At 44.5% G+C, this 144,179-nt stretch overlaps 1 protein-coding gene across 1 annotated transcript; it reads right to left on the reverse strand.

Annotated features, from left to right (window-relative positions):
• Positions 1–56,801: 56,801 nt before the first annotated feature.
• On the reverse strand, positions 56,802–113,984 carry CALHM2 (calcium homeostasis modulator family member 2). The gene is made up of 3 exons (XM_078643698.1): positions 113,664–113,984; positions 74,817–75,404; positions 56,802–59,813 (listed from the first exon to the last, which is right to left on the reverse strand). The coding sequence occupies exons 2-3, from the start codon at positions 75,357–75,359 to the stop codon at positions 59,397–59,399; spliced, it is 960 nt and encodes a 319-aa protein (XP_078499824.1). The 5' UTR covers positions 75,360–75,404; positions 113,664–113,984; the 3' UTR covers positions 56,802–59,396.
• Between the last annotated feature and the right edge of the window lie 30,195 nt (positions 113,985–144,179).

The raw sequence follows: 144,179 nt of genomic DNA on the forward strand, positions 1-144,179 counted from the left end.
TCTGTCCTTTTGTAAGTACTGTTTATCACAGTGCTACTATTTTTTACATTTGTGAATAACACGTAAATCCTCCTCAAGATGGTGCAGGAAGGGTGGAAGGATCTGTGCGATTAAGCCGTTTGCTCTGTGACCAAGATGTTGACCAATTATGACTATGGACATGGATAGCCATTGGCCAACGTTGAACTTGGCAAGACAGAACTGGTAGTTGCTAGAGATTAGAAGGATATCTGGTCCTCCCATTTTTGTCAAGAGAAACCTCGTCCCTGCCTTTGCTCGAAAGGTAAGGCTGTGTCAAACACTGGTTTCCATTAGCCCTGAATGTTGAGAAAATCATGAAACCATTAGGCTCAATGACTTAATAAGGGTAATGGTCAACTTTATTTGTGCGTAATTGCTTACAATGGGAAATAGTTGCATTTGGTTAAAAGAATAAAAATCTCACCATGATCAGTGATGGCCTAAATATTGATCAGAAATCTCACATTTGTTGAACACCATGTTTTCTTCCAGTGAAACACATTAACAGCAGGGTACTATGAACTGTCCATAGACATGTCTTTCATCTGGTTGCTGACTCCCTTAAGTATGTTTAGAGGACATCATTTGGTGGCTCCTTGTTCCCCCTCAGCTGATAAAATGAAGATATCTCACCACAAAAATGGAAGAAAACAAAATGGCTTGTTTCTCTCCCCGCCCCGAAAATGAGTGACAGTCATCCACCCAGGAATGTAAGCAGGCCGGTGAAAGTTTCCAAGCTGTTGACACAAACACCAACACCAACATCAACTTTGACTCTGCTGGAATGAGAAAGTGGAAAGGAATGAAATAGAAATAAAACAGCGGGAAAAAAATCACAGGCTCTGAATGTTACAAACTATAGTGTGCATAAGGTGTTGTATATGATACTGACCTTACTGCAGAGTGTAATCTGCAGGTTACTGCCTAAGCGAATTCAGCACATCATGTATAAATGTCTGTTTTTTCATAGCCTGCAGGACACAGGCTACAATACCATTTGGAAAACTATGGGAGTACACGCCCCTACTTCAGACCTTTTTAGGTCTGGCGTTACCCAAGACCTTTTGATTTTACTGAATTTATATGTATCACATACTTATAGAGACTTTCATCCAGTCCCCTTCACCCATTGGTCTGTATGTCTACCCACTACATCATACAGGTTGGGGCAATGGGACAGCCCCCTACAGCCACTATCTAACTTCACTGTGAGTGAAAGCATTTTAACCTTTCACAAAGAGCTCATCCCGCCACAAAGTACTTCCACTCAAAGCCAGGGACTATTATGACAATATGTGCTTCATGAGATCATAAACATATCAAAGCTTTTACCGAATTATTTTTTAGATTGAGGAGGGCTGACATCTCAAGTTTCGTAAAAATCATAACAAATTAAAAGAAGCATATTGACAAAGCTAACACGCAACACCGGGCCTATATGCTTTACCAGTGTTTATCGTGATATGTATTGGTAGTAGATTTTAGTCAGAGTGATCGCTCCCTCCAGAAGCCCTGTATACTGTGGGCTGTGTCTGCAGAGTCCCGCACACAGAAAGAAGAAACATTTAAAAACAAAAAACTTCAGCATTGAAGATGGTCCACAAATATATTGCTGATTAATTGTAGATATGAGGCAAAAGGAACATCAATGCAACATAATGGAAACTAGACCGGATTGCACAAACTGGATACAAATGTGAATGACTGTCATTGTGTGAATTCTGGTAGGAATACTTGTGCTCGGTAACTCAAGTTTTGTTCATGGCGTCTCTTTGTATTTGTGAGAAGCAGCAATGTAGATACTATGTCAGTGCGGCAAAACAAGGGAATAACTGTTACCTCAATGTGGGTGAAATCACAGCCTTCCACCCAAAATACTCATCATCTAAGTACCTCCCTCTCACCGCTAGCTTCCTACTGAGGAAGGGAAGTTGGTTCATCGAACCACATCTGAGGTTTATGGACTTGTTAACTTTGAAATGTATGTTACTCCAGAAGCTATCTGTACGAAGGATTAGGTCAATGTTGCGTATAAAAAAAAAAATGTGGCTCCATCTTTCTGACCCATCAGTGCTTAGGCTGGATGGCAACCACCGCCATCACTTTCGTGAACAACAGAGAGGCACTGGTTGGTCCTGGCATACCTGGACCCACATAAAATAGACATAGTTATGATCCTAGAGATCCACCTCAGCCTCGTTTGCAGCCATGTAGGGTCAGATGATGTACTACTCAGTGCTACTAATGTATGGATTACGGAGTTTTACAGGTAAGTAAACATTTAAATAAATAAAACGAATTTCGTTGCGCACACCGCATCACCAAATGTGACCGCCCTACAGAAACACCTACTGCCGACCGCTACTGAATCATAATAATGTTATTTGCCCCGAACATCGCTAGTCCTAAATTCATCATCAACTTGCAGGATATCTGCAATGCTCTACAAACATGAGGCAATATTTGGGGAGATTTCAATTTAATCCTGGACATAAACTTGGACGGATCTTCACAGACGCTGAGAGAGCTCCATATAGATGTATGTGGCACACCTGTGGAAAAGAAATGCACTTAGTATCCCACAGTTCATGACTTCAGCGCCATACAGATTACTAGCGCATATATCAGGAAATCTGACCCTTGTGGGTAGAACTCACACAGATATTTCCAAGAACCCTGTCTAACCATTCCCTGATCCCACTGCAGCATCACACGCAGTAAAACATGGCGATTCAGATCGCATTGCAAGACACCTCAATTAAAACAGAAATACATCGGTCTATATCTGAGTTAATTGAACATGATGAGGATTCAGTTTTGCATTGACAAGGAGTCTGGAGCCTTGTCAGCGCTCAAGAGATGTTGAACTGCCTCAAGACGAAACTAACTCAACTAGAGATGTGGTGGACAGTGCTGGGGACCAGTGATGCTGTGCGTGGGTTCAGAGAAACAGCAGAGTTTGAGGTGCTAGGGAAATCTGCTAGGGCTCGAAAGTTCGGGAAAGGGGTTAAAAATGGAAAGACTACCACAAACACTAAAGGGCAGTGTGGAAACAGCAACATATAATGTAGTCAAACTCAGGAGGAACTGATCACACTTATCACCTAGGAAATACTCCACATTTTACACCAAACCATGCACATTGAGGCGCTACACCCATATGGCTTACCTCAGAATACTTCCGATGACATTACATTGCCATGGGCTGAGGGTGAGCGGAGCGTGGTATTCAATAGGCCATAGAGATAGAAGAGGTGAGACAAGTCATTATCCAGCAATATCGCCCCAGACTGACTCACCGCTGAGTTTTACAAAGCATATGACCATGCTGTGACTCCCCGCCTGCTGCACATGTTTGAGGAGGCAATAAGTAAAGGAGAGCCACCCCTAACTAAGGGCATTATTCCGCCCGCCATCCTCACGGTAAAAGGGACCGCCGCCATAAGGGCGAAGGGTTCCGCGGGGCAATTAGGATGCGCCCGCCAAAGTGGCGGGCGCATTCCGTATTTTTAACATTGCAACGGGCGGTGCAGAAAGCACTGCCTGCTGCAATGCTAAAAATACATGTTGTGCTTTCCAAAGCACAACATGACAGGCACCGCGTGGTGCCTGCCACGTTATTCTTTGAAAAGGCATGTGCATCCCCCACTCCCCCGGAGTCCATGGGGGCCCACAACTGGCCCCCCAAGCAGACTCGGCATGCCTTTCCGTGGCGCCATTGCCAAATGCACATACTAATATGGCTGGCGATGTCTGAAAGACACCGCAACCATATTGAACCCTTTTCCGCCCGGTCAACATGTCGACCGGGCGGAAAAGCTGCGGACGGTCTTTCCATCCGCCGTGGATCCCCCTGCCATTATAATATGGCAGGGGTCTTTTCTACAGGCATGGCGAGCGGATTGCCCCCGCCGGGCCGGCGGTGACTACCGCCGGCCTGGCAGGGGCAATCCGCCCGCCATCCTTATGGGACCCTAAGTGTGATTAGACTGTCTTAGCCCTGCGCAAACCCAGCAGACCTCCAGGGAGTTGCTTGTCATACAGACCCATATCATTAGTAAACAATCAAATGCTAGCGAAGCTGCTGGCTAATAGACTGACTGGAGTCCGCTACATGCTGGGGGCATGTATTGGAAATATCTGGGGAACACCTACCCGACACCGGTTTGCTTGCCTTCGTTGGCTATGTAGAGGAGATCCCCACAATGTACCCCCAATTTGTGTCAATGTCCTAAGTCCTGATTAAGAGAGGCGATCTGCTGGATGAGGAGAGGCTGCCCACATGTACGAACTGGGTCAAGACATGGTATATTACAATGAGATGATGGAGCCGTGTTCTGGTACACTGCACCCAGCTGCCAGACCCTGTGACTTTTGGAACCCACTAAAAATCTTACCTGTTCTGTATGAATGAAGAGTGAAATAATGACCAGTAGGCAAGTTAGTGTATTGGAAACTGATAGTGATTGTGTGGCCAGATCAATTGGACAATAACCAGCCTGGCTTAATGCAAAGTCAAAAACTTTATTCGGAAACATGTAAATCATGTCCATAAAAGTACGTACATACAATACAAGTTAAAAGAAAAATACACTTAACAATCGCAATCCGCTAAAAATACAGTATGATACATATAACGAATCAAATAACACATTTTAAAAAAAATTCCAATGGATAAAATATTTTAATTGTTTTAAAAAATCATGCTTTTCCTATAGCTGATGGCCCTGAGTAAATAACTAGCCGTATAAAAACAGATGTCAGGGTGGTGCAAATTAAAAAGTAATTTCATTGCCCATTTAATGGTTCTTGCTCCAAATTTAATAAATAAAGGTTTTAAAAAGAATTTAAGATATTCACTATACAGGTTACATATAAGTAGAAAGTGCTCTGTGCTTTGTTCTGAAATGTTGTCGCACCGACATGGACCTGTAGGGCGCATCTTAATCTCAGGGAATGCAACCAATAGGTGGACCGTACCCATCCTCATCCTGGTAAGAACAAACCGGTGTTGCCCTTTAGTTACCTGGAGGAGGTAAGGGTGTGGGCCCACAAATTCATTCAATTGGTTGTAACGTATACAGGTGGAAAGTTTAAGATCATCCATGGCTCGTCTTTCTGCACAATGATTTAAGAAAATTGATTTCAGACTCTCTTTAGAGAGATCCGAAGCAGAACAGTGATCTAATGTAACGTTTAACCCAAACACACTAGAAAAAGATTCAATTGTGTATTTAATCCATGGGATTTTGAGAAAATAGTCTAGACGTAAACAATCCTCAATGATGGCCCTATTAAATGAGGTTTCGTCTTTCATCCAGAACGAACGCCATAACATCAAAGGTCTCAATAGTAATAGATCATTTAGATGATGTAGTCCTAATTCTTTATGGACCAAGCTATTAGCAGTGGATGTCGGGAGACACAATAATTTTTTCAGAAATGTATTCTCTTCTACCTGTAAAGGTTCTACCCTGGATACCCCCCATACCCAAGCCTGGCTTAATGCAATAACCATGAATACTAGTCTGCGTGGTAGGGACGGGTAACACTCAGGGCACAGGGTAATAACCACGGACGTACCTCGACATTTTAAACAGGTGAAGCACCGAGACAGTCATCACTCAGAACCTAGGGTGCATGAATTCAAAACCTTTTTGAAGCTTTTGGCACCTAGCTACTGAGCCTGGGGCTCATTTACTCCATATGACAACGACCTATTGGGTAATAGCTACTTCACAATATGCGGAAAACCAAAGAGTCAACACAAATTGCAGGTCTCCAAAGGTCAGCAGCAGAACGTTCAGAATTATAATCTAAATTAGAATTGCGCCAGAACTTCACTAACTCATTGACCTATACATTTCTCTGAGTGATTAAGTACCCGGTCCAGAGATCTGTTTGTAACGAACATGTCACTCGAGCCTTGCCTGTTCATGTGCTGAGAGCAATGAAAGGCTCTACTGCTCTGCCCCGCTGGCTCTGCTCAACAAGGAATTGAAGATTGAACTTGCTGCCTTCTGTGAGAGTGGAAAGCTTGATCGGTTATCTAGTTGCCAATTTGATGAAATTAGGTTTTTTTGTCTCCAAGATTTTTCACTGTCTTTCTGATTGTGCCATTTTAAAAATGTTTTAGTCTTCATTGATCATTTGATGTACATTTGATGATATGTATGTTTTTAATAAATGTGTTTTTATTTGTATATTTTGAATACGAAGAGGAGCGTATAGAATAGAATATCATAGTAAAAAAATCTCTTTTTTATATTACCTTTTTGGTTTCAAATGAATGTTGATGATTTGGATGGTGCATGTATGACGGATGTATGACGTTACAACGCATACTTTTACAACGACTACCTTTACAACGCATTTTTTACAACGCAGGATCCATTACAACGAAGTACCATTACAACGCATGTATTTACAACGCAGATACCTTTACAACGCATACCATTACAACGTAAGTATTAGAAAGTATATAATATTTTTTGAAATATAAATTAATTAAAATTAATTTAATTTAATGTAATTTAATTAATTTATTTAATTTGAATAATTTAATTTAATTAATTTAATTTAATGTAATTTAATATAATTAATTTATTTTAATTTAATTTAATTAATTTTATGTAATTTAATGTAATTTAATGTAATTTAATGTAATTTATTTAATTTAATTAATTTAATTAATTTAATTTAATTTAATTTAATTTAATTAAATTAATTAATTTAAATAATTTAATTTAATTAATTTAATTTAATTTAATTAATGTTATGTAATTTAATGCAATGTAATTAAATTAATTAATTTAATGTAATTTAATTTATTTTAATTTAATTCATTTAATTAATTCTAATTTAATTTAATTATTTAATTTAATTTAATTTAATTAATTTTAATGTAATTTAATTATTTTATTTTATTAAATTTAATTAATTTTTTTTATTTAATTTAATTTAATTATTTAATTTAATTTAATTTATCCTGTACACCTTTACCCCAAAAACCCAAAACTGACCCTGAACCCTAAAAATACCCCTTTACCCAAAAACCCAAAATTGACCCTAAACCCTAAAAATACCCCTTTACCCAAAAACCCAAAACTAACCCTGAACCCTAAAAATACCCCTTTACCCAAAAACTGAAAACTGACCCTGAACCCTAAAAATACCCCTTTACCCAAAAACTGAAAACTGACCCTGAACCCTAAAAATACCCCTTTACTCAAAAACTGAAAACTGACCCTGAACCCTAAAAATACCCCTTTACTCAAAAACTGAAAACTGACCCTCAACCCTAAAAATACCCCTTTACCCAAAAACTGAAAACTGACCCTGAACCCTAAAAATACCCCATCTGAAAGAAACAGGTTAGTATTAGATTCCTTACCTTAGAATATCCCCAGGCGTCAGTCTGGATCCGGAAACTTTTGCGTAGCAGTACCCCTGCGCGTCGGTAGGCGTCGTCTGCAGGCGTCCCCTGCGGCTCCGCGTCCGTCGTCGGCGTCGTGCGCCGTGATGACGTCGCTGGAGTATATAGACGCCGCCTCCGCGCGCTGACGTCAGTTCTTCTTTTTTCCGCGCCAGTTAGCGCAGATCCGAAGAGCAGTACTCCGGTCTTTTGACCAAAGTTTTTTGTTAACTCTAACTCTTTCAGGTGCCGGTAGGATGCCCGGTTTTAAAAGTTGTGACGGGTGCGACCGCCTGATGTCGGTCACCGACCACCATCGACTCTGCCTCCGGTGCCTGGGCGCCGACCACGACGTGGAGTCCTGCGTCGACTGCCGGGCCTTGACGGGTAAGGCTAGATGGGAGCGGTCCCGCAAGCTGCTCGAGCTCCGGCTGTCGGCCCCGCGTCGGGAGCGGTCCCGGTCCGGCCGGAGGTCGAGGGAGCGGTCGAGAGAACGATCGCGGAGCCGCCACGAGCGCTCCGGGAGTCGTCACCATTCCTCTGGTTCCTCAGGTAAGCGACACAAGAAGTCGGGGCGTCGTCATCGTACCCCCGACTCCCCCCGACGCTCGTGCGATGCGGCCGGGGGTTCGGGTGGCCCCACCCCCGCGGCCCCGCATGGGTCGCCGATGCCGCCTGCTCCATACCCGTCGGTCCCTGGGCAAGGCGCGTCGCGATAGAAGAGTTCCTCGTGGCCATGAGGGCGCTGTCTCCTCCGGCGGGGCCTACGGCGCCTGCGGGCCCGTTGGTCCCGTCTGGGGGCCCGAGCGGTTCGGGTGCTCCTGCCCCGACGCCGCCGGCGGTTCCGGCCCCGGCGCCGCTGGGCCCTTCAGGGTCGTCGCCGGCTGGTCAACCGGCCTCTCCGGCACCGATTCCATCGGGGCAACCTGTGGTGCCGCCTCCGCGCGGCGCCGTGACTCCGACGCCGGTTCCGGCCGGCGTCGGGGCTCTGGCGCCGGCACCGGGCGGCGTCACCCCCATTCCCTCTCCTATTCCGGACGCGGAGTCGGACCGGCGTCGTCCGACGCCGATGGGGCCCATTGGCCCCGAGGAGCCGGTCTACATTGATGAAGATTATGGAGAGGGTTGGGAGGGGTCTGAGGACCCTCTGTCACGCGAGTGTCAGTACGACGTGGACTGGACAGGTGACTTGGGTGATGCCAGTGGTCTGGACGAATCTCCTAACCCTGGTTTCGTCTCGCCTCCCACTGTGGCGTCGGAGGCTGGGGCTGCTTATTCTGTGGTGCTGATAAGGGCTGCCAAGGCCTTGAGCCTTGAGCTCCCCGTCGCTAAAGTGAAGCCTAACATCCTCACCGAGGTCTTCAAACCGCAGTCATGCCCACAGGAGCCTCTGCTGCCGTTCAATGAAGCCTTGACGGACGTTCTTTTGGGCACGTGGTCCAGGCCCGCTTCAGGTTCGCCTGTTGACAGGAATGTCGCCAGGCGCCACCGTCCGTGTTCGGACGACCCTAAGTTTCTGTCCACCCATCCCACCCCTGAGAGTCTGGTGATCCAGGCCTCCACTTCCCAATCCGCGTTCCCGTCGGCCCCGCCCGACCGGGAATCTAAGAGGTACGACCAGTATGGCAAAAAGGTCTTCTCGTCCCTGAGTCTGGGACTGCTGTCTTGCAACACCGCATGCCTCTTGGGCCGCTACACCCACTCTCTGTGGGATACGGTCGCGGAGTGTCTGCCGCAATGCCCGCAGTTGGTACGGGACAAGCTCGGCCAGGCTCTGGTTGAAGGCCGAGACGCGGCGAGGTATTCCATCAGGTGTGGTCTTGATACGACCGACTCGCTGGGCAGAGCGATGTCCACGACGGTGGCGATTCGTCGCCACGCCTGGCTGAGATCCGCCAATTTTTTGGCTGATGTCCAGAATGGAGAAGCGTGGCTCAGTGGTTAGAGGCGGCAGACCCGGAAGCTGAGATCGACCGTGGACCAGGGTTCGATTCCCGCCTCGGCAGGTCTCGGGCTCAAAATTTCACGGACTCGACAATTCTCGCTCTGGTGCCTACTCAACTCACGGGGTCACACTCTGCGACTCTGGACAATAGCTTGCTTAATCTCCACTACGGCCCCTCGCGGCGGGATGCCTGGCTTTCACCTTGTGGACACCCTGCTGGGGTTTCCCACAGGGGAATACCAGGACGGGTTCCCTAAGCAAGCGCCGGGACGCTTACGGGCAGCCGTGCGCTTTACAAGTCCAATACATTTACATTTACATTTACAATGCCTTGATGGACATGCCGTTCGATGGCAGTCGCCTGTTTGGCGACAAAGCGGACAACGCGCTTGAGCGCTTCAAGGACTCCAGGGTCACGGCCAAGTCCTTGGGTCTCTCGACCCAGCGCCAGCAAACGGGTTCGTTTCGCTCCTTTCGTGGCCAAGGAAGGGGCGGTCCCACACGTGCTGCCAGCCACGCACCGCAGAACACTTCTCAACGCGGTGGCGGCCGTGGATTCCGCCGTGGAGGCGGTCGGGGACAGCGGCGAGGTCAGACCACACCTCCCCCCGCAGCAGCCTCCAAATCCTCCTAGTCCGAGCTTTCAGGCCCATGTGACGCCAGTGGGGGGCAGGGTTCGCCATCACCACTCCCGCTGGCGCACTATCACATCGGACAGGTGGGTGCTGCAGCTCGTCCGAAGGGGCTACTCCCTCCCCTTCGAGACCACTCCTCCAGCCATGCCACCGCAGAACCACCGTGTGTCGGGGGACCACTTGACACTTTTGCAGGAGGAAGTTACGGCCCTCTTGGCCAAGGGGGCCATCGAGCGCGTTCCTGGGCCAGAAGTAGGGTGTGGTTGTTACTCCCACTACTTTCTGGTACCCAAGAAGGACAAGGGGGGCCTGCGTCCTATCTTGGATCTACGGAACGTCAACGGCTTCCTCCGGAAGGAGAAGTTCAAGATGTTGACTTTGGCTCAGGTCTTGGCTGCTCTAGACCCGCAAGACTGGATGGTAGCGTTGGACTTGCAGGATGCGTATTTTCACATCCCCGTCCTGCCGGCCCACCGGCGTTACCTGCGGTTCACGGTAGGCCACGAGCACTTTCAGTTTATCGTGCTCCCATTCGGCCTTACCAGCGCCCCACGGGTGTTCACGAAAGTGATGGCGGTGGTCGCAGCTCATCTCCGCCGGTTAGGGGTTGCAGTCTTCCCCTACCTCGACGACTGGTTGTTGAAGGCGGGCTCGCCCCAGACAGTCGTCCACCACCTTCAGATGACGGCAGACCTCCTGCGCGAGCTGGGGTTTTCCATCAATGTGCCGATATCACACCTGTGTCCCTCTCAAAAGCTCCTTTTCATCGGAGCGGTTCTCGACTCGGCGCAGTTTCGGGTTTATCCTCCGGAACGGCGGGTCCGGGATATTCAGGCCTTGATTCCCATCTTTCAGCCGTTATCCCGGGTCTCGGTCAGGTTGACGCTGCGGCTTCTGGGGCTGATGGCCTCCTGCATCCTTCTGGTGCATCACGCCAGGTGGCGGATGTGGGCTCTGCAGTGGGACCTGAAGTTTCAGTGGGCCCAGCATCAGGGCAACCTTTCCGACCATGTCCTGATCTCGGAGGGCACTGCGAGACAGTTGCAGTGGTGGCTCCAGGACCGCGATTGGGTCAGAGGCAGATCCCTCTCCCTTCCCCAACCGGAGCACGTGGTTGTGACGGACGCGTCCCTCCAGGGCTGGGGTGGCCACTTGGGAGAGGCGGAGATCAGAGGCATCTGGTCTCCGGCGGAGTCCCGGCTCCATATCAACATGTTGGAGCTGCGGGCGATTCGCCTAGCACTGAAGGCATTCCTCCCCTTTGTCAACGGGAGTGTAGTGCAGGTGTTCACGGACAACACCACCGCCATGTGGTACTGCAACAAACAGGGCGGTGTGGGGTCGTGGACCCTTTGCCAGGACGCTCTGCGCCTCTGGCAATGGCTGGAACGTCAGGGCGTGACTCTGACGGTTCAACACCTGGCAGGTTCTCTGAACGCCAGGGTGGACGAACTCAGCCGTCGGTGCTGGGTGGATCACGAATGGCGTCTGAACTCGGACGTGGCGAAAGGCCTCTTTCTGCAATGGGGAGAGCCTTGGTTAGATCTATTCGCCACAGAAGAGAACGCGCAATGTCATCAGTTCTGCGCGTTGGAGTTTCCAAGACGGCACTCGCTTGGCGACGCCTTTCGGCGCGAGTGGAGTTGCGGTCTGTTGTACGCCTTTCCGCCTATACCACTTCTGCCCAGAGTGCTGAAGAAGATCAGGCGCGACCGGGCCCAAGTTATCCTTGTGGCTCCGGACTGGGCTCGAAGGTACTGGTATCCCGAGCTACTCAGCATGTCAGTCGGTCCCCCGATCCGCCTGCCCCTTCAGGAGGACCTTCTGTCGCAGCAGCAGGGGACGGTCCTCCACCCGAACCTGTCCAGCCTCCACCTCCATGCGTGGAGATTGAGCGGCGACAGTTGAGGCCATTTGACTTGCCTCCTGAAGTCTGTGATGTGATTCTGGCAGCCAGGCGTCCCTCCACTAAGTCGGTATACGCCTGCCGGTGGAACAGGTTTGTGGCATGGTGCACAGCAAAGGCTGTGGATCCTCTCTCTGCCCCCCTTTCTGAGGTTCTCCTCTTCCTTCTTTCTCTTGCCCAGCAAGGCTCTGCTCTGGGCACTATCAAGGGCTACCTTTCTGCCCTTTCTGCCTTCTTAAGGCTACCTGATCAGCCATCTTTGTTCAAGTCCCCTATTGTACTGAGATTCTTGAAGGGTATCACGCACATGTATCCACCTGTTCCGTTCGTGATGCCTCAGTGGGACTTGAACCTGGTTCTGACTTTCTTGATGTGCGCTCCCTTTGAGCCGCTTCATTCCTGTCCTCTCCGTCTTCTCACTTTAAAGACGGCCTTCCTGGTTGCCATCACCTCTGCCAGGAGAGTGAGTGAGCTCCAGGCTCTTTCTGTGAAACCTCCTTTCTTGTCCATTCATCCTGACAAGGTGGTTCTTAGAACTAGACCTTCTTTCCTGCCCAAAGTAGTTTCTGCTTTTCACATCGGGCAGTCCATCACCTTACCCTCCTTCTTCCCGCCTCCGCATCCTTCAAAAGATGAAGAGCGGCTCCATCGTCTGGACCCAAAACGTGCGCTTTCATTTTATATGGATCGCACACGCCAGTTCCGGGTGGATGACCAACTGTTTGTTGGCTACGTGGGGAGAAGAAGGGAAGGGCGGTACAGAAACGAACCATCTCTCGGTGGGTCGTCCTGTGCATCAAAGCATGCTACTCTTTGGCTCGGAAGGAGCCTCCTGTTGGGCTGAGGGCCCATTCCACTCGGGCCACGGCGGCTACTACTGCCCTGGGCCGGGGTGTCCCCTTGCAGGACATTTGCCAGGCGGCTACGTGGGCCTCGCTGCACACCTTTGCGAGGCATTACTGCCTGGACAGTCAAGTCCGGAGGGACGGCTTCTTTGGCCGTTCGGTCCTCCAGGATTTTCTGGTGTAGGATTGTATTGGTTCGCAGACCCACCACCGGGGTTGGTATTGCTGGGGTATCTATTCTAAGGTAAGGAATCTAATACTAACCTGTTTCTTTCAGATGAACAAGTTACTTACCTTCGGTAACGATATATCTGTAAGAAACAGTAGTTAGTATTAGATTCCTTACCGCCCCACCCATCCTCCCCGTTCTGCGAACTGATACCTAGGGTTAAGGACATCCCTTTCAGGGCCCTAGTTTCATTTGGCACCAGTGTTGGTTCTCACATGGCTCTGCGTGTTCTGGCGCGGAAAAGCTGTGTGCAAAGAACTGACGTCAGCGCGCGGAGGCGGCGTCTATATACTCCTGCGACGTCATCACGGCGCACGACGCCGACGACGGACGCGGAGCCGCAGGGGACGCCTGCAGACGACGCCTACCGACACGCAGGGGTACTGCTACGCAAAAGTTTCCGGATCCAGACTGACGCCTGGGGATATTCTAAGGTAAGGAATCTAATACTAACTACTGTTTCTTACAGATATATCGTTACCGAAGGTAAGTAACTTGTTCTTTACCCAAAAACTGAAAACTGACCCTGAACCCTAAAAATACCCCTTTTCCCAAAAACTGAAAACTGACCCTGAACCCTAAAAATACCCCTTTACCCAAAAACTGAAAACTGACCCTGAACCCTAAAAATACCCCTTAACAAAACTCAAACATATAACATTTTAAATATAATTATATACTTACCAATACTTACGTTGTAATGGTATGCGTTGTAAAGGTACCTGCGTTGTAAAGGTACCTGCGTTGTAAAAACATGCGTTGTAAATACATGCGTTGTAATAGTTTTTGCGTTGTAAAAGTTTCGTTGTAATGGTACTGCGTTGTAAAAGTTGCGTTGTAAAGGTTGTTTCCCATGTATGACAAAGGAAGGTGCTTGTATGCTTTAAAAGGAGTCCCAGGGGATCCTGTTTTTGACAGATGAAGCCTTATATGGCCAGAGGCCGTCCATTAATTTACCAGCCCTTTCAGGCACCAGTGGTAGGAGATGCAGGCAGGGGCCTAAAGTCACAGGGTGTGGCTTACTGGACCTATAACAGAGGCCACTGTAACATAGAGTTTAGCAAGTGTAAGCTCTATATGTGCAGGATAACTCCCGCATACACAGTGCTCAGGCTACTTGAGGCAGGAATTCTAGAAACACATGGTGAACAAGGTCAGATGCAAGGGATGAAAAGGGAGGGGAAGTCAAGAGCAAATTGAAAAATCTCATATGCCATATAAGTGAAGGCATTGAGCTTTTGGGTGCAGTTTTATCCTTAATTAGATGTTGCTAATACACTCTGGATTGGTTTTGTTGAAGGTTTCGTTTGGGAATGAAGGTCCAAAAGTTAATTGGTGGGCAGAAAATGTATGGTCCGCAAGCAAGCCTATGGAGGTTGTTCAAGGGAAGCTAGACAAAGAGGTGGCTGACGGAGAATGGTGGGTCCATTGAGGACTGGCTCATGGAGAAATTAATGGTATCCCTAATTGGGGTCGTGGCTAAGAAAGAAAAAGGTCAATTTAGAGTGATTCAGCACTTGTCATGGCTGGAGGGTTCATTCATAGATGATTTCATAACTGAGGAATCTACAACTGTACATTAGATATCGGTTGATGATGCCATTGAATTAGTAAGGAGACAGGGCAAGAAGCTTTCATAGTGGAGTGCATTAGGGAAACTGTATTCCACTAGCCTTCAGTTCCCCTAGATGGTTTTGAGTTTCTGGGGATACAATTTAAAGACAGTTTTATATAGATAAAGTGTTATCCATGGGATGTGTAGTGCCTTGCTCATTGTTTGAAAAGTTCAGCACATTTTTACAATCACTGTTTACATATGTGTCAGGTTGGATGTCAGAAACTCACTACTAAAAGAGAACTGTCAGCGAGCACTAGAAAATCTTCAGGTTCTGATTGACGAAGAAAGGATAGCGCTAGTGAGGGAGAAGATGGTGGGGGCAGCAACAGTGATTACATTCATGGGGATTACAATTGATTTACTGGCCATTGAGGAAAGGTTGTCTCAGGACAAATTAGAGACATTGATAACATTTTCCGCTAGGGATAAGGAAGATTGAGGGGATGACAGTGCAAGTACTCTTGGGACATCTGAATTTTGTATGCAGAGTAGTGAGAGCGGACAGGGCCTTTTGCAGAATAATGGGCTTAGCCTTTCCCAGGCACTGTGTAGTGTAGATCAATCAATGAAGTCCAGACAGGCAGAGAAGGGTTTGAAGAGGTTTAATGTAGTACATCAGAATAGGGACCTCATCCTCCAGAGACCAGCAGGAAACTGACTCAGGGAAGATGGGGAATCTTGAAAGAGGCACATTCCAGGATAGAACAGGAATGATGCACAGCAGGTAAAGAGCAGAGCATGCAAGCGAAATGGAGGATACCACAAGACCTCCCTCTTATCAATGATAAAAGAAACAAAGGAGAACGAAGTAACAGGAACCACAAGAAAGCACAGTAGAAGGAATTCAATCCATGAGGCGAGAAGGAACAAACCTTTCTCTTGTAGATCTTCTTACAGGACCAGAAGTTGAAGGTACAGGAGGACAACAAGAAACATTATCTTCAACTTCAATATCTTTGGAGCGACACACAGCTATTCTGCTGAGATTCCACACCTTATGATCTTGTGTCTTAACAGCATTGCCTAAAAGTTTAATAACCTTAATTGGTTTGCTGAATTTCGAAATGCCAAACTTCCTTTCAGGCAATTTAATCCTCACAACATCCCCCACACGCACAACAGTTTTTTTAACAGCTTTCCTTATATCGTACTCGCTCTTCCTTTTCACCACCTTACTCAACTCCTTCTCCTTCCAGTCACTACTAAGGGTTCCATTAACCCCAAGCCTAGAGGCAACCCAAGAAGGTTTGAGAGGGGTGCAAGGAGACCTTCCTTTGAACAAAACAAAGGGTGACACGCCTGTAGAAGAATGTGCAGTAAACCTATACTCACATACTTTCTTTTTGATAGCCTCCTCCCAATTGTAACTGGAGACCAAAGCTAACTGCATAGTTTCTTTCAAAACTTTGATGAATCTCTCTACAACACCGTTGCTTTCTGGATGGTAAACTGAGGCACGCTTATGTAGAATGCCTCTCTCCTCCAGAAAACTCTCAAACAGGCCAGAAATGAATTGCACACCATTGTCGGTGAGTACTGAGTTAGGTAGACCCTCACTAGAAAACAGATCATCCAAGAAGGTGACAACAGAAGAAGAATCTACCTTATTCACAATTTTAATAAACGGCCACCTAGAAAACATGTCCACACACACAATGACATACCTGTCTTGACTGCCAACTTTGACAGGGCCCAAAATGTCCAAAGAGATATCTACCCAAGACCCAGAGGACTGTTTCCTAACAACCATAGGTTGTGTCCTACACTTGAGTATCTTATCACTCATGGAGCATTGGAGACAATCTCTCACAGTTCTTTCAATCTCAGTGTCCATGGCAGGCCACCAATAGATTTCCCTGACTCTTGTTTTAGTTTTCGCAATGCCCATGTGACTAGAGTGTGCAAAGCCGATAATCTTATGTCTCAAATTAATTGGAGGAACCAGTCTACTACATCTCATTAAAACTCCATCTACCAAAGACAACTGATCCTTCACAGTCCAGAAAGTCTTCACATAGTCATTGCAATCTTTCTTCAGACACCACCCATCACGAACATATGTAATGACTTGCTGGAGATCAGAATCGGAACTCAACTCACTTATCCATTCATCCTCCGTAATGACACCCTCGGTGACCACACAAACCTTTAAATCTTCTGACAAGTCCTCATTACACAAGGAGAAGTCATCATGTCGTTCAGAGATGGCTTCGCCCGTAAGTCTGGACAAACAGTCGGCTAGTATGTTGTTAGACCCGGGCAAATAAGACACACTAAACTCAAAATCTTGTAGAGCGACAACCCATTTCCTTATCCTGTGTGAGAAGCAATCTATGCCCTTTTTTTCAAAAACTTCCTTGAGGGGTTTGTGGTCAGAAATAACAGAAAATCTTTTCCCCCAGACAAATTTCTTTAACTTATGAACTGCCCAATAAACAGACAGAGCCTCTTTTTCCACCACCGAATAATTTTCCTCAGCACCTCTAAGAGGTCTTGAAATGAAGAGTATGGTGTTGTCAACCTCTTCACCTTTTTGCAACAGAACAGCTCCAATGCCTTTGCAACTGGCATCGGTCATGATATAGGAATCCTTGGTGGGGTCAAAGCTAGCAAGATTTTGTGCATTATTGAGACAACTCTTGATAAGATTGTACTCTTCACAACAACCCTTGTCCCAAACAAATTCTTGACCCTTCTTTAGCAAACTCCTCAACTTTTCAGTTTTCTGGGCAAAACCTGGGACAAACTTGTTATAAAACTCTGACATCCCAAGAAACTTAACTAACTCATCCTTGTTACTGGGGAATTTAAGATTTGAAATAGCTTCCACCAACGAAGGCTTAGGTTTGATACCAGAGCCGGAAACAAGATGTCCAAGATATTCAATTGTCTCAACCCCCAATTTGCATTTGTCTAATCTAAGCGTGAGACCCGCGTCTTGTAACTTACTCAACACCGCAGACACCCTGTCATCATGTTCTTTAGAGCCAACTCCGTGTACTAAAATGTCATCTTGATACACCTTGACACCACATAAACCATCTAAAATACCCTCCATCACTCTTTGGAATACCGAGGCCGCAGATATGAGACCAAACGGCATCCTAAGAAATTTAAAGGTCCCAAAGGGAGTGATGAAGGTTGTGAAGTCTTGACATGATGGGTGTAATTTTACCTGGTGGTACGCAGAGGAAAGATCTAATGTAGAAAAATGTGTAGCCCCACCTAAAGAAGACAGCATTTCAGTTATGTTCGGGAGGGGATAATGGTCAACGATCACAGTTTTGTTTAACTCTCTCATATCGATGCATAATCTTACCTCGCCATTGGCCTTACGGACCATCACTACAGGAGAAACCCATTCTGTACCCTCAACCTCTTCTATCACACCATTGTTTTTCAGTTTGTCGAGTTCAGCTTTCATTTTGTCACGTACCAAAAGTGGGACATTTCTCACTTTTGCCACAATAGGGACAGAGTTTGTTTTTAATTTTATCAAATGAAGGTACTTTTTCAGACAACCTAACTCTTTAGAAAAAACTCCTGGAAATCTTTTCGCCCAAACAGTATGATCTGAGACAACCGCCACCTTCACAGGCATTTCTCTCAAACACACAGAGGGAGACTGATTGGGATCAAGATAGACACCAAGGTCTCTTTGATGTTCCCAACTGATGAGGGAGTCGCCTTCCATGGAAACATAAATTTTTCCAGCAGTGACTCTCCCTTTGAAGTCAATCGAACCAAGGAAATATCCTAACAGATTTATTATTTTGCCACCATACCCTCTAGGGATTAAGTCAGGTTTGAGTAACTTTACTTTGTTACGCAAGTATTTCTCAAAAAACAACCTGGGAATAAGCGTGATCTTGGCGCCTGAATCAAACAATATGTTGACAGAACATCTCTCTATGAGAATATCTTCCATGGGGCCATCAATACCAACTGCGTTCACTTGGCATACAGTTGAATCTGTTTGTTCTGGGTCATAAATATCCACCACACGCACTTTCTTCTGAGCTTTGCTGGACCTACAACATTTTGTGAAGTGCCCCCTTTTCTTACAAATAGAACAAGAACGCTGGGATGTGGGACTTTTGGGATGTGGGAACTCAGGAGGTCTTTATTTCTTTAACTTCAGTAGACTCTTTTCTCCCTTCTGAGGTGTTCTTACGGATCACCTCAGAGCAGGTATTGGAGTGCTCATGTAACTTAAGAGCAGTAATAACTTCATGTAAACTCGGGTTGTCTTTTTGCCAAAGACTATCCTTAGCTTTTTCGAGAGACGAACCAAGCATAAGCTGGTCTCTAAGTCTCTCATCTAACGTACCAGCAAAGGAACAAGTAGACGCAAGTTTACGAAGAGACGTAACATATTGTTCTATGGTCTCACTTTGTTTTTGCATTCTTTTGCCAAAGTGAAAACGCTCCAAAACCATGCTCAACTTTGGAAGATAGTGGAGGTCCATCTTTCTTATGCATATTTCATATTCATTGAGAGAGTTAGCTTCGGCATCAGGTAAATCAGGTAAATTTTCAAAAACGTCCTGGCCCTCCGAACCTAAACAATGCATAAACAAAGAGGACTTCCTCTCCGCACTGAGAGAAGTACCACACACCCTGGCGTAGTGAGCAAAAACCTTCTTCCACTTGAGCCAAGGAATGGGAGGGTCTCCTGGCTCAGAAAGAAAAAACGGAGGAGCTGTGACATTTTGCATGTTTGGATGATGAAGGAATAATGAAAATGACCTATAAGTGCCTTTAGAGATGCTGTTGTTCACAAGTGGGAAAAACACTATGCTGTATGAAAATGATCTATAAGTAACTTAAGAGATGTTGCAGTTCGCAAGTGGGGCAAACACAATGCTGTGCCAGTCAGCGAAAATAAGACTGGCGATATCACACTGAAACGTAGAAGGGATTCAGGTACAGTCCCGTAACAGTCTTAGTATAGTACAAGCATGGCGCCGATAAAAAAGGAAAGTTGCAGCTTAGAAGTTTCACCTCGCGCTTACCGCGTGTTGAGTGAAGAAGTTTTTTCCTTTTTTTTTTTTTTTTTTTTGATGTGGCAGAAGTAACCTGTGCTTGTTGGGAAACTGCCGCTGTGCCGATCAGCGAAGGGCAGAACCGGCAAGTATGGCGTATGACGTTATGAAGTCAATGTGTGGCGTTGTTGCTTAGGAACTGATGCTGTGCCGATCAGCGAAGAGCAGAACCGGCAAAGATGGCGGATGACGTGATGACGTCAAGGCGTGTCTGCGTGACGAACGTGGCGTGGGGTGAAGAACGCTGGTTGCTGGTTGCGGTGACTGCGGTGAAGACGGGGAGAGCTCGCGCATTGCTAGGAGGCGATTCAAAACATGCCGTTGGAGCAGCGACGGTGAGCAGCTTGTTTTAGGAACAAGTAAAAGATGTGTAGCAAGTTTCAATTGACTCGCAAACAATGTCCCAAATGTTCACTCGCAGGGGTTTACACGGAGCGAATGCTCACACGCAGCAATTCACACAATGCCATATAAAACGTGAGCAGAAGCCGATGCCATTCCCACACAAGGAATATGAACCAACTGGTTCAATTCGCCAAAATAAAATAAAACAGTACCTTATGTTGTACTTCTGCTGGTGAGACAGATTTTTAAGCTTGTCTTGCTGTGGGAGGTAAGATAGAGGTTCCACAGGAAGGAAAAAAATTGTCCGAGGTGTAGATGAGTTGAGGTCCCTGAGCGTAGGTCTGGTCCAATCGTCGCCAAAATGTAGTGTAGATCAATCAATGAAGTCCAGACAGGCAGAGAAGGGTTTGAAGAGGTTTAATGTAGTACATCAGAATAGGGACCTCATCCTCCAGAGACTAGCAGGCAACTGACTCAGGGAAGATGGGGAATCTTGAAAGAGGCACATTCCAGGATAGAACAGGAATGATGCACAGCAGGTAAAGAGCAGAGCATGCAAGCGAAATGGAGGATACCACACACTGTTGACCTCATCCCAGTGTATGTTCGACGGCAGGCGTTAAAGCAGATCTGAGAGTGTGGCTTGCATTTTTGAGACTTTTAATTGGGCGGAATTGCCGAACTTAGGTGATGCAGCAGAGCGGGGGTGTCCAGATTTAGTCTGATGCTGTAGGTGGGGCCGGGTTTGTACTATTGGCAGTGGAGATGGTGCGCAGAGCTCTGGCGCAAGGCATGTTTGAGGGAGGGAAGAAGCATTGTGTTCCTAGATTGTTTCCCATTAGCGGTGTCACTGGCACACAATATTTAAAGAATAAGAGAGTGGCTTTTAACTTCGACAAGATGGCAGTGGCATGCATTGTGAATAAACAGTCAGTGGGAGTGTTGAAGCGGTTGATAATTTCTGTCTGAGGGTGTCTGCAGTCCAATATTCAGTTTAGGGTGTGCCATTTCGTTTGATTAAACAATTAAATTGCAGATGCATTGTCTCGTTTTCAGTGGTCAAAGTTCCGTGGGCTTGCCTCTGAAACCAATGCCCAGGGAACAGATATGCTGACTGAGCTCTGGTAGATAGATCGCTGGAGGTGATTGGACTAATTGTAAGGTCACTTCCGGTTTCTTTACAGAGAGCTGTTGGATGGGGTAGTTAGCATCCAGGGCAAGCCCGAGGGCAGATGGTGAAGGTGCACAGATTGAGCAGCGGTGGCTAATTTAATAATGGATATGGTAGACCAAGGTTTGTTGCTCGTCCCTATTCCAGTGAAAACGTTCTATTGCAAATGGTGGGGATATGGCCCTCTAAAAGGCAAGGTGTGTAGGCATATTCTTGTGGGTTGGGCTACAGAAGGTAGGGTTAGAAAGTACACAAGTAAGCCTTTCAAGGTAGCTTTGTTGGCGAGGCTGATTGTGGAGCTGCCGGTAGTCTGGGTTGATGAGAATGAGGTGGCTGTTTTTGCTTTGGTAATGAAGTGGTTGGTTTTTGCAGCGTTTCAGTGTTGGTGAAGGGGACTGGAAGGAGGTTTGATGACGCAGGATGTTCATATGAAGAGAGATGGTGTATGGCAGTGGCTGTTGAAGGGCAAGTCAGGTCCAGAGGTGCACGTAAGGAGATACGCGTGACAAGATAGATGGCAAGAATTTGTGAGGAGTAAACTGATCGGACATAGGAACGTTTCTGTGCATGAGAATGGGTTGCGGTTGACAAGTTTTCAAATTTTGCGGCTGATGAGATGGGTTTTGTATTGGAGTGACCACTGTGGCAAGTGAGAGAGGCTGTTCAGAGGAAGGATTGGAAATATGGGAAGACGGTGGTCCGAATTCTTTGAGCGATACCTGCGGCTTAACTTGGGAGCAATAGGCGAGGAATGTAACTTTCTTTCTTGCAGTTTTTTCATAGATTGTGTCACTGCACAACACTGATGGTTATTTTAGTATGGATCTACATGCATCCGTTTGTAAAACATGAGATGAAACGAGCAAAGGCAGTTTGGCAAACAGTTAGGGTTTGATAATACATATGTATACAGTGGTGGGTTGTGGGGGAATGGGGGGGGATTATTGCCAATGCTTGCAAAATTGTCTTAAGGAAGTCATCTCGACGTGCTAGTTGTTCACTTGGGGGAAACAACTTGATGCATCTTAAAAGGCTGGCCTTATTAAAAAAATGAAAAGGGACAATAAAAAGATTAAGGCTTTATCGGTAGGCATTACGGTAGGTTGGGCGAAGCTGAATCGCAGGCATGTGTGGAGCAAACATTTAAACAGAAGGCGATTGATAAGGCGTGTCTGAAAGTTAAAAGGAAAATGCTAAGTGTTGTAACTTTCCTTTCTTCCCAACTCCCTTTTCCCCCCTCTCCCGCTCTGCTGCATTGGAGTGCGAGATAGAATGTTGGGAGATTGATGAAACCGCCAAGCCGGGAGCACCTGTATTATCTTACTACAATAAACTTACTTTGGAACCCACGTCGAGTAGTGTCTTATTACTACATTCTTTGGCGACGAGGACGTGGAGCTGAGCCAGGGTCAGCTGGTGTCTCTCCCCTGGACAGATTTATGCTTGGGCGGAGGAAAACCGTGAAAAGGAAGACTTACCCGGAGGGGATTGAAGAGTCGGCACAGCAGTTTGCTGGTAATGAAAGGGAGAATGAGCACGAAGCAGACGATGTTGTAAGAAGCGGACGACTTGTAGCGAAAGCGTTCCGTTTCTGGCTTTGAAGGGGCATCTCTTGGCACCGTAATAAGTCCCTTCTGTGGAGCGGTAGGCTGCCATGCTGTCTGTGTAGAAGGGAATTCAGTGTGTGACAAGACGGAGAGTCTTGCTCCGAGGAACCGTCGAGTCGTTGACAGGAAGTTCCGGTTCTGCCATCGGGGGTGAGAAGTAGGACTCAGAAGCACTATCTCTCCCATCACGATAGTGTGCAAACCGAGTGTCACGCCGGGCACAGGAGGGCAAAGGCGGAGTGCGAAGGCAAGGACGGCGTCAGTGAGTAGAACCTACCTTTGGGAGACACTCCTCAGAGAAAGTGACGGGCGGCGCTCTGCGCACAGTGATACCGGAGCCAGTGGTGTGAAGTAGCAGGAGACAATGAAGTAAGGCATAGTTCTCCATTTGCCGTAGAACTGCGCAGGTCTATGATGTGAGACCTTGAAGCTGCGTGAGGTGAAGTGAGCGGTGCGTGTATTAAAAGTCGCATTTTGAAGTAACGCAAAAGGATCTGTTTTGTGGTGAGCGACAATTGAAAGGAGCGGAGCGTGTATTAAAGTCGCATTTGAAGCATCGCGAAAGGAACTGATTTGAGGTGAGCAAAAAAATTATTCGAGGCATGAGTTAATGACAGCGTTGGGAAGATGCTTGCCCCTGACTCCCAGAAATAAGGGAGGTGTGTAAAGGAAAGTCTCGGGGAATCCAGTAGGATTCACACATTCATTTGGGTGAAGGAGATTAACCGTGGGGGATCCAGGCTGGACTGCATTATTGTGTTGAGCCTCTGAAATACTGAGAGACGCGTGGAGCGTAACCTTTGGTGCCGAATCCTCATGACACTGTATAGAGGCAGTGCATGGCAGCAGTGTGAAGAAAAAAGTGGGAAATAAAATAATAAAACCAGTGAAACAGTGTATGTAGCGAGCCACGGTTCCTGTGAATGAAGTTTAGCTGAGGCAGCATAGTGAGCGGCTTAAACTACTGAAGACGATCTGAGAGGGGAGTTTTCTTTCCCCCTCCCCCCACCCCCCCCCCCCCCCTCTGTAGCCACCTGAGTAAGGATCAGTGGCAGAGCGTAGAAGTTGGAGTGAGGTGAGTTCAAAGGAACAGAGGGAGTGAGGCAAATCTACAGGGTTCTGTGTGGTGAACTTATTCTAAACGGCATGTAGAAGCGGCACAAGGATATCTCAGAAATGAGGCAGCGTTGGTTAGTGGCGTGAGGAGATTTTGAAGGAACTGAGGGAACGATGCAAACATCAGGTCCCGGTGAAGTAAAATAACTGCAGCAGTGTTGAAGAGTCAAAAAACCAAGGCAGTATCTCTAACGGGTGTGTGGAGACTTCAGGAGTGTAACAAAACCTCAGGGTTCTAGGAAGTAAACTTAACCACAGCAGCGTGTTGAAGCAGCGTGATTAAAATTTCAGAACTTTGACAGCGCATGGTAACGGTTTGAGGAGATTTCAGAGGAATACATGGGGCGTGGCAACCCACGTGGTTCCGAGTAGAAAACCTCAGAGTGGAAGAGAAGTGTGCAGCTTGGGAAACCTTGAGGGGCTGATTGTGCAAGGAAATTTTGGGGCAGAATCAGTACAGTTGTGAAGCAGCTCGATGTGAGAGGAACAAGTATCTCTTTGCAAAAGTGAATTAAGATTTTCAAGGGTCCCAAACCCAATTACGACGTGAGCAAAGCAGTTTTAGGGATTACGGAAAGTCAAGTGTACCGTTAATCTAAGGGACTCATCCAAGGAACTTGTGGTTTGTAGCGTGTAAGTGTGAGAAGTACCCTACACCCTGTATCAAGTTAGTGTACTGTGGTGCTGTATTAGTGGAGGGGTGGCATCTTCCGGTATTGCAGCACACCATGGAGTGGGGCCGAATGTACAATCTCCCTCCGCCTGAGCCGTTCATGGAGGAGGTTAATAAAAACATTGCAGAGTGGAGGGAGTGGAAAGTGTATTTTGAAAACTATTTGTCAGTCCTGGAGGAAGAGGTAGCATCTCTGTCACCGGAAGCAAAAACGGAAATTCTACTCCACAGTTTAGGTAAGGGTGGAAGGAAAATGTATCACAATATGGAGAAGGTTTTCATGACAGGTACTGACAGAAACATATATGAGAATATTCTGAACGTGTGGGATGAATATTATATACAAGCCACAAGTGGAAAGGCACTTAGGGATGAAAGGTTCAAAGAAAGAATGGATGGCAAAGAGAATGTCAGAGCCAGCAAGATATCTCAGAGATGCACGGTTAAAATAGAGGAAGTTGAGACAGAAATGATTACTGACTCTGGTTCGAGAAATAGCATGGTAAGCAAAAGAGATTGGGACAGAAAATTTGCAAAAAAACATGGTAATGAACTAAAAGAGGCCAACTCCGTCCTGAAAACATATGCAGGGGAGGATATACAGATTATTGGTTACAAAGTCAGGGATGTAGTTTATAAAGAAAACAATACTAGGAGTACTATATACATAACGAGTGGTGTTATCAACATGCTAGGGTGGAGAGATCAACAGAAGTTGAGGATATCATGGGAGAAAGAAATAAAAAGACACAGGAATGAGCTGGCATGGTATCAAAGCAAACAAGATACTAGAGGTGAAACGGTTAATGTTTGCAGGCAACCACCTGAGAGAAATGCAGCATTTGAAAGAGCTGCAAAGGAAAAAGAGTGGGGAAGAGAAGTTATTAGGGATGAACACTACCAAAAGAAAAACACATATCAAAGCCAGGTAGAGGAAAGAGAAATACGTAAGAAACCAGAGAGAATGGACAGTAGGAAACAAAAAGTGAAGACGGATGGAAAATTGGGAAGGGTGGTGGTGAGTGTAAATACCACAACCAAAGAACGAGGATGGCAGATGAATGAAATCAACCAGTCCGTTGGCAATGAGTTGCGGCACAGGATGATGCCGGATGGGTCCCGACCCAAGTGGTCAGAGGAGCATATGGACAATTGTGATCTAGAAAAAGTGAGAGGTGCAAGTTACATCGAGCCTAAAGGAGGGAACAAAAATGTATACATACAAGGGATCGAGTATGGAATGATGGAGAGGGACAATAATATAAAGCCGAGAGAACTAAAAGGATCCCCACTAAAAGGTATGGAAGGGAAGAGGGGTCCAGTCTATGACCTTTGGAAGAAGCCGAAGTGCAATGGCTCAGTAGACACGTGTGATTTCTTGTATGGCAAACCTAAGAAGGATCAGGTGGTCACTCTTAAGCCTGATGAGACTCATGCAAATGATCGGGGGCTGTCTAAAACAAAATGCGACAAAGATTGCAATACTGGTCATGGCCAAGGTAATGGGAGCAGAAGAAGGCACAGTCCCGGCATGGATAAGGACATGGAAACGGAAGCTGGTTTCATCAGTGGTAGCCTTAGGGGTGTGTCCTGGCCCAAGCTACTGCCCAGAGAAAAGGACGGTACAGCCATTCTAAATCTTCTGGTAAGGGATGGTAATTCCAGTAGAAGGAGTTTGGAATCCCAGGGAGAAATAGACGGTGTAGCAAGCTCGGACATGGGAGAGCTAAGTGTGAAAAGGTGGTGATTCTTCTTGTTCACCAATATGGGGATGCCCTTAGTGTTACTTAGTGCATACATTGATTAGCTTTACCCATACCCTAATGGTGCACTCCCTGTTGGATCCAGACGGTTCGAGTTGTTTAACGTCTGACAAAGTAACCTTATAGCTGTCCCCTTCCTTTTCTGAATGTTAAATGCACCAGACTGTTACAGTTTATTGACGTTGGAAATGTAACCTGATAACAATTTTAAATGCACATGACAGTTACGGTTGATTAACATTGGAAATGTATCCTGTTAACTTTACTTATTTCTTTCTGAATTTTAAAAGAGTCTTATCTATTCTCTGTGGATGTATGTGAGAATAGGGCCACTCACTCTATCTACATAGAACATGCCTTGGGACTACATACGCATTTTCCCCCTTGCTCCGCCTGCTGGGGCTATTCACAAATCTGTCCAGAGATACTGACCACAGTTCGTGTGCTTATAGGACTGTTCTTATGCTTAAAATATATAAGGGTCTTCTGCATCTGACCCCAGTTATGCTGTGCTGTATACCTTACCTCCATCTCTCCTTTCTCCCCTTTCTTTTCCCCATACCCTCCTTAAGCCGCCCTTCATCCTTTGGGTGGAGCCTCCTTCCTCTCCCCTCCCTACTTTTCCCTAAGGAGGGAGGTGTGTTGTAACTTTCCTTTCTTCCCAACTCCCTTTTCCCCCCTCTCCCGCTCTGCTGCATTGGTATGACCCGCGCTCCACCCTGGAGTGCGAGATAGAATGTTGGGAGATTGATGAAACCGCCAAGCCGGGAGCACCTGTATTATCTTACTACAATAAACTTACTTTGGAACCCACGTCGAGTAGTGTCTTATTACTACACTAAGTTTTTGCAAGGAACAAGGTGTAGGCAGGGTGCCTCATACAGAGGTTTATTTTGAGGACAAACAGTATTTTAGGGACAACAGAGTGCACTTGTCCTTGATGGGCATCAAATTGTACCTAATGGAATTTCGGAAAACCTTGGTGGTGTTGCTAGGAGTAAAGAGTTAGAAGTAAGGAGTGATTGATAAGTAGGAGGGGAGGCAGGTATAGGATGCATTCACGGTTAGTCCTGTTACTAGTCGGATGGATCAAATCATTTGGTGGGAGAGGTGAGTGTGGACGGCTTGGAGGAGGTCGCAATGGTTATGATCAGTTAAAATAAAGTTTGGTTAAAAACTGTTACCCTTGGGAGATGAAGGCAAAAAGGCATTTAAGACATGTGCAGAGATGGTAAGATCTTTATAGGGACAATGTAGAAAGACATTAGGGGTGGGTGTTTTGGAATTAGATGTACAGGGAAGGCCATATGTTTATCCTGTAAGGCACCTGCTAGGGCTGCGATAAACAAGTTACTTACTTTGCAAGACGCCTTTTCTCATGGAGATTCTATCTAAGCTCAGATTCCTCATCCTATAAATTTCCCCAGGTGCCAGATTGGATCCGAAAGCTTTCATAACATTTCCTGAGCGAGTCGCCAGGTGGCGTTGTGAGGTTTCCCATGGGGCCCGTCCCAGACATATTGTTGGGGGCCACTATATCTGCACCAACTCAGTGTGCTGCTGTCAATTTGTTTCTGGCCTCTGTCCCTAATGATGGACGAGGAGACATTGAAATCCAAATACAGCAGTGTGCAGAATTTCCAAATTAAAATCTTATTAATATATGAATACATTCCACAGAATGGTAAGGAAGGTGGATTGGCTAGGAATCTGCAGTTAGATAGAATCTCTACCAGAAAAGGCATTAACGAAGTAACTTGTTTTTCTGGTACAAACTTCTAACCTCAGATTTCTTACCTTGTGAATAAATACCAAGGTGTAGTACACTACCTCTGGTGGTCTGTCTGTGGAATGGTTCAGATAAGGAAATCCAGTAGGACAGGTCCTGGCTACCCAAGCAGTAATGTTTCATGAATGTGTGGAGAGACGCCCACGTGGCAGCCTAGCAAATGTCCAGAACTGGTCCACCACGCACAAGCAGGCCTCGCTCTGGTGGAATTAGCGTACAAGCCTTCTGGCGGCTGCTTCATGGCTAGCCCATAGCAGATCTTAATGCATAACACAATCCATCAGCAGATGGCTCTCTATTGACCTTTCTTAGCCACACAAAAAAGCAAAAAGTTGGTCATCTTGTTGGTATTCCCTGGTTTGGTCCATGTAGAAGCTAAGCGCCTTATGGTTGAGATAATGGTGCCGTTCTTCTTCTTTGTAGAGATGAAGCAGAGCATAGAAAGCTGGCATTATGATGGACTACCCTATGTGGAAAACTGACTACTTTGGGTAGAAATGCCGTTTTTGGATGGAGGACCACTTTATCCAGGAAAAAATATGTGTGTGGTGGAACTAAAGGAAGCACCTGAATTTCATTTACTAGCCTTGCAAATATTATGGCGATAAGAATGCCATTTGATGGTAAACGGGTGAAGTGGACAACAGTACATCAGTTTAAAGGGGACTGATTTATGTAGGTGAGTACCAAATTAAGGTTAGAGTGCAGCATCACAAATTATATGGGAAGGGAACATATAGATGAGTCCCTTAAAAAAATGTATCGCAACAGTGATTTGAAGATGGATGGCAGGTCAAGTGAACATAAGAACCCAGAAAGGGCAAAACGTAACCTTTAACTGTTGCCACAGCAAGGCTTTGATTAGCTAAAGACAGACAAAATAAGAGAACATCTGATAACTGTGTATTTAGGGATGGACTGTGCCGAGAGCAACACCAGACAACAAACTTCTCCCAGCGTCCTGAGTAAACAGATTTAATAGATGCACGCCTGGCTGCCAAGTTGACACCAGTCACTTCAGGAGGAAGGTTGAAGGCCATCAAGTGCCACCACTCAATCTCCATGCATGAACGTTTAGGTTTTGCAAGCTTGGGTGGAAGGCTCAACCTTGCTGCTGCGATAGAAGGTCCTCTCGAAAGGGCAGCCAAATTGGAGGACATGTACTCATGGCCAATGGTACTGGGTACCCCACTTTCCAAGCCCTTAGGATGACCTGGTCCTTCTGATCTTTTGCATCACTCTGGGCAGGAGAGAGGGAGGGACAGAAAGGCACATAGGAGTCCCACTATCTAATGAAGGTCAAAGGCGTCTCGAAGTGAAGATGCCTTGAGAACTCCAACACAAAAAAGTTTGGACTGCGCATTCTCTGCCATGGTGAATAAATTGAGCCAAGGATGTCCATATTCAATATGGTCGCCAAGAGAGATATCGCACAGTTGTGGGGCTCTCAAAGACCACCCACCATCCTGGCATGGAAGGAGAATATGGACTGGTGTATGTTTAGAGAGAAGACGGTATATGTGGCACACGGCAGACCCACAAAGTGGGGTAAAATCTGGGGCCAATGGAACTCCTACCGGGGCGATATATGTACACCTCCCTTCACGGATGCTCCGGATGTTCCATCTTCCCCCAGACCCGAAATTCCTAACGATGTTTCAGCTTTAATGTTTTAAGACTTTGAATTTCCCCCCTGCTCCCCCCCTCCTGCATTGATGATTTGTACCAAACTGAAATGCATTTCCTTCCTCGCTGAACGCTTCTCCATTTGTACTGACTTTATTGCCTTGTTTGTTTGTTTATTTATCAATAAAAAGAAATATTTAAAAAAAAAAGGATGTCCATATTCTTGGAAAATACCCTGTGCCACTGTGCCACCCCAGAGTATAATTCTGGATACACAAGGCACAGGCCAATGAGTTAGTCCACCCTGACACCCAGGATGCTTGTTTTCCGGTCCAGGGAGGACCTGGCCTGGCAGATCGGGCCGGACTGTTCCCACTGGGTACAGGATCAAGGCTGATTTGCATACTGCTTGGTCCAAAGTGTAATGGCATGGAGAGCAAAATAACAATGGATTAAACCCAGATCTGTTACTGGGGGTGAAAGTTTGACAATGTTCAACATTCTGTCCATCCTCTTTTTGTGTTGCATTTTCACCCTAAGTGGGAAGGGTTTGCCCAGACATGTCCTGTGCTCGCTACGCCACTACTTTGCCCCAAAACCGGTCCCAGGATGCCCCTTTTCCGGTCCAGGGAGGACCTGGCTTGGTAGTTCAAGATGGACCATTCCCATGGGGAACAAGGTCAAGGCAGATTCGTACATGGCTTGGTCCACAGTGGAATGGCGTGGTGAGGAAAATAACGATGGATTAAACCCAGATCTGTGACTGAGGGTGAATGTTTGACAATGTTCAACATTCCGCCCATCATCTTTTGTGTTTAAAGATTATGTAAGGTGCTGGGAAATCAGGGAGATGTCCTGGGAGATCAGCCACTTCTAGAGATACAGGGCCTCCTGCCAGAGGTCACACTACCCCACTCCGCCATGTTTATTCCAATACCTTATGGTGCTTGTGTTGTCCGTGAGAAGGTGCACCTGCTCCCTGTTGATAGTCAGGAAGGATGCTTTCAATGCCAAGCAAATCTCTAGCAACTCCAACAGGTTAACAGGTTGAAGTGAGCCTTCACCAGAAACCAGAGTACTCTGATATCCACCTCCTCAGCCCAGCAACAATGCATCCATTGCGATTGTGAATTCCAGGTAGGGTAGGGAGAAGGGTTTGCCATCTGCCCAATTGAGGTTGAGTAGCCACCACTGCATATCTTTCACTGTATCCTTTGCCACCAGGATGGACTCTGATAGGTACCTGTGGTGCTGAGACTTCAGATCCAACTGCCCAGCTTGATGTGCCACCTGGCATGGTCCACAAGCAGCATGCAGGAGGCTAACAGACCCAGGAGATGCAAAGCTGCTCTCACTGAGACCCACGTCAAGGATTGAAACATAGCGATCATATCCTGAATTCCCTGGACTCGCTGAGGCGAAGGGATGGCTCGGAAAAACACTGTGTACGGAATGGGTCCGAAGAAGCTGAGCCATGGTAAAGGAGTCAGGTGTGACTTGTGCATGTTGATCCGGAGTTGGCTTACGACTGTTTCAGGCGAGTCCGCCTTCAGCAACCAGTATTCGAGGTATGGGAAGACTGGTTTTCCCAACCTCCACAAATGGGCTGCGACCATCACCATTAAATTTGTGAACACTGAGGTGCGCTGGCGGGGCCAAAGGGGTGCATGGTGAAGTGCAAGGGCTCTTGACCTACCTGAAACTGCACATAACCTATTTTGGGAGTGTAGGACAGGGATGTGAAAATATACATCTTGCAAGTCCAGCATTACCATCCAGTCGTCTGGATCCAGGGCAGACAGAACTTTTGCTAGAGTGCACAACTTGAACTTTTACTTCCAAAGAAAGAATTTGAGAGGGCTAAGATAAGACAAAGACCTCAGTACTTTTTCGGCACCAGGAAATAATGGGAGGAGCAACCAGTCCTGATCTCTGAAGCTGTCTGAAAACATCCTTTACCTCACAGTCACAACAACGACCTGCCTTTACAACGCAGTCACTACCACGACAGCGACGTTACATGCATTAGTTTACCACGCAAGTCGCTACAACGACTTGCTTTAGAGGGCGCGTTTTTGGAATGGTGTTAGATTTTTATGTCCAGATCCTTCCCTACTGTTGTGTAGACTGTACTTGGAATAGTTATTTATACTGTTCCAAAGTCCAGCGCCCCCTTAAAGCAAGTTGTTGTAATGTGGTAAAGTAGCGAGTGGTAATGTCGCAGTTGGGGTAGTGACTTTGTTGTAAAGGCATGCAGGGTAAATGCATGTGGGGTTTCATCATACAACCGAGTTTCGTTGTAGGCGGCAAGTCTGCGTGATATCATAGGAAGGTAGTGAGTGTCCATGTTCCACCTTCTAGAGCACCCACTGATTTGATGTGATGCTCCTCCATCCGAGGGCGTGAAAGGTAACTTTACCTCCATCCAGGAAATCATGTGCTACAAGGGCAAAATAAAGGGATTTTGTGGCAGCTGCAGGGAGGCTGAACCCTGTTGGCCTATTTCCCGACCTTGACCTCGAAAGGCGTGGGAGGCCATTTTATGCTGAGGGGCAAATCTCCCCTGTCTCTGCTCGTAGCCCCTTCTAAAGTCTTGAATGGGGCACTGTTGATGTGGTAACTGCCACACTGGTGGAGCTAAGTCCAGTGAGCGGAGAGTGCCTTTACTCTCCTTAAACCTGTTTTGGGCAGAGTCCGCCTTCGCTCCAAATACTATAGAGCCTGCCAAAGGGCATTACCATAAGAGACTGTTGGACGTGAATCCAGATGAGATGCCGAAGCACCAAACTGGTGCTGACTGTCCTACTCAGACAGTCCGTGTGTCCAGACTGAATTGAATAAAATATTTTACTGCATCTTGTCCGTTCAGCTTTTGAAAGGTTTGACAGACATTATCTGAGATCATAGGCACATCCGCCATCTTGTCCCTTAATGCATGTATATATTTGTCTAGGAGTCATGTGGTATTTACCAACCTGAGGGTGAGGATGGCCAAGGAGAACATTAATTTGGCAAATGCCTCCATCCTTTTTGATGCCTTGTCAGAAAGGTGGTGGGGTTCAAGCAGCTTATAGATACTTGGACGATAAGACTCCCCGGGGAAGGATGTGGTAATATGAAGTGCGGATCACCACTTCACCGCCTGTCTTGTTTTGACCAGATGGCCACCTGAACCGTTAAAAGAGAGCAGAGGCTCCTGAGTGGATTGTGCAGGGTTAAAGACCTCTGTCAGGAGAGTAGTCTTGACTTCTTGCTTTGGCAGAATGAGGAAGTGTCTCAGACGCCTACTGGTTCACTGTAGCGAAAGAGGCGGTCACTTCAGTAGCCATAGTGAGATTTGATGAAAAGAGGACAATGTCTGTGGAGGTAGATAAACCACTGGCATCCTGGTGATTGTTAGACCTGTCATCCTTAGGGTGGACTTCCCCCAAACTTTTTGGCTGCTTACCTCCTCCTTTTGCTAAATCTTTTTGTTGGCCTTAGGACTCTGAGCACTTTTACCACTGCTGACCAGTGCTAAAGTGCATGTGCTTCCCCCTAAAAATGGTAACATTGGTGTATACACAACTGACATATTTAATTTACTTGTAAGTCCCTTGTAACGTTATATATCATATACCAGGACCTGTAAATTAAATGCCACCAGTAGGCCTGCAGCACTGATTGTGCCACCCACACAAGTAGCCCTTTAAACATGTCTCAGGCCTGCCACTGCAGAGCCTGTGTGTGCAGTTTTACTGTCACTTCGACTTGGCATTTAAAACCCTGTGCCAAGCCCAAAACTCCCCTTTTATTACACATACGTCACACCTAAGGTAGGCCTTAGGTCACCAATAGGGCAGGATGCTGTGTGAGTAAAAAAGAAGACGTGTATATTTAAGTTGCATGTCCTCGTAGTGAATAACACCTAAGTTTGTTTTTCACTACTGTGAGGCATACTCCTCTCGTAGGTTAACATTGAGAATTCCTTAATACACTTTTAAGCTGTAATTTCTTATTAGAAAGGAGTTGGTGTATCATGTTTTATATCTTTAGAATGGCAATAACAAACCCTATTTACTGGTAAAGTTGTGTTTGACTTTACAATACTAGAAATGCCACTATTAGAAAGTGAACATATCTCTGCTCTTCTAGCTCTTCTAGCTCTGTGTGCCTGCGCCTGAAGCCTGTTTCCAATACATGTCTGTGGTAGGAGACAACTACACTTTGTGCAAGACAGCCACAAATACAGGAAGGCAAGGTGTGTCTCAGTACTCATCTGCATTCTGATGTCTCTTCCTGGGCAGGAAAGGAGGGGCTAAAACACCTGAATAGGCAGGTTTCTGATTGGGCTGGTTACCCCCTATAGCTGGTCTGGTTCCAGGGCTGGGAAGAAAGGGCTTCTGTGCACTTCAAAGACCCTTCTTTGAAGTCACCCCCGCTTTAAAGGCACAACTGGGTATTAGTACTTGGTCTCTGACCCCACTAAATCGGACACTTCTGGACCTGTAATTAACCTGTCAGAACTGTTGTGCTGCTACAAGGACTGTCACTCTGCTGGACTGCTACTTTGTAGGAACTGCTCTTCTGCTGTGCTGTCCTGCTGCTCTCTGATCCTGCTGAGGGAGAGCGGTATTCTTCCTTGAACCCAAAGTGATCTCCACTTGCCTCCTGTTATTTGAGACTCTGGGATGTCAAGGTCTCTACCGCTGCTCCTGTGCCTGGTTCACTGGAATTGGACCCAGATATTTGCACCAGAGAAATCAATGCATCTCCAGTCTGCTTGGAGCAGAACCAGTGAATCAACCCTGTCGCAGGAGTAGAATTGGCACATTGCACTTGGAACTGCCACATTGCATCTGGAACCACCGCTAAGGAACCAACACATCGCCTCCACTGCATGGAGAAGATAGCATTGCCACTCTAACATGGACTAACCATGTGCATCGCCTTTGGAACTGCTGCACTCGGAACTGGTGCTTCACTCAACTAACCCCACACATCACAACAGTTGCGTGTAGAAATCCAGCACAAATCCCTAAAGCGTGGGGGATCATCGATGCACCTCGTGCCGTGACAAGTTTTAAGGTACTTTGTTCAGTGGCCCTGCATAGGTCCTGTAGCCTTCTTGCACTCCATCATGGGCGGCCTGAACTCTTGACTTTGTCCCGGTCCATCGCAGCCAGATAAACCCCATAGGCGCTAATTGCTTTTAAGCACTAGAAACACTTTTATTCTTTACAAGTTCATATGTTGACTTCTCCTTTTTGGATTTTTGTTATTTTTGTCTTGATTTATTTATAGAATTATTGTCTATTTTCCTAAACCTGTGTGAATACTTTTTGTGGTGTTCTCATTGTGTTACTGTGTGTGTTGCACAAATACTTTTCACATTGTCTTTTAGATTTAGCCTGACTGCTGCGTGCAAGCCACCAGAGGTTGAGCACAGGTTACCTTTTAATGTGTGTTCTGGAAATCGAACGGGCCCCGGGAAATTAAGATAAAAATCTACCAAGGAAAATACAGTTTTGAAAAAGAAAAACACCGGGCACAGTACTGTTCTGCATTGACAGGCGTGGAAAGAAAGCGATTGACGCCAGTGTGCAGAGGTGACGCGGGTATAGTGAACCCAACGTCATGTCCGGTGGGGGAGGGGGCCGGACCAGATGTGGAGCCGCACACCACCTATCGAAGCATACGTTTACGGTTAAAGTCTGCCGCATGGGGGAAATTCACAAGGTGAGGAATCTGTAATTAGAAATCTCTATCAGACACAAATCTCTATCAGACACGTCTCTTTTGAATTTCACCTGTTTCATTAAAGGAGCCTTTTCCACACTATAAAAGTTTGATTCAGGTAGCACGTGCAGCAGGTGCACCCAGCAAAGGCCGCCAGTGAGAGAATACATTTGTAAGTAGGTAGGTATAGATTGTACATTCTGATGTGATAGGAAAAGTGGCTGTAACCAAACATATATTTGTACGATGTATACATGGTTAAATAAAGTGTTAAGCAATAAATACACGTGGGACGAGCATGGCTTTTCTCATCCCCAGACATACATCCTCGCCGTCTCCTCTGTTCTGAAAACCGTGACCTCACGGCAGGTGACTGTGCGCGGGTCCAGCGTCGGCAGCCAGCACTCCGCGCGGCCGTTCACACCATTCGTATTAAAAGATCACTTGGAAGAACGATGGCAATCCATGTCCATTCTGCGGCTTCCTTACCCTCAGTGGTCATAGCTAACATTTTTATCGGAGCTGGATGTCTTCGCGGGGGATAGGGTTGCACACCAGCTGCCCCGCGCCTGCAGCACTCCCAGCACGCACGATGGTTCGCTTGACCTCAAAGGATTCTGCGCACTCCAGAGAGGAGCTTTCATGAACGTGGGTGTCCGGTCGGTGTCACATTTAACGTCCTGACATCTTATTTCTGAATGTTATATTTATATAAGAATCCTCTCTGGGGTTGCAGGGTAGAAACAAAAATACTTTTGTTTTACAAGAAGAATCGGTAGCTATTTCTCACACCCACACCTGTCTTATTTTCTTGTGGGGTTGATAGCAGCAGCTAGTGCATCCACCTACCATTCCACCCATACATCCATCTATTTACCCTCATCCATCCTTCCACTTATGTGCTGCCCGACTGGTATTTTCCTGTTACTTTCATTGTATCCAGTAACATTAGACCTACAACAAGCCACGACTATTGGCTTTATCAATGGATGTTAGTTGCATAAAATAAATAAAAAAGCAGCAACTATGCCTTCGTTGTATATAATATTAAAAATGCTTCAGCTCTGACAATGATGAGACTGTGTAAGAACTATAACATTGTCTTTTTAACTTCTTTCTCCAGCTCTTTCCCTGAACTGGCACATAGCAGCGTGGGTGTTTTTGTACATTTGTTTTGTACATTTCTTCCATATAACCCTAACAGAATGCCCTGCCCTCGATTGTGCCAGGAGGAGGCCACCACATGCTGTAACAGCTGGAACTGGCCTATTGTCGTTCTGTATGTGGCAATCAGCCAGCATACAGAATGACAATGGGCAGGGTGGGCCTGTTCTTGTGCTCAGAGGATGAGTGCGAGGTGAGGCAGCCATATTAGGGACCTGAGGCCTCTCGCAGGGAAACAGCTGTGCTCCCTGCAAGGCCCAAAATTACAGACAAAAGGCGTTCGTAAAAGGGATCCTTATGGACAACGGACGCGAGGTCCAAATTACGGACGGTCCATGAAATTAAGGACGGTTGGTCACCCTAACTGCCCACACTTGGGCTCTTTCGCGCAAGGGCACTTTAAACTGACCAGAGAAGCTACAGCATAGTTAACTTCCTTGGCACTTTCTTAAATTTCTTAGTGAACACGTCTTCCCCGCCTCACATTTCACATTTTCTATTTTAGTGTGGTGCTGTCAGTGGAGTCTTCATGGTGTGCGAGAGCACTGTTGACAGACCCTTGGCCGGACCTACCAGGAGCATCCCCCCAGTCGTCTACTGTATGATTTATTTATTTATTGATCTGGGATTTCATATAGCGCAAACCACAACTTAAATGATAGAATGCAGGGGCATAACGCAGGGTCCTATATCCCCTATGGAGCTGGGGGGACCATTCAGCCTAAGGCCTATGAACTTCTGTAAGATATGGGAGTCTTGGGGCACCTCAACATATTCAATAAGGTAAGCACATCATTTTGTGCTACGCCACTGGTACAAACGCACTTTACTTGCAAACAAGTTACACAAGGCAACTACACAAAACCAGGATGTCCTATTCTGTCTAAGAATTGATAAAAGAGCTCAAAATAGGTAAAAACTGAGGAAAATAACATTAGCTATTTTACAAACAAGTAATCAATTGACGACCTTCCCAGATCTGCACAAAAATATGCTTTGGTGACACAGTAATAGTTGTTGGCACTTTGGCAATGCAAATAACATAACAAATAGAGTGGTCAAGAAAATTCAACTCTCTGTTAGAGTATTCAGGGAACTAATTTGAATTAGTAGTGGCGTTAGAATACTAAACGTTTCATTTCGCCGTTGAGGGATTCTTAGAATATGTTGTTTCTGATGTGCAGTGAAATGGAGTTCAACACTGTTAGAAATGGGGTCTATAGTTGGCAGTGGTTTCCACTCTGTCCAAGCAGGGACCCTTACTCTGGTCAGGGTAAGTTAGACACTTAAGATAACCCCTGCTTAACCCATTGGTAGCTTGGCACAAAGCAGTCAGGCTTATCCCAGGGCCAATGTGTGAAGTATTTGTACACACACAGCAACACATTGAAAACACTACAAAGGACCCCACACCAGTTTAGAAAAATAGCCAATATTTATCCGAATAAAACAAGACCAAATCAACGAAAATTCAACATACACAAGTCAATCTTGTAGATTTCACTGTGTCACTTTTATGAGGCCTTCCTGGATGGGAACGCTCACCCTGCATACATTATACCTGACGCAGGTATAATGTGACGCAGGGCTTTACAACGTGACGCATCTCCATAGATGCAACACATTGTAAGTAGGCCGCATTGTTTGCGTCGCCTTTCCGTAAAAAAACAGTGACGCAATGGCGGCATAAGGGGTTTGTATATCCTAGCCCCAGAGAAGGTCACCCTATGTAGTATGTCTTCACACCAGCTATTATTACTGTTTGTGAGACACATTTTAATTTGTTCTGTTCAGTTTCTTGGTTAATCCCTGCTTTAGGTATTCTGTATTTACACTCTTAATACCTGTCTCCACCTTATCAACCCCAATAAAAGATCTGAAAATAACAGTTTATGTTCTCTTCTTAACTGGCTTGAAAGTATCGCTTACCTAATCATATCCAACCAGATATTTGCCTCAGTTACACTTCTACTGTGGCAGGATGTAATGACACCATTACAATCCTAAGGTTGGGTATGTCTTTCGGTGTTTATTGCTCTACACATCTGTAGCTCACTGAAGCACTTTAGTGAGCACTTTTCAGGCACATGGCACGGAATAAATCACTCAGTCATTCATGAGACAGATGGAAACATTGGTTCATGCCCAACAGGATTAGCCTCTGGAGATAATGTTATATTTTCTTACGCTGGAACTTGTTTAACCCCTCCCACGCTTGTGACGGAACGGTTCCGTCACGCCCCTCGGGTGGGCTGTGCTGGTGACGGAATGGTTCCGTCACGGCCCGCTCGCCGCGCCTGCGCGGCGTGAATTACGCGCCTGCGCTGAGCGTTCTATTGAGCGGGCGGGGCCGTGACAGAACCGTTCCGTCACAAGCACAGCTCACCCGAGGGGCGTGACGGAGCGGTTCCGTCACTAGCGCGAGAGCGCCGCGCGGCCCCCCACCGCCCCTTAGCACTGTGGCGGAATAGCTGCCGCAGTGAAAGGGTTAATGCATCTTTCACAGATCACAATTGTAAAAGCAAACAAAGGCAGAATTTGTCGTAGAATGAGTGACAAATTGAATGTCCTGCTACATAAATTTCGATTTAAAAACAGTTATTCAAAAAATTAGGTCAATGAAATTCAGAATTTCAGAAACACACATTAGATGTTTAAAACGCATTGTAAAGAAGGCGACTAAGACAATATGTAGTCCTGTCACACAAGTTATCAAGGACATTGGCAAAAGATGTTGTTTTTGTTTGCAGTTATTTTCAGTTGTAAACACATGGGCATATTTATCATACTTTCACACAGCACAAAAAGCCACCTTAATGCGCTGCACTACTTGAAAGGGAAAGGGCAGCAATGCGCCGTATTTAACATCATACAGCGCATTCCTGTCCTGCGCTGGGGAACCTATGGCAGCCTAGCCCCAACGCAAGCACTCTTGCACCATGTTGCAAGTGTGCCTGCATTGTAAGTAGGATTGTTTTTGTGCAGGAAGGAACACATTCCTGCACAAAAACAATCCTCAGAGGCCTTTTCCTCTTTCTTTGTGTGCTGCAAAATGTATGGCATACATATATAAAGGCCATTATTTTAGTGTTACATACAATACATACCATTTGTAAAAAGCCAGGTTTTTTAATAGGATGTAGGACGCAAAGCCTTCATGATGCCCTGTTTCTCGTGTAAAATGCAGCACACATAGAAAGAGGAAAATAAAAGAAGAAATAGATATTTCTCCTCGTCATGCCTGGAGAGGTGTAGCAATTTGATACATTCCCAGTCTACCACTAATGGTAAATCTGGGAACACCCACTCTCCACCCGTGAAATGCCTCCCTGGAGCAGAGTAACACAAGGCTGAGATGTGCGCTGTCTTGCATTACACCAGGTTTATCAAGTCATGCACGGTCCTGCAAAGAGGCCTTGCATGGCTTGATAAATCTGACTTTAGTGTATCTCGCCTTTGCGCAGTGCAAGGGCAACACAACTCTATTATAAATATGGGCCACAATATCTACCCAAAACATATCTATACCTGTAAAACACACAAGAATTAAATTCCAAATATGATATTCTGACATAAACAACATATTCTATTAAAAACTGGATCGTTATTAACATGTTAAATAATGGAAGATACACATGAAAACACACACATGCAAGCAATGTGAAAGCTCTCATATAAAATAGCTCCTAAGAAAATCAGCGCTATGTGCTTTCATTGATAGCATCATGATGTACAAATTAATGAACACACTAAAATGTTATTTAGCACCTTTATTTATGACATGATGAGGAATGAAGTAATGACTTTGATGGTGCTAAATAGTGATCAGTACAGGAAAATATGATGATTGCCCATTCTGTGTCTTAAGATCTGCCGTTTTTAACTTTTAGTAGTTTAGGAACTTTTATGATGCCTTAACAATGCTTTATTCCCTGTTTTTTATTTAAATTCAAACTATGCTAGCTAGGACAAAACGCATTTCTTCGTAAGCACCACAGAAGTAACTTTACAGAAACAATTATTACCTTGTGGCATATTTGTCCCAAAAAGTTAATAGAACAGCGACTTTGGAGATTATTTTGGGTGAGCTTGGAAATTGACCGTAAGTGTGAAACAGGGAAAGGGTCATATCTGAAATGAAAGGTGTCGAGAGCAACGGGGTTAGTGGACTGTGAGTGAACAGAATTACAGCTGAGAAACAGGGCTTCATGAAGGCTTTGCGTCCTACAGCCTATTAAAAAATCTGGCTTTTTTCAAATCGTATTTATTGTATGTAACACTATAATAATGGTCTTTGTATATATATATATATTTATATATCATACACAGGAATCTGCAATCGCTGTAGAAAATCTATCTCTAGTTTCTTTATAATAGGCGCCTTGAGACCCTCTCGGGCGAGTAGCGCGTTTACAATTCCCCTGATTGATTGATTGTTACGCACCCAGTTGCTAATTATAAAGAAATTACATAAGAACCCAACTTCAGTAAGTTATTACAGTTGCATTCTGATGCCACAATACCTGAAGCCACAGCCAGCAGATGAGGCGAAATGCAGGTCAGGACACGGAGAGTAATTTAATGTTGAACTGAAACAAAACTTGAATGTTCTTTCTTTTGCCCTGTTTTCTAGCTGTACAGTGACAACCAGAAAGGAGATATGTATGCCAACATGTATATTTTAGCATTCCTTAGAGTATGATAGACCACTTAGAATCTTTCGGCATATTTCTACACGTTACGAGCTACTGTGCCTTTTTTGTTGTTGAAAAAAATAGTGCTGACTTGTATTCATCCTCATTATAGAATCTTCTTGCAAAAAATGTCTCTCAGCTTTTTGATGTGTTTAATTTTGCACTAGAGATTCTATTTTTATTCTTCATGTTTGCAAACATGCTCTCTCTTTTATATGAAAGATCCATGTACAAAATATTTAAGTGGTTGAGGGAAGATGATGGTATTAAAAGGAATAAAGTACTCCCAACGTACACAATGAGAATTTCTATATGTTCATTGAAATCCTCTTTGACTTGCAATATCCTTAATGTATGACTTAAAATAGGAAATTAATATTTATTGGTTCTCCCCAATATTTACCAATCTGTATGAATTTCGAAACAAAGAACCTTGGCTGAACAGACCGAGATCTGCTATTTTAACCACTGAAGCCCACAATTTTCAGTGCAAATACATCAAACATTACTCAACAGATTTACACCAAACCCCAAAACAAACCTATTCTGATCAAAGCTCTTTCGCCATGCCAGATATTAAATGCCAATTATTAAGTCATTTATTTCAGCGGTTCTTGCTGTATCAGGGAGCCAACATTCTTTAGAGGCTTACATGACAAGAAGACTTAGATCACCACAAATAACTCTCGCCACCCTTCACGGGTCTGCACGATATTTGATACGAAAACCCTGAGCTCAAAGCGTGCAATGTTGCAATGTTTTGTGTGATTCCTAATGTCGTGAAGGTGCTCCCATTAGACCTACACCAACGTTGCTTGTCTTGTCTGTCAGTCTTTGTCCAAGGCTTTAATGAAATCCAGGCAGGTCACTCTCGTTCTTGATGTGAAGCCTGAGTTTGTGTTGGGCCACCAGTGTCACTAGAGCCTTTGGAATACCTATACTTAATAGAGCAGAACCACAAGAAAATGACAATTTATCAGTGTTGCCACATTGCACTTCAGCTCTTCGCACAGATCCTTAGCAACTGCATCTCTCAAACTACCTGAATAACACCGATAAACATACAATATAAAGCACTGACATACTTTGAGGTGAATTTGTAAATACAATTTCTTTTTAGAGATGATCTGTCATGTATTAGAATTTCCTGCAAACTGTCTACACGAACAGTTTTGTAGCTCTAGGATATTTCACCATGCAACACTGACTGTTTTTGCCAGAGTTTGTTTTGCAGTGATTTACCTGTCTAATTTATTTTTACTTGGGTTCTGCTGTGCCTCTTCGCAACTTTTCCTTATGTTTTGGCAAAAATGGTGTGCTGAGCGGCTCAATCTCTTTGGAATGGGTTGAGCTGCAAGCAATATTTTTTGTTGTAGTCTATGTAGCCCACCTCCGTTCTTTTCCATTTCTTTCTTAATGTATTTAATAGAATCTCCCCTTAGCCTGCTTCTGTTTTTTCCGCAGGGTTGAGATTGTGGTGCCCCTTGCTGTAGTTTGTCATTCTTCTTAGGTCAAGCCTGGGTAGTGCATGCGCTGCTCTGCGAGGCATGCTGTATTAAAGTATGGACTTGAAGCTCCTCCCATTTCCCGCCCATCTTTTCAATTGGCTCCTGTTACTGTCCTTTCTAATTGGTTGCTTTTTATTCATGAATAGGCTTATTAGTCTCTCCTTAGGACCGCCTCTTCTAAATTTGTAACCTCCCATGCGGGACTGGTCCTTTTACTTGTGTTTTCACACAGTATGTTGTATTTACATTCTGTGAGCGCTATTTTCTTTAATGTTTTTATCCTACTGCAGAACAACATGCTTTCTTGAAAGGAAGCCCGCTTTCCATCCGGCCAACTTGCACCTTTTCATCTACGTAATTTGTTTTTTAATTGGCAGAGCAGCATGCTTTCTAGTGGCCGCGCACCTTTTTTTTGCCTGGAGAAGCAGCCATTGGCTGCCGCACGCCTGTTTATAACCAGTAAGTGCTCTGCACCTCTCTGGAGACGGTCTAAGCCATGTGGGGCAGCCTTTGCTTACCTCTGACTGGATCTGGTATTCTATCCAGAGGTGAGGGGGCAGGGGCTGTCGCCACTTCAAATGAGCCTCGCTTCCTGCATCAATCAAACCTTTTCCCGCTGTCATGGGGAATAAGCAGGGCCGGCGCTAGGCATGGACAGCATGGGCGGCTGCCCAGGGCCCCGAGCTCAGCCCATCAACAGGGGGCCTCGCAAAAGTGTTTTCCCACCAGCCTCGCGCCTGTGGTGAGCACTGCGTGGCCCAGGGAAGGGCTGCCTCTCCTCTGGGCCTCGCAAGCATGTGTAAGAATGGGAGAAGAGGCCCCCCTCCCCTGTGCCTCACAGCACTGGTTAATGGCTGTTAACCCCCAGGGAGGGGGGCCCTTTTCCCCAGGGCTGTGCAGCTCACATGTAGTACGAGGCCCGTCTGCATTTGCAGCTTTGACCTTTAATTGGGGACAGGGTCGGGTTGAGAAGGCAAGCAGTGCTGAAAGGTGTGACATGTGGGCCGGTTGTTAAAGGGCCTCAGCTTCATTCCTGCATCCCAGGCCATCACACTTCTGGCTATGGTGTGCGGGGCGAAGGTGTTAAGTGTGGCAATCTGCCTTAATTGTGGCCAGGTATTGCTCTAAGTGTTGTGTAATTCTCCCCTCAGCCCCCCATTGGGGCCGCAAAGAAGTGTCTTGCCCCAGACCGCTCCCCTGCCAGGCAATGGTGGGTGGGGGAAGGTGGGAGTATGCAGGGACATCACTGAGGGAGCAGGTTTTTGGCTATGGGCAATTGATACCTTAGCCTCCACGGTAGCAGCAGTAGCTGTGTCTTTTTTCTTGACCCCCTCCCCTGCAAGGTCATCAGCCTGAGGAAATGGAGGGCTGGGGAAGGAGTGAACTATGATAGGCCTTCCTGGACGGTGTGGGTGTATTTACATGGGCCTCGCAGTGAGATAAACTTTGTTAGGCTTTTATTAAACTAGAGAGGATGTGGCGTTGTGTCCTAAGCTGCCGGAGACCAGGTTCTAGTCCCAGCATCAGCTCAACATCCTGTCATTCTGGGCAAATCACTTAATCTCACCAAAGATTAAAGTAAAAATACATTGATCTTGTGCAGTGTAACTGTTGCCCATGTAAATCACCCCAATGCCCTAGCACCAAGTTCACCTTATGTAAACTATAAAAATCACGGATCGATCGCAAAAAGGCCATTTTTTTTTCTTAATTCCAGCTATTTTAATGCACACTAACTGTCTGATCGGCTCACACTGCAACAACAAGGAGTTTAATCCCCAAGCCATAGTTTCCACTTGCCTTGAGTTTGCTTGAGTTTGTTTTGTGCTCAATGTGTCGATGTATGCATATAGCACCGTATGTAGATTTGCATATACACCTGACACATAGCACTCCATGCATTATCCTCAATGGCCTATGCTATTCTCCAACTATGTATTTTAACAAAAATAAAACGTGAACAAAAAGTCGGAATGCTTGTTCTTTACTTTGCATGTTTGTTGCCTCTGAGTAAAATTAACTGTTTTTTGCATGAGACAGTGTAGGAACAGAAACTGTCTATTTTTTTTTTTTTTTTGCAGAGTTTTATATAGCGCGAACTAGAACCGAACCGAATCAGTTATCAGAGCGCTTTACACAGCACCAGTTACGTTACATGAGGACACACTTTCATTTTAGGCACGGGGAGATTAAGTGATTTGCCCAGAATCACAGGGGTTTTTTGGCGTCGTTACCGAGACTCGAACCCAGATCCCCAGGTCCGAGGTCGAGCGCCTTAGCCATTAGGCCAACCCAAAATAAAACGCCAACTTATTTATGTTATAAGATTCTGCAACGGCCAGAGCATGATAGGGGGGTCCACATCTTGAAGCCATGGTGTAGCACTGAAAGGCCTTGCAGAGGGCCCCTCTCCCCTGGGCCTCATAGCCATAGTTCAATGCTGATAGGCCTTTGGGTCTATCCTAATCCTCTCAATGCTACACCATGTCTGAGAGTAACAGGAGAGGGGCGCACATTGTGTGGGACCCCACCCCTGGGAACAAGTACATTTTTCTCACAGTGCTGGACCCTGGCCCTGTGTAACAGAGGAATAGCAATCAGTAGTGCAGCAGGTGGCATGGCACCAGGTTCGGGCATATTAAGAGCGCAATGTTCCCATATTATTCTTTACTGTACTGTGCAGCCAGTGGACGAGGGCGAGAGAAGCTTTCACTTTACACCATGGCACCACTGGTGTGCTACAGCCCTCTTTCAAGGGCCTCACAGCCATTTTACAGAGCCATGAGGCCTACAAGAGGCCTACCTCCCATGGGCATCACAGCCATGGTTCGACACTCACAAGAGGAGGCACCCTCCTATGACATAAGCAGCACTGGAACATGGCTATGAGGCCCATGGATCCTCTCTCAGGGGGTGTAGTTAACAATAGTGCAGCAGGTGCAGTGGCACCAGGGCTCTTTCTTGCATCACGGTCCATGTCAACATTACTATGTCACTGGTTCCTTCTCCCTTGCACTGCACAGCCATGATCCAGTACTGCGGCCCACCCTCCCCTAGGCCTCACTGTCATCGTCCAATGCTGAGAGGCACAGATTCATGAATCCCATGCTTAGGGCAAGAGGCGACATCTGAAGGGCATAGCTATCAATAGTGTAGAAAGTGTGTCCAATGCACCCAAATTATGGCTGTATTTTACTGCTCAGTCAGTGACCAGAGGGTAGTGGGGAGTCATAATTTGCCTTGCTTTCACGATGGCTGGCCTGCTCTCCTACACCTTGCAGCCATGATCCTGTTCTGCGATGTCCAAATGTCGTTCTCTCCCTTGGGCCTTATGTTTTTTACTATATGCGTTGTGTTTTACACTTAACATAATTCTGGCGAGTAAAGAGCCTACACACAAAAAAGTTTGTCCCACGTCTCTTAGCATGTGCATGTGGGATACTGGTGAGAGAGAGGATTAATGTTAAAACAAATTATGAGGTATTAATGTCATCCTAAGGTAGCACAATAATGGCACATAAAGATAAGGGAGCCTTTTGAAATGTGCAATTATATCCATGGTGAGTGAGGTTTTCTCTTGTGTCATTTTATATTTTGAATGATACCGCCCCTCATTACCTCACAGGATTGCCCCCCTTTCTGAGGCAGAACTGGAAATTGTATCATGCACTCATCTGGAAACAATCAGTTAACGAGGAGAAAATAATATACATCTTTGTGAGACCTGCACCTAGCTTTTCCATCCAATGTGACACATTTAATCCATTTAATCCAGTTTTAAAATATATGGATTTATTTAATTTGTATATTTATTTTTTGTCAATGTTACTGCTGTCCATGTTAGGTCTCTTCAGAGATGCCAAATAAGATCAATAGTCCTGCGGTATAACTTTCTGTTATGCCACTTCTTGTGATGTAACCAAGGGCGGCTCCTCCACTAGGGCGGAGGAGCGTCACCCCACTGCTTTCTCGCAGAGCGAGAAGCAGAAATATAAAATGCAAAAACGACCATTTTATGTTTCTGCTACTCACACTGCGAGAAAGCAGAAGTGTTTGGTTGGGGGCAGGCGTGTCTGCTTTATGGCAGGGGAGGAGTGCCTTGCCCCCTGCTAAGGGCCCTGACTGTTTGGTCGGCCCTCTGGGACCGACCTAACCAGTCATGCACACTTTGGCCTTTGTCCATGTAGGCACCAATGCACCCTACATGGAGAAAACGGCCTCCCCATAGGCGCCTGGCTGGTCGGCGTCCCAACCAATCACAATGCTGCCTTTGGGGAGGAAGGCTGCCTGCTTCCTTTTCCTGCCAGAGGCAGGAAAGAAACAGAGCAGGTCAGGAGCAGAGATGACGCGAGACCTGGGAAAGTAAGTTTATTTTATTTTTTAAATAACCCCTGCGAGACCTCCCACCCGTGAATCGTGCTAGCCGCGACTGGATTTTACATGCAAATTAGAGGGGCCTCACATCTTCCCTTTCGCCCGGGGCCCCAGAAGTTCTAGGACCGGCCCTGGGAATAAGGGTGTCACAGCCGGGAGGTGCCTCCTCTCATGCAACTATTTAATGGAAAGGGGTGGGCCCCAGGGTGCAGTTTTACTGTAGTGGTACAGAGGGCCTGGCTGTTCTTTTAATTGCCCCTACCCCTTTATGCAGCTTTTACAACCCTTCCCAGACTCGAATGCATTTTGTTCTTCATTTCTTGCTACACGGCGTGTGTGTGTAATGTGTTAAGAATGCGTGCAAAGTAAAAAGAAATGCGGTCTGCTTAAAAACAAGCATTCAGTCTATCACTGCCCCAGATAAATACCAGTTTCATTGCTTCTTTAATTCCTCGTAAATGAAATAGACAACTTATTGTACAGAGTTGAAGTTGGATAGACTGCAGGTTTTATTACAAATAGTAGTATGTGTTGTGACCCTACCGGAAATAGTTTTTTGTGTTTTTTTTTTATAGCGTGAACTTGAACCAAAATCATGACAGCGCTTTACAGGAGGACATAGGCAGTTTAAGTGATTTGCCCAGAAACACAGGATGCTGAATGAAAGCCGGGTTGGAGCCTGCTTCGATCGTTCCCAGGTCACCAGCACTAGTCGCTAGGCCACATGTCCTTCATCAATACACAGTGTCGTATTTTAACACAAGCTGATTACACTGACTGTTTTTATTGAATCCTTTACTTCCAGCTGACGCAGTTCACATCAGCGCCTCAGGTTCTTCCCTGGCACCACCGCCTGAGAAACCCTTTCCTTCCGGGTCATCTTCTCTGACCTGATCCCAGGTCACTCACAGTTGTTCAGTGCCCCCAGCTGTCCAGGCTGAGCAGGCCTATGGGGTCCTGCCAGAAGCCCCAATTGAATTGTGTTGGACTTCTGAGGCCCAAGGATACTGTACTGTACGCAGCTGTCTTTCATTCTTGCTGTAGCTGTTGAGCAATTATTGAGTTTTGAACAGCCCTGTAACTCTACCATCAATAAGATTATTTAAACCACTTGGATGGGAGAATGGGTCCAGCTTAAGATGGTTCAAAAGGAGAGGGCTGGCAGAGGTGCAGTGGCTTTACACAATTTAAAACTATGCCGTATCATCACCACAAATGGAGCAGGAACTCCTCGAGTAAAAGTCCTCGGTAATTGCTGTCTACCTCTCCCCCATTAAGGGAGGAGCGTCACCGTTTATCATCTATGTGGTTTTAGGCCTCCCAATATGTCCCAGTAGTGCGGACTGAGGCAGTGTAAGTGTGTCAAACTGTATTTGGCTCATTCTTCACGCCATCTCTCATAAACGACGCCTTGCCTGATGTGGCGTAATGGCCAGAGCTGCCAACTTTGAAGCTGGGGCCACCAGGTTCAAATATCGGCTTTGGTAGAGCTGGGGAACCAGGTTCCAGTATCGGCGTCGGCTTAACATCCTGTGATTCTGGGCAAATCACTTAATCTCCCCGTGCCTACAAAAAATAAATGTACCTTGTGTAATGTAATTGAACAGAATACAAGCAAAATTACAAAACACACAAGGTGCACATGTAGACATAACATACCAATAAAAGATATACCCAAAGAAAGAGGAAAACGGCAAAGAAACGGAAAGGAAACATATACTAATGCTATGATGCAATCAGTAATTAAAAAAATTACTTGACGACAGTGTGAGAAATGGCACACGTGAGATAACCTCAAAAAGCAAACTTGTTATGGGGTGGGATGGTGAGGGATGACGCAAAAAATGTTGCAATTGAATAACGCCCTCTAATATAAGCACTGTGTATATATATATATATATATATATATATATATATATATATATATATATATATATATATATAAAAGCTAAACTAAAAGTTTGAGCTACTGGCGTTGTAATTAATAATCCAAAGGCAATAGCTCAAAGTTTCAGTAATGCGAGACCTATTGCATTGCAAATGTTTGTTTTACATACTCTCAGCCATTTCTAAGCCTACCTCTGCTGCGCTTTTTTGTTCTGCAATGAGTTACTGCCTAGAAAATGTTCTGTGCTGAATAGTGCACAGCAGGAAGGCTGCATCCCCAGTTTTGCAAGGACGAAATAAGCATTGTGTTAAAAGAGATGCTAAATACAAACTTAACAAGAACCTTTAAGGGGTCTTTATATTATAATTTGCAGCTTAATCGTTTTTTTATTTCAACCAGTTTTATTGATGTTTTAAATAAAACCGAAAATACATGATGCAATTTCTGTAAGATTCAACAGTAAATATCGAGGCATTAATGAGCTATGACAATCAGAGATAAATAATATCCATATACATATCGCGTAACATATATGCAGAAGGGCTGATTGATGAGTCGCAAGAACAATCATGTAAGATACCAACACTGTGTGAGTAGCTCTTCGAAAGGTTTTCAAACCAGTGCCCGTACTTAAGTACACTGTGTAATAACTAGGAGAAACAAGTAGATTGACAGGTCCAACGGCGAAAGCAAAATAAAAGTGATATAATGCATCAGGGAAACCACCTCTTCGTATAACTGTACATTGTAACACCCCTTAGGTTGGTTTGGATTTCTGTAGATATACATCAAAAGAATCCCATAACCGGCATGAGCTAGATATGTTGTGTAGTTTCTTATACATCATGTTGTCGGCACTTCTGGTAAAGCATAACATATTCCACCATTTATTGAATGGGATTTATGATGTGGATTTTCATTTTGATAGAATAGTTGTTGCTCCAAGTGAAAGCATCAAGTCTAGTAATAACCAGTATTTTTCAGGAAGTTGTAAGGGGAATGGATTGTCCAAAAGTTTGGCAGCTTAATAGTTTTGACACAGTCCATTAGATGGGTGACACAATTGTGCAAAAGGAGATATCAGTCGAAGGAGTCTTTTTTTAATAATATTTTGCAAAATAATATGGAAACATCTGTGCTTATGTGTCAGGGCCTTTAGGCATGCCAAGTGTTTTTGGTGAGCATCCAAGTTGTTTTATAGTTGTAAGAGTGGACACAAACGATTAATTTTTCATTGCCATTCCACTGATCTGCTCAATAGTAACAAAAATATTTCTGCCTCAATTAATATCAAATTTCAGGCTGTGAGATCTCATGTGCCAATTATATTTGTTAGATAGTATAAAACGCTTGTTCATATGTGCTGTTTGTACTAAATAATCACTACATAACATTAAAAAATGTGTAACAGATCCATTCACTTCAATGAATGGCACTAATACACTGTTACTCAATTTGTTACAAAATTGCAACACTGACAATTTAGACTAGCTAGAATAACAGTCAATTGAATTTACACAAAGCAATACACATTTAAGACAATACAATGTGAATATGGATAGTTACCTAAAATTCCACTATCATATCAATCCATGGAGCGTCTCAAAGTGCATGTGCTTTCGCCAAGGCATTTTTAAGTAGATTCAAATTCACTTTTCATTGTAGATTGTATATTTGATATGGAGAAGCACCTTAGGTGTAAATGCAAGTTTAATTCATTTCAAATTGAGAACATATCAGATTTATGTGTCTATCAGTGGAAATTTAAAGTAAACCTACGAAATTACAAAAACATTTAAAGAGGCCAAATATTATAAAATTATTGAAACTCAAGGCCGGACCAGGAAACGGGAGAACAGATATGTTTTGCAAGCAGTCATATTTGCTCTATATGTGTGCTTTGCCATTTGCTATATGGGAAAATACGATCTTACAGTCTCTCCTACTCTTCAAAAAGAACGCTATTTCTTATTTGGCTTTTTAATACAAACATTATCAAAAGTGTTTTTTTTTTAAAATCTGGATCAGTGCATTTTTCATACATGTATCATACAGGATCCCAAGCAAAAATAAAATCCCAAAATTGGGCTGTTCGCAACAAGATTTCAAACTACAAACATGAAAGTAAAAAGTCCCATTAGCACCTGTCTATCTTCACCACTTCCATCGCTCTGCATGGGAACCTTTTGTGTAAATATCTGTGTATTGGACACATGTAGGGAGCATACAATTCCAAAGTCATGCCTTTTGGTTACCATTATTATCGGGTAAGGTGTGTCAGCAAGGGATTTCACTTAAGCAATTTTCTTTTGACTTATGTTTAACAAATTAATAAAGTTCAGTTATACAAAATCTTGAACCAATAATGTAACAAATCACAGCAGTTCTACAATCACGCACAAATTGATCAAATCAGAAGGAACAAGAAAGAGAAAAAGAAACAGACACAGGAATATCGTATAGTCAAAAAATGTATTTTCTTATAACAATTTATATTGAAAAGGGTACAATCATAATGAAAACGAATCTCAAGCAAACACATGAAAAAAGGCAAATCATTATAAAAACCTATAATTCATGTGTATAAAACAACCATTCCAAATCAAACATAATAAGTGCTGTATTCCAAAATCAATATCAATATACAAAATCACTGTGGAATACAGCACTTATTATAATTGATTTGATCAATTTGTGCATGATTGTAGAAGTGCTGTGATTTGTTACATTATTGGTTCAAGATTTTGTATAACTGAACTTAATTCATTTGTTAAACATAAGTCAAAAGAAAATTGCTTAAGTGAAATCCCTTGCTGGCACACCTTATTTATTTATTTATTTATTTAGAGAGTTTTGTATAGCGCGAACAAGACCCTTGGGTATCAGAGCGCTTTACAATGAGTGAGGTAGATTAGATACAATCAAGCATATTCCAACAGATACAGTTTTCTACAATAGAACTATGCTTGGTTAAGTACCGTCAAAAAGTACAGCTCATTAAACAGAATACAGTTACCATGGTCTAACATGGAGCTTCAAACGAATTGACTCATCTATGGAAGGTATTTGCTCATTAGGAAAGTTTTTAATTCCCTCTTGAATGATTCTGTGTGTGTTATTTATCTAATGTTTGGTGGGAGAGAGTTCCAGATTCTGGGTGCTGCTCCTGAGAAAGCTCTATCATAGGTTTTCTTCTTCCGGAAGATGGGTGGTTTCAGTACTAACTCCTTGGCACTCCTCGCTGGTCTGATTCCTCCAGATAGTTCAATTTTCTGGGCCAGGTAGCTAGGTGTCCTGTAGTGAAGCGCTTTGTGGGTGATACATGCCATTTTTAGTTGAATTCTGGCTTCGTACGGTAACCAGTTTAATGCTTTCAAGTGTGGAGAGATATGGTCGAACTTTCTCGACTCGCTGATCATTCTTGCGGCTGCGTTGAGGCATGCTTTTAGTGGAGCTGTGGAGATTTTGGGTAGGCCTGCTAAAGTTGTGCAGCCATATTCAATCCTCGCGATTACCAAGGATTGGATTGCTAGTTTAAGATCGCCTGAGAGATGTAAGATTTCATCTTTCTGATGTAGTTCAAATGGTAACAGGCACTTTTTGCCATTGATTTGATGTGGGTTTTCATATCAAGGTTCTCATCGAGTGTGCCAAGCGATTTCGCCGACTCAACTAGCGTAGGGGTGCAGTTAAGCGCAGTGATCATTTTTTACCATTCCTTAGACTCTGTGCGGGTCTTAAGCGGTGAGATTAGTAGGAATTCTGTTTTCTGGGTGTTTAGCTTCAGATGATTGCTTGTTAACCATTGTAATGTTGATTGTAAAGCCTCGTTCATTATCTTGATGTCTTCCACAGATGCGATTTTAATGTATAGTTGTGTGTCATCCGCGTACATATGAAAGGCTATTTTTGAATTTCGAAGAATTTCTGTAAGCGGTTCGATATACAGGTTAAACAATGAAGGAGATAATGTAGATCCTTGGGGAACTCAAATCGTGTTAGGACATGAAGTCGATAATTTTTGGTTGATCAGGAATCTTTGCGTTCTATTTTTGAGGAAGGAATCAAACCAATTCAAGACATTGTCCGGTATTCCCATCCTGTCCTGGAGTCTGTTCAGCAATTTTTCATGATTAACCGTGTCAAATGCAGAGGACAGGTCTAGGAGGATGAGTAGACATGATCTTTTTTGGTCTAGGGCCTGTAGAGCATCGTCGACTATATGTAGGATTGCTGTTTCCGTGCTGTGACCTGTTCTGAAACCCGATTGGCATTCATCCAATAGGGAGAAATTGTCTATGTGTTTGCTAAGTTGTTTTTGTACACATTTCTCTATTAGTTTGGCAAGAATAGGGATGTTGGTCACTGGGCGAAAGTTATTCGGATCAGCTGGGTTCGCAGTCGGTTTTTTGATAATGGGGACTACTTGTCCGGTTTTTAGACATTCCGGAAGAATCCCTTGTGAGAGAGAGGCGTTAATCATTTTTGTCCATATAGGAATCAGGATGTGGCTGATTTCTTTCGTGAATTTTGATGGGAGATGGTCATTATAATGGTTATTCGGTTTGATGTCTACTAGCATTTTGGTGATGTTAATCTGGTCCAACAACTTGAATGTATCCCAGTGGGCCTTATTTTTCGTCTTGACCTCTTTAATTATTGAGTTGCTAGAGTTGGTGTTGTTCGTTGTGGGTCTTTGGGTGTCAAGGATGTCCGCTGCGCTCCTAAGCTCTTTTTCCAATGAATTGGCTTTGTTGGTGAAGAAAGTTGAGAATTCATCGCAGCTTAGCTGTGTTTTTGTGATTTCTTGTGAAGATTTGGCAAATTTGTTGGATTGTTGTTTTAAAATTTCAAAAAGTTTCCGTGGTCTGTTTTTGGCGAGATCTAGTTCTGCTCTTATAAATTCTTTTTTGGTGTTGAAGATCTTCTTATTGTATTCTTTTCTGGTTTTTCTGAGAGTTTTCAGTTCGGGAGAAGATGGGTGTTGTCTCCATTTTCTCTCTGCTTGTCTCAATTTCCTTCTTTCCTCATTCAGTGTACCGTTAAACCATGGGTTTTTGTCCTTCTCTGTGATTTTTTTCAGTTTCAGAGGCATAGTGGTATTCACTATATCCTTTATTGAATTAGTGTAGGGGTCTGTTAGATCATTCACATTCTGCAAGTTGTTAGGTGGGTACAGGGCCTTCTCGCATCTATCAATTAGGAGTTCCAAGTTCGTTTCTCTTGTGTCCCGTATCCATTTTATATTTTTTTCGGTTGTGAGTGTTTATTCTTTTTCCATGTAGGAATCAGGAATGTTATGGCATGGTGATCCGACAAGTCGCAAGGTTCAATTGATAGGATTGACGTATTCTCTTTTTTTGAGATTATCCAATCCAACGTAGCTCCTTTCGAATGATTTGGCTGTCTGCATGCTTGAGATAGGTTTAGCTCGGTTAAGAACTCTTTAAGAGTGTTGACCTGTTTGTCATTGTTGTCATTCCAATGCAGATTAAAATCCCCTAAGAATATATTATTTGCGTCGGTGTTAGTGTTTGACGTAATGATCTCCATTAGTTGTTCAATAAAAGAAATATTGTTACCTGGTGGGTGATAAATTGTATGCAAGTTGCAACTTTGGTTGTTAGCCGATCTTATATTTAGACCTAGGTATTCACAGGATTTGAGTGGTTCCAATTGGATATGGTTTACTTCTATGTTAGAGCGGTGTATGCAGGCTAGGCCGCCTCCTGTTTTTTTTGGTCTATCCAGTCTTATAATGTTATATGAAGGGGGCACTAGTAAGTCCATGACCGGAGATGATGATTCCGATAGCCATGTTTCTGTGAGGATTGTTAAATCAATTTCCTTGTTAATGATTATGTCAGCTATGTCTGATGCATGTTTAGTAGCAGATCTACAGTTGATCAGAAGACCTTTTAGTGAATTCCCAATGTTGTTTATGTTTAGGTTTTGCGGTTCTGTGTTTATATGTATTTGTTGTAAGTTGTTAAAGTTGGGTTTCCTATCATTCTGTCTTGATGTTCTATTGGTATTGATCTGTACTGTTCTGATTACCTCCCCTATCCTGCTTTCCATTTCCTCATACTCCTGAAGTAATGATAGGGTTTCTTCTTCAGTTAAGTCATTACGTTTCCTGTCAGGTCGATTACGCCTGTTTGATAATGGCATCGCAGTCACCTTATTCTTTCTTTGTGCGTTATACATTAAATCTATGATGTGCTCAATTTTCTTGTGGGTGCTGTCTAAAGCTTCATGTAATTTTTCCATCTCATGCAAAGATCTTGTCGTGACTTGTGCCATTTTGTCCATTTTTGTTTGAAGTTTTTTGATATCTCTCAGGGTCTGGGGTGGTGTGTTGAGTTTGTTCCCCTGTTTTTTTCGAGATTGATATTTAGTGTTCCTCTTTTTTAGCTCTGATCTCCTCATCTGGGTCTTTTTCTTTTTGAAATTGGTTCGGTTGGCTGATTCTCTTTTATTTGTGTTGTTGGATGTGCTGTCCAAGCTTTGTGCAATTAATACCCTGTTTGGAAGAGATGCATTTCTTGTCGTTCTCGAATACCTTTGAGCTGGAGTATACTGAGGTACAGCTGGAGAGGAGTCTTCTCTGTCTTGCATTTCGCTGTCTTCAGCGTTCATCCTTATCGTTGGAGCAGCCCTTTGATTGAGGCGGGGTGATGTTTCCTCTCTTTGATTTCCTATGTTGTTTCCTGTTACGTTTTCCTTCCGCTGTGTAGATATTTCTGATCTGTTATTGACCTCTTCGAACGACGTGTTTCCAAATTCGCACGATCCTACTACTTGTGTGGGCAGTTGTGGCTCCTGAGGTTCACTAACTATTGTGATGACTGTGTTAGTAATTACCCCGTGGTCTGTATTGATATCTAATTGACTCAGGTGTTGTTCCTGACTTGAGTTCTCTGTTTGCCTTTTTAACGTTGAGAATATGTTACCAAATTCTTCTAGTTCGATGTTAGAGGCTTGAATCAGAACTATTCCGGTCTTGTATAACGTTATGCAGAGGTCTGCTCTGCATCTCGGTGATGAGTTGGTCATAATTTTTATGCCATGAGGTATTTTGTTGATTGCTTTTATGTTGAGCGTATTAACAATGGCAACGCGCCATTTAGCCGTTCTTCTTGTAAAGAATATCATGTCATTAATGATAATGCTGTGGTTCTGAAAATTCTGGACTCGTGTAATAATTCTGGACTCGAGAATAAAAACTTCATCGTAACATGACGAATTTAGTATCAAAAGACCGAGAATGACGAGTACACCATGTACAAGCATTTTCATCATATTCGAGTGGCGATTTCACCTCGAAATCGCCATTATCGTTCTGAACCCTCGGCTTCCATTTTATGTATGGCAGCCATTTTGTGAGTTGCCCTTTACATAGGCTTATAATCCAGCTAAATTTGATTCCAAAAGGACACGTACACCTTAATCGACTTTCCTATGACCTGTGCAAGTTGGAACCATTGCCCCAGGCCGAACCTGTTAGGTCAGTTTCTCTTCCAGTGGCCGAACAAGATAGCATCAAGGCTCAACAAGCCATAAAACCTTTTTATCGCACACACACCCTGCCGAATCTTGCTCACATCTGTCCCTGCTCTTTTCTCTCACTTGCTTTATGATGGGGAGGAGCCCGTTTTTATTAGGGGTCCACTGATATCTGATGGAAATACTGGACCTTGCCGGGTAATTTATTGTGGGCTGGACGAAGTGAAATATGGGCTTGTCACCATGACTCTGCTTTTTCTTTGCAAACTAAAGTATGTGAATAGTATATTGTAAATTCAAGAATGTTTGCCTGAAGCTGAATATTTTGTATAAAAAGAGAAGCCTGGTTTTGTGAATTCGAGCAGTCTCCTGAGAATATACTTCCCGTGTGTTGTACTTCTAGGACACTTGTTACCTTGGTTGCAGCCAATAAAATCGATCCTTGACTTCACCTAGAAGACTCTGAGTTTCTGTGGTCTGAATCAGGAAAAGACTCGAGGTCTTTGGGTGTGTCCCCGGGCACCGCTGGGTTACCGGTTCAGTACCGGTTCTGCAAAACCCAGTATCTCGGTGATGAGTTGGTCATAATTTTTATGCCATGAGGTATTTTGTTGATTGCTTTTATGTTGAGCGTATTAACAATGGCAACGCGCCATTTAGCCGTTATTCTTGTAAAGAATATCATGTCATTAATGATAATGCCATTAACTGTGTTCATTGTGTTGTTAGTAGGGTCAGATATCAGTATGTCCGGGTTTTTCCTCAGTAGGTTATGCTTCAATTTTTTAGATGCATTCTTGGTCATTTTGGTGGGGTACTTTATTATGTAGGTTTTCATGCTTCCTGGCTCTAGGTAATCGTCCGTCATGATAGTTTAGAGGCCGGGGGAGTAGAATTTTACAGAAAAGTAGTTACTTATTTATTAATTGTGATGAAAGTTCCAGTAATCTCCTTATTTGGTTAGAGAATGGTTTCTTTTTGTTACCTTGAACATGTTTCAAGATGGCCGTCGTTTTTGCTAGTCTTCTCTGAGAACTTTCTGCCTTCCTCTCTTTTTGTTGTTGTGTAGTCCTCTTTCACTTGCCTTTACATAGTGCTACTTGGGGGTCTTTAGTGGTCCTTTTTCCTTTTCTCTTAATTGATGCTACCATTTTGGGCCACTAATCTACATACTTGAAAATATTTTCGCTTTGGACACCTTCAATTATGCCTGTATACGCTGTTCTGGAGTGTGTGCAGATTAGAACTGCATATTCATCATTGAGGGGTGAGTTAGAATAAAGTTAAAATAAATAAAGTAAAGTTCAGGCGTCTCGGGGCTCAGCTCTACAGTTATCTCCAATTCTGGCGATTTTATGAAGTGTATTACTTGCTGTTTGCCGCGCTGGTTGGGACATGCTGTTACATCACAAAGGAGGGAGGGCTACTAAATTCGATCACTATGCTGGATGTCCTCGGCGGCCGCCATTTTAAGGTCAGGCACGCCGAGGCTGAGCATCTTCCGATTATTATTTCCCCTTCCTCTGTGTCAATTCTTGATGTTTTGACTCGTGGTGGCAAAACGGGCGTTCGATTACATACCCGTAATCATTGCGCTACTTTTCTTTCAGCCCGTGCAGATTTTCCCTATGCCGGTCGCTGGGATTGCTCCGCTTGCTCGCTGCCTCCTTAATCGGACCTGGGTACAGTGTGCTCTTGCGTGGAGGCTCGGGCGCCTGGGGACATCGTTAGTGGCATTCCGGTCTTTCTTCCTCCAGAGGGTTCTCCGCACGTTCGCATCCCAATCTCTTCAGCCAGGGCAGGATATTCTTCCAGTGTGGATCTTTTGTCGACTCTGGTGTCGGCAGCCCCGATGCTTGCAGTCTGTTCTCCGGTTTGCTTGCCGCCTCCTTCCTTCACAATAGGTAAGACACCTAGACTTCGCCGCAATATTCAGCTCGTTGCCAGCTATTTGCTCCTGCAAAATTGGTGTGTGCTTGGCTGGATGGCAAGGGTTATTTCGAGGATTTAGCCTGTTTGGTTATCCTGAACTCCGGAGCTCTTGGAGAGGGCTGCTACTCGGCGGCCATCTTCATCTACCCTTACCCGATAATATTGATTTTGCCCAAGCCTCCGAGGGTATTTTGAGTTTCCCACATTACCTTCTCATTTTTTTGTGACCATGGCACTTACTTTCTATATGAAATGGTGAAAAGCCACCGTGAGAATTCACTAAGAAATAGAGATATTTTAAATCATTTTTTTGGGTAAACCAAAAAAGATGTGTCTATTCATACTTAGAACAGCAACTCATCTCTCAAAGTATAGTACAGGCAGTTCTAAAACTTGCTAAGTTTGAATTCAAAATATGTTATAATAATTTCTTTGTCGTACGTTGTCTATTTTGTATCTCCATGGCTTCCCACTGTATGTAGAAAAGAAAGGGACTATCACTTGCTTGACCTTTTGCCATGTATCCCTAACTGATAACACGGGCACTGATTTCAGACTTGTCATTAGTGCTCATGGCAGAAACAACCTCTGTAGGTCACTATGCTTCGAGAACATTAAATAAGGAATGCCAAATTCTTAACAATCGAACATAAACATGAAACCTGACTTGTTTGTTTTATTTTGACTCTCTTGAGCTGTTCTCATCTGATTCCCTTGCCGAGCATAGTGGTGCAATTTTGTAAAACCTTGCTTTAGAATCAAGTGTTGGATTTGCTGCTCATGGCCACACAAATGCAATTCCTGGAAAGTGCACGGAGTATATTGTTAATTTTCAGTGGTGGATCCGCACTGTTATAAGTTTTTTCATACTGCAAGGAGTGCAGTTTCCTTGTACTCTAGGTCTGTCCCATTTCCAATGAGCCCTTTTGCCCACTTATGGAGTCGGCTGTACAGTGGGATGCCATTTTTTTCTCTGTAGAGGTAAACTCCAGTGATGGCGTTCCACTGCGGGCTTGATTGGACCTCATTCAGTGGATTTTCTTGGATCAACTCCTTCTCATCTTTATCCAGAGCCACAAAGCCAAAGAACTGCTTGACGTTACTGGCCGCTAGGATCTTCGCATGCACATTGGCCGTGCGACTGAATAGCTCGCTCTCAGTGGAGCGATACTGCGACCAATAAGCTTCCTGATGGTAGCCCAGAGGAGAAGAACACCGCTGCAGGCACTTAACAAGGAAGACCGCAACAGCAATCGCTGCAAGAAGCATCCATCCAATGAGCTGTAAAAAGAAACAACCATATATTCAGTTAGATCAAATACAATCGCCCCCACTCATTATTGTCATAAAAACATCCTCTCCTATCACTAATCTACATCGTGAATAGCAGCTTTACTACTAAACTGCAATAATTAGTACAAAAGCTACAATTTTCTACTTAGAGTTTTTCTCCAAATGATCCTTAATCAGTCTTTCTATACACGATCCAAGTTTGCAGTTGTATAAATATGAATTTTCGATGCTTGTACTGTCCCTAGCAGAATTAATGTGTTCAGGATTTTGCAACCAGATTAAAATACTAGAGTGTCTTATGTGAAATACATGGATCCAAAGCACACGCATTCTATCATTAGCCATGCAGGATACCCTTTCCAACCCTATTTGTGAGAAGACGATTATTTCTTCTCTTGACGGCTAGGAGATTAGTTAGTACAGTGGAACGCTTATGTGTTAAAGATGACATTTTTATGCAAAATAAACTAGGGGGCATATTATCAAGAAAGGGCGTTACATTATCGTCGCTTTTATCGGCAGGAAGCTGCATCTAAAGCGGCGATAATGGGCTTGATAATATGCTCTATGGAATTCCAATTGGAGCCCGTGTTAAATGTGAAGACATCTAACCTGGGCTTCGATTGGAATTCCACAGTGCATATTATCAAGCCAATTATCGCCGCTTTATCGGCAGTTTCCTGCCGATAAAAGCGACGATAATGTAACGCCCTTTCTTGATAATATGCCCGAGGTTCTTTCTTATGGCCTAGCACCATCATTATTTGAAATGTATTAGGATTTTACATGTAGGGGTTCTCCCACAGACTATCATAGATACTAAAGGGCCTATTATCAAACTGTATTTTGTAGTACAATAGGACTCATATAGTACTACAAAATGTTAATCACAAATCTATTAGTGTAAATCTCCACCTCCCCCATCTTTGCTATAGTGAGACAGTAGAATAGCAAAAATGTAGTGGGCTCTCGAGCAAGGAATGAAAAATGGCCTTTTGTCTGTTGTTGAGATTGTAAAATACAACAATTATCAGGGTTCAATGGCCTCCTCAGGGCTCTGGGCCGCGTTACCATTGCACATGCTGCACCAATGGTAGCTACTCCACAGTGGGGAGATCCTCACACTTGTAAGTTTACTTTTTAGTAGTAAAATGGGGGAAGGAAATCAGTAGAAAATTACTCCAGCTCAGAGCTGGAGTAAGGCCAGCACCACACATGGTACTTCAACACCCTCTCATAGTAAATAATGGACATTGGAATGTAAAATAAAACCCCATAGGAAATAATGTTGCATTAAAATAAATGACATTATTTAAAATAGTTAAAAATATAAATTAATATAACTTAATGTTAAAATAATATAAACATGTAATATTTATTGTTTATTTATAAAATAGTTTAATACATTTCTTTGAATTTTTTATTGCAAGAAAAAGCAATAAAAAATTAACATTGAATTGCAACCATAGAAGCATCAGAGCACAATTAAGTATCCACTGACGTACATTGAGTCTTGTAACTCTTCCGCTCCCTCCACCCCGACCCTGCAGCAAGACATCAGAGCCCATCACCAGTAGGCAGCTCCAAATGGAGGAAATCAGAATCAGTGGGAGCGGTCAATTTACATATACCACCTCGGAAGACATTACATTTCCACCAAGTGCCAGATGGTGAGTGTGGTTGCTGTGGGGATTGGAAAGGCTTTGGAGCATTAAGTGATGTATAATGCCCTGAGGTAACCCCCTGTAGGCATGGCCAGCCTGTCAAGATGACAGGTTGGTCCCCCTCTGGAAGATAGGCCCACTGATTAACTGTGATAAGCTGCGCTGCTCAGTTGTACTTTTGTATATCAGGAAGGGCGATACCACCATCGTACCATACCCTTGTCAATTTTTGGTTTGGAGGGCAATGCGAGCCGGTCCCCATATCAAAGTAGTGTACAGATTTCCTTGCCAACTGCCTGAAAATAGGAGGGTGTGACAAGGTAAGGTGTTGTGAAGTGCATACAAAAAGCGGGGCAGTGCCATCATTTTAAACAGAGTGGCTTTCCCCAAGACAAGGGCAGGGTCCTCTAGTGTTGTATGTCGCCTCGGAGGTGTGTCAGATGTGGCTCCAGGTTTTTTGCTAAGAAAATCTCTGGATTTGCTGGATCTCAGGTAAATAAGGGATTTGTTCCGAATGATGGTTGCCAAGGGAAACCTTTGGGCACTTCTGCAGTATATCACAGGTAAGACACAGAAGTTACATATATAATCTATGGCAATGCAAGTTGTTCTTAAATTAGTTACAACTAACTTGTGGATTTCAGTGGTCTTCTTAGTTTTAAAGCAGTAGTGTTTTTTTCCAGTAAATTTCCAAGATACTTTTTTAAAAACTAAGATAAATTCTTACTACCTTACTTATGTTTAACTCCACTGTTTGTTTCTGTATATTTTCGCTGTTTTTTTAAATGTAATGTAATGTTTGATTATGATATATCTACGGTCAATCACCTGCCAAGTACAGCCAAATGCCATGCGCAAAGATAAGGATTGCCGCAGGTCCTGGCCTGCACTCAACACCCCAAGTCTGACCAACCTTGCACGCCCTTCAGCTGTTAATGGCTGTTAATGGCAGTGGGTTGACTGTGGGTCCTGGGACACCTCCATAATGTCAACAGGGTCAGGGTATGCCTACCATGCCCCCTTGTATTGTTTATTTGCATTTAGGACTCTGGGATCAAGTCCCCGAGCCCAGTAATGGAGGCCACAAAATTTCTCATGTTGTGGCCGTCCAATCAGAGCACTCAGTCCAACAACAGCACGTGTGCTCCTGCTGGAGTGACCCATCAGACAGACCCTCCAGGATATCGCGATTTCGCGATTTGCCGCGAAATCGGCACTTTTTAAAAAATGCCGCGATTTTTACAAAAATGCCCGCAAAATCGGCATTTTTGTAGAAATCGCGGCATTTTTCGCTACATCCTGGGGGGTCTGCTTTATCCAAAGACATGCACCGGTTGCCCCACACCTGTAGATGATCTACAGACACTGGGGTCAGAGGGTTAAAGCAGCTCGGCTGCAGCTGGCAGTGTGAAGGTCTAGGCTCTTTGTCATTCAGAGCTGCCCGGGACTGCGCTCGTTCGCACCTCTTCCTGGCCCACAAGAATGACAATGGGAGCCCTCACCTTGCACATCAACAGGAGGGGAGGGGGGGATGGGTTGTTGTCACAGAGGATGGAGCAGGGATCGGACAGAGCAGTTCTCCTTCGAGTGTAATGTGAAAGGGTTTGCAGTGACAGGAATAGGAACTTCGAGTCTTAGGCCTGTGAGAAGGCTCATTTACTGACCTGGCAAATTGTTTTTAAACACAGTCAGCAAGTCAATTTGGGAAAGAAACGGAGAACAATTTAAATTGAAAACAAAAGAGACGCTACCTTAAATCTGTTAATATATATATTTTTAACTCGAATCTTGCATTGCTGAGAGATTATCTGCAGCATGCACACCCGGAACTGTCTATGTGCTTGCACTTCTACTCTAATGTGAATTGTATTAGCAAAATGTCTGACCTTGCTTTAAAGATGTTGCACTAAGTGCTCCATCCATGTACGATTTTTAGCATTGGATCGTAGCAAGCTTCTCCTTAAAGCTGAAGTTTAGTGCAAAAACGCTGGGCTCTGTATGAGCATACTATGAAATCATGGTTTTATTCTATAGATTAAAGAATTAGCAGAGTATCAATTTTCCGATTTAAAAAAAGGACTACAGGCCATAGAAGGCAAACAAGCAATGGCACCTTTCAGTACTCCAGGATATGGGGTGAATGGATGAATGAAAGATTGAATAAATGGATAATGAGAGAGGATGGATGGATTGATGAGAGGGGAAGGATGGAGAGAAAATTTAAATAGCTGGATGTATGGGGGGAAGGGTAGCTGGATGATGGATGAGGGGAAAGATGGATGAGGGGAAGGATGATGAATGAGGAGATGGATGGATGGATGGAGGGGAAGGATGGATGGATGAGGGGAAGGATGGATGGATGGAGGGGAAGGATGGATGGATGAGGAGAAGGATGGATGGATGGGTGAGGGGAAGGATGGATGATGGATGAAAGGAAGGATGGATGAGGGGAAGGATGGATGGATGGATGAAGGGAAGGATGGATGAGAGGAAGGATGGATGGATGAGGGGATGGATAGAGGGGAAGGATGGATGGATGGGTGGGTGAAAGGATGGATGGATGATGAGGGGAAGGATGGATGATGAGGGGAAGGATGGATGGATGGATGATGAGGGGATGGATGGATGGATGTTTGATGAGGGGGTGGGTGAAAGGATGGATGATGAGGGGAAGGGTGGATGGATGGATGGATGATGAGGGAATGGATGGATGATGAGGGGGTGGGTGAAAGGATGGATGGATGATGAGGGGAAGGATGGATGGATGATGAGGGGAAGGATGGATGGATGAAGAGTGGGTGGGTAGATGGATGAATGGATGATGAGGGCAAAGGATGGATGGATGATGAGGGAAAAGGATGGATGGGTGATGAGGGGAAGGATGGATGATGAGGGGAAGGACAGATGGATGGATGGATGGATGATGGGTGGGTGAAAGGATGGATGGAAGGAAGGATGGCTAAGTGAAAGGGTCGATGGAGAGAGAAAGGGAGGATGGATGACTAAAATAGTGGATGGGTGGAAGGATTAGTAAGTGAAAGGATGGCTGGATTGGTGAAAGGGTAAATGGCTGAATGGATGAGTGAATGGATGGATGGGATGAAGAGTGGATGGATAAGTGTACAGATGGATAGGGTGAAAGGGTGGATAGATAATGGAGATGAGTGAAAGGATGGATGAGGGGATGGATGAAGGGATGGATGAAAGAAATGATAGATGGAAGGATACATGATGGATAGGTTTGCAAACGGTTGAATATGTTTGGAAATGGCTGGGCTTACTTATATACTATTGCGCGACCTCTGATGTGTCTGTAAAACGTACCTATTGTCCTGAAGTTTTGTCCTGAATTTTGAGCTCCTGTCCTGAATTTGTGTCCTGAATTTTGACCCTTTGTCCTGAATTTTTACACTCACCGTCCTGAATTTGCACCATTGCCAGTTGGTCACCCTATTCGCTGGCTTGGAGACGGAGCGCCGTGCAGAGATGTCTGTCCCTCAAGCTAAACAGACAGAACCACTCAGCCGAGAGAGCTGAGGCGCACACGGGACGGGGTATCTGCAGAGGCGCGCTGGACAAGGGATGAAGTCTGAGGGTTGAGCTCACCTATTGCAGACCATTTCCCCCTGGGAGTGAGCCATGGGAAAAATCCTAGAGGCGAGAAATTTAACACGGGCGTCAAGTGGCCCCATGTCATGGGTGTCAACTTCAACCAGTCCCCGCTTTTAAATCGGAGACGATTTGCAGGCTGACATTTTGCAACGAAACTACAAGTACCAACATGCAGTTCGCTACTGTGTAACAAGTGACACTCACACCCACTTGGCGGTTTTGACTGCTCTTTCTCTAGTGGTTAGGTCTGTCGAACGGGCATCCGGTGGGATATCCGGTTGTGTTCAAAATACACTGTACTATTTAACGTGCTTACTAATAAAAGGGGCGATAGGTATAGCCATCATTAGTGCAGCAGGTACAGTGGCACCCAGCTCTAAGGCTATTGCAAGATACAAACTGACCTGCAATGGTACGCCTCTTCTGGCGCAGGGCTTTGCAACGTGACGCATCTGGGAGATGCGTCACGTAGTAAATACCCCGCACCATGGTGCATCTTTTGCGCCGCCGCTGCGTCACAAAAGTGACGCAACGGCGGCGTAAAAGCAGCGCAAGGGGCTTGTAAATCTGCCCCAAAGTGTCTACATTGTAAAGAAACCAAATATACATAGCTTCATGTTGTTAAATAACTAAAAAAACTAAGATATCTGTGTATGTTGTAGGAAAAATGGCCACATAAAATGCCGCAAAATTGCCGCTAAATTTCCATATTTGTGCCGCTAAATTTCCATTTTTGTGCCGCTAAATTTGCTATTCCATGCCGCTATATCCTGGGGGGTCTGATCAGAATGCTTGTTTTAATGTCTTTCCCTCACAGGAGTCCTGCAACAAGTAAGATTGCTATTTTTGAACCCTTCATTTCTCTAAAACTGGTGGACAGATTTACACCACTTTGCAAAAAAGGACACTTTCTAGGTAAATATCGAGCTTTTTGCGCCAGTTGGTGTGCTCTTGTTTAGCTGTTTTTTCTGTCTCTTTGTTTAATGTTCTGTACGGAAAGTCATGGGGGAAAAAGTGTTTTTGGACCTCCCCCTCTTTTTCTCAGCCCTTGCTGGAACACTGTTTGTAAAGTTTATGACGATTTGGCAAACAACAACAAAGTTATGAGCAAAACAAAAAACTCTCTTTCTATGGAAACTCTTATTTATGTCTAAATACACACTGGCGACCACAACTATGCAAAATGTATCGGTAAAAAAAACAGAGGTTAAAATAAAGTTACAGTTAGGTGAAAATATCAGTTAAAACGTAACATTGTAAGCAAAAAAAGCACTGAAATTCACTTTTAAAGTTAACTGAAGTAACTATAAGTTGCACCCTTACTATGCAGTGTTGTCATCCATGACGTCATTTCAGATGTCGTACAAAAGGGGGTGGTGATGGACGGAGCATCTGAACCAATCAAACACTCACACCCAGTCAAAAGATCTGGGTTTTATCCATCACCGTTCTTTAGCCCACTCTGCCACCCCAGTTCAGACATGGCTATATGCAAATCAGTCTGACTCCGTGCCTCATGGGAACAGTCCAGCCCGAACTGCCAAGCCATGTCTTCCCTGGACAGGAAACAAGCTTCCGAGGACCGGTTTCTGGCATTACAGCCGTCTTCAGCCCGGCTTGCTTGAATCCAGTGGCAAAGTGAGCAAGGGACTCACGTCATTTCAGATGTCATCATTAATTTTCACTATAACGTAACTGTAACCTTTGGTTTTTTAGTACATTTCTGAATTAAAAAAAAAATCGAAAGTGAGATATTATTACCATAAGACATTTTAAGAGAGGCACACCTACTAGCATTTTCAAATGATGAGAACACCAAAATGTAAAAAGGAGGCCTATTGGGTTTACCGGGGACAGCACGTTAACATATATAAAACAGACTTCTTAGCTTTGTCAAAAAGTCACCACAATAATGTATTGATAAATATAAACCAAACTATTCATTATAGATGCATGTGTTTACAATCCTGGCAGTCAGACCCAAGGTGGTCGGTGGGTAGACGGCCGCCTCTGGCAGGAGGTGATCCCGGGGCGGCGGTCAGAATCCTAATCCTGAATGGAGGCGGTGCAGAGGGAGGCACCGCCATTGGGATTGTGTTATCTCTTTCTGACAGCCTTTTCATATCGGAAAGGCCGCCATGAAAGGGCTGTCGGAAACGGATTGTGGGGGCCCCAAACAAGGCCCCCATCCATTCCGGGCCACTGTAAAGTGCCCCAGGGGGCACATGTAGTGCCCCCACGCACTGCCATGCACCATATTGTGCTTGGCATACAGTGCATGGATGTGCAGAAAGTGCTCCTTTACACACCGGCTTGTGCTGTGGCCCTTTTCCTGGGCTGCAGCACAAGCCACCATGTAAAGGATCACTTTGCGACTGACAGCCTGGCGGTCGCATCGTAAATGGGCAGTCAGACCAACGCCTGCTTGTCGGCCAGACTTCTGACTGCCGTGATAGCATGTCAGGGCCTGAGTCTGGAACCAATATGTTTGTGGGATTGGAATTCGTGTAGTTAATCTGCCCCCCCTAGCCCCCTCATATACTCGCTTTATCCAATGTTTGTGGCACTGGAGTTAAAATAGTAAATCTGACCCCCTTTAATTGATATGGTTGGTGGTGCACTGCCCCTTCTTGGGGCACCATGAGGAACAACAAATACAAATAAAAAGCCCTCGCTGAGCATTATGGGGTGTTCCCTGATGGTAGCAGTGACTATGACACGAGCGGAGTAGGTGGTTACACTTTTTTTTTCTTCAGATGCCCCATTCCCACCCGGAACACACAGCAACTCTAACCAATTTTGGCGGATGGAACCCCCGTTTTCAGGTATTCACACACTTAACAAAATGTCTCCGTAGACTTTAATGGGAGTCGCACCCTTTTTAAACGTCAAACACCTTCCAAAAAAGAGTTTGCACTCTATTCACCTTAACAGGATCACTCTCTTAAAGACTTTACATAATTCACATTGTTGAGTCAAGTGGTTAACAGGTATGCATTTGCCACAATAATCCATAATTTGATGAAATCTAGCCAATAGAAGCTTTCGCAACAGGCTTTAGTCACAATCAAGTGTGCTCAGCTTTTACCTTGTATAACACTGAGTATTAATTGCACTGTTTTTTACACTGTGCAGCCTGTTACTTGCGCCTATGGATTACATTATCTCCAATGTATACACCCACACATCTAAAACACAGTAACTCTATGCTGTATATGACCATAGGCCCTTTACTAACATCTTTTAATTTTAAAATGATATAAGATGGTATGGAGTAATGTGAATAGCAGTTCATCAGTGACATTATCACTGATGTCATTTGTGATGTTATCAATGAAGTAAATTAAAATGTTGTGAGTGATGTAATATGTGAGTTCATAAGAAGTGCAGAAGGGCACAAGTTACAGTTAATTCACTAAACTCTACCAGGTGAATTTCAGTACGTTTTTTGGCTTTCAATTATTAGTTCGTATCTCACTTCAACACCGAACTATAGTGTCACCGTAACCCTTGGTTTTCTCAGTGAATTTATGTTATTTTCATAACTTCCTCCCCAACCCGGGAGCATACAAATGAAATATGCCACACATGGAGCTCTAGATTGTACGTCTTTATTCCTCCACTTACAATGTCAACCTACTCTTCTGATTATGTCATAGCCATTAATACCCACATTTTAACACCTCCCAGCATGTAACATAACTTCTCTTGAGTCCGCCCATATCTGTAAGGGTCCTAGCACACATAGTCTCACAACACTACATTTGCGATTGGTAGAGCATACACCCACCCCACAGACAACCTGTTCCCACCGGAACTGCACACTACCTTTGGCAATGGGTAGCCAAGGGGGCTGGCTGTAGGACCTGGTCCCCTAGCCAGGCCTTGTGCCCAAACCCCGCAAGCACCCAACTCCCTGCTGTGCATGGCTTTCAGTAAAGGGAACAGCACTGGTTTGGCCTGCGCCCAAAACACTGTAGACAGCAACCCCAGTAGACACTGCCTATTTCCTGCAGTGCCTTTGGGGGGTGGGCCAGTCTCTGCTCTCACCCTCCCTTGGGCACCCAACCACTCCCGATCTGCACATCCTTCACAGCATACAGTGGTGGTGGTGGTGGGTTATGCTATTGTGCACATCATATGGCCTGCAAAATAGTGGTTGGCCACACGGTCTGGTCTGTGACCCCAGACCCTTCTATTTTTCGGCACCAGTACCACAGTACTAATGGGGCTGCTCTGCCTGCCCACCATGACCCATTATGTGACTTTCGATGGTTTTTTTTCAGGACTAAGCCCAGTGAAGGCTGCCACAACATTTTCTCCATGTTGGTGTATCTAGCCAATCTGGATACGCCCATCCACATCAAGTAGGCCAATCCAAGCATATTTGGATGCCAGTGGTCCAGATATATGTAGTATTTTACCTCCCACCGAACACCTTTTTAAATGCTAATTTCTTTTAAAGTAGCTCAACGGATTTAAACCTAATTATTTTTAAAATACGACTTCTGAGTAAAATTCTAAATTTCTGCCAACTTGGTGTAATTCTGTTCACCTTTTTTCCGTACTGGAGAGCAAACTTTCCTAGGGAAATTAACATGGGATATTGCATATATTCGTGGCCCCTGCTTGAGGAATCTGTGTGAAACTTTCCAAAGCAGGTGAATTTCTTTTTCCGATATATATAGAGGCGTCATGGTGCCAAGGCGCATGAGAAAATAAAATATTTGCACAAAGAAAGCAGAGTCCGTACCCTTTTCTGATTCCAGGTGGTGGTGCATAGATGGGTGGTAAGGAGTTTTAAAAGTTATGGGATAGGTGCAATACAAACAAGTTTTTCGGGCTCGGGGATGAGTAGGGTATAGGGGAAGTAAGGAATTTTAGGGGTTCAGGGATGGGTAGTCTATAAGGGTGGTAAGGAGCAAACACACAGAGATGATGGGTGGAGCACTGAAACTTTTCAGACACTCACCCTCGGTCACAGATCTGGATTGAATTCATCATCATTCTTTAGCTCACTTCACCACCCAAGTTCAGACCCAGCCATATGCAAATCAGTCTTGACCTTGTTTCTCATGGGAACAGTCCAGCCCGAACTGCCTAGCCAGCCAGGTCTTCCCTAGCCTGGAAACAAGCATCCTCTGACTGATTTTGGGGTAACACCCCTCATCAGCCAGGCTTGCTTGAATCCAGTAAAAAGTGAGCAAGGGACCCACGTCTGGGCATACCCTACTAACTTAGGGCAAACAAAGCAAACACAAGGAGAAACTTTTCAGACACTCACCCCAAGTCACAGATCTGGGTTGAATCCAACATCGTTCTTTAGCTCACTTCGCCACCCCAGTTTAGACCCAGCCATATGCAAATCCGTCTTGACTCTGTTCCTTAAGAAGTTTTTAGGGTTCAGGCATGTGTAGTGTATAGAGTGGTAAGTAGGTTTTAGGTTTCAGGAATGTGTAAAGTATAGTAGTCAGTCAGTCAAAGTTCTTTATTTCGATTAGTTAAAACCATAAAAAGCAGTACAAACTTCATCTTCCGCACATTACAAATGTATATTAGAAATTAAATACATGCTTAGTTGTTACAGTTCACTTCACAAAACCTACACCTAAAATACATTAAAAAATGTGTTTAAAAATTATGCAATATAAAACCAAATATCAAAGAATCCTTGGCCGACGGCAGTTTAAGTCCATACAAAGTCCCTTTTGGGGTATATTGATTTAAGGACCATAACCCCCTTTTAATCTTACAAGACAATTTTAAATGCAGTAGTCTCCTTTTATTCAGACGGGCTGCTGCCACCAAAAAACCGACTACGCTGTAGGTGACCCGAACAGAACCAAGCATTTGTAAGTGTAGGAGGGCAGGTCTTACCTGGACAAAACCAAGTTCCCTCAGGATTGGATATAAAAAAAAGTTACGAGCCACCAAGTAATGCTCACAGAACATCACTAGGTGGAGCGTGTCCTGTGGGGAAAAGCTGTCACATGTGCATGGTGTTGTATCTTCTGGTTTCCCCCATTTAGGGTATAAGCCTAACGTAAGATGGATGAGGATGAACCGAAATCTGACCAGAAGAAAGCGATGGAAGGGCTTGGTGACATACTTCAAATACGGTTCAATCACTAAAGTGGTTGATAGGCCATAGATAGATCTCACCATAGGTTTTCTAAGTTCTGCCTCCTCCCTCTCTGCCTCCAACAAATTGCGAAAATTGAGCTTGATCCACCCTACGTCCTCTTTCCTGATGCCCTGTGGTGATAAATATATTTCAGGACGCCCTAACCTGCCGCATGCCGCTCTAACATATGACAGCCAAGGAATTCTGTCCGCTTTGTCTAGGGCAACACAGTCCTTCAGTATCAGGCGGTTTAATGTGATCTCCTCGTTCAACCAGGTGTTAACCCAACGTAACAATGGGGCCATTTTCAGGTGATCAGAGACGTAGCCCAATCCCACTTCACAGTGTATAGAGAATGTGGGGGATGATTGAGGGAGTGACAAAAGGGATCTAAGAAACTTGTTTTCTGCGATTTGTATCCCGGGGGATGGTACATAGCCCCAGATGTCCGACCCGTAGGAGGCAATTGCCAAACACTTGGACTTATAAATCTTTAGCATTGCCTCCATAGGTCTTGCCCTCAATCTCCTAGAGAAGTTCAGGAGAGCTGTGGTAGATCTTAAAGCCACATGACTTTTATGCTTCATCTGGGGGCCCCAATTCCCTTTCTCGTCAAATAGGACTCCCAGATAGCAGAAAAACGGCACCCTTGATATTTCTGTGCCGTTGCACGTGAAGGTTTTAACCTTCATGCTCTTTTTCCGTGCTCCGGTCACCATTACATGGGATTTTGAAGTGTTAATTTTTAAATCCAATGCTTGCATAAAAGTACCAAAGTGATACAACAACCTCTGTAGGCCCATGCCCGTGCGTGCGAGGAGGACTGTGTCATCCGCGTACAGGAGGACTGGGATACCCGATCCGCCTTTACGCGGGATATCCAGTGTGGCCAAGTCCAATGATTTCTCGAGGGCATTGATGTAAATAGTGAATAGAAGAGGGGCCAGAATGCAACCTTGTCTGACCCCCCTTCTTGAACTAAATTGCCCAGTACACCTGCCTTCCCTTGTTACCCTAACGGAGGCAGACAGGTTCTGATGAAGGTCACTTAAAAAATTAACTAAAGAAGCATCTAAACCCATATCCCGCAAAATTAACCAAAGCTTTGAACGGTTAACCAAATCAAATGCAGAAGATAGGTCCATGAAACCCAAATATAAAAGCCCTTCCTTCACCACTGTGTATTTGCTTATGAGGAAGTGTAAATTCAAACATTGGTCCATGGTACCCTCAAACATTGGTCCATGGTACTCATGTATAGTAGTAGTAAGGAGTTTTTTTAGGGATCATGGATTGGTATTTCAAAGAGTTAAATGTAATTTAATGTAAATATAAATTAAAAATGAAATATTAGAGCAGATTTAAAAATATGATTAGCTGAAAATTATTTTATTAAATTATTGAAAATTACATTGGATGTTACATATATATGTTCCCATATATCTATATTTGTGTATGCATATAGGTGTTAAAATATACACGCACATATTTATACACATCTATAGATTTATGAAACTATACTAACATCCTTACCTGCAAAGTAAAGTTCTTGTGATGCAACGTAAAGCTAGTACCCCCGATGTAATTACTATGATGTAATGACTCACAATTTAATAGTTTGTAACGTAACAGACATCCAACTGCAGCATATTGTAGTTGTGATTTATCTTTCTCTCTAACTTCGTTATTTTTTTAAACTTTATTGACATTTTGTGGTTTGAACAGATTACCAGACATTACTGCTGGTCATATTCGAAGAGCAGCATTTCAAACAGAGCTTCTAGCCATGTAGGTTTAATATTAAGATACATGAGACCTCTGGCATATCAATTCAAACAGTACTGTTTTTAAGTTCATTGCAATGAAAAAGTTTACATTATAAATGTGTCTGGTTCGCTTAGAGTAGCTGGGTAGAAACAAAAGCAATAGACTAGCAAAAGTGAACAATGGTGGAACAGGGAATGGGAAGGGGGAGGAGAAGGTGGGCACTGTCTGGATGGAGTCTGGTGGTAGTGCTATTTAGCTAGTAGGTTGTGTAGACAGAGGTTCCACCGCTCTATCAAATTAGGAGTAAGTTTAAAATACTGTAGCACCGAGTCTTTGTCAGTAGCATCACAAGTATCTACACGCCTAAGGGAGGCAGGTATTACTGCCTTTCTAAGTTATGCTGGAGGGGAAGCTTTAGCAGGGAGCACCCTCAGCCATAATGGCTGTTAAGTGTTCTACGTACAATTCCCAAGTCGCCATCAAGAGGCTTTTCTAAGCCCTCTGGCCTCTTCTCTTCGCAGTGCAAAGCTCTCTGATGTAACTAGTTAAGCAGGTTTCGAAACCAGGTTGCCAGAGAGGGAGGGAATTTGGTCAGGTGAGGCCCGTGCAGGTAAGAGCAGTGGAACAGGGTTGAGGGTCGATTCAATAGACGACCACGAGGGAAAATTAAATAATTACCTCATCACTCTTACCTAAACAGGCCACTGCTGACTTTGGGTTTTCCAGTGTGAAGTGACCGGTATCTTTGAAAGGATTTGAGATAAGTTAGCGAGTCATGAATCTGCTTAATCATTTTTAGAATGCTTATAGACTTTCAGCGCTATTAGAGGTCAGTTGAATAGAATTGGTTTGGATGTCCTTAGAGGAGATTGGCTCTTACAAGTCTTCCCAGGCCAGCTGCAGCTCTGACCGAAAAGTGGAGGTAGATTGCCTGCGGGTTCGGTGTAAAGACCAACACAGAAGTCTTGTAAGCCTCTGAGAATTCCTTTCTGGGAGTTTTTGAGTGCTATTTATTTAGTTATTTGTTTATTCAGTGTTTTCTATAGCGCAAACATTACCCGTTGGGTATTAGAGCGCTTCACAATTACATGGCATCTATAGTTGTGCAAAACAGGGTAAGGAGGCATCATAAGACAAATAAAACGTATAAATTGATAACATGAATAAAACAATTCCATCCAAATATTACACGTGGTACGATTGAGTATAGGAAGGTAAAGAATAAGTTCACTCACATATATTTAGTAAGGTCTGCCGCTATACACGTTAGTGGTGTAATGGGTCATAAGCATCTGTCTGATCACTCGTAAATAACTCCCTGGTAAGTGAAGAGGTCAGTTAGAATATATCTTTTGATCATTTTGGCGAGAGCTGATTCAATACCCCGAAGGTCTCGGGGACACAGCTAACTGACAGCAATGTATTTGATCTGCAATTGATTATGGTAGGGCTTTGTTAATTGGAAAGGTCTTTGCTTCCCTCTTGGAGGCTGACGAGGCCAGGATTCTTCTAATGCCTGGAGGTTCCAGCAGGTTTCCTAAGTTTGGTGTTAGGAGTTTGGGAAGTTTCTAAAAAGATGGCGTGTATTGTGTTGCAGCGGCCAGGTGTGTGCATCCTTTGTATTTTGCATTACCTCTCTAGCTCTATGGCAAAATATTTTGACATCCAAACTGATTTTTTATTCAAAAAACAGATCTGAGTTAAGCTAAACAAGATCATATTACTTTAGTGTTAAACAGCATTTAGTTAATGTAGGTTAGGAAAACTGGATTCATAATATACCCTCTAACAACATATGTCTCCAAAATGCAATGCAAGAAGTACCTGAGATTCATATTTCAATCTTCGGATGACTTCGTCCTTGAACATCAAAACTTCTACTGGAGTATCTTTGCATGGGAACCGCGCCAATGTCTGAGGTCCTTGTTCAAATGGGAAGCCTGGCAGGCTTTCAGGATTGATAAATTCACTGCGGGCACAAACATACGCCTCACCGCGCAGAAGAGAAATAACAGACCATGTGATGGGCGCCACAATAGCCCGTCCCACAATGCTACCAAAAAGTAAGTATGTGGCTGGGGCTGTGCAGTTCTTCACCCCGCGACCTCGACACTCTGCCACCAGGTTCCACGTGTGGTTGTTCAGGATCATTCCAATAAGGAAGAGGACCAGAGCTGGTACCCCAATTGCAGCCAACCCGTAAAGGTAGTTTCTCGCTGGAGAGCAGGGGCAGTGAAAAGCGACCACCGAAAACACTTCCTGGCTGCAAACAGTCCCCAGAGCCACCAAACCGTTGAAGATCACCACATCTTTGCTTTTGAAGAACAAGGACAGAAATTTGAAATTTTCTGCCAACAACGCAGCCATTTTCAGTCCACATTCAGTGCACGGGTAGCTTCAATTTCCTTTACACTGTAAAACAAACAGTAGATGACCTTTTCTCCAGTGATATATTTGGATTATTAGACAGCACACACAATTTACTTCTGCATCTTTGCTAAATAAAGAGACTATTTGAACCACATTTTATTTCAACAAATAACATGAAGTTACCTATGATTTAAATTAAATCAACCAAATTGATGGTTAGGCTTATTTAAACTACTTGCAGAATTTTACTCATGTAGGTGAAACTCAACATAAATAACATATTTGGAAAAAGCCTAAACTCATGAATCTTATGGCCTAATTTAATTGTGGACGAATGGCCTGTCCGCCAAGGGCACATAGTAAATTACTCTGCCCCCCTGGTGGAGGGACCACCCACTACATTTATAAAAAAAAAAAAAGCCAAAGCAGCCCTGCACCAAATAGTTTTCTTTTTTATTTTCAAAATCAAAATCCCAAAATGGAAGTCTCCTCCCATGGCAAGGGGAACATTATTACCATGGTACTGTTCCTCTCTGCCAAGGATTGCCTTGAGGTGACGTACAGTAAAACAATGGCTATATGTCCGCCAATCCAAATTGTGCGAGTGGGTGAACATATAGCCATTTGTCTGATGACCATAGTCCGTCCGGCCTTTGGAGCGGTTTGGCCATGGCGGTGCTGGAGTAGTCACCACCTTAGCCAAACCTATGGCTCTGAGTGCATCTAAATAGGGCAGGCAGACTATTATATTGGCAGTATGTATACACTGTTGCAGTTGCAGCGGAGTATACATACCACCAACATATAAATTAGGCCCTTAATTATGTACTTTCAGCAGCTGCAGTTAACACAATTCTTCCTTCAAGAAATAAAATATTTCAGTGATTTGGGCAAAAATCATGCTCAGTTCTAATTGCTGCTGGTCTTCAGAAAATGCAGGAGGGGCTTTCACCCCTCCATTCCTCACTGTATCTGCTACAGTGGGTCCACAGAACTCTTGTATTATTTCATCCAACGAGGGTCCACTGTGAGGGTTTTCAATCAAGGAGGCTTCAGTGTTGTCAGGAGAGGCAGGGAACTGAAACACTTATATTGTTAGCCTATGACATCTTGAGAAGGACACCGTGGATTGCTTGGATGACCTACAGGCGCTGTACTCCAAGTTCCGATTAGTTATGGATTCCAACACTAAATGTTAACTTAATTAATTGATCGAGTTTTTTTAGTTTGTGTTTTCATTTATATAAACGGCATTTAATAATTTGGTATTAACTTGCCTACATTTTATATGGGCGTTAACTATATAATCAACAAATAAATTACAATAATAATATGACCTTGACCTACCAGGCAGATTATGTGTTCAATATTGCACACAGCAGATTTTAAAGATCGTTGAGAGAGAACATTAAGGTCTATCTAGGATTGTGATGGAAAGTCCCTTACTATTTTGAAACTCTACTGTTGCAAATTTACTCCTCTTCTCCTTCTCCTGCTGCAAACACTTTAGATTTTATAAGCCAGTAGTCTACCAGAAGACATCTCTCTAGAAACGTTTTTTTTTTTGTTTTAAAGAATATTTATTGCAATCATACACTTGGCATTGCCTCCTCCTCAAAGTAGAAGAACACAAGGCACCACTCCCACATTTTCCATTCAATTCAATGTATCCTCTGGAAAAAGAAACTTATTCAATATTATTAGCACATTATAGTTAATCTGCTTCCTCGGGGCTAGGAGAAACCACCGCAGGTGGGGCGTTGGGAGATGAAGGGAGAATGAACATTACCTCACATATATTTGTGAAAAAGCAATATCAACAGTGTAAAAACTAACGTTAACAAAAGGTTATCTCTGCGACGTTAGGAGGAGATGGGTATTAGGCGAACCATACACGTTACTTACTGAAACAAACATTACATTAGGTGAGACAGATGTGACCCTTCAACCTTTTTAGAACTCAAAAAAAAAAACATGTAGAGCCTGGTTGTTTAGCCTTCGGTTTGGCTGGATACCAAAGAAAAGCCTCAATCCCTTGCCACATCAGTTCCCTATTAATCAATATCTATTCTTGTATTTGTTATCTGGTGCTATTGGGAACCGAGAAGATAACGATTGTGGCTCCATTTATTATAAGGTTATTCTTCCCACCTACTGCTCTGGTGAGAGGAACATGCAGTCCTGGATTCACAAGAGAAGAAGCAACCCGTCCTGGGAAGTGTTTGTGGTCTCAGGTCCACATATACGCTGAAGAAAGCCAAATCGGTCTTCATACTTCCCTGTATTGGCTCCACTGCTGAGCAGGGTGTCAGAACAGATCCCACCAACTTCTGATAAAGTACGGAACAAAGTTTTTCCCTCCTTTTTCACAACTTTCTGAGCTCCATTTCGTCCTCAGGCATTGCCTCATGCATGACCTTATGCTGCCTCCTATTTACGCTGCCCTTGTAAATAGGGGGCAGTGCAAAAAACAATGGGTGTTGCGGTGGAACGCCCGCCGCAACACTCACTGCCCACCCGTTTCACCCTAAGCATAGCGTGAAAGGGGGCCTTATTTACAAGGCAGCGTTAAGCCTTGTAAATAGGCGAGGGCCCTATCGCCACCACAACGTCACTAAAAGTGACATATGCCCTTTAGTTTCTCCAACTCAGGTGGAGTGCTTTCTCTCAAAGATCAGCCTGTGCTGTCCCACTTTTCTATATACACGGGCTTATTTACAAGCACCTTGTGCCACCAGTGCATCACTTTTTTTGATGCACCTGCGGTGCATTTTGCTGCTCCATATTTACAAGGACAGTAAAAGCCACCCTGTGTGGCTTTTCCTGTCCTTGTAAATATGGGGCCTTTACATGCAGCACTTTGCGTGAAAGGGACGTGTGTGCTGTGGGTGTTCCCACGCAACACCCATGGAACCTGACACATTTCCAGATTTACGAGAAATCGTAAACCTTGAAATGTGCCTTAATGCTACGCCTCCCAGGGGAGGCGTGACGTAGAAAAATGTATTCATTTCTCCTAGTTTATTCCCCTTTCTATGCGTGCTGTATTTGGCAGCACGCATAGAGGTGCAAGCGTGCCTGCGTCAGCAATGGCAGCCCATTGCGCGCCAGCGCACGGGAGAGTATAGGAATGCAACATATAATTGTAAATATGTTGCATCCCTGTGCTTCGAAAGGGCCACAGCGTAGCGCAGCCAAAAGGCTTGCGGTGCCGCGCTGAGGCACCTTCTTGTAAATGAGGCCCACAGAGTATACAGTTTAATTTTCATCTAGCAGTTTCCGGATGCGGAAAAAGCGGCTTTGTGTATATTCAATGCCGCAAATTTAAAACAACCTGATGCCCCAACACTCTACCCTGGTGGGTGGTTTGTTGTTTCTTGGTTCCTGGGTGTACCCCGAGTAGGGGTGCCGCAGCAGTCGTGGGTCTGAATGGTGAGCGGGATCTACCAGCGAATGGTCTTGCAGTGTATTATATTTTTGGGCAGTGGAGAATGGCATGGTGAACCAGCTTTTCTACCTGATGGAGGCCCAATTTGGCTTAGCTCTGCCGGATGTGTTGGAAGGTGTCTTTTTCGTTACACTGTTCTCAGCCTTCAAACCCCTCTTCGTGATTTTGGTGATCTTAGCAATAAGGCATTGAGTGTTTGCGTGGCACCTGCTTAGGCCGAGATCCTTCCACAGGGGGCTAAATATACTCTTGTACGCAAACAAGGACCTTTGACATGTGAGACTGGATCTCTTATTGCAGATATAAGCAGTTCGGAGGGAAAAGGCGACCCCCATCAACTCGACAGGAATGTGGCGAGTAGAGCTGTGAGCTCCCCCATTTCTTCGAATGTAGTCAGTTTTGCATCTGTAAGTTTGCTCTTTCATTCATTTCATTACCTTCTTCCTCCTTGAGGCACTATGCCTGGGACAAGGCAGAAGCTATATAATAAGCTGAATGATCAGGAGGTAGGGAGGAGGAATAAATGTCCATTTACTTCCCCAAGTTTAGTAGATAGTTTATCAAAAAAAATGGACACTAGTTACAATACTAAACCATTGGTAAAAAGTACTGTGGTCCCCTCAAAAAACTCAATGTTAATTCGGTTTTGCGGTGTATATTGTTTTTCCGCCCCACATTGTAGTTTTTGGCAGTTATCATTGGGTACCACAGTTAGTGATTTGTGCCCGCCTCATCCAGAGGCTCCTCTGGTCTAGCTTGCAGTGTCCAGAGATGGTTATATAGGTACCCCCACCAAAATAAGGGTAAAAGGTGAAAAAGTAAAATTAAAAATAATAGAACTCTTCCTCAAGGTACTTTAATAATAGGAGAGAGTCTATTAGAATAAAACAATCGGATACTCATAAGGGATCAAGTTACTGGATCTCTAAGTATTAACAAGGTTTCGTCGACATGTTTCAGCCCCCTTTGGCTCAGACGAGTCTATGGGGCTTTCGTCAGGACTAACAGATACGCAGACAAACATATAATGGTAACATGTACTCACACAATTCGTGTAGTAACTGGTTGTGTTCACTGCCTTATTGTAGGCTTTTATTGCCCAATCACCCTTAATTGCGCTGTAAAAAGGGAGAGACAATAGGAAATACAGACAAGAAAACATACAAGTAGTTTGCGTAGTTGTCGACTGTATCATGTGTGGAGGGGGTATTTTATAAGGAATCAATCTTCCATTAAATAGGTATCTTTTTTAAGATTACCTGTTTTATGTACATGGTAATATCTAACACATCGGTAGAAAATCAAACAGGTGGGAAGTGGACTTGAGTTGAAGGTAAATAGTGATCTTAGCGGGGAAAGTTATTGATCATAAAGAGATTTTTGTGAAGTGAATTAAATTGCGCGCGAGAGACATCTGAAAATGCAGGCTAGCACACAGTATATTGTGGTCAATCTGTGGTCACTATCGCGCTTGTATTTTAAATTATAAATTGCAACTGGGCACATCGTACAGACTCAGGGAGGCTAACACGCTCTCATGGAATGGTTATCACTCACTCACATCGACAGTCTTAGTCTTACCTTGTAGTGAAATGGGTTTCACAACGTCAGGGGTTCCAGCTTTCAAGAAGCTCAGAGCTAAAGTAAAGTGGAACCGAGTTAAGTCAGAGACTGAGACCGTCTTACCGCACTGACAAGGAATCGAAGTTTGCTCTGCCTGGACGCCATTACCCGCGTGGGTTCCATTTTCGCCGCTTGTGCTGACTCTGCCCCTGGATAGGGAGGGGTCTCGTGTGTTCCTTATTTAAAGGGCTCACGTTACAATTGTGATCAAAAGCTTTATTGTTCTTAGGCTAAGCACAGCAATTGACATTCAAAGAGTCAAAAAGGATATTCAAAGAGTCGAAAAGGATACAATTATCGTATGTTGTGGCTCATACCATTGATAATTAAATTGATAGTTCTATAAATGTTAAATTATAGAGCCTTTTTCACGTAGGTTATTAAAGGGCATCTCGTTTCCGGGAGGCAGTGTCCCTTTTTAAATCGCAGTTTATTTTTTCAGTGTAGGAAACCAGAGTTCTCTGTGGGACAGTATTGATGGCAATAGCGGTACACACAGGTTCAGGACCTTATTTTGCAAATTGATGCCAGGGAATGTCATCATTCAGGCCCCAGATCTGGGTACCAAGACGGTTCACCCACCTTTGTTCTTTTTCATATAGTATTTTTGCTGCATCGTGGCTTTTGTCCTCTAGCATTTCTAGGACAGTCCAACGTAGGTCATCACAAGAGTGTTTAGTTTCAATGAAGTGTGCACAGAGTTTTGTCGTTGTTTTTTTAAGTCTAATGTTGCTCCTGTGTTCTCCTATTCTGGTTTTAATTTTACGGCAAGTCATTCCTATATATTTCTTCTGACAGGGACAGCTAGCCATGTATATGACGTGAGTTGAATTACAGTTAGTGTGCTGTCTCTGTGTCCATAGGAATGTGTCTGTAAGTTGCAGTTGTTTCGAACTGGTTGTAAATTTGCAAACAGTACAATCGCAATACGGGTGGTGGCCTGTTATAGGTGTCATGGTTGCGTCTCTTATGGTGACTCTTGGTGTTTTCTTCTTTTTGGGACGCGTGTGGACAAGGCTGTCCCTCAGATTCTTTGTTCTTTTATTTGCAAATCGTGGTTTAGGCCAGTTGAATTTCCCTGTGTTTAAGATACTCCAATTCTTGTTCACTAATTTTTTAACATCATACGTGGATGGGCAGAATGTGGTTACACATGTTGTCAAATCTTGCACCGGGTCTTTAGGATATGTCTGTAAGAGACATTCTCTGGGTTGATTGTTCGCACGTTTTCTACATTTATTGATGGTCGCTGTTGTGTAGTCTCTTGCTTTTAACTTCATGCTCAGTTCCTGTGCTTGCTTTCTGTAATCCACATCTTTTGTACAATTTCTTTTGATTCTCAAGAACTGGCTGTAAGGCAAATTGTCTCTCAGCGGCTTGGGGTGGTAACTCTTGTAAGAAAGGAGGCTATTTTTGGCAGTAGTTTTTTTTTTGATAAACTAGCTATATAATAAGCCCCAGTCACCATTGGTGAAAGGAAAAATTGTGGAAACCCTGAGTGAAAAGGGGACATCAATGGCTGTCCAAGTGCCGGTGGGGAGATGTGATGAGCAGGCAGTGCCTTGCCTATAAAAGCCTTCAGCAAATATAAATCTGCCTTCTCCTTTTCCTAGAGACATAACACCGAGGGTCCTATAAATAAAAGACTTTGTGGGGAAGCACTTTAAGAAAAAACCTAAGGGAGGGACATCTCTTTGCCAGCAGCAACATGTGGGCGCTTGCGCATGGAATCCGCATTTAGCGCTCTCAGTCTAGAAGTAAGCACTTTGTTCTCTCAGCAAGAGGTGGATTCAGCATATTTGATGAAGCTGCGGCTCTCCTCATCCCCGGGAATTAGGCAGGTACATCCGGACACAATGTGGAGCCCATTTATGCGGAGCCCAAATTCTCCATTCAGAGCAACACTGCCTCCAGACGATCAGTTATTGTCAATAGAAAAGAGGGCTGGAAATAGGAAAGCACTCATCAGCAACGAAAATCATCGTGTTTGACCTGTCAAATCAGACTCTATCCTCAAATCTTGACATATCAGCCACTCCGGGGGGATCCCTAGAGGAGGCAGTGGCGTAGCTGCCACCCGAATGGCTCCTAAATTTGCCTTCTGGGTGCAAATAAGAGGGGGGTGGGGGAGTGGGGGTGTCAGCAGGTGACAGACAACTTTTTTGGGGGGAGGGGGTGGCGGTCGATGGGCGACTTGCTCTCGGGGTGGGGTGGTGGTGGTAGTCGACAGACATGACTCCCGCTGCCACCAAAAACAGGGCAACTGGGGAGAACCGCCCCCTCCCCCCAGCTACGCCACTAAGAGGAGGTACTACTAGTGATGCCGAAAAGTCTGCAAGGGATCCTCAAGGCAGTAGTTGTAAATAATGTTAAATCCCAAAAATAAACTTGTCTCCTGTGTTGTATTTCAATGGAGCTGAGAGCGATTAATGAGTCTATGTCCTCGTTAGTGTGACTTGTGGGGGCTTTAAGCGAAAAAATTATATCGATAAGGCACCCGAGAAATGAAACTAGTGCAAACTCTTCTCCAGTTATTTTTGTTTCATAGGGTCCATTGCTAGTGAAACAAGCACTGGCGAAGCCAATAGGTCTCACCTATGCAAGAGCTATTGGCTTTGCCAATATGTTTTAGCAATGTTGTACATCAGAGTGGCTGCTGTTCAGCACAGCTAAAGGTCAGAGATGTAAAGGAGAGTGGCATGGAGTGTCATAAAGTGGAGTTCAACAGAATGTTTGGGAGTGGCGTACAGTAGAGTTGAGTGACGTGGCGAGGAGAGGAGTGAAGTGGAGTATCATGGAGTAGCACACTGTGTTGTGGGGTGTCGTGGAGGGAGTAGAGTGATGTAGAGTGGAAGGGCATAGAGTAGAGTGCCGTAGAGTGGAGTACAGTGTCGAAGTAGACAAGTGTTGTACAATGGAGTGGCATAGAGTGTCTTGGAATGGTGTAGAGCAAAGTGGAGTGGCATAGAAGGTAATGTGTAGAGTGGAATAGACTGTTGTAAGGTTGAGTAGCGTAGAGCAGAGTAGATTGTCGTAGAGTGGAGTGGTGTGTCATAGAAGATAGTGGAGTAAAGTGGCATGGAGTGGTTTAGAGGGAGTAGTGGTTTTTATTTTTTTGTAACTTTTTAATATATAAAACAAAAGGAAACAACACATCAAACATACAATCAAGGCAATACAGCAATAATACAGCCATTAGGCCTGCGCTCAAGGAGGACGGGAGATAAATGACAACAGGAGAAAAGATTTTTTGAATACAGATGAGGGGAGGGTGCCAAAGGTAGAAATGCATATGAACAGCACAATATACCACAGCTAGAAGGAATGTAGGTCAGGGCGACTGGGAAGGACTAGGAATCGCAGTGAGTGGGGGCGTACAGATATCTCCACGGTATGAGTTCCACTGGTTCCAAATCTTCCCCCATTTTTTGGGTCTGCCTCTTGCCATATACACTGTCTTCTCCCTGAACATGCACCAGTCCAGACTCTCTGTCCAAGCAGTCACTGTAGGCGGCCTCGGGGACCCCCACAACTGTGCAATATCCCTCTTTGCAACCATATTGGCAAGAGTCACCCACCGAAGCTGCGACACGTCATAATCATTCGGACCCCACACATTCAATAAACATTGTCGGGCTTCCGGCATCATCACAACACCCGTTACTTCATCCATCACCTCATGTATACGTATCCAAAATCGCACCACCTCAGGGCATTCCCATATGATATGGAGCTAGGTGCCAAGGAGACCACACCCACGCCTACACATGCCATCCGTGGAGTAGCCCATATGGATCAGACGGGGACCGGTGACATAGATTCTGTGGAGGATCTTGAGTTGGACCAGACGGAGGCGGGCTGGAATCGCCAACTCCCTGGGAGAGGAGATCGCGGACTGCCAGTCCTCATCATCCAGTTCAATACCATCAGCAATCCAAGCTTCACGAAGGCGATCAAGCAGCCTCGATCGGTCATTAATCATTTTCTTATAGAACAATGAGATAGTACTGTCTGGCACATAACCGTCTAGTATGCGATCTTCGAGGGGGGAGGATTCCGAAATATCACTACCCACTGGCAACACAGAGTTCAGAGCATGGCGTACCTGGACATAACGAAATTTTTCCCTGTCACTCAGCTGGTATTCTACTTGCAGCTCCGAGAAGGTCTTCACCTCTCCTTTAACCCAGAGATCACGCACTTTACTAATACCGATCGTGTCCCATTTATCAAATCCCTTCGTCTTCCATAGGCCACCCAACTTCGCAGAGGCATAGAGCGGAGTTGCACCAGTTAGTTTATCACTCCAGCCCATAGCCGCCGTTGCGCTATGCCATACCCGCACGGCTATAGCGGTAGGTCCCGAGAGTTGTGAACTCGAGGGTCCCGAATAAAGTGACCTGTAATAATCACCACCCGGGAGCAGCCACTTATCCATTTCAAATGCTGGATTCAACGCCGGGCCATACATCCCGTGGTTGTTGGCAGCAAGGTGGGAGGCCCAATAATACCTCCGAAAATCCGGGAGCGCTATACCGCCGTCATACCAGGGAAGTGTCAATTTCAGAAGAGCGATGCGTGATCGTCCGTCCCATATTAATTGCCTCTGCAACGATTCTATTTCCCGAAAATATTTTGACGGGATGACATCAAAACTATTCTGAAGTGCGTATAGGAACCGCGGTAAGGACATCATTTTAAAGAGGGCCGCATGCACTAGGGGAGATAATGGTAATGTACGCCAACGCGTTACATCGGAGCGCAACCTTTGGAGTGGAGGGAGTAAATTGCATTGATAGCGAACCGCCGGATCCAACGAGATAAACACACCCAAGTACTTAAAGCCAGACTGCGACAACTGGATGGGACAGCCCCTCGGCAAACGAGGGACATCACCGGCAAGTACATAAATGTAGGATTTCGACCAATTAATGATAAGGCCCGAGCTCTTCCCGAAGGAGGTAAGTACGTCAAACAATACGTTGAACGATTTTTGGGGAGACGTACGGTACAATAAAATATCATTCGCGTATAAGGAAATGCGATCTTCAAATTCCGGCGTCCAGCGTATACCCTTCATCGAAGGTTCCCACCGTAGCCAAGCGGCGAGTGGCTCCAACGCCAAAGCAAAGAGGAGCGGGGACAACGGACAAACCTGCCGCGTGCCCCTCCCAAGAGTAAAAGGCATGGAGACACGGCCATTAACCACCACCTGTGCCAGTGGCGTTTCATACAGGAGTTTGACCCAACCAATAAAACCAGCGCCGAATCCAAATTTGGCGAGTACCGCCCAGAGATAAGACCATTCGATTGTATCAAAGGCCATCGTGGCGTCCAAGGACGCCAAGATGGCCGGTTCACGCAGCGTCAGGGCCCTCGCGAGAACACCATGCAAACGTCGCAAATTTAATGCCGTGTTACGGTGCGGGATAAAACCTGATTGATCCGGATGAATCAGGTCGCTAATAACCGTAATCAGACGATTAGCAAGCAGTTTGGCGAGGATCTTAGGCTCCGCGTTTAAGAGCGAAATGGGTCTATAAGACGAGCAGCGATCTCGCGGTTTACCCTCCTTATGGATCACCACAAAGGTAGCAAGACGCTGATCGCTGGGGAGGGAGCCACTGTCTCGCGCAGCCAAAAACATATCACGGAGATAGGGAGCTAGAGTATCAGGGCGTAATTTATACAGTTCAACAGGAAGGCCATTGGGACCCAGAGCCTTGCCGGAACGAATGGAGCGTAGCGCGAGAGCCACCTCATCCACCGAGGGCGTGGCATCCAAACAATCCCGATCCGATTCCGACAAACATGGAAGTGCTATATCTCGAAGCAACAACTGCGAATCCTCCTCGGGCCTGTCGGACACCGAGGTATAGACCTCTCGAAAATAATCAGCAAAGCATTCAACAATTTCAACAGGGTCCGTTACACGCACACCACCACGTCTCAATCACCGGAACCACTCAACTCGCTCTCTCCCTTCTGTCCAGCCAGGCAATCAATTTTCCTGCTTTATCACCCACATCATATAGCCGTCCCTGCTGTTCCCTACTCATCATCTTTGCCGCATCAGTAACCAAAGTTTTATATTCTAATTGTTTAAGGCGGAGGACATGTAATGCTTCTCGAGACACCTCTCGTTTCAATGCAGTCTCCAGGTCTGTGATTTCAGTCTTGAGTTGAACAATTGCCTCATTCTTACATTTCTTAGCACACCCCACCAAAGACAATGCCTGTCCCCTGATCACAGTCTTAAAAGCTTCCCATAACAAAACAGGCGAGGAGACAGAACCAGCATTCTCAGTAAAATACAGATCAAATGATTTAATCAATTCAGTGCGAGTCTTAGGGTTAAGAAGATACCAGGGGTTAATCGGGGCCACCCTCCCTTCGGCGCCGATGCTAAGATTAAAATGAAACCAAATAGGGGAATGGTCTGATATACCCCGGGCCAAGTGTCTAATCTCTCCAATCGAAGGGGACAGGGCAGCCGGTTTCAGTATATAATCCAATCTAGAAGGACTACCATGAGCTCCCGAATGGAAAGTAAACTGTGTTTGCTCTGGATGCATTAGTCTCCAACAATCTATAAGTCCCAATGTTTCCAGGAAGATACCCAACCAGGATTGCGCAGCAGGAAGATCGCGGGGCGGATAGCGGTCTATTCTGCCAGAAATGACGGAGTTAAAATCACCACCCAGTATCAAAACACCCTCCGGTAGACCCAGAATCATCCGCCCCAGGTCCGTAAATGTCGTGGATTGTAAGCCCGGAGGGACATACACCGACACCAACGAAATTGGTTTTCCCTCCCACTGCCCAACAAGTGCAACATATCGACCCCTGGCATCAAGGATCACATCGTCAACCTCGAGGGGGAGGGAAACCCTAAGCAAAATACCCACTCCTCTAGAACTAGATGTAAATCCAGAATGGGCTGCAAGACGATAACCCCGTCTATTAAGAGCGTGACAAGTATTTCCTATCAAGTGTGTCTCTTGTAACAAAACGACATCAGGTGAAAGGCGCCGCAACCGCTGCATAACCACCCCTCTCTTTATCCGATCACCCAACCCATTCACATTCCAGCATAATACCCTCAACCCCCCATCCAGATCCACAATGAACTCCCATCGCAAAACGAGCATCACACCAATGTCAAAGATAATGAAAGTACCTTGCCTTGAAAAAGAAAAAACAAACAATCCCAAAACATGGCCCTCCCTCCCCCCAAAGTTCCCAACAAAACCCCCCCCACCCTGCGCCCCTGCACCGACTCAAAAGCCACCCCAATTTGCAGTGTGCCTGTCGCCCTAACAATTACAAACAAAGAACTAATCTACACAAAGAAAACCCCAGAGGAGGAAAGGGGTCCCGCCATCCCCGCTACCTCCCAAGATACAAATGGAATGATCAAGGAAGTCAGTGAGCCTCAGCTGGACACGGTGAATAGTGTTCCGGACACAGGCACCATAATCATTCTTGGTCCATCAGTCCCCCCTCAGCACCACCAGCATGTTCCTGGCCAGCACGGCGAGCCGGCAAAGTGTCCAACCAATCACTTGCTTCCTCAGGCCTGACAAAGAAGAATGTTTGATTGTCATATTCAACACGCAGTCGGGCCGGGAGTAACATAGCGTATTTTAGTTCCATGTCTCTTAGTCGCCGTTTCACCCCTTGAAATCCCATTCGTTGTTTCTGGACCGATTGAGAAAAGTCCGGATAAAAGTTCACAGCAGCGTTCTCAAACTGCGTAGGGCCGCTTGTCCGTGCCGCCTGCAGAATGGCGTCGCGATCTCTGAAATTGAAGATCCGTGCAATAATCGGACGGGGGGGAAAACCGGGCTTCGCCTGTCCCCCTGGCACTCTGTGTGCACGTTCGATGGCAAAGAATTTGCTCAGGCCCTTCGGTGCAAGATGATTAAGAATGAGGTCCTCCACTCGAAGATCAGTGGCGAGTGAACTAGAATCTTCCGGGACCCCAATAATACGCACGTTGTTGCGTCGTGCACAGCCTTCAAAATCCTCCAAGCGACGAGCAAAAAAGTCATTAGCATATCTAAGGTTGCGCACTTCTGTTTGCAAGTCGGACACATCCGTGGTAAGGCTAGATGTCTTTAGGTCCAATGACTTCACCTTCTCGTTCATCTTGGCCAAATCAGTTCGAATGAGGTTGACATCAATAGCCACCGTGTCCAACTTCAGAGCCAGGGCTTCATACTGTTGGCCAATAGAAGACTGAATACCAGCAATGGCGCCCATCATGTCCTGTAGCGTTAATTCCGCCAATACAGCAGGATCGTCGACAGCCTCCTCCCGGGCCTTAGATGCGCCACCAGGGGATCCTTTAGAAAGTGTGTAGCGATCCATGACATTCGTCTGGGTTGAACCTCCACGGATAGTGGTCTTGACTTTCCGTTTTTCACCCTCGGGCTTGCCCGTCATGGCGAGCCGGGTGCCCCGGAGGGAGGCTTGGGATCTGGTCCAAATGGCTCCTTAAAATTCACACACAAGAATACAGGAGACGAAGTTGGGCCAATTTGAATCCACAGCCAAACAGTCGCTAGCTCGAAGCTCAATGAGCTGGCATCGGAGCTCGTCCGAGCAACCGACACACCGCAGATAGGAGACAGTGCGCTGGAGAAACGAAACCGAAAGTGAAGCGTGGCTGTGGTCTGATCCCCTCAAGCCGTTGTTGTTAAATTGCGACCTGGGCACTGCTACAACTCAAGGTCCAGGCTGTTCCATGGAGAAGGCCACAAATTTCAAGACCGCAGAACTCGGAGACCCTGCGTCCGATTCCAACCCAAAAACCTGCTAGCACATCAGCCGGGTTGTGTCTTCAATGACCTTCCATCAAATCAGGATATTATCCAGGATAAATGCGGGAGGCAGCGAGGGTCCTCGGGAGCCCTGTGCTCACGCGGCCATCTCGGATGCGCGCGTAGCTCCTCCTCAGAGGGAGTAGTGTTGAGCGTCATAGAGTGGATTAATGTCCTAAAATGGCAGAGTGGAGTAGAGTGCTGTAGAGTGGGGTGATATAGAGTTATGTAGTGTCAGTGGAACAGAGTTTAATGGAATAGAGCGTCATAGAGTGGAGTATCGTGGAGTAAAGTGTAGTAGAATGGACAAGAAGGAAGTACCGTAAAGTGCAGTGGTGCAGAGTAGATTGGCGTAGAGTGTAGTGGCATAGAGCGCAGTGGCATAGAGCAGCATAAAGTGCAGTGGCATAGAGTAGATTGATACAGAGTGGATTGCAGTGGCGTAGAGTGCAATGGTGTAGAGTGAAGTGGCCCGGAGTGGACTACAGTGGTGTAGAGTGAAGTGGCATTAAGTGGAGTGATGCAGAGAAGAGTACACTGGCGAAGAGTGCAGTGTCATAGAGTTCAGTGGCGTAGAGTGCAGTGTCATAGAGTGTAGTGGCAAAGAGTGCAGTAGGGTAGAATGGCGAATAGTTGAGTGGTGCGGAGTAGAGTGCAGTGGCATAGAGTGAAGTAACGTAGAGTGCAGTGGTGTAGATTGTAGTGGTGTAAAATGGTGTATAGTTGGGTGGTGTGGAGTAGAGTGCAGTGGCATAGAGTGCAGTCAAGCAGAGTACAGTGTCAGAGTGCAGGGTCATGGAGTGGTGCAGAGAGCAGTGAAGTAGAGTGCAGTCACAGACTGCAATGATGTAGAGTGAGATAGCTTGCAGTGGCGTACAGTATAATGTGGTAGATTATAATAGCGTAAAGTGCAGTGATGCAATGTAATTTGCGTAGGTGCAGTGCTGTAGGGTGCATTGGTTTTGAGTAAAGTGATGTAGAGTGGATTGGTGTACAGGGCAGCGGTTTATAGTACAGTGGCATAGCGTAGACTACAGAGGCATAGAGTCGTGCAGCATACAGTGCAGTGGTGTAGAGTGAAGTAGAGTGGCATAGAGCGCAATGGCATGGAGTGCAATGGCATAGAGTAGATTGTTCCAGAGTAGAGTAGAGTGGTGCAGAGTGGAATAGATTGGAGTGGCATAGAGTACAGTGGCGTAGAGTAGATTGCTTCACAGTAGAGGGGAGAGGTGCAGAGTAGAGTGGAGTGGTATAGAGTAGTCGCATAGAGTGCTTGGGCATAGAGTGCAGTGGTGCAAAGTGGAGTTGCCTAGACTGGAGTGGTGTAGAGTGCAGTGGCGAAGAGTGCAGTGGTGCATTGTAGAGTGGGGTAGAGGGCACTGGCATAGAGTAGAGTGGTGCAGAGTAGCCTTCCTCAGACACTTCTCCAGAGCCAGTATGATTGTCACATAAATACTCTCACTTTGAAGTCAGAGAAAGAAAATTAAACACCAAGGGCCAGATGTAGGTAGCCCAATACCGGTCGGAAACGGGCGAAAATACCGATTTTCGGCCGTTTCCGACCGGTATTGTGCTTTTGGGATGTAGGGGACTGAAAATCGTCCGAATCGGTAAATTTACCGAATCGGTAAAGTTACTGAATCGGTAAACATTCCGAATCTGTAAATTTACCGATTCAGTAATTTTACCGAATCGCAACAGTTTGAGATTCGGTAAATTTACCGAATCGGTAATTTTACCGATTCGCTGAATTTACCGAATCGGTAAATATACCGATTCGGTAAATAAGAAGTGGTAAAATTGAATATTGAGATGTAGGTAAGCTCTTAAATACCGATTTTGCTTGAAATTCGGTATTTAAGAGTCTGTATTTACCATGGATTGAAATCAGGTGGTAACCAGGTGCAGCCTGTAAAAAAGGACCCAAAATGCAATACTTTATTCACAATGGCGGCATTCTATGTCATTGCGAGGCGGCTACGGCTACAGGAGGAAGGAGAGAGGGAATGGCTGAGACAGGAGCAGGTCTACAGACAGAGGATCACCTTGTTCATGCTCACAGAGCCAGAGACTCTCCAGAGGTACAGGTTGGACTCAGACACCATCTTGGGCCTCATCAGGGACCTCCACCCACTGTTGGAGCACACTACCCCAAGGGCGCACGCCATTCCACCCCACGTGCAGGTGCTGTGCAGCCTACACCTGCTTGCGTCTGGGCGTTACCAGAGTGTGGTTGCTGCGGTAGGTGGGGTGACCCAGAGCAGCCTGTCACGCTTTTTCAACAAATTCCTTGACGCCATGGTACAGAGGATGGACCAGTATATAACTTTCCCTGAAACCCATGCTGAACTGCTCCAAACAAAAACTGACTTTTATCTGATGGCGCATTTCCCCAATATCATTGGCTGCATTGATGGCACCCACATTCCCATTTGTCCCCCGGCTGCCACCGAATACATATATAAGAATAGAAAGTCCACCCACACCATCAATGTGCAGGTGATCTGCAATGCCAAGTGCGCCTTCACTGACCTTGTGGCAAAATTTCCTGGGAGTACCCACAACTCCTTCATATTTCAAAACAGCGGTATCTATGCACGGCTGACAGCAGGGGAATTTGGTGAAGGATACCTGCTAGGTAAGACACAGTGTGCGACCCCATTAACACCTATTGCAGAAAGAAGTACATGTATGCATGTGAGTAATGTACTCCCATTTCCTTTTAGGAGACAGTGCATATGCCCTCCGCTCATTCATCCTCACCCCCTACCTCAATCCCTCAACACCCAGCCAAAGGAGATATAACAGGGCCCACAAGAGCACAAGAAATATTGTGGAGCGTACCTTTGGTATATGGAAGAGCAGGTTCAGGTGCCTGCATAAGAGTGGAGGTGCCCGGCAGTATACCCCCATCACCTGCTGTAAAATCATTGCTGCCTGTGCCATGTTGCACAACCTTGCCGTGAAGAAGGGCACAGAGGTGGAGTTGTCAGACTTTGAGGATCATGACGACGAGGTTGCTGTGCCTGAACCACAACCTGCTGGAGTGTCAACACCAAGTGATGGCAGATACAGACATGAGGAGATTACACGCAACTATTTCTGAGTAAGTAATGAGACACAGAAAGGTTGTGTATGGGACCAACGTATTTTATTGGTGCCACAACGTTTAAGCACGTAAGTGCAACATAAAAAAAATACACGTGGGGACTGTATGTCCCGGGTTACTTCAACCATGAACGGTAATGTCACTTCCGCCCGCGCTTCCCTGAGCCACTTGGATGTTGTTCGCTTTGTTCAGCGTGCCCTGCAGCCTCAGCTTGGCGTCTGGTACTCCTCCGTGTCTCCACATTAGAGCTTGCTATGCTGCTCCGGCTCCTTGTGTCTTCACCCTCTGCCACGTCCAGGGCAGGATTCTGTGCTGTGTGGGATATCAACATTGCCTCTAGAGCACTGGTCATTCTGGCCATGCCCCTGGTGACCTCAGTTGTATTCTGCGTCAATGCCTCCTGCATATTTATGCCTCTCCTGCATAGCAGGGATGTGGCAGTGGCCAAGCGATTGATGGCCGTATTCTGGGCATGGGCATCCCTGCGCCATGTGTGTGACACACTGTCAAGTTTAGAGCATAGCTGCGTTACTGATTGGCTCATCTGCTGCATCCCTGCTGCAATGTCCCCATTTGTTTGAGCTACTCCTTTATTCGCCTCCACTATATCTCTCATGCCCTTCCCTATGTCTCCTATGTGCACATTCAGGGCTCTGATTTGGCGTTGGCAGGCTTGGATTGATTTGCCCTGCATCCTTTGAATGCGCACCATGCTCCCCTCCAGCCCACGGAACACAGTGCCCTCACCACGTCCACCTGCACTGCTGAGTCTGCGTTGTCTTCTGTGAGTAGGGCCCATCTCATTTGTGGACTGCAGTGCTGCTGAACTCTCACCCACGGTGTCTTCAGCCTCCCCCTCACCCTCTGCTGCCTTCATTGATGATAGTGGGGCCACGACATGCCTCCTGGCTGGTGGGGTTACAGGAGTGGACAGGAGCAGAGATGGTGAAATTTCTGGTGAGAATTGCAAGTGAGGGGATTGTGAAAGCTGTGGGGAGTGCAGCAACTCTGAGGTCAGTACAGTGTCTTCTTCCAGGGACATGCCAGTTGTGTCACCTTCGTCCTGCGAGACTTGCACTCGGCTTGGACCTGCTTCCTCACTCTCCTCCCTATCTGGTGCAGTCCCTTCTGTGTCAGTGGGTCGACTGCGTGATTTGGCCCCTAGGTTTAAATGAGCGTATAGTGCTACTGTGTGCTACTGTGTCACGGACACTAGAATAAATGATTTACACATTTCACTTTCATTTATCTGCCATCATTTCACTAACTTGCTGATGTCTGCGCTGTTACACATGGTCTTACATTTGCTGACTACATTTCCCATAATGCATTGCTCCTGTTTAGTGCTAGCAGTACTGGACTGGGGTTTGCTTGTCCACAAACGGTAAAGGGAAGCAGGTTGGTATGGGGTATCATGCTGCGCATGCATCTTACCTTTTTTTGTTGCACCTCTGGCTGAACTGTCCACATCTCCCAGTCCGCAGACGCTCTCTGCCTCAATGGTTGAGGCCACCAACTCCTCCAGGTCAGTCAGAGGGGGGTCTGTGTTCCTGCCTTCACCGGTTAGGCCTGCCTGCTTGTGGATTTCAGCCATTTTCCTCTTGGTGAGGCTCCTGAGGTCATAGAATCTTTTTTTAAGGTCCTCAGTGTTCCTGGTTGTGACTCCCACAGCATTCACTTTCTCAACAATTGCCAGCCAGATTTTTCTTTTGGCAGACTCGGCAACAGTGAGGGATTGCCTGACAAAAAGTTTGTTGTGCACCCTCACTACCTCCTCCACAAGTACCTGCAGCTCCTTGCTGCTGAACTTGATTTTCCTCTTCCTGTCTAGCTTTTGGCTTTCACTGCTGCTTGCCATTTTTCAGTTTGTAAAGTTACAAAAAAACTCTCCCTGCTGCTCTGTGACTCTGCTCAGCTCTGACTGCCTCTCCAGAACCTTCTAATTAGTTGCAGCTGCCTGGGTAGCCACTTCCTGGTAGGGAGGGGGAGTGTGTTTGCACCTGATTGGCTGCCTTGATAGGTTTCACTTTTGTGGGGTTTTTTCCGATTCGGTATTTACCGAATCGGTATTTACCGAATCGGTATTTCCATTCAATCCTATGGCCAAAAAGGCCCATAGGAATGAATGGGGAATACCGATTCGGTAAATACCGATTCGGTAAATACCGAGTCTCCGATATCGAATTTTACCGAATCGGTAAATATTACCGATTTTTTTCCTACATTCCATTTACCGATTCTAAAATACCGATTCGGTAAAAGTAAAGTAAAAGTAAAGTCCACATTTGTAAAGCGCACAATCACCCGTAAGGGTCTCTAGGCGCTGGGGGCCGTCGGGAAGATTAAGCGAGCTATTGCCCAGAGTCACATGGTGCTGGGCTAACCTGCCGCCGGAGCCGGGGATCGAACCGTGGTCCCCAGATTCCAGCGTCAGTCGCCCTGGCCGCGGCGCCACACCTCCTCCCAAATTCGGTATTTTAGAATCGGTAAATACTATTTACCTACATCTGGCCCCAAGCTCCCTGGAAGACACAGCCTGACATTTGACCTCTGTCTTTGAATGCACACAGCAAATGTGACAATATAAGAACAAGAATTAAAGGCCTGTTTACAGAAAGCGAGTTCATGGAAGAAGACAGTAAACAAGGTTTGGGCAACGTGAGGAACAAACTCGAGCTGGACAGCCTAAAGCAAATAAAGCCAGCAAATAGAAAGCCAGAAAATATGAGTTACAAACAACAAAGCTTTTGGTAAGCAACAGATGGAATGCATTCCTAGGTCAATTTTCTGAATATTCATAGGATCTGTTTAGCAAGGCTGCGACCTAAAAAAGGGGTGATTATATATTCCACAGTTGAAGGGTTTTGGTGCAAAGAGGGGAGGGGAGGGAGAAGAAAAGTAAAAAGGATAGCAAAACCCAAAGCTAATAGTTTGCATACAAGGGGAAAAGTTATGGCTGTCATTAAAAAGAAAGATATCGCTCAGAACTTCCCTAACAGGAAATCACCCCACCACACAGTGGAATATGAAAAACCAGCTTGTGTGTAGAAGGTTAATGAAGTTTCTGAACCTTATGTTGGTGCGGTTGCTGGAGGGGGTACCTCTTTCCTTGGGCAATGGCGTTCTCACTAATAAAGGTGCTCCGAGTCAAAATTTTGTTTTAACATCTAACCAGTACCATTGTTCTAGGTATCACTATCAGCATCAGGAAGGTCATGGGTAAGGAGATAGGGTAATTAATGTTAAAAGTCACAAAAAGAAGGACCCTGTTTATCCAGAGGGATTACTTGCCCAGGAGTAACACTTACAACGTTATCTTGATGTCATTAAGCAAGGAAAGAGGGCTGGAAAGTTAAAACCTTTAAATAGGTCAGCGTTACTAGAAGTATTTAATGCATGACCAGGCTTCAAGGACATCATCTCTAGTGATCTTAAACAATTGAGATGTATGCCTGGCACCTCCTCAAAGAAATAACAGTGGTTACATTATTTTCTAATCTAATCTAGAAAGCTGTAAAGGCTGCTAGAGAGGAAATGGTCTCAAAAGGGATTCATTTGATACCCTGCCCAGAAGGTAAAATCCCTCACACACAATCCTTTTTAAAATGTCATGCAGGTCTAGATGCTAGACAGGTAAATCTGGTTTTAGATGAATGCATCAACAATGAATCAAAAAGAAGAGCGAGGAATAATAAAGATAGTCTGTGAATGACTTTTGCAGTGAATAGGTACAATAGATTTGACCCGATTAACCCAGTTGAGTCGTTTTGGCAGGAATACTCGAAGCTGGCCGACATTGATTGGGATACAAATTCCCGACAGCCTCTCCTTGTTGGTATGGAATGTGCACGAGCGATGACACATCCTTCAAAATGATCAAATGGTAACAATTATGAAAGAATATAAAATCGTATGCTTGCAAGAGACTTGGAAGTCGGGAGGAAAAAAACTTTTTTCCCAGGGTTCATTCAGATTTATTCTGCAGCTACGCCAAATGATTCAGGGAGCAACTCAGGTGGATTAATCACTAAAATCCCTACAGGATTGGAGTGATTAAGCATAAAACAGGAACCTCTGAAAAGTTAGTGGCAACATGCTGCTAAAACAGATCTCTTAAATCTCACTGAATTAATAGGGAGTATGGTGATAGCAAACATGTATATAAGCTGGAGAGAAAATTAGAACAATTCAGACCAATATGCATTGCTGGAAGAGGATCTAGGTCATATACTAGAACTATATTAAAACAGCTTGATGTTAATTTTGGGAGATTTTAATATGTGTTTAAAACACTAACAAGAAGAAGCAAATGTTTGGGACCTACTGAAAGCTTTTAAAATACCCCATGTGTCTCTTCCCCCGATGCCAAAAGTCTACGTTATCTGTCAAATAAGAATATATTTTGCAGGGCTGGAATTTTGTCTGCTTTTACAGGCGCTTTAGTTTGGACATATTGTCCCACCAGACTTTCACTCAAGGGAATATGGAAGGGTCGATAGATTATATCTTTACCTATACTTGGTATTTCCTCTTGCTTGAGGATTTTAGTGTTGCGCCAATTTCCTTTTGAGCGCAATGCTTTTATTAACAAGCATTTGCAATGCAACAGGTCTCACATTAGTTTGAGTTAGAGTTATTGGGGTTGTAATTACAATCTTGCTTAATGGTTTTGTTTCGAGTGTAGTGAATGTATTTCACATGGAAGCAAGTATATTGCAGAAAGCCACTCCTGTACAGGTTTTCTAGTCAGCATCCTCCCGCCAGCCGTGGACACTTCCGACAGTGGCTTGAAACCCGTACAGCGTCACTAGCGCTTTCAAAGCTGCATCAAAGTACAGTGAGAGCACAACCAAAGACCTGGGTTTCCTAGGGTCCTGCAACATAGAGGAGACACACTGGACATCTGGGGTTTTGTCAGAAATCTGCCACTTCACACCACCATTTGCGCCGTGAGACCTGTCTGTGCATCACTATCCGAACGACAACACTGCAGAGTTTTATACTGATTATAAGGTGTCCCCTTGAAAAACCTAATATGAAAAATACACAAAAAATAAATAACCTACAAAATTGCCTCTGACACTAGACACGTTGCTGCTTCAATGAAGAGAGCGAGAGGCTGACTGTACGAACATGGTGCTGTGCAAATTCCCAGTCTTAAGCGCACAGTGCACACCTGCAAGCGCTAGCGTGCCACAATTATTTTCAAACTTGCAGGACCCAACTGACTAGGTCAGCAGATGTTCTCCAATCCATGCAACCTGGTCATCCTCTTCATGCGATTGCCCTCAGCATATAGAGGACTATAGGGGCTAGATAAGAAACCCGCCCCCTTGCCGCTGCTTCCTACAGCTTCCAGTGCTAACAGTAATATCGCAAAACAATGCTTAGAAAACCTCTCCTTCAGCCCTGTTCTCAAGAATCCCTTTAAAGCACACAGGAGTCTAGCCTACCGGAGTTTGCTGTTCAAACTGTCAGTGAAAATGGCCAATAACAAACACATTACTGCAGCAGCAGGAGTCCGTGAAAGCCAAGGCAGGGGGTCGTTATCATAGGTGCAGTTACAACACAGCCTCAGGACCAGCAGGATCTCCATCTCAGACTCTCTGGAGGGGCCGGGGGCTCTCGCCTGCGTGTGCAGCTCTCTTCGCTCCGTCTATAGCACGCGCCGGGCTCTGACCAGCACTGGCACACAATGGAGGGAGGAGGGGCCCGACGAGGGGAGGGTAGGAGTGAGCGTGGGGCGAACGGGCTCCACATCTGAAAGAAGGGATTGTGTGTCAGTGTTTCTTCAGTAGCAGATCAAAGAATCTGTGTCTTAAGGTGCCACATGAGCGAGGGAAAGGGCATAGCGGAAAGCAACGGGTGCAAGACTGGGGATGAGCGAATACCACAGAAAAAAAAGTGAAAGTGCGCCAGACACGTATTGTGCCTCACACATAGTACTACAGAGATGCCATGCATGTGCCTGGCTGCACTCCATGAGCGAGAGGAAGGGCATAGTGGAAAGCAATGGGGGTAACTCTGGGGATGAGAGAATACCACAAGAAAGAAAATGAAAGGGTGCCATGCATGCGTTGTTCCTCACACATAGTACTAGAGACGCCCTGCGCGTGCACATCTGCTATCCGGGCAGGCACGGCAAACAGGAGACAGGGAGGGAACAAATATGCCTCCCTTCCAATTAAAAGCGCACATTTTTGATGTACCTCAATGCAAAGCATGGGTGGAGCTTCCACCCCCCTTCGGAGGCAAAACCAACGACAATTGATCTCGCAAGCGAGCAGCGCATGCATGCATCGCTAGGCAAGACCTAAAAATGGCAAGAAGAAATAAATGTAGTATTACCACTGGATATCGAATTTCCGAAGGTGCCTTACTAGTCAGATAATATTTTTCCATGCTCCATGCAATCACGTAATGATGAGCCGGTAAATAGGTATGTGAATACTATCAGATCGGTGGCTGCTTGTTTGGTTATGGATTGGCAAAAGAAATATATGAAAGTAAAACCTCTAAAGACAGAAGAGCAGAAAAGAAATAGCTGGTTTGATACTGAATATTTATTGTTGATACAAAAGCTAAGGAAGTTACGGTGTTCTCTGGAGCCCGTAAAACAGAGTACGCTGTTATGTGATCTGTTGAAAGAGTGTATAGCAAGAATGAGCACAAAATGGTTATCTTTTACAAAGAAAACTAGGAGGAAATGATCTCTGCAATTTTAGCAAAAGATGTTTACAAATTTTGGAGGCTTGAAAGATTTTGGCACTAAAGGTGATGTTAAATGTGCAGATTCCTAATCCTCTTGATCCCTGGGGCCTCATAGTAATGGTCTAGGAGACAGTTGAAAGGAGCGAGATTCATAGCTATTGTTTTCATGTTTTCGTGGACTGGCTAAAGTCCGGAAGCCTAGAAAAATATAAACAGTCCTTACATGCTCTAAAATACACACAAACCCAGTAAAAAAAATAAAAACACGAACATTGTGCCAAACACAAAGAGATTCGACACTAACCGACAACTTCAGTTGCATTTAAACAAGGCAGTATATATTCATGGCCCGTGAACTACAAGAAAACAAGACACCGCTATGGTGAAGTAATTTGCTGACATATTAAAGTCATAAGATGAGTCACAGCAGTGCGTTCCTTCAGAATATGTTCAAGTCTCGGGCACTATGTAACAAATACTTTTCCTTAAAGCAGTAAAACACCTACATGGATATATATATCACACACAAAGGATTGCCCCCCTGACATTTCAAACCACGCCCACTGGAGGGCTGTCCACCGGAGGAGGATAAAACGAATTCACTTTGACCTTTGCCTTAATCTGCGTCTTAACATTGAACGTGCCCGTGAACAAGGAACAAGAAGTTCTGAAACTCGTAGGGCTTGAAATGTTAAGGCTAAAGAAACGCTGCTGAAATGGAGTGGTGATTCGGCTGCCTTGTGAGTGCGCTTTCAAATGGGGGCAATCCTTTGTGTGTGATATAAAAACCAGCCAGTCCCGGTCGGGAAAAGCGCACCGCCATTATCAAGTATGGTCTGTTGCATGGGGACTTGACTTCACTACAACAAGCAGAAGTGAAGCAGTCAGCAACAAAATACAATCGGAGGTCACAACCTGTAGCTCACTGGAGAGCTGTTAAATGGATGGTCGAAATGATGTGAATGTGGCGGAACCCACTGAAGGGAATAATTGGAAGGCAAGTGGCTACGTGTCCCAGAATGCTGACATTTCAAACCACGCCCACTGGAGGGCTGTCCACCGGAGGAGGATAAAACAAATTGACTTTGACTTTTGCCTTAATCTGCCTCTTAACATTGAACGTGCCCGTGAACAAGGAACAAAGAAGTTCTGAAACGCGTAGGGCTTGAAAAGTTAAGGCTGTTACCTGCTGATTGCTGCGAATAAAGAAACGCTGCTGAAATGGAGTGGTGATTCGGCTGCCTCGTGAGTGCGCTTTCAAATGGGGGCAATCCTTTGTGTGTGATATATATATATATATATTACCTACTGGCGGTCTCCAGTAGGTAGTTGTAGTTAGAACCTAGTTTCCATAGGAAAAGCATGTTTTGATTTGCTAATAACTTTGGCGTCGTTTGACAAATCTTCGCGAAATTCTCAGAAAGAAAAGTCTATCCAGGTCAGCTTCTATCCTGAAAGTTTGGGGTTGATTTGTCACACGGGGGCTGAGAAAAAAGGGGGTCCCAAAACGCGTTTTCCTCATGTTAATTTCCATAGGAAATTTTGAGACAGGCTAGAGCCCGAACTGCTGAATGGAATTACCCCAAATTTGGCAAAAAGGTAGTGTTTGGTTCAGAAAGCGACCTTTTTTTTAAATGGTGTAAATCCGTTCAGTAGTTGCTTAGAAATTCATAAAATAAGAGTCAAAAAATCAATTTTCCATAGGAAACTTTAGGCAAGGCTACAGCCCGAACTGCTAAACGGAATGACCCCAAATTTAGCAAAAAAGTAGTGATTGATTCAGAAAGCGACCTTTTCTTTAAATGGTGTAAATCCGTTCAGTAGTTGCTGAGAAATTTTAAAAATAAAAGTTTTGATATCTATGGCCGCGGTGGATTCAGGAACTCTCCCAACCACGAGTTTTATTCTAATTGACTGTCAACACTCCAAACCAGGAATTGTTGGCAGCCATCTTGTGACTTGGTAGAACCGAGTCACAAGAAAACATTAAAAAAATTATTAAAAACAAGAAAAGGGGGCAGGTTAGAAACACCCTGACCCCTAGGCCTGCTCCGGGGGTCCCACAAGGACCCCCAGGGCCATAAAAAGCACCCCAAAAAATAAAATCGGCGAAATTCGCGCTGGGGACGCGAATCCCACCGAAATGTTTACAAAAATGAAGCCCACACTTCATTTAATTGAGGCCCCAGGGTGGGCCAAGTCCCAGGGGCATTGCTAAGAAATATATGCGGGCCCCCGCAGCCCCGGGGAAAGCTACCCCCCAGGTTTGCTAAAAATTATGTGAGGGAGGGCACTCGCCCCTATCACAGCCCCAGGGACTGCCACCCCTTGGGTTTCCTTTTTAATGTGTGGGGGGGCTTCCACGGCTCCCCCAAGCCCCGGGGACCACCACCCCCCTGGGCTTTTAGTAATTATTTGCGGGGGCACACGGCCCCCAGCTGCCCTGGGGACCGTTACCCCAGGGCTTTTTTAATAAAACAAATGGACCTGTGTAGGGGGGCTCGAGCCCCCCCCACACGCCCTGGGACCGCCACCTCCCCGGGGCACTAATATGCAAATGCAGTGGTCCGTTACGGACCCCCGAGTCTCGGTGACCGCCACCTCCCTAGGGCTGTGCACTAGGTAAGAGGGGGCCACGCGGGGACCACCAGGAGCCCTTCATGGCTCTGGGGACCGCCAGGGCCGGCTCCTGTAGTGTCCCAGGGTGCCGTGGGGGAATTGGGGTCCCCCCACAGTCCCCAACAGATAGGGCCGGCCTTGGGGGATGGGGTCCTCGGGCCCAGAATTGTGAGGAGGTGCTCAATTATCACGTGGATGATGTCATCAGTGATGTCATTTGAGATGTCATCAGTGATGTCACTGCCCATGTCATGAATGATGTAATATGTGATGTCATCAGCAGTGCATTGCAGGGGCGCGAGTTATAGTTAGCTGAACTAACTATACCGGTGGAATTTCTATGGTTTTGTACGAGTTAAATGTCCAACTGACTATAACGGCCCTAAAACGTATCTTTTTTTTCAGTAAATACACCAGAATCTTGCCATGGATCGGCAATTGCAGCCTATTGTAACGGCTGCAAAAGAAAACCCCCTACAAAATCCCCTAATGGATTGAATAGTGGGGAGGTACTGACTGTTCATTTGGGCAACTGATGGATGTGTTGTATTGTGACAGATTATCATTCCAATTGATTATATGATGTGCATAATTTGCTTTTTATTTTTACTAATTGTTTGAAAAGATATACTTTTTCTTTCTTTATGAACACCCATTTATTGGCCGATACACAGCAAAATGTAGGGGTTTTTCTTTTGCAGCCGTTACAATAGGCTGCAATTGCCAATCCACGGCAAGATTCTGGTGTATTTTAGTCGCACCACACGTTCCATGCAACATTGAATCATATCAAGGTCAGATGTATTTACCTCTATGACTTATAAATTGGTTACAATGTGAGGATCTGAACTATGAGAATAACTCTTTTAAAGATGGCGCGTGCTCCGTCCATCACCACCCCATTTTGTACCGCGTGCTATTTTGCACTCAGCGCGACAGTCCCCTGTTGATTTCCATGTATTTGCACTATGAACTTTAAAAATGCCAGCCGCCAGCGCATTCGTGTACGAGACCACTCTGAAACCTGTCTGTTGAATAAACACTACTACTGCAACCTGCAAGCCCCTTGAGTGCCGTTTTTCTTTTCTGTGCACTAGAAAGTAAGAGGAGCAAGGATATATATATATATATATATATATATATATATATATATATATATATATATCAAAACAAATACTCCGACCACTTCCTCCAAATCCTCGGCGGCGAAGAAGGAAAAGCGAACCACTTCTTTGTAGGCAAGATGTTCTTTATTCAACCATATCCACAGCAGCAATCGACAGATGACGCGTTTCGGGCTCGAAAGCCCTTGATCACATATATATATATATATATATATATATATAAATGTATATATATATATATATATCAAACACACACGTTCACGTTTATCCAAAGCCTTCACTCGACGCGTTTTGGGAATTGCCTTCCCTTTCTCACTCGTGAGAAAGGGAAGGCAATTCCCGAAACGCGTCGAGTGAAGGCTCTGGAATAAATCCGGTTTTTGAACACTTATGCTGGCCTGGACTTCGTTCTTTGGATAAACGTGAACGTGTGTGTTTGGTTTATAGGGAGTGGCGACCCTGTCCATGGCCCGCCGCTGACAGAGGCCACCTCAGCTTGAATGCCAAAACTTTTCTTGGATATATATATATATATATATATATATATATATATATATACGCACACACACATACACATGCACACACACACACACAACCTATTTTCAGTAAAGGTAGCGCTCACTGTAACATTTAGCGCACTAAGAATACTTACAGATGGAAAGCTACAAATACCCTTAAATAACTTTGTGCAGCGTTTTAGTTGGGTGCACTTGGAGTACAAAAGTATTAGAGCACTTTAATAGAGTTAGTTTCTCCGCGGTTTTGGATGGAGCTGGTTCATTAAAATAAAAATGCAGAAGTGGGGGGGGTAAACGTGTGTTTTTACCAGGCATAAGACAATGAACGTAACACGACAGAGGATATGTTACATACACAAAAAAGCCGCCACTCATGAGTCACTTGGAATTCAATAAGGTGGTAAAGACAGGGCTGCTACCAAACCTACTACTCCTACCTTGACCAACACAATGAAGGACCACTATGCACACAAAAGCTATGTATATAAAAAGGTATGCAAGAATATGCTCAGCCTCTAAGCGTAACAACCCAGGAACAAGCGTGTTTAAAGTACGAGGTGCTCAGAAAATGTAAAGGCTTTCGAGTTAACGGTGTAAAAGGTTTGCGAGAAAACAGAACAGCCTCTTACTCACAAAACATGTTCGAAGACTCAGCGATATGATGCACTATACAAGTGTTAGAATGCATTTAAACTAACTAGGTTTCATTCAAAATACCAGCCTTAGAAACAATTGTAGATGGCTGGGTACATTAGAAGAATGCCAGATACTTTGAGTGAAGAGAACTCATTTGTAGCACTGTGCGCTCACGAAGCGCACACCCGACACGACTTTGCGAAAATATATTTAAAAATAATATACGTTTATTACAAGTAGAAATATATTATTTTTATGAATACCTTAGATAGTCTTTTGCCCTAATATGTACATTAAAGACACGTACATATCATTTTAGAACATAAAAAATTAAAAACCATCAAAATTTCGGGAGGTGTTTTGAGAATCTTGAGAGAACGCCACAGAAATAATTGGCCCAGAGTAATAGTGGATAAAGGGGGGAGCCCTTCAAGGAAAACAACTATGGAGAATGGTTTACACCACTAGTGTGTGTTAGCCCAAACATTCTTTGCATTGTATCTTGCTGATTTACCTCAAATCTTAAAGACTACACACTAATTTTCACCTAAAATAGGGGGCCGTCACATCCTGTGCCTTCTCTATGTAGATGATTTAATAATATTGGATAGAACTCGTATTGGCCATTAAAGGAAATTAGCAGGATTTAAGAAGTATAGTGGAATTCATGACTTAGTTATAAACTTTGATAAGACCAAAAATATGATATTCAGCAAAAAGAAAGTGCGGTGCGGATGGTCCATTGGAAATTCACCTGTTGACGTAACATAATATAAGTTATAGAGAGGATTTTTAATAAATCTCTTTCCTGGAGCCTGCATGCAGATACGCTTAAATCTAAAGCCCTCTCAACCACTGGAGGTTTAAACAAATTTAAATTAATTATGGTGGTCCCTCTCTTCAGACAGTTTTTGCTGCACACAGGGCAATGGTTCCCCCACAATCTTTTTATGGGGTGGAGGTCCTGGGTTTGATTGCTATCCTTTTAGAAATGCGCAATGGTTCAAGCTATAAGCATGAAAACTGGGCTGAAATCATGGGCAGTGAGTGATCGCCCTTGCTCACGGAATGAGATTTTGGGACAAACTAAATCTATCTGACAAACTAAAAATAGAAAATCTTAGGAGAGAAGAAATAATAAAAATTGATCTTGAATGGGTTCAAGAGATTAAAAAGCGACTGCAAGGCATGGCAAAAACTCTTCAAATAAACAGTTCTAATGTTATATTGCCCATTGCTCTTTCAAAGTATGACCTAATGAAGTGGGCAAGTGGGATGGTAGAGAAAATGACTAAATCGTTCAGTCATAGATCATTGTGATTCGTGTGAATCCAATACCTCTTTCCAGCATTTGCTTTGTTTGCCTAACCCTGCAAAGCGTAATGCAATTTAAACGTTTAGACTTGTTTAGACATCTATTGCAATCTCATCGACTGGGATAATATATTTTAAGAACTCAGAGGGGTTATGTAGTAGTGGGCTAAATACACAAATAACGGCAGTACATACAGTACTGGACTGCCTCTATTTCTTAAAACGTGTGCAATACATTTTTAAAACCCAATTTTTTTAAAGTACAATATGAGGTGCGAGAAGCAGCCAGAAAGCTCTTTTTTCAAATGCAATATATGGATATGGTATGTGCTCTGGATAGATTTTTAATGGTTTCATATGACTCTGTGTTCAGATGAAGATTTTTATAATTATTTAATTGATATTATAGTAATTGAACATTCTGCATTTTAAGGCTGTTTTAATGTGTTTTGAGGAATTGTTAATACCCGGTTTAAGGGACATTGTCTCTAATAAACTTATTTTTATAATGAACTAACTTACTGTTAACAAAGAAAGAATGAACCCAGCACATCAGGAAGTGATTGAGGATGGTACACAGACAAAATATCGAGTTTTAAATTTCGATATACAATTATATCGAAGTTTAAATATCGAAGGGACATAATATAGAAGGTAAGTAATATCGACACTCTTAATATCGATATTAGTAATATCGAAGTTTTAAATATCGATGTCAGTAATATCGAAGTAAATAATTTCGATGTTACTAATATCGATTTTTAAATAAATGATGTGTATATTATATTGTATTTAATTTATTTTTAATGTAATTTAATTAAATGTTGTCTTTTAGTACTGTAGCGGGTTGTGGGTTTATAGGGGAATAGGGTGGGAAGTAATTTAATTATGTTAAATTAATTATTAATTAGTAGGAATTATTAATTAATTAATTGAGAATTATTTGTAATTAATATTAATTAATTGATTAATTGATAAATATGTTCTGTAGCGGGTTATGGGTTTATAGGGGAATAGGGTGGGAAGTAATTTAATTATGTTAAATTAATTATTAATTAGTAGGAATTATTAATTAATTAATTGAGAATTCTTTTAAATTAATTTTAATTAATTGATTAATTGATAAATATGTTCTGTAGCGGGTTATGGGTTTATAGGGGAATAGGGTGGGAAGTAATTTAATTATGTAGAATTAATTATTAATTAGTAGGAAGCATACATTAATTGTTATTAATTGGTAAATAATTATAATTAATTGGTAATTAATTTTAAATAATTCATTAATTGATAAATGTGTTCTGTTGTGGGTTGTGTGTTTATAGGGGAATATGGTGGGAACTAATTGTAATGTAATTAAGTAATAATGAATTATTTTTTATAAGTATGTTATTTCAACCCCTACGCTATCCAACACTTTCCCTACTGTTGCACTCTCTGGAGTTGGAATAGTAATTGTTACCCCTACGCTATCCAACACTTTCCCTACTGTTGCACTCTCTGGAGTTGGAATAGTAATTGTTACCCCTACGCGATCCAACACTTTCCCTACTGTTGCACTCTCTGGAGTTGGAATAGTATTTGTTACCCCTACGCTAACCAACACTTTCCCTACTGTTGCACTCTCTGGAGTTGGAATAGAATTGTTACCCCTACGCTATCCAACACTTTCCCTACTGTTGCACTCTCTGGAGTTGGAATAGTAATTTTTAATCCTACGCTATCCAGCACTTTCCCTACTGTTGCACTCTCTGGAGTTGGAATAGTAATTGTTACCCCTACGCTATCCAACACTTTCCCTACTGTTGCACTCTCTGGAGTTGGTACAGTAATTGTTACCCCTACGCTATCCAACACTTTCCCTACTGTTGCACTCTCTGGAGTGGGAATAGTAATTGTTACCCCTACGCTATCCAACACTTTCCCTACTGTTGCACTCTCTGGAGTGGGAATAGTAATTGTTACCCCTACGCTATCCAACACTTTCCCTACTGTTGCACTCTCTGGAGTGGGAATAGTAATTGTTACCCCTAGGCTATCCAACACTTTCCCTACTGTTGCACTCTCTGGAGTTGGAATAGTAATTGTTACCCCTACGCTATCCAACACTTTCCCTACTGTTGCACTCTCTGGAGTGGGAATAGTAATTTTTACTCATACACTATCTAAAATGTATTTAGCTTTTTTATTAGTATTATGTTGTTATTAATTGTTATTTATGTGATTATTTTATGTATATAAATGTATTAGTAATTTATTATATTTTTATTTTTTTATAAGTTATGAAAATAATTAATTTAGAGTTAATATTAATGAAAAATATATTATGTATTATATATTTATTAATATTAATTTGTATTACATTATGTATTAATTTTAAATATTATAGTACATTTTTAAATATGTTTATTACATTTATAAGTATTATTTTGTTATTAGATTTTTATTTAATTTAAAAAAACGATATTTTACAAAAAACGATATTTTTGTCATTCTATATTTATTTTCGATATATTTTTACTTACCTTGTTAGGGATAGGATTCCTATATTTTTGACTTCGATATTTTTGTTCCGATATTTTTGTATATCGATATTTGTGTTATCGATATTGTGTCAGACATTCATTGAGGATACTGGCAAGACCAACAATTGCATTTAAAGCTGAATTTTCAATTGTAAGTAATGAATTATTTTTTCTTTAGGTTTTTTATTGTGATATTATAGAAAGCAATGTGTTTTTTCAAATCTGCTAACATTCCATTTTTCAAGCCTATCAATAAGCAAGCTTACACTCGTAGTTGTACATATGGTAATATCAATTTCTTTTTACACTGTTATATTCAAGAGTGAATGACCGTTTACGTTCACATTAGTAGTAATAGGATTTGTGATTACGGGGACGTATGTGTCTCTACATGAGAATCAGAGCGAACTGGCCAAACACAGGCTTCAGCTAAAATAGCATGTGAGACATCCAATGTGTCTCGTCTGATACCCCAACATTCTACCAAATTGCTGGCAACAATTATTGGCTACAGTTTGTATGTAAATGTTGCTGCTACGATGAACAATATATTTCAGTATTTTTAATTTCTAATCTAGGTATTCATCAAAATAATATGTTTGTTTCACATTGGAGTTATACAGAAGTATTTAAATGATCTAATCCATTGGGGGGGTCTATGCATGGGCGGCTCCATGCTAAGGTGGAGGAACGTCGTCCCACTGCTTCACCTGCAAGCTTAATGCAAAAAATAAAATGATAATATCGTTCCGTTGTTATCATTTTATTTTTTATATTGAGCTTGCAATTGAAGCTAGACTGTTCGAGCTGGGTGGGGCTGGGCTCCCCGTATCACAAGGATGTGGAGTGGTAGCGCCTCCTAAGTGCACATGACGGTTTGGCCGGCCATCTTGGGCCGGCCATACCGCCATGAGCATTGTGCATGTTCTCCACAGGCTGTATTGTACAGCCTTGGTGGAAAACATGCCCACCCTCCCAGTCCCTCTTTGAGCACCGAACCACAGCGCTCCGACCAATCACAATGCTGCTTTAAGGCAGCTTTGTGATTGGTCAGGGGATTCTTGGAGGCTGTGTGCGTCCTGCTGCAGAGCGGACAGAAGAGAGGTGGCGGCCAGCGGTATTCAGGTAAGTGTTTAGTTTTTTCGTATGCCCTTAATTCCGTTCTGTAATGCAGCCCGGGTGCAGAACTTGCAAAGTGTGCATGACTGTTTGGACGGCCCAAGAGGGCCGGCCCAACAGTTATGCACACTTTAGAGTGGAGGAACCACTCTTCTTCCTGGCCCCTGCCTTGGCAGTCCAGTCCCGCCTCAGTTAACGGAATACTAAAATGATAACGCCGGTTATTATAATTTTGGTTTTCCTTTAACTACTGCTCGGAGAGCAGTCTGCAACGCTCCTTCGCCTTAGCGGAGGAACTGCCACTGCATGCACAAATGCTGTTTGAGATACATACACAAATACTGTCTGGCACATTGAAGCCAATGCTTGAGAAAATAGCAAAAAATAATTGTTTTCAGAGTATAATACAAATAGGAGATAAATGTGGCTAACAGCATACATGCCAACATTTTCAAACTTGGGGATTTTGAAAAGAAATCGAGAGAATTAATTTTTCCCACTGGCTTATATTGTAGCAATGACAATTTTAGGCAGGAGACATCTAAAATAAAGTCATTTTTGCTTCAAAAATCAGGAGTCTCCCGCTGAATCAGATCTACTGCATGAATGAAACAGTGTGATGACTAAGGGCCTTATTAAGTGTGCGGCGGTCCATAGCATCGGTGTGCTCATGTTGAAGGTCCGACCACCGCCACACTGCGGGCACGCCCGCAGTATTACAACCGCTGCAGGACTACTGTGTCAGCCGGGGATCCAGGATCCTGCGGTGGTCACGCAGCGGTCAGAGAGCTGCAATATGCTGGCGGTGCCACTAAGGCACTGCCAAGCATATTACAAGTTACCCGTCTGCCGCCGCTTTGATGTGGTTGGACCCACCATTGGTGGAGAGGCAACAAAGGGGGCCCTGATAAACTAAACAGCCAATAGCATGAGGTGACAGGGAAACACTCACCAGGGGTGGAGCCAAAGCCTGCCCTACATATAGTTTAAAGAATTAGTAAGAATAAGTCTGAAAAAACTAAGCCAGACCTAAACACTACATTGCCTGGGTCTTTCAAGGCAACAACTCGCCAAGTCAGGATCACAGGAGAGTGAGAACAACCCAGGAGCAATACAATAGCATACTCGGCTGGTTCCTGCCACATACTCCTACTCAGGGATGATTTCCTCCTCCCTGCCTCGGATCCAACTTTACTGCACATAAAAGGGAAAAATTAAACCCTGTTTGCCCACAGTAAGCCCACACTCCCGTGTTTGATGCAAACTTGACGTGTCTGTGATTTTACCTGAGCCACTGTCTTCACTAGTTAACTAGCAGTGCTGTAGGCAAAAAGTTGAACGTTGTCGAGGTTGTCAGCTTAGCGAAAATTAACATAATTATCAAAGTAACAAAACAAGTAATGAACATTTATTGCGATGGAAAGTCATAATAGCTTACTTCAGAAAAAAGGTGGGGTACCTTAAAGACATAATTACTTGGCATAAGGTTTCACAAAGGTAGAAAAATGTTGTAACTACATTTACAGCAGCTCAGCTAGTTTGCATGTGTCTGTGTGTATGGAACCTTAGAGTGCATGATGACAGCGTAGAATGTTGGGTATGCCTGGGACTGGAGGAGTGGCAGTTGGATTGAGTGGGTGAGCTATGAAGATCAGCTCCTGGTGGGGCCATGTACCAGCTTGGATATACCTTATGTTATCTGGAATTGATCCTGTAACCAACATGAATTGATCCTGTGACAACTTAATAAATCTATACTTGGATCTACCTCGTGACTACCATTTATACTTCATTTTAAAAAACAGTCTAGAAAGACAGATGTGGTGAAAAGAAAAATAAACCACTTTCATTTCAAAGCAAAGGCATACATGTTTGCTGTTTAGGGCTGAGGACCTGAGCCAATTTTCCATAAGGTGGTCTTGTTTGACTTGGTTTAATTGATTTTGCATGACTTTTATGCCCCATTTACTTCAGTTTTCAAAGCTCGTATGTTGGATATTGATTGGTTGTGGTTCATTTATAAGAAAAAACTCGGAATCAAACCATACTGTAGTTGCCTATGTTTTCCTCTCTTTATATGTGACCAAAAGGGGATGTACAGTCGATTGTCCAATTTCTTGATAAATTGATTTCGCCATTTTCAAAGTGAAAACTAAAAAATTATGTTTTTCGCATTTTAACTCCAAGGTGGCTTTCATTCCAGTCACGTCCTTTGTGCCTCATCAGAAGTGTGAGCTTCAGGGTGTGACTGAACCTACTTTACTCTCCACAAATTGTGGTGTGCTAAATCCATCAAAGATATTAGGTTGCACAAGAACATAGGTGTAACGAACACCTCAGAAGGCCTGTCCCAGAAACCATTTCTGTGTGTGATATGAGGTATGCAGATACCACCAACCCCCACAGGCCTGGCCTGTTTGTGAGACAGAGCACTGCCCCCAGCTATGATCCCACCTGCCTCCTTGTTCTCCCCGTCGCTGCTCTTAGAGGCCTGTGCAGACCTGCTAATGGCGCAGAAGCCTCCATCCTGCAGACAGACACCAAACCACAACACCTTCACATTCTCTGCATTGTTTTACAAAGCGCTTCTTGTCTGTAACGCAGGTAGTAACGTTACAAACCGCACAGAGCTGAGGTTTCAGGGGAATCTTCTAAGGGATTTCCAGGCACATACTGAGAAGGGAAGAGGTATAAATGCTGTTGGTAAGAGTGTAATGCGACGCTGCACACCTCAGACAGCCGCAGGGCGTGTGAGCAGCCGCTGCCCACGCCGGTGCCAGCAGAGGATTAAGCGGCCTCTTCTCACACGCACAGAGGACGGGGTTTCATGTGTGCCCTTGACATGACACACGGTGAGCTACGCTGGGAAATGGTACTTCACGGTGTCAGGTGCTCTGCTCGATCGAGGCAGGTCATGTCATACTGTCCTATGCCAGGCGAAGGTATCTTATGCTGTGTAATACTGGTCTATGCCATTCTGTCTTATTATTCTATATTACGCCATGTTATGTTAAACTAGGCACGTAGGCCATGCCATGTTATAAGGTGGAAAGCCTAAACTATGCAGTTATTACATGCCATGCTATACCATGTTATGCTATTACGCTTTATGATGAACCGAGCTATTGTGTCATGCCTTGCTACACCCTTTTATGTTAAACTATGTTGTGATGTCATTCTTTGCTGTTGTGCCCTATCCAGTTAGAGCATATTCATATTTTACTGATCCGTTTATATAGCATGCCTGCACCGATCGATATGAGGAGGCTTTACACTACAAATATATTAAAATGTTGGTATTCCATGGAGCAAGGGATAGGATTTCCAAAACTTAAGAGTGCTTTCAGCGTTCAAATGGTTGCTTTAACGATCTTAGCCTAGGAAATGTCAGGAAAAGGTGAGCATTGAGTTGAATGTAAAACATTAAGAGGGGCTCAACGTTCTGAGATTGGGAGGTAAAAAGTGCTTGATTAAAAATAGGGCCAGGGCCCAGGGTGTCCCTAAGGATGTAACTGCAGCTTGCACCACCCACTGCCTTGCTAAATATTGCGTTGCCAAATAGATGTTGTCTCCTGAAAACAGGCAGACAAACACCATTTAGTAGACTATCATGAAAAAATGCTAGTGTTAGGATTTAAATGCTGGTGCCGAGCACTGGCACAAATTAAGCACTGGAGGTAAAGAGTTCAGGGCAACAGTGGGCTGCTCCGGAGAAGGATGGCTTCTGAACAGACAATGTTTTGAATCTAGGATTTTCGAGAAGAAAGATTTTGTGACTTCTGAGACCCCCTTGAGACGCCTGAAATAGTTAGTGGCTTTGTTAGGTTATGCGATGCTGTGTTACGTTATATTGATATGCTATGCTATATCAGGCCCCAATATATGTCATCTTAAGTAAGCAGTTATGCCATGCCATGGTGTTACACCATTCTCATCTGTTATACCATCCTGCTATAAGATGTTATGTTGTCTTATATTAGAACACTACACTATATTAGGTTAGGTGACCGTATATTATCCTAACGTAACTACCTATTTATGCCATGCTTTGCTTAACTGCATGTCATGTTATACAGTATTCGGCTAGGTTTTACTACATTAAAATATGAAGCTCTGACGGTCTGTTACGTTGCTATGCTATATTATGCCGCATTGTGCTGTTATGTTATACTAACTAATTACTGTACAGCCTTCAAAGGCCCGTTGGTACCCAACCGCTTGTCAGGGACAATAGAGGGCGCACACATTTGGAAAGATGAGCATGTTTGTTACAAACAGCTTTACAAGGCTCCAGGGCAACCTCAGATGCAGCCAGCTCCAGGTAGCTTCTTTCTGCAGCCACATTATATAGGAGCTACTAAAATGCATGCATATTTAATGCACAAGGCACTGGAGGCAACGTGTCCCTTTTACTGACTCCATGCAACATTCAAAACAAGCAGAGAACAAAACGCGGCCGAGCTGCTCAAGTCCGGAACTGCTGCTTCCATTTTTAGCTGGAAAACTGAAAGGAAAAAATGTCTAATATACTGCGTGATTCAGAAACACCAAAACACACTTTTATCCAAAACACATGATGAAAACTCTTACTTGTTATGCAGAAAATGTAAAGGGCCTAGAACCGTAACATGTATTCTAAAAACAAATATGCATAGATTTTTAGTAAAGGAGCTGGCATGCACAGGGCGACAAACTTTTTCACAAAGTTACAGTACTTTCCGTGCATGACTCACCGCGCGCCAGAATCTCGAGACCTCCCTAAATGAGTTTCCTAATGTGAGATCCCGTTGGATTTGTTGTCGTTGTTGCAGGTCCTCCTCATCAATACAGCTGAAGGAGTCGTTGCTCGAGCCTGCGCGCGCTCCCCACCCACACCTCGGGGCTCACCTCCTCGAAAGTAAACCCCCCCCCCCCTCTGTGAATGGATCGTCCTGGCTGGCTCGCGCAGAGGGCGGGGCTCGGCGTTCCTTGGTGCAGCTCAGTCTTCAAACAAGTCCTGAAAAGAGGGGCGGGCCGAAAAGGCACGCGACAAGCGGTATCTGTCAGTGGGGTATTTTGTGTGAACGTCATGGATATAATATTACAGTATTTGCCCTTTAAAACTAAAAAATCAGAAGGTGGCTGTTTGCCAAAGACTGCCATTCATGGTCCAAGGTTGCTCCTATTGGGCAGACACACTGATGTAACTATATAACACAGCAAAATCTTCTCAGTATTTTCTGTCAAATTATTGTCATATGGTAGTTGTTCAACTGGTCAAATTTGAATTTAAGGATACTCAGTCTGTATTTTTAGCTAATTTAGACATACAGAAAATATATCAAGCTGTCATTGTGCACACATAAGGAGCTCACAAGTTGGTGATGCCATTTTTTTAAACAATCCTTATGAGTTTGCATCTCCTAGCAAAGCTTCATCTGTGTCCTGTAAAAAAGCCTGCTTATTAGACCAAATTTCTCCCAGACTCCCAATATTCACTTTGGCTAGGCATCAACATGTCTCTGCAGCACTTTCAGCAACTCAGTTACATGCACTGACCATCTGCAGTGTGAGTGAAGTACTGTCCAGTGACATCTAATGCCTGTGTTAATTGCTGCTATTTTCGTCTCTGGGGCTCATATGTTGGACACTTGGCCCCCTCCATGCCCACCTCAAGGTCTTCGAGTCAGTGCCATGAATGGTGTAAGTCAGTGGTTCCCAAACTTTTGACTCCTGAGGACCCCCACTAAATCACTACTAGAAGCCGGGGACCCCCAAGTAATTTGTACAATTTAAATTTCTTTTTAAAAACGCCTTTTGAAGCAGAGGCAATTTCAAGAGGGAGACAGCCTGAATTGGGTCTATTGGCATGGGCATGTATGCATACAGCAGTGTATTATTTAGTGGTACAAGTCTCCTGCTCTCAGCCATAGCAGCACCTCTACATTCTCATTCCATAGCCCTGGAGTGGTGACCCTTCCTTACAGCAACAGGTTGAATGATTGTGAATTATAAGCATTTTTACCTATTCACAGTTTAAGAAGGTCTAAAATATTATACAATTATGAAGCATCTTATAATAAAGACATGCCCCAAGGAGGAACGAATATTGTGAAAATTCTAACAAGATTGTGCACAAAGCGATGAGTCCAGTGTACAGAGCAAATTCAAGGTCTACATTAGGAGTTCATCATGGAAGTGCAAGAGATGGCAGGAAGGTATCTGCACAGGAGGCATATTGTTTCAGAGAGATAATGGAACAATGCTATGCCAATTTCCATAAACCCCTGTTAGACATAATCTTTAGTCACAGACAGCAGAACAACATTTTACCACCAAGGTGTGAGCAGTGCAGTTAAGGCATATTTCAGAGAGGCCTCGCGTGGCACCTGACATGACCCTCTCCTGTTAGGGTGCCCACTGCCCCGTCCCTTGCCAACAACAAACTGCAAAGGCTACACAGAATAAGAGCTTGATATGTCTGAATATGAAAGCTTAGCAGCACACATAATTCACCCAAGGGCTTGTGGAAAGTGAGCAATCAGACAGCAGCACGAAAATCCTACTGCTGATCCTGGCTGCATCTATTTTTACCTGCCTGCCAAGTAACGGTAACCTATACACATGTGCCTTTCAACGCTTTATTGCTTTTATTGTATTGCCTGTACTTTCCTTGTTGTGTCAGTGACTGCTGTTGTCTGTCTTCCCCTGCTGCCTGTACGGGGTCCGTGCCCCTTTTTCTTCCCTCTGTTCCCCTCGCTGTTCCCGCGCTCTCTGCCTGGTCTTTCCTTCTGTTCCCCTCACTGCCCCGTGCCTCTCTGCCCATTCTGCCTTCTGTTCTTAGCTGCCACTATATTTCTGTATTCTGTATTTTGCCTTTGTGCCACTCGTTTTTTTGTGCCTGTCTGCCCTCTGTTACACTCATTTTTCTCTCGTTTTTTGCGCCCTTCTGCCCTCTGTTTCACTCGTTTTTTGTGCCTTTCTGCCCTCTGTTCCACTCATTTTTCTCTCGTTTTGTGCGCCCTTCTGCCGTCTGTTGCACTTGTTTTTTTTGCCTTTCTGCCCTCTGTTCCACTCGTTTTTCCCTCGTTTTATGTGCCCTTCTGCCTCTGTTCCACTCGTTTTTGTGCCCTTCTGCGCCACTCGTTTTTTTCCCCCGTTTTTTTTAAATCTTACATTACTGTACTCATTAAGACCTTATTGTATCTAGAGTCCTGAGGTCTGTGCGTTGCTTAAGTCGATTTAAAAATCCCCCGCAGACAGTGCGCAAACTATGGGCAAAGGACAGCAAAATGCAACCATTCTCCAGTGAAACAGGCAGTGCCCTCAACTTGGGAAACGATGGTGTTAATTACAATTCATAGGGACGAAGGAGCTCACCTGCACTTTTCCATTAAGAATGTAACTTTGGCAGAGCCCTACACTGAATGGCCAGAATACCTTTAACAAGCAGCAGCTTCCGTCCGTACACAACATTAAAACAAAATAAAGCTCCTGACTTCCCTAATGTGACAACAACGGCCACTTTGATTTCACCTTGGTTTAAAGATGTAAAAGCTGATATTACACAGGATGCAAGGATTTTAAGAGCTGCACCAATGATTACCCGCATGGCGACCCGTTTATCCTATCCCCGACATCACTGATAAAAACCTCGATCCGTCGGTGCATCATGTAGTTGCGAGGCCTTTTAGTGCATATCACATGAGGCCAATCGTTACTCATCAGTGGCCGCAGAGCAAAGGGCGGAAGTCTAATGCCGTGTTTTCACCTGGTGCTGTTCATCTGCCATGTTGCCGCTGGGCCAGGGGCGAGCCCACGTGACACGCACACCAAAATGGGTTAAAGTTCTAACTGCCTTCCAGTGTTTCCCCGGCAAAGAACGGGTCTCAGTTTTCAGGATGAGGGGGAGGGGTGGAGTGTGCAAGCTGCTTCTCGTTCTAGTCCACTTGTTTATGTTGCATTCTGTGCTAAATGCCTTAACTTTGTTCAACCACTAGAGAGACTGACAGACCCCTTCACACAGATGTTTAGCACACTCTCTAAACATGTTCCTCCTGCGGACCCCCTGGGAATGTCTCACGGACCCCTGGGGGTCCGCGGACCACAGTTTGGGAAACGCTGGTGTAAGTAAACCTATCTGAAAGTAACCGCCCGGCCTCCAGCTGTCAGACGGGCTACATCTGCCCAGAGTGCCAGCTAGCAAAATACAGGGGTCTCCCAGAGAACGAGGGGCGCACACATGTACTCATGCCTGTACACAATGTGTGATCAGTTCAAGTGACTGCATGATGTCAGAGTATAGCCACCTATCTTATGTCGATTTCTTCCGTGCGCCTCCAACACTCAAGGGCGCTGGATGGATACAACTTTATAAATAAATAAATAAGGAGAGAGCAGAGGGAGGGTCAAGAGAGTCAGAATGAGGGTACAAGAAATAAATAAAATGACACAGGACACAAGAGAAAGAGATTGAATCCTGGAACAAAAGGCAGAATTAGGCAACATTAGATTGAGGAAGTGTTTGACATTCTAGCATGGGAGCTGCAGGCTGTCGCGTGAGATGTTAATGAATAACACCAGCATCTCTTTTCCTCAACAGAGAGCAGAGTAACATCTGAAAAAAAGTCTTCCACTGTTGTGCCTCTAAGATTAGCCTAAATCATCAGCAAAATTGGACGGATGTAAATATCAAAATAAAAACAAACACTGGAAAAGCCATCTCACATGTAAAAGGATCGAGCTACTGGCTTTGCCTGTAATACTTGGTAATGCCATTAGCTAATGCCATATGGCCAAAGTGCCAGTATCACGACGCAGGTGCAGTGCTTAATTGGAGCCGGTGGTTGGCGGTGGGGCCACAGCACTCGTTTTTGGGGACCAGAACTTCTTTTTCACTCATCAAACATTTCCGCAGAGCAAGAGAGGGAATAACACAAACGGGAAAGAAGGAAGAAAAAGAAAGGAAAACCGCCCCAAAGGGAGGAAGAAGGAACCTGCAAGAGTGAGACAAAGGGGCAGAGAGTGTCTGGTAAAGTATTAATGAGGCATGAGGTAGATTCAGTGCTAAGCAGCCTTGGTATTTGGCACGCCGACATTTAATAGCGCTGGCCGTGGGATTCTGAGCACAACTTGGGCACCGACACTCATTCTTTTACACAGTAAGCACAGGGCATGCTCACTTATCTAATGCACTGGTGGCCATTTTGTTTTTTAATTTAACATCGAAACATGGCTGACACCCATATTTTTCAATGCATTACATTTAAAGTGTCCCCCCCCCCACCCCCCTTCCCCAAAAGAAAAAGGGAGTGGCCCATGGGGAAAGTGCTAATTTGCCCACGGCCCCCACTTTCCAAGGGGCCCCCGAAAACGTGAACTTTCTCTCCACCCCACACACCTATCTATGTTTCCATCTCAACCTTTAACATACTATTCAACTTTGTGTGGCATCATGGGGCGTGAAATATCAGGAAATGGGTAATACAATACAAAGTAGTTCCAGACAGGGGCCCAAAAGTATGTGTTGCCGGGGGCCCCCCCAAATCCTTAAGATTATACTGCATCTAATGATAGAAATAACAGTGGACACCGTTGTTTAGAGCCAAGCCCGCCATGGAAATCCGCTGTAACAACCCTGTGAATGGACATCATACATTAAACTGATACATAATATAAACCTTTCACCCAGCCGGATACACTTCAATAGCTGAGATCGATAATCTCACATTCACATGATCCAACGCTTTTCTCCGTGTCAAGTTCCATCTCGGCCATAGGAGTAGATGATTCAATAGTTACCTGCACATTTGCTACCTATTGTCAGAACTGTGTCTTCCCCAAATACGTTCTGCCAGGCCTTTTCCCCTCTATGGCCAGCACCATGGGCAAAGTGGGCAATTGCCCAAGGGCGCCCCAGGTACCTGATAATGATGTGTATAAAACCCAGATTCTATGTTAATTGGACAGCTCACCATCTCCGGTCTGTCCAAACTTAACCCTCTGTTGAAATTAAATTAAAACATACTATTTCCGTCTCTCTCTCTCCTTATTTCAAGGCTTCTACTTGGCACCTCTCTTTGCCTCTGTTTACCAATGTTTACATCTCTTTGACCGTGCCCCACCTTCCTCTAACCCACCTAGCTCACAATAGACCTCTCTTACCCACACCAGCCTCTACCTCTCACTCTCACTTCTATCTCTAGGATGCACTGTGTCCACCTCTACAGCTCTGCCTCTCTACCTTACTAGCCCCCTCTTTTGACTTAACACTCTCCACCAACCACCTATCTCTGCACCTAATTTCTCTGTTTCGTCTACCTCCTTCTATCACTCCTCCTGCCACTTCACCTCTCTCAGACTCATTTTTCTATCCCATCATCTCTTTATACCTTACCTGCCTCTCAGCTCGGAAGTTTTTAACTAACCTATTATTTTGTACCTCTCATCACTGTGCCCCTTTCTCAAATTCACTTTGCATTTATCAATACTACTCTCTCTGGCTCACCTCTCTACCACTACCTCTCTTTAACTTGCATATCTTTCTTCCTTACCACTATCTCACCTCTTTTTGTAGCCCACCAATCTCCCTCTCTCTAATTTTCCTTCTCTCCCTCTCTAGCTCTCTCTACCTCACTTTAACAGCTTACTTCTATTTCTTACTCTCTTTTTCTACTTACCTCTTCCTCTTTCTACCATTGTATCTTTCTTTCTGGCTAACTCACGTACTGTTTTTACCTTATCTCTCTCCTTACGTCTTGATCCCACTACCTTATCCCTTCCCTCTCTACTTCACCTGTCTCACTTTACATTCTGTCCTCTAGTCACCATTCGTCTTTCCCCTACCATTTCTCTTACACAACAGGGCCAGAGGTCACCGTCTACCCAAAGATCTGTACACATAGAAGAGGAGAGACAAAACAGAGGAAGAGAATTAAAGAGATAATTATTAGATTACAGCCCGTCAGACAGAATGTCAAAAATCCACAGAGTTCAGCTTTTTCACTGCTGCAACATGCATGCTCGTTGTGAAGGGGCATTTAGCTATAGGTTTTGCTATCAGGAACTGGAAATTACAATTCAAGCACGTTGGGCATGTGTCTTCTTTTAATGTCATGCACTACTCTACTAGACATCTACAGTTACTCTGACCATCTCTTTGCTTTAATAGGAGAAATAGGCTGGTTAGATACTGAATTTTTCAAAAAATATTGTTGCAAGACTAAAACAAATCTAGATCCAAGCACCAAAATATTTGGCTTCATCAAAGCTTATGAATATTCTTTTTTTGTGATAATTGGCTAGCAGACCACGGGCAACTTGAACTTTTGGGTGTTTTGGTGCATGAGTTTCAGAGAATTTAGATTACAATTTAACATATAAATAATTCAATACTGCTTGGCATCAAAAGAGCTTGAAGTAGCGTAGGGAAGACTTGGTTCTGGCGGCCGAGCATGTTAGGGACCAAGAACATAGATGCAGTGCTGGCGGGAGTGAAGAAGAAGTGAGACGCCTTCTACTGATGCAACAGTCCTATGCCTCCTTGCAGTTAGACGAGGCTCGACAGTTGTGGTTGGCGACTCAGAGTCGGATATACCAGTGGGGAGATAAATCCAGCTCGATGCTCTATAGACTATGTCAAAGCACTTTTCACGCGCAGTCTCTGCCTTGTCTGCGAGACGAGATGGGTGAGCCCGTGACAGCCCCGTCGGCCCTGGCGGCCACGTTTGCGCGGTATTATGAGACCCAGTATGCCCCTCGGGAACTCCTTTCGCCGAGCGACGTGGATAAGTTCCTGGCTGATCTCCCGCCACGATCGCTCTCGGACGAGGAGCGAGATGTCCTGGACCTCCCCTTATCAGCGGAGGAGCTGGGTACGGCCCTCGGAGAATTGAACACGGGCAAGGCCCCCGGGCCCAACGGATTTCCCTGTGAATGTTTTAAGACATTTCACCTCCAACTGGGCTCCTACTATGGTAGAGCGTTGGAAGAAGCCAGAGATTGTGGCCGGCTTCCGAGGGACTGGCGGCATGCTGAAATAGTGGTCTTCTGCAAACCAGGAAGACCTCCGGACCGACCCGAATCCTATCGACCGATATCGCTACTAAACACCGAAGCAAAAATTCTAGCAAAGGCGTTAGCCAATCGCCTCCTCCCATACATCACGGCGCTCGTGCACCCAGATCAGGCCGGATTTATGCCTCACAGGGCGACACGCCACAATATTCGGCGTGCGCAGGTAGTACTAGAGGCGGTCCGAACAGCGGGGATACCAGCGGCCCTTTTACTGGCCGACATAGACAGGGCCTTCGACTCAGTGAGCTGGGTTTACCTCCGTGCACGTCTGTCCCGGTTGAATCTAGGGCCCCGCTTCCTATCCTATATTCAACTGTTGTACACAGATCTCACGGCGTCGGTGAGAGTGGCTGGGGCGGTGTCGGCTCCATTCCCCATCGGTAGAGGCACCAGACAGGGTTGCCCCCTATCACCATATCTCTTTGCCCTGGCCATGGAGCCCATGGCGGCGTGGGTCTGAATAGACGCACAGATGCGGGGCATTGAGTGGACTGGGGGACCCTCCGACAGACTTGCACTGTACGCCGATGACGTCCTCTTTTTTCTCACAGACCTGAACAAACCTGGACCAGGAGTCCTTGACATCATGCGTATCTTCGGAGAGGTGTCGGGCCTCCACCTGAATTTGCGCAAATCACAGCTGTGGGTGCTTGGGGAGCGCCGAGACTTAGGGCCCTGGGCCGGGGCGCTGCAGGAAGCGAGAGGCGGACTTAAGTACCTGGGGATATTTCTGACGGACATTCCAGGAGTCTCCTGGGCGCGCAATGTCGTGCCGATATGGGAGCGTATCCGATCTGACATGACTACGTGGTCCCGCATGCCCCTGAACATCTATGGCCGCTCGGCCATTTTTAAAATGGTGGCCCTTCCGCGCCTTTTATATCAGCTACAAAATCATCCGTACCCTATACCACCGCGGTGGTTCAGACTGGTGAATTCGGCACTTAGTACTTTCCTCTGGGCGGGGGGGGGCGGCGAGAGTGGCGCTCCGCACATGCTTTTTGTCCACGTATTGCGGTGGGCTAGCAACTTCAGATGTTCTGTCCTACTATCAGGCTTCCCACCTCTTGGTGCTAAATGAATGGTGGTATGGGGAGCGGAGTGACCCTACCTACGCCCTAGAGCGCTTCCTGATGGATCCTGACACGCTGCATACGATACTGTATTCAGCGGTTAAAAGGAGGGGGCTCCCTGCAGCCACGCAAACCGTATTCCGCATATGGCGCGGCGCGCTCCGTAGAATGGGGTGGTGGAACAGATTGACGAGGGAGACCCCGTTGTGGCGGAACGGGCAGCTGCCGGAGTTGCTGTCCCTGCAGGGTTTCCGGGGCTGGGATGCGATCGGTATCTCAGCCGTGGGTCATGTGGTCCGGGGAACGACTCTTAAGTCATTCCAGGAACTACGCAAGGAATACGACATGCCTCAGACCCAATTTTTTAAATATCTGCAGTTTCGTCACGCTATTGCCCCTACCCTGCGAGGTCTGGACTCGTTGCCCGAGTTCAGCCCCCTGGAGGCGAAGGTCTTCATGGGAGAATTGGAGTCCAAAAAAATCTCGTCTATATATCAAACGTTAGTTACACATTGCTCGACCTCCCTAGACTCTCTGCGGACCAAGTGGGAATGTGATCTGGGAGCATTTGAGGAGGAAGACTGGAGGGAGGCACTTGAGGCTCCCAGAGGAGCGGCCATTGCAGTCCGGCTACGATTTATACAGTTTAAATACTTGCACAGAGCATACTACACTAGGGAACGGCTATGGAAGGCGGGCTTGATTGCGTCTCCCGTCTGTTTGAGGTGTGGTAAAGAGACAGGTACGTTCCTGCATACTGTCTGGGTGTGTGATGGTCTGCGGAAGTTTTGGACGGGTGTGTGGAATTGTTTGTCAGAGGTACTGGGCTGGGACCTTCCTCGCACACCAAAGTTAGGCCTTCTTCATGTCCTGGAACAGGTGGGAGGAAATGTTTATAAACGCCACTTACTGTTGTTGGGTCTTGTGGTGGCCAAGAGGGACGTGGCCCGTGCCTGGAAGGATCCCACAGCCCCCCTGTTGGGTGTGTGGAAGAAGGGGCTGGACCATTCTATGGGCCTGGAACGCCCGATATTTGAGGCCAGGGGTTGCCCCAGGAAACACTACAAAATTTGGAAGAGGTGGGCTGAGTACAGGGGGCTCTGGCTGGAGCCGCCAGCAAGTGATGAACTGGGGGAAAGACATCTGGACATTGAACCCGTGTGAGGAGGGTTCCACACTTCATCTACTTTATTATATTCTATATATGGACTGATTCGACGCTGTGCAGGGGGTGGGGTGGGGGGACTTCGGGTGGGAGACTAGGGGGGTTCTGGGGGGAGGGCTTTCGGGTTAGTTTTTGTGTTTAAATGGCTGTTTGAATTGTCTCACAATGTGATTTTTGCCTTCATGCTCGCAGCCTCCCCGGACTCGGGACGCTGTATGTTTTATGTAACTCTTCAACAGCACAATAAAATCTTGTTCTGAAAAGAAAAAAAAAAGAGCTTGAAGTAGCATAACATTGGGAATAAATTGAAAGTTGTTCCAAAAAGGGGTGCCCCAAAATACTGCTTGTCCGGGGTCCCAAAAATCACTATGATGATACTGTCTACAGCAGTGATAAGGCATGCCCTGGAAGGGTTGTTGATAATTATTCTACTGGGTAAAATCTGATACCCAGCGCTTTAGTGATTGCTGTACAAAAACTAACATGTCCCAGGATTTCCTGGGTTTTTTCATCCATTAAAATTCAGAAGGTTTGAACGACAACATTTTACGGAAAGAAACTCAAGGAGCGCAGCGTTTTATATTCTAAACCTCTTGTAATTGGGACCCCAGCACATACATTTGTTTGTGAGTGTTTGTAAGACACCAATTCACCCGTAATATTGAGGCTAATGTTTCCCAACCCTAAGGCCTTCAATCTTTGCAAAATTTTTGTGATGTCCAGAATATTGTGGGGCATAATATTGCATGTATGAATATACTTAAAAATATTAATAAGTATTTATTATAGCTTTATTTCATATTGTTGAATACACTACTGCACTAGGTTTTAACAAAACGTTGTATTTTTTATTTTATTGTTATTCATTTGTCATTTGTTTTGTATACTTTTGTTTGGTTTGGTAATATATTTAAATAGTATTTCTTTTTTGGGTAGGTTGTTGAATTTGTAGGATTGGAAGTGTTTTCAACTATATATTAAACCATTTAATACATTGTTAATTACTTTTGTATTCTTAATTAGCTAGAATATCAATTATTCAAATTGTCATCTTTGTGTATTAACATATTTTATACTTTTTATTATTTAGTACTTTTTATAGTAATCTTTGGACCTTTTATATATTATAAATTAACACACTTTTTGAGAGGTTGCTAGGTCTCTAGGGGAGCAGGGTGGAAAGTGTTTTAAATACATAGTTTTACATTTTTTTAAATTGATTCATTGATAATTGGTTATTTTTTTACTAAATAATTAAATTACAATTATTTGATAAAACCTTATGAATATTTGGGTGTTATAAAAACGTAAATATATATTTCAGTATAAACTTTATTTTAACCCCTGGGGCCATAAAAGTACAGCAATATAAAATCACTAAAAGATAAAATTCACAAAAAAGAGTAAACACTTTCAGTTATGAATCCACTTATTACAAATACCTTTCAGTAGCAAATTTCTCCCACTGTTACCATATAACATAAACTTGGAACACAGTTGTCTTCATACACTGCTAATATCAGCTAAAAGCAGGAGATAAAAATGATTAAAAGTATGCATAAAAATACAAATACAGGGAGGTATGGAGCCACTGCCATCTAGCCATAGAAAAAACCTTTAAACTTCCTACAACCCTGTCTGCCCAGAATGAGTCTTAATCACTTCCCGGCGTATGTGCCACATATGGTTCAAAAAGCGAGAGACAGCAAACACTACTAGCTGGTGCGTGTCGTATTTAAGAGTCGGGATGCCTGAGCACGTCTCCCAAAACCCAAATTTCTGCAAATTTGGATTAACCAGCATTTGCTGGGCAGTTGGTATGCAGGGCAGTAAAACAAAACATGTGCCTCAGACTCAAACTTGTAATTTCAGACGGGACACTCAGCCTTGGACTCTTTAGACCATTTGCTTGTATGTGTGGCTAGTGGGAGATTCCCTAATTTAAACTGTGCATACCGTTTCCTGGCCACAGATCAGTGGATCAGATCCAAGAAGGGTTCCCCTCTGAATACATCTTTTATCTGGAGGAACTCAGCAGTCATCCGGCCAACTCCCCGTGAGCTTCCCTGGATGGCCATAATGTTAGCGTACCTATAAAGTCTCAACAGTTCCATCCTGGCTAGAGTTGGGTAGGAGACCTCAGGAGATTGCCACAGATCAGACCTGCCCATCCTCAGCGCAAGATCCCTGATATGGCAAAGCCAGGGTATTTGCTTGGAGGCAGCGAGTGACAAAATCTCCTTGAGCTTGGCTTTGTAAGAAGACAACTCCGGGGTCACCCAAATCTGCCGCCAGAATGTAAGAGGACTAAGTGCTATCTCTTCCTCAATAAGCCTCATACCCAAATCCAATCGAAGAGGAATTAGAGGCGTGCTGCGGGGGAGACCTATTAGCTGCCTCATAAAATTATTCTCAATCTTCATTAGATCAGGAGTTGAGCAAAAACCCCACAGTTCTGCCCCATAAAGCGTGGCCCCCCTCGCTTGGACTTTGTAGATTTTCACAACCAGGGCTGCTGGCTTAAATACTGTGGCTCTGTAAATATATACGCTTTATTTTGTGTTATTAGTGTTTACTAATATTTTTAATTATGTCTGTGTTTATTATATTTGATAATTTTCTATAATTGTTACTTTTTTTGGTGTGCTGTGGTTGTGGGGAATTAAGATTAGTAATGTTTATATATATATTTGTAATTATTTAAAAATGTATTATTAAATTATTCTTTGAAGAAATCATGTATTCATTTTGTGAATTATGTGTTTAAATATTTTATATTGAGTTCATATATTTCTCTTACTATTGGTATAGTTCGTTTATATATTTCTTTAACTAAGTATCATTTTTAACTCCATGTGTCTATCTTTTGAATACTTTTTTATATAATTTGCAAGTAGTTTATATTGATATTTATTTATTGTATGAATTAAAATGTACAATTTCATTATGAATAATTAATGTATATTTAAAAAAATAATTACTATATTGTGTTTGATAAAATGTTTATGGTATTTGTTTTATTTTTTATATATTTTTAAATTTAGTTAGTTGGGTTTCATGTAGTTTTACTTTTCCTCCATATCTAGAATTGGGAATACGAAGTGATACCATTATCCTCTGCTGCCCTGTGTGAATTGGTAATAGTAAGTATTATCCCACCAAAGTTTAACATTTTCCCTAAGGTTGCAAGGACTGGAGTGGGTATAGTAAATCTAACCTCTCCTAAGTCCAACACTTTGCCTACTGTTGCTTCGGTTGGTCCGGGAGTCGAGACCCCTCCAAAGTCCAAAAGTCCAGCACTTTTCCATGCTGTTGATCAGTTTGGAGAGAAATAGTTAATCTGATCCCTCTAAAATCCAACACCCTACCCTTCCAAAGTCCATTATCTTTCCTACAGTTGCTCAGGTTCAAGTGGGAATAATAGATGTGACTCCTCCACAGTCTAACACTTTCTCTACTGTTGCTTAGCTTGGAGTAGGAATAGTAAATCTGACCCCTCCAAAGTCCAATATTTTCCTTACTGCTTTGCAGGTTGGAGACACCTTAACCCTCCAAAGTGCAATACTTTAACTATTTTAATTAGATTATTTGACGCATCTATCCTAGTGCAACCTGAAAAGCTGTTGTCTAATAACATAAAATTATTTTCTGGTGGCCGACTGCCCAAAGAACATTTCCACCCACTAACGTACATCCACTACCCTAGCAGCACAATCCCTCCCAATCCATAGAAATATCCGACCCCCACTGCCTCTGCTGCAATGCCTGACAAGGGTGCAAAGTTCTGCGACACCTGGGACGCAAGGATCTGGCTCAACAAAGGTTAAGGTGGGACAGGATCTTCCACAACCCAGGGCCACGTATGAATCCCCAGTGCCGAGTAGGGAAGAGACCAGACTTGGCTGGAGTGGAGGATTGGAATCAGATCTGGAAGCTGAGGCAGTGGCTGTAGAGATGGGGTGGGGGAGGATCCACTCTGAAACTACCAATGAGGGAAGGTGTTGCAACAACATGTGGGGGCTGTGTGAGGGAGGGACCCCATAGTGGGCGGACTGTCATCAGTGACCATCATGGCTGGGGAGCCCCGAGCACTCGGAGGAAGTGGACAGTCAGATCCACTGCTGCCGGCACCAGCAAGCCAGATGGGGTGTTTCACCCCAAGTGAGATAAGAATGCTTTTGGGAAACACCGAGTGGTGCTTGGGAAACCCTGAAGGGCACAGGCCCCATTTCTGAGGGGGACTGGTGGGGAACTCAGCATTTCTACCTTAACGCCGGAACACCTCTCTCCTGTGGGGGCTCCTACTCCCTTGGCGACCAGCACAAGCAGAAGCAAAACTACAGAATCCCAGTGGCGGTGCCTCCCCCTCAAACCAAACCCTCGCCTCCCTTGGTAGACAACATAGGGCTCAATAATGAAGCACTCTTGTGGGAAAACCCAAAGGTTGTTGGGGACAGAAATAACCAACCACCATAGGTACCCCGGTCAGTTAGTGGGTAGTACAACAAATCACAGAGGCTGAGGTGCGGAGACACATGGCTCCTCCTGCTGCCAGCAGGCCCCAGGGTAGTTGCCCATTCTACAAAATGCACGTGAGCAGGCCCAGAAGACATGGCAGGTGGCAAAGGCATGAAGGAGACCGAACAAACCAAACTTGACAACTACACAGTAACCATGCTTGCAGCCAAATGAGTCCAGCATACCAGGCCAAATACAGCAAACATTGATCCTAGAGAGTTAGGCAGCGACTTACAACCATCACTAAAAGAAATTATGACAGCAAACCAAGATACGAAGGGCAGAATAGAACCTAAAATTGACTCAGTGACCATTGAGGTCACTCTCTTGTGAGCAGATCCACAAAAGATCAATGAAAGGGTGACACACGCGAAATATACCCTAAGCACCCTTCAAATCACCCAAGGCCACTGTAACCTGACTCCCCAAAATGAATGAGCAAATAATGGCTAAACTGGAGGATTATGAAGAGCGAGGCGGAACAACATTAGAGTAGTGGGGGTTCCAGAAAGGGCAGAGGGACCCAGAGTGAAATTAATCTTGGAGGACCTCATTAGGCAAACATTGAAACCCAAAAGACTCTCAAAGTTCTTCATCGGGAGAGCACAAAGGGCCCTTGTGCCACCACCCTGCCCAGGTGCCCCCCCTAGAACGATAACTGCTTGCATTTTTAACTATTCCAACAGAGATGCTATACTTCACCTGTGCTATATAAACACAGATCAAGGGAACCCTATCGTCAGAAGGAACCAAGGGAAGTCGTCAGTTATTGGAGACAGTGGTCCCTTTCAAGAGAGATACATAATCATAGCCACAAAACTTCAATCAGGATTGGGTCTATTCCTTTCCAAATGGAAGGTATTACAATGTATTTACCTGACAAAATAAAACATGGAAAAAAAATACATTAACATAAAGTGAGCAGTAAGTGACAGGGTTTCTGGAAATCAACACTTTTCCTGACCTCAGACATGTAACTTCAAAGTGACTTTTTAGTGAGATAAGAGATAACAATAGTCACAATAAAAAGAACGCATTGTACTCCGCATCAATCATAAATAATAGTTAGAGTTTAAGAGGTGGTTGTCAACGACGTTTCGATCCCCAACAACAGTTATGGGCTCATCTTCAGGACTAGTGAATCAGAATGCCTGAGAAGTTGCTATAGGTATAGGGAGTGGAACAAGATTCTAACGGAGAGGAACGGTGTCCTATCCAAGGCTGCTAGATCGTGCAAGGACTGCAATTTGCGGGTAGAATGCGGGATAGAAGCCTTCGGTAGAAGCCTTTACCGGCCGCAGTTATCGGCCCGTAAATGTCCAGAAACAACAATGCATCTTTGAAGATCTTAAAAAGGCACTAAAAGCCAACATGATTAAATACAAGATGATGTTCACTGCAGTGGACATATCGAGAAGACCCACCACCGAATCGATCACATCTGAGATGTTCAGACCAACTATTTTGACAAGGACATTTCCCTTACTTACCTGGTGCGAGGTGTGCTCCCCCTGCCCCGGTCCATCGCGGCTGCATTGCCGTTTGTGTGGAGGGGAGGGCGCCATCTTGGGTCAGTCCCGGAGCCCGGCAGGACCAGAGGTAGTGGTCTAGCTGGAGGAGGGGCTAGACTATATCTTGGCTGACAGGTCGAAGCGCGAGGCGATAGTGGTAGGTGGTGGCAGCTCCTACGGCTCTGCTAAAACGCTGAGGGGCAGACTGCGAGGCACGCGAATGTAATGACCAATATTACTGTGTACTCTTCTGCTTTGCTTACTGATCGCCTAAACTGTTCGTTTTTATTATTGCCTACGCGCATTTTTAAAACCATTGTTTCACTAATCTAATTGCTGCTGCAACATCAGTTGACATTTCCCTTACTTACCTGGTGCGAGGTGGACTCCCCCTGCCCCGGTCCATCGCAGCTGCATTGCCGTTTGTGTGGAGGGCAGGGCGCCATCTTGGGTCAGTCCCGGAGCCAGGCAGGACCAGAGGTTGCGGTCTAGCTGGAGGAGGGGCTGGACTATATCTTGGCTGACAGGTCGAAGCGCGAGGCGGTAGTGGTAGGTGGTGGCAGCTCATACGGCTCTGCTAAAACGCTGAGGGGCAGACTGCGAGGCACGCGAATGTAATGACCAATATTACTGTGTACTCTTCTGCTTTGCTTACTGATCGCCTAAACTGTTCGTTTTTATTATTGCCTACGCGCATTTTTAAAACCATTGTTTCACTAATCTAATTGCTGCTGCAACATCAGTTGACATTTCCCTTACTTATCTGGTGCGAGGTGTGCTCCCCCTGCCCCGGTCCATCGCGGCTGCATTTCCGTTTGTGTGGAGGGCAGGGCGCCATCTTGGGTCAGTCCCGGAGCCCGGCAGGACCAGAGGTTGCGGTCTAGCTGGAGGAGGGGCTAGACTATATCTTGCACATGATTTTCCGGACGCGCAGCGGGCTGAAGCCGCGCCAAAGGGGTGCCTGTCTGCGCCTGTCCGCGCTAAGACCGCGTATAGCGCCATATCCCATGGCCCCCCCAGACCTCATCATGGAGGCAAGTTATTTACTTATACAAGTATTCAACTTAGGGACATAAGGAATCACATGGGAAGCCCTCGCTGTCCTCATTTTAACTCAGACTCCCTTACTAACTTACTATCCTCTCAATGCTCAAATTGTTTATACAAATAGACACTACCGTTTTACCAACAAGCGCAGAATCTATCCCCAGGAGATCCAGATGCCAAACACACCCATTGTGCTCTTATCAACGCTCGCTCTCTCATAAAACATAAAGATGAAATCTCTGAATTTATAATGAATCATAATATAGATCTCCTCTTTATCACAGAAACCTGGGCAGATCAAGCATCAGGCCCAGATTTCTGTATGGCCACTCCGGATGGATATCATGTGGTCAGGCAGGACAGATCCTCAGGGAAAATAGGTGGTGGTATAGCTATTATATATAGAAAAAACTTTTTAACAAGGATAGAATCCATTGACTTTGAGGCCGCGGAAGCATTAAATTTCTCCATTATGCTTTCTCCCTCGCAATCCTTCAAAGGAACTCTTCTCTATCGTCCACCCACCCTCCGGTCCCCCTTCCTGGCATCCCTCAATAGTTTATTAGAACCTATGGCAGCTAATTCTGATTACACGATATTAGGCGATTTCAACTTTCATTTAGAAACCACCATTGATAGAGACGCTTCAGCCCCAATTTCGGACCTTTCATCAGCAGGTCTTAAACAGCTGATCACAGTTCCCACCCACCAGGCTGGACATACCCTTGATGGCCTATTTACTAATAACCCTCACATTACTTCGCCTTCAGTGAAACCATTAACATGGACAGACCACGCTGCAGTAATGTTTACCATCATAACTAGAAATTATAAAAATTCACATATCACAAATCGTTCTCATGTCCAATTTCGAGACTGGAAGAACATGGATGCTTCTACCCTACAGACCATCCTGGCCTCCACTCAACCAGGTGACACAACAGATCCACACATAGCTTCTAATAACTATAGTGTTTGGCTTAACAATGCTTTTACCACGTTAGCACCTCCCAAAAATATGTTGCCCAATTGTAACACTCCTTCCGCCCCTTGGTTCTCAGAAACCCTTAGACTGGAAAGGCAACGGTGCCGAAACCTAGAAAGGCGATGGCGCAAAGGTTATGACAATAATGACCGAGAGGTATATAAAAAAGCACTGGCCACATATAGAAAGCTTCTAGCTACAGAAAAACGAAAATTTTATCTTGCGCAAATAGAGTCAGCCAGAAATTCTACTAAAGAACTCTATCAAGTTGTCACGAAGCTATCTATTCCACCAGTTTGCACTATCATAGAACCTTCCCAAAATCTGTGTAACGACCTGGCGGACTTTTTTAAGCTTAAAGTCAATGACATCTTCTCCAATTTCACCTCCAAGGCTGCCGCCGAACTAACCAGCTCCAATAAGAGCTACAGCCCCCCTCGTAAAGCCTTTTGTGAATTCAGTCAAACCTCTCTAACACAGATAGCTGAACTTATGACAATCATTAAATCAGGATCACCACTTGATCCTTGTCCACCTTTGATTCTTAAACCAGTGACTAACCTTATAGCTCCAGCTCTCACAAACATTTGTAACTCTATGTTTCTTTCTGGCTCCTATCCATCGATCTGGAAGAAAGCAATTATTAAACCCTTACTGAAAAAAACAAATCTTGATCCTTCAGAACCCAAAAGTTATCGACCAATTGCATCTCTCCCTTTTCCGTCCAAAATATTCGAAAAAATTATGAACTGTCAGCTGGCTCACTATATTGATCAGAATATTCTACTTGATGACACCCAATTTGGATTCAGAAACGGTCATGGGACAGAAACGGCACTGATAAAGGCAGCAGACGAAGTCAGAATGATTATGGATCAAGGAGGCGCAGCAGTCCTGATTCTATTGGACTTGTCTGCAGCCTTTGACACGGTCGATCACACCATCCTGATCGACCGTGTAGCCTCTATTGGCATCCAGGATAAAGCTAAATCGCTTCTGACTTCTTTTCTGTCTGACCGTAAACAGTCTGTTAAACTGGGTGGCTTCTACTCTCCAGTTTTTACTCTACCCTGCGGTGTTCCCCAAGGATCCTCGTTAAGTCCGACACTATTTAACATCTATGTGTCGGACTTGGCGAGGGTCATTAAATCATATGGAATTGGGCTAACATCGTACGCCGACGATACCCAGCTGGTACTGGCCATTCATAACAACGGAGGAGCAGTTGCGGCCAACTTTCAGGAAGGCATGATGGCCATTAGTTCCTGGATGGATCATAACTGCTTAAAATTAAACTCCGACAAGACGGAGGTCATGATTTTTGGTAGCTTGACCCCGTCTTGGTCCCCAGCATGGTGGCCCCCTGATCTAGGCTCTCCCCCAATAACGGTCACCAAAGTCAGGAACTTGGGGGTATTATTTGATAATAAACTATCATTTGTGAGCCATGCAAATGCGGTAGTCTCTGCATCTTTTTACACTCTTAGGATGGTCAAGAAACTCTTACCTTTTCTCCCCCCCCAGGGCGGGCAAGACCCTCATGTGCACCCTGGTACTTTCCAGGATGGATTACTGTAATGGTCTATTACTAAATGCCCAAGAGCAAGTCCTCAATAAGATGCAACTAATCCAGAACGCAGCAGCCAGGATTTTGACCCGTACTCCAAAATTCTCCTCCATCACCACCATTGTTCGCCAACTTCATTGGCTTCCAGTCAGAAGTCGCACCAAATTTAAGGCGCTGTGTATTACCTATAAAGCCATGCACAACACAGGACCAGCATTCTTAAAAAAAAGCCTTGTGTATATATACTCCTAAAAGAACCTTATGTTCATCCACAGCCTATTTGCTCCCAATCCCGCGGACAAAAAAAGTGACTTGGGGAGATAGACGCTTCACAGTGGCTGTTTCCAGATTGTGGAACTCCCTCCCCCTCGATATCAAAAACAGTCCTTCCTTGATGACATTTCGGAAACAATTAAAAACATGGCTTTTTAATCAGTAATAAGTCAATGCTCCCCTCCAGCATATTAATTGAGCAGCGCCGAGACACCTCAGGGTATTTGTGCGCTATATAAATTGTATAAATAAATAAAATAAATAGGAAGTGAAGAAATCGACTTGCAGCTGGCGGAGACTGCCTAAAAGCACTGAGACATTGGGCAAAAGGACATATTATGGCTAGCTTCTTTTTTTAATTTATTTATGTTTTATTCAGCGATAATAAACATGTTCAACATTTAGTACCAGCAAAATTATAATCATTTAAGCGTGGCAATACATCACATATCAATCTCTACATTGTTGGCAAGAGTCTTTGGGGTTTTCCTTCTAGGCATCTGATGTTCAGTAGAGGGCCTGTACACAATCATGTCCATTTTTAGACAGGTAAAAATAGAGCTACATCTCGGCGAGGAAGCACACATATTTATCTGTAGGGATTAAATCTACTATGCAATTGGTTGTTTTTTGTACATTACACAGATTGATTTCTCCAGTCCAATGCGATTTAGTGCCATCTTTCCATGCAGGCATTGGGTACTTGTCAGCACGTTACGTGAGTGGATGTTCCATGAGGTACATGGTGAGAGGAGCCCATATGTCCCGAGGTCTAGAGGGTGCGGGGATCAACTCAGCATATGTATTCAGCTGCTCTTGCCACAGGATCAGGTCACTGAGCCACTCCTTAAATTTTGGAGCCGTTCCCCTACCCCATATACAGGCAACCCTACGTCTGGCTAGTATTATGCTACAGGTGACGAATTTAGGGTGGGAGGCTGGAATCGCCTCCGCGTACCCCACCAAAGCCATCATCGGGGACATACGTATTTCCAGTAGGGTCATGCGTGCCAGGGCTTCGAATATCTGCTGCCAGTACTTATATACTGCCTTACATGTCCATGCCAAGTGAAGGAAGTCTGCACTGTCTGTTTTGCATCTATCGCATCATACATTCTCTCGTAGCCCATAGCGATGCAGTCAGGCAGGGGTGTAGTATCTACGATGTAAGAATTTGTAATGTGTGATACGGATCCGGCTGTTCGAAGAGACAAGTTCAGTCTGTTTGCAACAGTAATGCCACTGCTGGTCTGTGATATCGCTTTCCAGTTCCACGCTCCATTTGGCCTGGGCCGGGCATGCTGGTAATCAATATCTGTATATAGGCTGTGGTATAAGGTCGACACCAGATATGAGGCCTCAGGGGTGTGCAGCATATGGTGTAGTGGGGTAACTGTGGGGGGCTCCTGGGGATAGGATGGTGTGTTTTCTTTAATACCCTGTCTCAGTCGCATGTATAGAAATACATCCATAGAGGATGCTGGTGTTTTTTGAAAGAGCTGTGACATGTCCTTACATTTACCATTGAGATAGAGATGACCCCAGTTATGTATCTGTAATTTGGATTTGGTCTTGGAGAATATCCCCTCTACAAGCAGCGGCATCTTCGGGTGATATGTACGGGAGAGCAAAGGAGAGTAAAGCATTGGTGCCTTGAGTATGTGAAGGAGGCGCTGCCAGGCTTTAATACTGCAATCTACGGAAGACGGCCCTTCAGGCTTGCTTTCAGGTTCGTATAAGATAATCTCGTCTAGTGGGATAGGATGTGCCAGCCAATTCTCTGTGGCGACCTGGGGTGCATATCTGGGGGGGTGAAACCAGTAGTGCGCAAAGTGCGCCTGGGCGCATAGGTAGTACAATTCGAAATTAGGCACGTCAAAGCCTCCTTGTGAATATGACCTAGTTAGTATCTCCCACTGTAAACGTGGTTGCTTGCCTCCCCAGACCAATCTTATGAGCTCTGATCTGAGCATGTTAAAAAAGGGTCGCCCAGGATAGAGCGGGATGTTTGAAAAGAGATATAGAAACTTAGGGAGGATAATCATTTTAATAAGCGAGAAGCGTCCTACCATTGTGAGAGGAAGGGCTATCAATGTAGTGATGCAGTTTGTGACGTGTTCTAGTGCACACCCATAAGTACAACGTAGGAGCTCCACACGGTCATTAGTGACCTGTACCCCTAGATATTTCACCTTCGCGTCACACCATTCTATGGGGTAGTCAGTATGGAAAGCTGCGCAGCTGCAGTGAGTGGGAATATCTGCGATTTGGACCAGTTGATGGTGATGCCTGACATGCCACCAAATCGTAAAAAATTCTCGCAACAGGGGGTTGAGACTATGGATCGGGTTTTTTACGTATAGAGTGATATCGTCCGCATATAAAGAGACCAATATCGGACGTAGAAAGCACCTAAGGGCTTTTTCCGGATGCTGCTGCCAGAGTCTCGCCGCAAGGGGCTCGATTGCAAGGGCAAACAGTAGTGCAGAGAGAGGACATCCTTGCCGGGTGCCCCTCCTAAGCATGATGGAAGAGGAGATGTGCCCTTTTATTTGCACCCAAGCTGTGGGGGACGTATAAAGGAGCCAGATCGACAATAGTAACCCGACTGAGAGTCCCATGCATTGCAGTATGGTGAACAGGTAATCCCATTCCACAGAGTTAAAGGCTTTCGTGGTGTCTAAAAAGACCACCACAAGTGCCAACTGTGGGTCAACACTATGCATTACAGAGAACAGCGCTTGCAAATTATGAGAAGTCGCCCTACCTGGTATGAAGAACGTTTGGTCTGGCAGCACCAGTTTCTCCATTAAGAGGCTGAGTCTATTCGCCAGAAGCTTGGCAAGGATCTTTGCATCCGTATTAATCAAGGATAGCGGCCTGTATGAATCGAACTTATCTGTAGGTTTGTCTGACTTTAGTTGAGAGATAATGAGGGCCTCCCTCATAGAAGATGGTAGAGCTTGAGACTCCAGTGACTCCTCATAGACTTCCCTCAATATAGGTATCAACTGCTCCAGGTAGGCCTTGTAAAAATCTCCCAGTAGCCCGTCGGATCCCGGAGCTTTACCAGACTTCATTTGCATAATCATTTCTCTAAATTCGTCCATCTCAAAAGATGTGGCTAGAAACTCCTGTAGGGAGTCTCCCAGCCATCCCGGGGAGATATCATTTAACAAAGGATTGAAGTCCGGTGGTGCGGTGCGCCGGGAGGTGTATAGTGTCTCATAGAAGGCAGTGAATGTGTCAAGGATGGCACGGCTGTCTCTGTGGTCGTGTGCCTGGCTCATCTAGTACATGTAACACATAATTAGAGAATTTTGGCTTTTGTATGTCCTGGGCTAGCGGCCTACCTGGCCTCTCTCCTTCCCCACAGCAGCATGCAATGAAATGTTTCCCCAAAAGCGAGTCTCTTGCTCAGCAGTGTCTATATATTTGGTGAGTTTATTCTGAAGGGCAACCCTGCGTGTACCCGATGAGCCCCGCCACATATCTGCTTCCAAATGTTTTAGTTCGTCCTCCAGTTTAAGTAAGCTATGCGAATGTCTCTAAGCACCCCAAAGTGCCATACAGAAGCCGCAAAATTTAGCTTTAAAAGCTTCCCAAAGCGTGCCCATGCTAGTAACCGAACCTTTTATACGATTAAAAAAATCTGTAATCTCTTTTCCCAGCTCCGCCTGAAATACCATGTCTGAAAGTGCCTCGGGTACCAGTCTCCAGCTGAAGGGGGGGCAGTGGTGCAGGGGAGATTCAACTGTAGAAACACGGCTGAGTGGTCTGAAAAAGTTCTAGCCATATGAGTTGCGGAGGTAATCCAAGGAACCACCCCTTTGGTGACCACCCAATAGTCTAAGCGTGACCAAGCGGCACGAGCAGTGGTGTGGTATGTGCCTTCTCTCCATCCCGGATGACAATGCCGCCATGCATCCACCAGACCATGGGCGTGGAGGAGCTGCGAGAGTCTCCTGTGTGTGTGTGTGTAGTGGTGTGGTTGATGTTGAGAACGGTTTAGTATAGGGCATAGCGTTGTGTTAAAATCCCCTCCCCAAATGATTATGTGTTGAATCTATTTTTAGGATCTGTCCCCAAAGGGCAGCGTAGTAGTTAGGTACATCAAGGTTAGCACCATAGCAACATACCAAAGTGAGGGATTGCATACCTAAGTAACCCCAGAGCAAGCAGTATCTACCCGAGGGTTCACTCATCGAACCGCCTATGATAAATGGAGTACCTTTCCTGAGTAGTACCAGTGTGCCCCTTGAGTAGGACGAATACGAGGAGAATACTGTTATCAACGCCCACCTGCTTCCAAAGCAGGGCCCCCGCGGGGATTAGTGTGTGTTTCCTGAAATGCACTTCAACAACAGATAGCAAGGGGTCAACGCAAATGCAAACTAAGTTAAATTCCTACGTGGTGAATAGAGGGGAAATGGAGTAGAACTAGTAATGTGTTGTGGAAATCACACATGGGGTCTCTCATCTCTGTGAAAAGGTTCCCATCAGTCACCACTCGGATCCGCCCTTCATCATCTGGGATCCTTCACCCTCGAAGGTAGATTGTGAGACCCACTGTGGACTGGCAGGTGTTTAGAGCTGGCGCCGCGGCCAGGGCGACTGACGCTGGAATCTGGGGACCACGGTTCGATCCCCGGCTCCGGCGGCAGGTTAGCCCAGCACCATGTGACTCTGGGCAATAGCTCGCTTAATCTTCCCGACGGCCCACAGCGCCTAGAGACCCTTACGGGTGATTGTGCGCTTTACAAATGTGGACTTTACTTTACTTTAATCCTACATGTGGTGCCCAGTGTGAGGAGAACACATGATGTATAGTGTGGTGACTGGAAGCAGTGCTAAAAGTGAAGTGCAAAGTGAAGTTGTGAAAAAACTATAAAATTAGGTAGAGAAGAGAAAAAAATATTTATTAAGATTCTCTTCAATCCTAAAATAAAAGGAGTGCGTAGTGGTCTAAACAAATAACCACTATTAAGGATGGAAGGTCGACATGTTTCTGCAGACTAATTAGATCCACGTGGTATCTAGCTGCTTCCTCAGGACCATTACCACTACTGCTTATAAAGAAATAAGTGAAAAAGATAAAATATCACCTGAGATATAGTGATAACATCCTTCTCCTGACTGTATAGTTCAAAACAGGATGTGGATCCATTCCCGACGAGACACACATATGGGGAAGAAACAAAGTGCATAAAAAGTTGGATACAGAACACTGTATTGAAACAAATCTTTCTAACACAAAGTGATCTCATTTAGTGACGGAAGTGTGGTATCTTCCATATAAATATCATACACATCCGTCCACAGCACAAATATTGTAGCTGCTCACTTACCAATTAGGCAGGAGAGAAAAGTCCCACCTCACCTGGCTGCAGCGCAGGTAAAACAGGGCACCGCTCTGAGTAGCGAAAAGCAAATGAAAAGAAAGTTAGGACACACAAGGTGTCACTCCATTCCAACAAAAGCTGTTAAGTCCCAAAAACATTTCAGGAAGTGCACTGTTGGATATTTGTACAGTGCTGCCACTTTGTAATAAAGCATATACTGATGGTTTGACACCATTCCTCTAATTATAAAAGAAATCTGACCGTTATCTGGATCTTATGTGCGGGCACTGAGGTACATGGATTCACGTGCATCTGTTTAGTGAAACCCTTCTTCATGTCCGACATGGACTGTGATCGCACCGCGACCCCAAAGACTGTATTTAGAGGTCAGTTGGTAGCGAATATTTAATTCATGACCACATATCAGCCTACAGCCTCCAATTTTACAATGAGGGCGTCCAGGACGCATTCTATAACTACGGAGGCGACAAACAGACAGGTATCCAATAATTATGAGAGACCGGTATTTCTCACACGCATCTCCCGCACCCTCTGCAATCATACCAAACAGGCAAGAACTCTTGAGCCCAAATAATTTAGCGGGTCGTGCATGCGCTTACCTGTCCGTCAGTACCCCGGGCGTCCCTCTGGGCTGTCGTGGGAGGTACCGACGCGGCGCGCAAACGCACATTATATTTCCGCTTCGTCAGCGCCCAAAAGGCGCCCAGATGACGTCAGTCCACACGCGACGCGCGTAGCATCATGGGAAAGGTAGTTTCTTTTGAAAAAACTACACGTACGTATCACTATTCAGCCACTTATCTGACGTATTCAGTGTGTCAGTTGTTTAAGAAACTATGAGCAAACAACTGTATCTCATATATTGCAAAGTCGTTTCTAACCTCCATTTAGAGGGCACAATACCATATAGAGATCTCTCTGAAGTGTATGTCTAATAGTGCACTGTCTTGCCAGTACAACGTACATGTCTATCCTTTCCTAGAACTTCTACTGGTTCAACAGGAAAAAGGGTAAATGCCCTGTAAAGTAGACAAATATTCAGAATCAATGTATCATTGAATTTTCATTCATCTGAACCTGAATAACTCTTATAACCATCATGGCACCAGACATTGTCATAATCATTATTCATTAGAGTGACATCCATGGGATGTCCTAATTCAGGCCCACTTTATCAGATTTGAGTTTATACACCCATCTTTGTTCTTTTTTGAATAAGAAACCACTGATGTCAGTTATGTGGGGTGGGATCATAGGTTGTTCGATGACCGTCCATTTCAGATCTGTGGGTAGATGACCAACCTCTGTGAAATGTGTAGTCAGTCTCGTTGCCTGTTTGCAACATCTGATAGAACTCTTGTGCGCTGAGATTCTTGTTTTGACTTTGCGCGTAGTCATCCCTACGTACTGTTTGTTGCAGAGGCATGTAATGAGATAGATTACATTTTGGCTGTTGCAATTAGTGAAGCGTCGTTGCTCCCAGGGACGGCATGTGCCAATATCAATCTGTGTAGACTTAGCTGTTAGCGGACAAGCTACACAATTGCCACAGGGATGGTGGCCTGTGACTGCTGGCATATCCCACAAAGTCCCTACAGTGCGGGAAATTGTGTTTTTGGGTCTAGTGTGGACCAGCTGGTCCTTCACATTTCGTCCACGCTTGAAGGCGAACAACGGGGGTGGTAGATTGACAGTGTCATTCCCAGTGTTCAAGATCGCCCAGTGCTTCTTCACAATTTTTTTAATTCGATTAGACTCAGTGCTAAAAGTGTTGACACATGTTATCCTCTTCTGTGCCGGCTTGGGAGGCAATAGTTCTAATAAACCTTCCCTGTTGTTATTAGGGGCACGTTTCTTTGCAGCCCTAACCAGTCTTTTAGGATACTTTTTCTCAATTAAATGTTTCTCCAGAGTCAGAGAGTGTTCCTCAAACGCAGATTTGGTTGAGCAATTCCGTTGGATTCGGAGGAATTGTCCGTAAGGCAAGTTATCAAGGAGTGCCTTAGGGTGAAAGCTTTCATAACTCAGTAGTGATTTCCTTGCTATTGGTTTTCGATATATTTCTGTATGCAAACCCATGGGGGTGGAAGTGACAAACAGATCCAGAAAACCTAGCTGATGTCTGCTAAACTCCATGGTGAATTTCAAAAAAGGGTTCCTCTCGTTTAGCCACCCATGTAACTTGTTCAAATCACTGACTGAGCCATGCCACACCACCAAAATGTCATCAATGTATCGTTTCCATAGACGCACACATTCTAGGAAGGGGTTGATCACATTGAGCACATGGTGTTGCTCGAAACTGTGTACATACAGATTAGCGAGACGGGGCAAAAACGCTGCCCATGCTGGTCCCGCTAATCTGAAGGTACACAGAGTCTTCGAACATGAAAAAGTCCTCTGTCATGGCCAGAGTTGCCAGAGTCATAATCAATCTCACAGGTGTGATGGAATTGAGATCTCTAGCTTCAAGAAGACTCTCTATCACTTCCAAGGTTTCGGTTTGAGGTATGAAAGTATATAGGCTCTCCACATCGAAGGAGACTAAAAGATCTTGTTCAGTGTCAAAATCAACATCTGGTAAAATTCTAAGCACTGCTTTGGTATCTTTTAGATAAGTGGGCATCTCTAGTACCAGCGGTTGAAGAAAGCAATCCACAAAAGTGGATAAAGGCTCGAGCAACGAGCCTATGCCCGATATTATGGGGCGCCCAGGAGGTGGTCTCTGGAGTTTATGTACCTTAGGCAGTACATAGAAGTATGGCATCACTGGATTACTTGCACATAGGTATTGCGCCTCTTTGTCCGTGAGCCATCCTTCGGCCAAAGCCTCTTCAACAATAGTGCCAATAATAGTAGTCAGTCTGAATGTAGGGTCTGTTGTTAATTTCCGATAGAATTTCTTATCACTCAGTTGTCGCAAGCATTCTTCCCGGTAGGTGCTGGTGTCCAAAAGGACTACAGCACCCCCTTTGTCTGCGGGCTCAACTGTGACAGATGAATTGGCTGCCAGCCCATTCAGAGCTTCTTGTTCTTTTTTGCTCAGATTGATAAAGGATTTATGGTGTTGTTGAAGTAGCATCTGTAAATCGTGATCCACTGCTTCTTCGAAAGCCATAACCTTTGCAGGTAAACCTATTGTGGTGGGGTTGAATCTGGAAGGTTTCCATAAACCAGTGTTGTCATCAGGAGTCTCATCACTTACATCTTGTCCCCCTTTGTTGGCAAATAGAAAGTGCAACCGGATTTTCCTGAAGAACTTATTCATTTCGATGTTAGTGAGGAAAGGGTCAGCGGTGTTCGTAGTGACAAACCCAAGACCTCTTTTCAATACTTGTTCTTCAGTTTCCGTCAGAATATGGGAACTAAGATTAATTACGAGAGAGGCCCCGCTGATGTCCCTGGTATTTCTTGGGGGATCTTCTTCCCGTTCCTCAGGTCCATCGTCTGGGGAGGTAGATTCCATTGAACCTGTCCCTGCTGCTGAGATCTGCGTCGGCCTCTCGTTCTCCCTTGGCCGTAGCCTAAAAAAGGCTGCTGAGTGTAATCTGGATAGAAATGTTGAGGACCAAAAGGTCCTCCTGGCGGTGGAAAAGTGGGGGTACCCCACGGCATGGGTTGCCACCAAGGTGGAGGAGGTGGTGGGCCATAGCCCTGATTGTGGCCACCCCAATTTCTCCTGTTATATCCTCTGTCTCTCTTATTGTTAGGTGTGTTAGCGGAGTTTGATGTATCAGAGTCACTTGACTCTGTATCTGAGCCGGAGGTGCCATAAGTAGAACACCCTTTCCGACCTTTCTTGTTGAAAGGTACGGGTGTGTAACTGTTGCTAGTGTATGGATATACTTTATCCATGGCAAATTTTGCAAGATCTTTCTTACACTTCTCGAGTTTAGTGAACAAGATAGAATCTCTAAACTCTTTGCTAGCTTTGTTACTCTCATCCTGATTTTTAGAAAATATCTTCGTTGTAAGGGTTGTTTTGATCTGGCCACTTTTGTGGATTGCTTTCTTCAACCGCTGGTACTAGAGATGCCCACTTATCTAAAAGATACCAATGCAGTGCTTAGAATTTTACCAGATGTTGATTTTGAACAAGATCTTTTAGTCTCCTTCGATGTGGAGAGCCTATATACTTTCATACCTCAAATCGAAACCTTGGAAGTGATAGAGAGTCTTCTTGAAGCTAGAGATCTCAATTCCATCACACCTGTGAGATTGATTATGACTCTAGCAACTCTGGCCATGACAGAGAACTTTTTCATGTTCGAAGACTCTGTGTACCTTCAGATTAGCGGGACCAGCATGGGCAGCGTTTTTGCCCCCAGTCTCGCTAATCTGTATGTACACAGTTTCGAGCAACACCATGTGCTCAATGCGATCAACCCCTTCCTAGAATGTGTGCGTCTATGGAACCGATACATTGACGACATTTTGGTGGTGTGGCATGGCTCAGTTAGTGATTTGAACAAGTTCCATGGGTGGCTAAACGAGAGGAACCCTTTTTTGAAATTCACCATGGAGTTTAGCAGACATCAGCTAGCTTTTCTGGATCTGTTGGTCACTTCCACCCCCACGGGTTTGCATACAGAAATATATCGAAAACCAATAGCAAGGAACTCACTACTGAGTTATGAAAGCTTTCACCCTAAGGCACTCCTTGATAACTTGCCTTACGGACAATTCCTCCGAATCCAACGGAATTGCTCAACCAAATCTGCGTTTGAGGAACACTCTCTGACTCTGGAGAAACATTTAATTGAGAAAAAGTATCCTAAAAGACTGGTTAGGGCTGCAAAGAAACGTGCCTCTAATAACAACAGGGAAGGTGTATTAGAACTATTGCCTCCCAAGCCGGCACAGAAGAGGATAACATGTGTCAACACTTTTAGCACTGAGTCTAATCGAATTAAAAAAATTGTGAAGAAGCACTGGGCGATCTTGAACACTGGGAATGACACTGTCAATCTACCACCCCCGTTGTTCGCCTTCAAGCGTGAACAAAATGTGAAGGACCAGCTGGTCCACACTAGACCCAAAAACGCAATTTCCCGCACTGTAGGGACTTTGTGGGATATGCCAGCAGTCACAGGCCACCATCCCTGTGGCAATTGTGTAGCTTGTCCGCTAACAGCTAAGTCTACACAGATTGATATTGGCACATGCCGTCCCTGGGAGCAACAACGCTTCACTAATTGCAACAGCCAAAATGTAATCTATCTCATTACATGCCCCTGCAACAAACAGTACGTAGGGATGACTACGCGCAAAGTCAAAACAAGAATTTCAGAGCACAAGAGTTCTATCAGATGTTGCAAACAGGCAACGAGACTGACTACACATTTCATAGAGGTTGGTCATCTACCCACAGATCTGAAATGGATGGTCATCGAACAACCTATGATCCCACCCCACATAACTGACATCAGTGGTTTCTTATTCAAAAAAGAACAAAGATGGGTGTATAAACTCAAATCTGATAAAGTGGGCCTGAATGAGGACATCCCATGGATGTCACTCTAATGAATAATGATTATGACAATGTCTGGTGCCATGATGGTTATAAGAGTTATTCAGGTTCAGATGAATGAAAATTCAATGATACATTGATTCTGAATATTTGTCTACTTTACAGGGCATTTACCCTTTTTCCTGTTGAACCAGTAGAAGTTCTAGGAAAGGATAGACATGTA

The sequence above is a fragment of the Lissotriton helveticus genome, chromosome 5_1 (genome assembly GCF_964261635.1).
Source record: "Lissotriton helveticus chromosome 5_1, aLisHel1.1, whole genome shotgun sequence".
In the NCBI taxonomy this organism is placed as follows: domain Eukaryota; kingdom Metazoa; phylum Chordata; class Amphibia; order Caudata; family Salamandridae; genus Lissotriton; species Lissotriton helveticus.

Coding starts and splice junctions, on each gene's coding strand:
- CALHM2 (XM_078643698.1), bottom strand. CDS start 75,359: ATGGCTGCGTTGTTGGCAGAAAATTTCAAATTTCTGTCCTTGTTCTTC. Junction 59,814..74,816: donor GATTGAAATATGAATCTCAG/GTACTTCTTGCA, acceptor TTCTTTTTACAG/CTCATTGGATGGATGCTTCT.